The sequence below is a fragment of the Lytechinus variegatus genome, chromosome 18, assembly GCF_018143015.1.
Source record: "Lytechinus variegatus isolate NC3 chromosome 18, Lvar_3.0, whole genome shotgun sequence".
Classification (NCBI taxonomy): domain Eukaryota; kingdom Metazoa; phylum Echinodermata; class Echinoidea; order Temnopleuroida; family Toxopneustidae; genus Lytechinus; species Lytechinus variegatus.
The window spans coordinates 4,526,903-4,650,809 of NC_054757.1; the positions used below are offsets into that span (position 1 = coordinate 4,526,903).

The 123,907-nt window shown below is 36.5% G+C and overlaps 3 protein-coding genes across 5 annotated transcripts; 1 reads left to right on the plus strand and 2 right to left on the minus strand.

The window, feature by feature from the left end:
• Positions 1–12,559: 12,559 nt before the first annotated feature.
• On the minus strand, positions 12,560–62,233 carry LOC121431612 (phosphatidylinositol 3,4,5-trisphosphate 3-phosphatase and dual-specificity protein phosphatase PTEN-like). 2 transcript variants are annotated; one of them, XM_041629179.1, is made up of 10 exons: positions 61,998–62,233; positions 56,592–56,727; positions 32,988–33,072; positions 30,643–30,687; positions 28,837–29,011; positions 25,424–25,531; positions 22,948–23,148; positions 18,390–18,494; positions 16,321–16,548; positions 12,560–14,809 (listed from the first exon to the last, which is right to left on the minus strand). In XM_041629179.1, the coding sequence occupies exons 2-10, from the start codon at positions 56,668–56,670 to the stop codon at positions 14,639–14,641; spliced, it is 1,197 nt and encodes a 398-aa protein (XP_041485113.1). In that variant the 5' UTR covers positions 56,671–56,727; positions 61,998–62,233; the 3' UTR covers positions 12,560–14,638. The 2 variants fall into 2 exon arrangements, with proteins under 2 accessions (XP_041485113.1, XP_041485114.1); XM_041629180.1 differs by lacking the exon at positions 61,998–62,233 and adding an exon at positions 61,763–61,988.
• An 18,268-nt stretch (positions 62,234–80,501) lies between these two features.
• Positions 80,502–96,644, plus strand: LOC121431616 (kelch-like protein 3). 2 transcript variants are annotated; one of them, XM_041629193.1, is made up of 13 exons: positions 80,502–80,607; positions 81,583–81,708; positions 82,779–83,007; positions 85,778–85,953; positions 87,136–87,232; positions 88,469–88,613; positions 89,264–89,385; positions 90,074–90,191; positions 90,588–90,785; positions 91,737–91,838; positions 92,654–92,782; positions 93,333–93,473; positions 94,179–96,644. In XM_041629193.1, the coding sequence occupies exons 2-13, from the start codon at positions 81,590–81,592 to the stop codon at positions 94,439–94,441; spliced, it is 1,839 nt and encodes a 612-aa protein (XP_041485127.1). In that variant the 5' UTR covers positions 80,502–80,607; positions 81,583–81,589; the 3' UTR covers positions 94,442–96,644. The 2 variants fall into 2 exon arrangements, with proteins under 2 accessions (XP_041485127.1, XP_041485128.1); XM_041629194.1 differs by lacking the exon at positions 80,502–80,607 and adding an exon at positions 80,819–80,873.
• Positions 96,645–105,236: 8,592 nt separating this feature from the next.
• On the minus strand, positions 105,237–120,141 carry LOC121431905 (ubiquitin-conjugating enzyme E2 D1-like). The gene is made up of 5 exons (XM_041629685.1): positions 119,944–120,141; positions 112,587–112,650; positions 108,885–108,994; positions 107,203–107,308; positions 105,237–106,322 (listed from the first exon to the last, which is right to left on the minus strand). Exons 1-5 carry the CDS (start codon positions 119,965–119,967, stop codon positions 106,180–106,182), a joined length of 447 nt encoding a protein of 148 aa, XP_041485619.1. The 5' UTR covers positions 119,968–120,141; the 3' UTR covers positions 105,237–106,179.
• Between the last annotated feature and the right edge of the window lie 3,766 nt (positions 120,142–123,907).

Genomic DNA, 123,907 nt, shown 5'->3' on the forward strand with positions numbered 1-123,907 from the left:
ATTTTTCAAGTAGTAGAAAAAAGGAAAGGAAGGAGAAACATAGATGGCGAAGGGGTGGGGGAAAAAGAGCATGAAAGATTAGATGTATACGTCGCTATCATCCCTGTTATTCAATGGAGGAAAAAATGCCATCATTCAGATCGTCTTATAACCTCCCCCCCCCCATCTAAACTTCCCGACGCCGCCCTAGCTGTTGTCTAGGTATAAATTACCTTTCAGTTTACAAACTAATTAATTATTTATAGCGGGTGGGAGGGAGGGGGCGATAGCCCGCAGGTATAATATGGCCCATATGGCCCTACCAAATTCAATTTTCTCTCTATAATAAAATCATTAATGACGGGTAGACCGGTGTCTATGAATAAATTCTTGATGGTGCTGCGTTTTAGTTTTCAAGTTGTTTTTCTTTTTTATTGGACATTGTTCAATTTGTACTTGCTACCAACATTCATTGTCACGTGATCTGATTTCTATAGAAATGATTGATTTCCTATTTTATAGAGTAATGTTGGTAAAAGGGAGGTAGAATAGATTATATCATCCCCACCCCCACACACAAAAAAAAGGAGAGAGAGAGAGGGGGGGGTAGGCGGATACAGGCCTCATGGAGAGCATTTCAACTTGTCGTCAAATCAAAATCAAGGACAGTTGTCAGATCTGACAACTTTGAACTGATTATGAATGGCTACAAAGTGTTCGATTCCTATTTTTCCTATGACTTTTGGCTAAAACATACTTTTTTCAGATTCAATAGCCGACAGGCCATTTCATAGGCCTCATCCACCTGATCGGTTCAGTTTTCAGTCTTGGATTATTGGAAATGAATTTTGTAAACTTCATCATAAATTATTACAAAATATCACATGAAACATGGTGTATATAGAGATGCAAAACACAAAAGAAAGGACTATAGGAAAGTTTAATTGACTAAAAGGAACGTCGGGAAAAGATGGCTCAAAGACAAAATAAAACGTAATTAAAACGGGAAAAGGAAGAGAGGGAAAGGAAAGGGGAAGAAAAGGGAAAGAAAAGCAGAAAGAAACTGAAAATGGATAGAAAGAGGGAAAGAAGGACATGAGGGAAAGAACAAATCATTCCGGAATACTACTGAATGAGGGAGAGAGAGGGAAACAAATTGAAGGATGGCCACATGGGACGGGAAAAAAGAGAAATTGAAAAGAAAGAGTTGAAAAGAAACAGAAGGTGAAGGTGCATGGTGAGAATGGCCTGGGAGAAAAGCTTCATGAATCGGATTAAGGAAGAAAGGGGAGAGAAAAGGAAGAACTTAAAAATTAACGACCACCGGGCTTTCGATGATAAAGAATAAGAATTGGACGAAAGAATGGAGTGATATATGCACGAAATCTACAAATATAGCCTATAGGCTTACTAATTTATTTACCATGGAAAAAATAACGGTCACACTCAGAATAAAAAATATACTGGACTTGGAGAGGTTTGCCTATATTATGACCCTGGCCCATATAGCTTTGAGACATATCTCTTTCCATATACATGTATGATCCACATTTGTAAAGGTAGGTCATAACTGTGGATCGTTGCGGCCCAGTGGATTAGTCTTCGAACTTTGAAATAGAGGGTCGTGGGTTCAACTCCCAGCCATGGCGTAATTTCCTTCGGCAAGAAATTTATACACATTGCGCTGCACTCGATCCAGGTGAGGTGAATGGGTACCCGGTAGGATTAATTCCTTGAACGCGTTAGCGCCTATTAATATGGCGGCTCAGCTACAGCCAGGGTAATGATATGATACCAAGTATCAAAGCGCAGTTGAGTATACATGCACATAGTAACTGCGCTATATAAATGGACATATTATTATTATCATTATAACTCTAACCCCCTTCGCAAGTTATGATTCTTGTCATTAGGCATCTTTTTTTCAATGATTGGGTCCATTACTTGTCCCTATCTTTTCCAACGTACATTTTCATCTATGGAACATCCTTCTCAGGTTTTTTGTTCGAAAAGCAATGATGACTTGTATTTTTGAAGTTCTTGGCGATTATAACGTATGCTCACCCCATTTCTTCCTCTTTTTCTTGTATATATTCTCAATAAAAAAAATCATAGGAAACGGGTTATCACCCCCCCCCCCTCCCCGTGGCGCCAATGTTGAGGTATAATATGAACGAGTTGAAGAAGTTAAGCAGAAAATCTTGAGAGAAGAGAATAAATTAACTGGAATTACCTTTAAAATCATTGTATCGGAATTCATCACAATATTGCTATACTGACAAAATTGTATTTATTCGAATAAAATAAGAACAACTGAATGTGCATGGGTTATGTTACAAGTGGCAAGGGGTTAGTAGTAAAATGGGGGAGAAAAAGGAAAGAGGAAAATAATAAATGTCCTCTGATCTTGCGCCCTATCAAATTTCCCTGGTTCAGCTCATATTGAAATGCACTCCCATTTTGTATAATAGGCCTATTTATGTAATGCTGCCAGAATATCTTAGAAATATACAACCATACGAAACGTTTAGAAATTGCTTGAAAACACATTTATTCACCATTTTGTAAACAATTAGATCCCAGTGCTCTCCCATCCATCTCCATGCACTCCTTTTGTAAAAAGCGCTTAGACATGCAACTTTGCTTATGTATTTTGCGCTATACAAAAACATTTCATTATTATTATCATTATAGGCCTATACTAGAAAATTACATTAATGTTAAATTCCCTGAATTCTAAATGTAAATCTTTAAAACATCGATAGAGTTACAAAAAACATAAAATAATTTTAATTAATTGCATAATTTAAACCAAAAATCACCCGAGGAGCGGGGGGGGGGGCTTGTGCTAATGGATATTGGTTATATGGCCCTGGGCAAAATTAGATTCATGATATAAATTTATGCACTGGCCTTATAATGCTAAAAACAAGGTTGACACGTTTATGCTTTATTCCAACATATAAATTTAGGCCTATGTGATGCACAAATTTTCGACCATGTCCTATATCGTCTTTCTCAAGTGACTAAAATAAACTTGTAATTTGGAATAAAACAAATAAACTTATATGTCGGAACAAAGCAAATAAACTTATATGTTGGAATAAATGATGAACGTGTCAACCTCGTTTTGTCATTATTAATGATCCAACACTTGGACTACCTACAGAATAATTGGCCTATATAGCCGATGCAAAATCTAATTTTAATTCATCTTTAGTACAATCTATATTTAACATTTATTTCTGATCTCTGACATTTTATTCAGATAAAAGAGCCGTCAAATTTACTTCCACATAGAAGCCATCTCTATTCATTTGCTCTTTAACCATATCCTGCATGGTCTGCCTTTTTTGTCTTGTCCGATTTTCCATCAAATATTTCTAGGTCATCGGTATCGAGGAAGCGATTTCCGATCGCACATCGATGACCAGACGAGTTTGCACAAAATGACGTATTTTCAATGACGTCAGAGATGAGATGAAGGCACAACCTAGCGCTAAGAGAGAGAGGTTAAAAGTGGAATTACAAGGAGATCCATCTCGTATACACACAATGAACGACTTCCCTGGAATACAGAGAAACCTATCGACTTTTCACTAATTATAGAGGTTTTATTAGATTTCTTAGAAATGTAGAAATATGGTTAACACCATTGTTACAAAAATGAAGAGGCAATTTGCGCCATGACGTTGAGATCACTTGAGACGAATAGGTAAAGATATTGAGGATAGGGATAAATATAACAGCGGAAGGCTCTAAGTCGGTCTTGAAGATTACGAAAGAAATCGATCCACCCCCCAAAAAAAGTAATAACATGAGATTGAGAAATAAGTAATCGGAAGAAGTAATGATAAAATTGATAATAACCTGTAAATCTTTGCAAGAGTTATCGTCATATAAAGACTTTTTTCTAAATCGGTCAACCCATCTTTGCTGATTTATCATGTTTATGGGGTTAATTAATGCATTAATTGTTGCCATTTTCTATCTTATTTTGTATGCATCGATTGAAACGTTAATTTGCTCTTGGTTTGAACAAAAATGACCTTTACCAGACACGCTCCAGCTGAAGAAACAAAGTCTATTATCAACAACCCACTTTTCATCAGATGGGTGTTGTAAGAAAATATTTGCGATCAAATGCAATTATTCTGTTGCAATTTTATAATTGATGGATGAATTTTATCTATAGCAAATTAGATTATTATGCTTATTTTAAGAAGTGGAATATTGAAGTGATCGTTTTACTTTGTTCTGAATTAAAAAAATTGTTTTAAGGAGCTGATTAGCAATTAATCAGCAAATGCACAATTAATTGCAAGACATGTGATTGTTTTAGAACCAAAAAATAGACTTGCAATTGATCGCAAGTTTCTTGCAACGCCCCACAAGTTAACTCCGCTACACATAACTGTTATTGCAACTTACATGTGTAACCCCAAAACCTTGATCATGTTTATGTTGATAAAATGTTGAGCAAGAGAATAGAGGAGGTATAACAATATAGTTGATGTTGAACGAGCTATAAAGAGCTATATGAGTAGTGGAATGTTAAAGTGATCGTTTTACTTTGTTCTGATTTTTAAGAATACTCATCTTGGTTCTTTGAAGTGGGCTAAACACAAGGCTTAAAAGTTTCAAAGTATTATATCCACAGGATCTATTTAAAACTATATATGTAAACCAAAGTTTTAAAATGAATGAGTGTTGGTGTCAACGACTGTGTGTATAGAGCGAATCTGTACTATACAGTGTTTTTTTTAAGTCATACAAAAATGCCAAAGAGAGATATAGGCGTACGTCTTTTTAAGAAAAAAGTGTAGGGCTGGTAGTTGTCACTTCGCTATACAATTACATAAACTCCTGTTAGCCTTTCAACATCACCATCATCACCACCACCACCATCATTAACATCGTCACCATCATCATCACCCACACCAACATCATCATCATCACCACCACCAACATCATTAACATCATCATCACCACCACCATCAACATCATAATCACCATCACCCTTATAATCTTCATCATCATCACTACCGCCACCATCAACATCATCAGCATCGTCACAATTTTAATATTACATTTAACTGTAATTTTATCTTATGAATTCTAAAACATCCCCAAATCACACTTTACCATATATAAATACATAAATAAATGCTGGCCGGTGCCTGAAATATGCATTGAAAATAAATCTGTTTATTTCATCTCTCTATTTTTTCCTGTATAGTATCATATACACAATGATATATAGGAACATCAAATTGGCATATGCAACATTACAATACCACATTTTGTTGCACTTACAATGACTGTATAACACATGGAATCTTAGGCTTGGGATAGTTGTGTGAAAACTTATAAATACATATTAATAAAATATAAGTGTATTCCAACACAAGCTCTGTAAAGTCAGAGAGAGAAAGGGTGAAAGAAGAGGGAGAGTGAGAGAAGGAAGAGACTGAGACAAATATTTGAAGTAAAAAAATGATCTGATAAAAATGAATTACACTTATTTAGGCTTTAGCTCAATAGATTTGCAAATAAATCAAAAATTTAGAATAGAAATTCATAACAAAAGAACAAGCATAGAAAGTTAACAAAATGATACAAATTGCATTGATGGGAGGGAATAAATAAACACAAATAAACAAGTAAAATTCAACAAAATCAAAGTCATATAATCAAGAGTTAAAGAAAAATAAATCCTGATGGCATGACTAAAAAGATATTTCTCAACAAAGACTTCATGTCTCTCCCTCGCTTTCTTATTCTTTTCCTTCATTTTATAGATGAAAGTGTGATTACTGCTGATAATTTGTAGAATATAAGGTGAAAGGATCATTCTTAAAGCAACTAAGGAGTCAATTAAATAATCACCATTAGCTACACTAGCAGGGTCTGGAATCTGGAAGCACTAAAGAGCAAGATTTTAAGGGTTACACTTACACGATTTGAATAAATCAAGTGAAATAAAAAAAAAATCAAAACCAATGAATAATAAGGAAGTTCTTGAAATTCAAAGTTTTGCATTATTTCAGTGAAACAGCTTTATACATGCCTCTATGAAAACAGACCGAGAAAGCTGATGAGGTCGCGTTCCCACTTTTCTTTTCATGTGCAATCAAGCAGACAGATATGTGCTCAATCTGTAAGCACTAGTCACTGGTTCCAGGATTATGTAATGGGGGAGGGGGGGTATGGTTTTTCTGATCATCCCACCCCCTTCATCTTATTTCATAGTAACATATTAAGCATTGGATTGGTTCACCATTTTTGTAGCAAGATTTAAAATATGTTTCTTCCCTTGGTAAGATTACTTGGGAGTTGTCTAATATTCCCATTGGCTTTGTACACAAATATGGTACAGTTTGTTGCTAAGAGTCATTGATTGCAGTAATCTGAACAAGCCTTCTCAATCAACCTACACCCATCAGTTTCACAAAGCATTATGTAATCCTTTGCCTTAGTTTTATAAACAGTTTATCAACTCTTTCATATCAAAATATATTTTTAAGGACTACTCCTTATTTTCTGAGAATGTTGGATACAGAGACTTTCCTATGATCTCTGTTTAACCCAACCTTACATGAGATGTTCAGCACCATTCGATACACACAGATTGCATGCTTCATTCATTAAAAAAAAAGACGGAAACGCTCGACTTGAAAATAAGTACATATAAAAGAAAATGCATACACACAGTATGGTTAGATTGCAGTCGTCTGTAAACTATATCACACGAAAAAATATCTTACTGGAGTGAACAAATATTTGGGTCCTTTTAATTCTTATGGAATGGTTCATCCTACTGTTGAGCGTACATTGTACATTGATTTGAATAAGAAACAAAAACACAATACTGGATGATTATAGTCAACATAGCACTTGAAAACTGATTCTAATTAGTTTGGATGATATAACAGGCTTTTAGAAAGGCTTATCAAAATGAAAAGCTTCAGTGCCTTAAAAAAAATAATGTAGTTCCCTTGGTTGGAACTATTTTGATGTAATCTGTTTTATCTTTGTTGCCAAATATGTTTGAATGATAGCATAGATTAAGGTAATGCATTCATAAATTTACTCCTCAGCAATAACTAAATTACTAATTATCTTAACATATCGTTTCAAGGGGACCAAACTTCAAAGTGAATCTCCTGTCACATGCTCATATTATTTAAGATTATCTATACATATGGATTTTCATAATTGTTAAAACACAAACATGAGGGCCATTTCAATCTATATTTCCCCCCCCAAAAAAAAAAATGATTGGAAGCGTAATGTGAGCATTTAAAAAAAAAGGAAACTAAAGATTTTGTGGTAAGAAAACAAATCAACTAGTCATTGAGCTTGAGGTCTTAAGCTGCTATAACACTTGGATTATTTTGGGTTCCCGCATTGCCACAATTTCAATCGTGCCACTTCGTGACAATGCAGGGCACGAAAGGCGTCAATGGTTTGTGCCATAGTCCCGACTTGTTCACGACACGTTCATGCATGCAGTAATTACACATAGTGCACGCTTTGTCACGTTATTCAATTCATCATCATTCACTGGAGCATACAATCACACTCCATTTGCCTTTTAGGTGAGAAATTCTGAGATTTGCGGGAAGTATGCGTAACCTATTCGCGAGCTTCTAGCGAACTAGTCGTGAAATGCATGCCACTCGTGCCAACCCCCGACTTGGCCCGATGGGGCTGCACACAGTTTATGAAAAGTTCATGCCATTAATCCCTGAAATTCGTCGTGCTGGGATTTTATAAATTAGAACATTTTCGCACGACACTTCAAGCATTGTTCCGCACTGGCCCGCACACACTTCACGACACAAAACGAAGTGGCATGATTCGAAGCGTGAACAAGTCAAACTATTCGGGCCCCAAAATCGTGTAAATGTAATAGCAGCATCAATACCTTTAATACAGAATGGGCTATTGACTTCTTCAGGCTGTTTCAAGCCGAATTTGAACTCTGTCAAATTTGGAAGCACAACGTGTCAACTTTTGCTGGCATACAATGTACATATCTTCATGTTGAATTCACTTTATAAATAATTGAAGCAATGATGGTGATACAAAGCAACCTGCAGTCATGACTAAAAATGAACAATCCATAGGCCTTATAAGAAGATCAATGATGCCATCGCCGGCTTTCCATGACTGACATTGATAGACAAGTCCCATGAACTAATAATTGTCCTTTGCTTATTGTCTAGAAAGGAAAGCTTTACATTTACAAGACTACTGGACGATTAAATTATACCTTAATGGCTTTCCATCAATGACAAGACCTATGAACTCATTTGTTCATTCAAAGGCCTCAATAGAAAATGGAAAAGTTCTTGCCTGAAATTGCACCAAATGCCTTTCGCCATCAACATTTTGGCCCGAATTCACAGAGGTGGTAAACCATCAGTTGAACCCATGGTTTCTGCAGATTTCCTGAATAAATTACGCCTATTTTAATACCACCTACATATCAAGAAATAATAATAAATAATAATAGACAGTTCTTGTATAGCGCATAACACATTATAAATAACGTCTCTATGCGCTTCCAAAGGACTTGGATATTATTACCCTGGCTTTAGCCTCGCAGCCTTTTACAGCGCGATGGCATTTCAAGGAATAAATTCCTGCCAGGTACCCATTTACCTCACCTGGGTTGAGTGCAGCACAATGTGGATAAATTTCTTGCTGAAGGAAACTACGCCATGGCTGGGATTTGAACCCACGACCCTCTGTTTCAAAGTCCGGAGACTAATCCACTGGGCCACAACGCTCCAATGTCCAATGCTGATGCACGCTTTTGTCACAGTGCGCCAAATAGATGCCTGGTGCAGTGCTTGTCCATGCTATTTTAGTCACGAGTCCACTGTTTTGAATTAAAGAGTCCGCTCTTCAAACAGTGGACACATGAATAAAATAGCATACTTAACTATGGCAACAAGCGTCAATTTTGGCGCACTGAGACAAATGCGCGCATCAGCATTGGATTTTTTTAACATATGCGGTATTAAAATAAGCATAATTTATACAGGAAATCTGCATAAGCCGTGGGTCAAACCGATAGTTTTCAAAACCACCTTTGTGAATTTAGGCCTTGGAGCTTTCAATCTTTAAAATTGCCATGTGCACATTGAATTAAAATCAAGAGGATTTTCAAAACCATAAATATTAAAACAATGCCCTTTATAATTGCTTTGAAATACACAAAAAATAAAGATTTCCGACCAGGGCCCCGTCAAACAATCAGTTACGATTGATCCCATCAACCTAAACTCTAAGGAAATCCAACAATGTCATATTTCTTACCTCCAGGAAAATTTGCATAATGTCCTTTGTAAGCAAAGAGAAAGAAAAGCACACTGAACTTTCAAGACAAAGATGAATGTATGATCATATCTAGAAAATATTCTAAACAAACATGCATTTTAGATGTTGACATTTCCGGCTTTCCGTAGTTGTGGTTGATCGGACCACTCGGAGCTCTTTGTAAGATGGGACCCAGTATTTCAAGCGCGAGTTGCATATCTTGGCGATTGTCATTTACATCATCAAGCACAAGTTCTGGGGCCTGTTTCACAAAGACTTGTTGTAATGACAATTTAACCATCAGCCAATCATATCCACCGATTTCAGTAGCTTTATAACAAATTTGTTATGACAAGTTTCATGAAACAGCCCCTCATTATAATTCAAGTATAAATTCCAAGTGCAAGGTATGATGTGCTTTATATCAATCAATTTCATATGAATACCCGATACATTTTTTGTATAGGACAGATTAACATAAACATAGATTATGGTTAACGTCTCTGAGCTTTCCTTCTTATAAAACCTCCCTCTTCGTGGCATGGATTCGATAAATACTTATTCAATGATGCATATAAATTCAACATCCATGCCACACATCATGATAGAAGAAACAAATTACATGGTACTTGTAAAAAAACGTTATAAAATGAAAAGAAAAAAATGGCAGATGTATTTTTTTCATAAAATTGCACTATTGGATGTAATATCACCAGCATCAACATCACTATCACCATCATCAACATCATCATCATCAGCAGCAGCATAACCATTATCATGATAGATAATTAAATGCGACTCGCAAATCATTATCTTAATCATCATCAACATCATTAAAAAAAGACATTATAATTATTCCTACAAACATGCAAAAAAGTTTCAGCTAAATATCTATACAATCTGTATGCATTGCCAATCAATACAATACATACATGTACAGAAAATTCTGTGTAAAGCTCGTGTTCGACCAAAAGAGATGCAATCGGGAGGCATGGGCATGTAATATGTACAAAATATGACATTTCTAAAATTACTAGTAAACCTATTTTATTTGTTTAAAAATTGCAATATTCCGAGGCCTAAAAGTTTAGGGGGGTGGGGTGAGGGAAGCAGTATTTCCATCTTTACTGCAATAGATACGTATAACAAAATAAATTTGGATCAAACTGTTCTTGTCATGGAACCAAACATATTTTAGGAGGGAAAAGGAGTACAAACAACGAAACAACACAGCAGTTTGCATTGAAGCAGAACCAGAGCTGGTAAAAAATATCTATTCACTACACTGCCCAGCAGCAAGTAACAAACTTTTTTTCTTTTCATGCAATGCTGACCAGGGCCTCGTTACATAAAAGCTACTTTTATAGTAACTTTGCCATCCAATTGTACTTACCATGGCAACGATGATCAACAGCCGATCAGAATCAAGGATTCCATGCAAGCTACCATTGGATTGCATACGTAACTTTTATGCAAGGGGGCCCTGGCAGGTTGCCAATAGCTCATGTACCATATGTAGTATTGGAATATCTAAAACTCCTTTCAATTAGTCTAAATCTTGTTTTTTTTAGTACGGAGAGCCATTGGCCCACATTCGAACTCCAGTCTGGAATTTTGGGTTTAGCTGTGGATAGTAGATTGCGAGGATTTGTGACACAAAATTTCTAACAGTATAGGTTTGATTTCATAATAAGCCCATCTCTTACTCAGATCATTCATAACTCTCTCTGAGAATATTGAGTGAATATGTATTCTTCGCCATTCATATAGCATGATCAAAGAGTAGGGGAAGGCGGGGTAAGTTGAGCATGGGGGCAAGTTGAGCCACCACCCCCAGGCCAATAATGAATGAGTCAGACCATTATGGTGGTGTCATGTATTGATGACCCATAGCATAAGCCCTAACCCCACCACTTTGTTTCCAACTTTGAAACAAAAAGTGTTTTTTTAGAGGGAAAAATACAAATTTCAGCCAAAAAATTGAAAAAGGGTGTAAAATAGATAAGTGCTTTTACCCACACACGTCTTTAAATATATTATAGAAATAAGAACAATATTGTTAGTCAAGGTATGGATTCGCATTTTTGTCATAGTCTTTTACATGATGAATGCATGAGAAATGTGTGGATGTGAAAATATCGCAATAAGTTTGGACTGGGGTAATTTAAGCCAAATCAACATGGGGCAAGTTGAGCCATGGTAATTCTTATGGTGATGTATAATAAAAAATGTTAAAAATGTAAAAAGCCATTGATATGCAGGCAGAAAAGAGAAAATTCACATGAAAGTTCTTTTACTTTTAGATGTTAGTATTTATAGAGAATTAGCAAGTGAAAAGACTTTAAATGAAAAATTGACATCCTGGTTCTTCCTGCATACATTTTGTACATAGTTTTTGTGGCTCAACTTACCCCAGACGGTGGCACAACTTACCCCACAGATGGGGCAAGTTGAGCCATTTGACATCGTTGTTTTCAAAGGTCACGATGACTTTCAGTGTGGGGGTAGAAAGTTATCTATAGGTGAAAAAGAGTTCCCAAGAATCAAATTTAAAGGCAAGGTCTTATTTCTACAATATTACTAGTCATATCAATCCTAACATGCAAAAAGTGTCACAACTTACCCCGCCTTCCCCTACAGTGGGCATAAAAAAATATACAATTTTAACAACATTTTTATATTTTTGGCTTCCAACAATTTCAGCACAGAGTTTGACATGACATATAAAGTCAAACTGGGGAGCGTTTCATCAATATTTTCATCCGACAAGTTGTCAGATCTGACATCTTTCCTTGATTCTGATTGGCTGAGAGGCACTGTTCCTATGGTAACTGTCGGATAAACTGGTACTTGTCGGATAAAATGTCTGACAAGTCCTTTCATGAAACGCCCCCCTGGACTTCACCATTCAGGAAACCAAAACCCAAGAAGAGAAGCAATCTTATCAGAAAGAGTAAAATGAGAGGAACAATTAAAAAAAATGTTTTATCAAAACCTTGACATATGTTGTGTGATTATATTTTCCCATGACATATGTTGTGCTCAGAAGGAGGCAAGATGCAATTTGAAAGATAAGGAAAATCTGAAAATTTGTGTACAAAACAAATGGGAGAGTTGTCCACAAAATCAGCCATTTTGAAGCACATTTGCCAATTTGAGGATCCCCATTGAAAGTACAACAAGACTTTTTAAACATCCAGAACTTGCTTATTTCATAGGCGATTTTGATGAAACTTTTTTTTAATTGTTCCTCTCATTTTACTCTTTCCAATAAGATTGCTACTCTCCTTGGGTTTTGGTTTCCTTTAATTTTGAATTTGCTCTTTGACTAAATTACATTTTGGCTCGTTTCTGTTTGGTGCTATCCAAAATGCTCTCCACAACAACTCTAGGGTGTTTCACGAGTTAAGTGTTAATTAGAGTCGCACTGAAATTTCAGTTGTGTGCGTTTTATGACGCCTCACCACATTGGTCGGATCATGTGAATGGAATGCACATTACCGCGTATCCATCAATCAATTACCTGTTAAACAACATGAGCGCGTTGGCATTTAAGCATGACTCTTAAGTCACAGTTTACACTTTGTGAAACACCCCCCAGTTTGTCTAATTAACATCTAGGTTCAACTTTCACTTAGCTGGCTACGGACAGTCAAACCTGCCTACAATGACCACCAAGGATAGACAAGAAATGCAGACTTTATGAGCAGGTTCCAATGTGGACGGATTTCCTGTCATACATGCTTCGATGGAGAAAATTATCGAAGGGAAACAAAAATAGCAGTCTTTACAGACAGGTGGCCTTTCTCAGGGGGCGCGGAAGCAGGAGGGGGGGGGGCTTTATCCCAAACCATGTACAAAAATGACCATATGATTGTGATTTTTGGCATGGTCAGCCCCCCCCCCACTTTGAAAACCGTTCCGCAGCCCCTGCTTCTATACTGGTACCCACTAGGGCAGGTTTGACCATACACCTTTTTCTAATAACACACTGCTTAGCGATAAAATGTATGATTTGTCATTGATGCACATTGTGGTAAATGCAATCAATCTTAAAAGTTTGTCATACGATTAATCGCTAAGCCTTGTGTCACTGGGCCCACAGGTTGTGCGTCTGAAGTGAGCGCGTAAAAGTTCACCCACATAATCGTCAACGTATACGCTCATTTTAATGTCATCGGAGTAGTTTTGCCCCACTCATTTTCCTTTCATCAGAGATGGCTCAGACCTACATTAAAATAGACTCCCATGATGTGTGTGTGATGAGGGGCACACTTGGCAAGAACATTACACCTATAATCATCTCACAGAGCAAAACAATTGGCATCGCGTAGGCTTGAAGTGCTCGCCGGTGGGACAACTTCGATCCATCCCGTAAGGAGATGGTAATTGCATTTCAAGCCTATAAGACTTTCCCTATCTAAAACTTCTAAATATACATTTTCAATTCCACTGAATGCTTTGGTAATACAAATGACCACGGTCTCATGCGATTTTGTAAGATTGGCTACAAAATCATTCATCCTTGCCTCACTAAACCTTGTGATAGTCTTCTTGGGCTACAGATATACAAGGCTTACCATGTATAATGATGACATTCCCATAAACGCATTGATCGTAATCAGCCACAGCCTAAGGGCAGAATCTGTCATGAGGATTATGGACAAGGGGTACCCAGTTTCCTTAAGTTGTGTCATGCCAGGTTAAATAAAATCATGGTTCCAGAGTTGATAGAGAATGAGCAACAAATGAGGACACCGTTTCATTCAACCTGATGAAATATAATCAGGAGTGGATGGATACTGAACAAAATTGCAGTCGAATGATGAGTTTGTTTCTGTGTATGCAATGAATAACATTATGTTTTATAAATGTTGCTTTGACATCAGCGATGTCTTTACCTCTTTTTACAGATACATCCACAATGGAAGCTGGAAGAACTTTGACCGGTGAGTCTTCCATGTCGTATCTCCGCACGTGCCAACAAACGATGTGAGCTGAAAAATGTCGCCCTCTAGTGTGCGGTTTCAGTTTGGGAGACGAACCAACTGATGAAACAAATTAAGTTGAAGAGGCGACAGTATGGCTTTGTCTCTCTCCATCAACCCACTGAGGTAAATAAGCGAATGACACTCTCTTCAATACATGCAGTCCTTCATAATATCTAGACGATGCGTCTAACCTCGTCGAGGAGGAGCACAGATGGAGCATGCACTATCCACTGCTTGCATACAGCCAGACAGCGCTTGCATCTCGTCTACTAATCTACTGGAGGCTTCAGCAGCCTCTGGAGATACTGTCCGAGCAGCAGACCTTTGATCTGCCGCTGTCATACATGGGTGATCTCTGTCACATCCCATTCTGATTCTGAGTCTGTTTCCGAGATGTCTCCTCCATCGCTGTTCTCGTGGTCGCTACTCGTACCCGATGAATGGTCGTTGCTGTCCCCCGACGGTCTCCTGGGCTTCTCGTTCTCCACCCGTTTGAAGTAACAGATGACCTGAAATAAAGAAGTTCAGAAACCAACTTCTATATTTAAAAAACTTCAAATTCTGAATTAATTAATTCTTCATTATCTCACGAAACCTTACAAGATCACATATAAACTGAAAACACAGTCCATGTTACGTGATTACCAAGCTTCTGCATCTTAAGACTAGGAGTCCAATTGATTTATTTTATTTTCAAGCCTCATGTAACTTTTTAAATCAAGCTTCTGATGCAATGGTATGGAGTTATAAATTTATGCAAACACGCCACTATGCGTTCGAATCCAATGCAACTTCTGTTTATTTATAAAAACATTATATGTATCATTTACTTTCATTAATTAAAAACAATTTCATGTTGTTTATGATCAGAAATATATTGCCGACAATTTCAGCCATTAAAAAAAAACAGGATATAAATAAGAAATTTCAAAATCATTAAAATGCTATGAAGCAATGGGATCTAGACTGAAACTCGCCTAAAATCACCTACAAAAACAAGAATACGTCGACATATGTATTTTCATTGCTTCAAAAAGAAGACCCACCCACGTGACAGAATTCTAAGCTTTACACAGCAAATACTCATTTTCAACTAGATTGTACACACACATTTTACTGATGGATATAAACCTTTCACTGTTTTTGTTTGATCCTCTTTCAATATTGTCTAGAAAACATTGAATTAAAAGGATCCAAAGTAGTTTATGTAAGTGCTTTGACTCTGTATACACCAACTAAAGCATTTAAGTCGGCCAGTGACCCTCTGTCTCACATATTCATTATATTGTGTGTTATCCGGTGATAACTTTTACTGTGTCAGCTTCAAAATACTGGAATGATTTGCCACTTGCAATTACACAGTCTCCGTCATTAGCAATTTTCAGAAAGACTGTTAAAACCTTTTGTATGTTATAGATTATGTCATTCGATTGAATGCGCTTTGGGTCTAAAAGGAAAGGCACAGCAGGAGTAATAAGTAATTAATAAGTTCTGAGCTGACCAGGCTTGCCCCTTAAATTGTCAGTGAACAGAGCAGCAGGTAGGAGGGCACCAGCCCCCACCAGGATCTAGCTAGGAATTCCAGTGGGTGATACAAAACTTTTCTTTTTGACATTATGTACTCGGTTGTATTTGTTAAGATCTCTTTTTTATTTGTTTATATTTGTTGTTGTTTGTATATCCAAAGGAACTGTTGCTGGGCTAGCGCCATGAGCGTTTCTGGACGGTGTGAGTGCTCAACAAGATATCACAACAATAATGATAATCATAATAATAATTATTATTATTATGATTATTAATTATTATCATTATTGTTAATTATTATCATTAGTATTATTATTATCATTATTATCATTATAATAATTATTATTGATTTTCTATCATTAGCACAACTGGAAGTTACATTCACTTCAGCAGATGCAATTCAACAAGTTAATACAGAGTGTACTAAATGCTGGACATTACTATTATCAATTAAGAAGCTGGCTGAACATGTCCACATACAGGAAGAACCAATTACCTTGAAATTAGGGGAATACCACTTGTTTGTTTTGTCTTTGTTGGCACGGTCTAACTGGTCTTTCCGTAACCTCAGGACCGTACAGTCTGTGTCTAAAGCCTCGATGTCTTCACTGCAATGCGATGAGTTGTCGGAACCGTTGTTGGCAAGATCGTGCTGGCTGCTTGAGTTGAGGAGGTTGGAGTTGGCCACGAAGAAGGTATTGAACCAGAAATGGAACATCCGGTCCTGGCGGGAAGGGAAAAACAAACAAAATTCCTTACACTTTATGAAAATTGATATAATAATCTGGTTATTCATAATGCCCTTAGATATACACTGAACATATCTGATACCTAATTGGGTTCCATTTTACAAAGAGTTACGATTGATCAATCACATCTATGGAGGCCAGCAATATAAACATCTAAAGCACACGTTTGTTCAAAATATTGTCTAGATATGATGAGTATTCATATCCTTTCCGTGAATATTCAGTGAGTTTCTGTTTGTTAAATATGGATATTGTATTCATTTCCTACAGAAAATATTATGACATTGATGGATTTCCATACAGTTGAGATGATTGGATCAGTTGCAACTTTTTATTATTCCGGATAGTAGATTCAATTAGTCATTCCTGCACACAACGTATGCACATCCACCACTCCCTAGGGAGCATTGCAGTCAGTCCCCATCGAGGCACATATAATAAGCCAGTTCGTAGTTCCTTTCTGCGCATGATCAAAAGATTCTACGCATGATCAGAAGAAGGTCATTTGTACTAAAGTGACACAGCCCTTTAAAATCTAATGAGATAAGCACCAACTTTGATGACTTGATTATTCATATATTCTTTTGAATTGTCGTTTTCATTTACATCCACAAAAACAACAATACTTCCACGAACGACTGGTATTTCACAGTTTGCAAAGTACATTGTGCAACAAGCTAAGATATGCATTCAAAGAAGGGATGCAACAAATGCCTTCATTAAGTGTTCATTTGTGTGCTATTCTAGTCACCTGGTCTATTCAATTTCTTTATCCTGCTATGTAAGGCAAGCTTAAGTAATATCTTGCTTTGAAATCTGCCTATCATGATGAAAGAAATGAAAGGTCATTTGACCAAAATTGTCCATGGGGTAACTACGAACTGGTCTATACTGGACAAGCTACAATGACTTTCACATCCAACCGGGTACCACCTATATCAAGCACCTGGGTAGAGTTGCAATGTCAGGATTGATGCCTTGCCAAAGGACGCCAGGCTGCGGAGGGATTCCAACACAATGCCCTCTGATTTCAAGGTGAGAGTCAGAGCCACTACACCATGGCTCTTCCTAGGTTGCAAGCACAGACTCATATTTGACGCTTTAACCAGAAACAGGTCTAGAGTAAAGACTAGACTCAAAAGACTGTATTTTGAGTCCATCTATCTATCTATCTATCTATCTATCTATCTATCTATCTATCTGTCTGTCTGTCTGTCTGTCTGTCTGTCTGTCTGTCTGTCTGTCTGTCTGTCTGTCTGTCTGTCTGTCTGTCTGTCTGTCTGTCTGTCTGTCTGTCTGTCTGTCTATCTGTCTATCTATCTATCTATTTGTCTTGTCTGTCTGTCTGTCTATCTATCTATCTATTTGTCTTGTCTGTCTGTCTATCTATCTATCTATCTATCTATCTGTCTATCTATCTGTCTGTCTGTCTATCTATTTGTCTTGTCTTGTCTGTCTGTCTGTCTATCTATCTATCTATTTGTCTTGTCTGTCTGTCTGTCTGTCTGTCTATCTATCTATCTATCTCTCTATCTATTTGTCTTGTCTGTCTGTCTATCTATCTATCTATCTATCTATCTATCTATCTGTCTGTCTGTCTATCTATTTGTCTTGTCTTGTCTTGTCTTGTCTGTCTGTCTGTCTATCTATCTATCTATCTATCTATCTTCTGATTTTGATCAGTGTTAACTTGGTAGTTACCATTGGATGGCAAAGTTACCATAATAGTAACTTTTATGTAACGGGGCAATGAACAATGTCTGCATCAATGTATTTGGTTTGTTAAGGCATTCTCCTTTCATACTCTGCGACTTACCTTTTTGAGTTTATTTGGTTTGTTAAAGAACTCTATTTTGATGTCCCCACAGATTGGCACGGGCAGCGGGAACTCACACCTCACGCTCCTTTCCTTTTTCGCTACCTAAAAATTCAAAGATCGCATAAAGACTACGATTGGTATTTGATCATAGCAATAATTAAATTACCCCTAGATTAACTCATATCATGCTTATGCCTGTTGCCAACTCACTCACAATGAGCACAAAATGATATCACTACTTTCGTTGACATTTAAAGAGAAATTCCAGTTGTTGCAGTAAACACTGATTTCATGAGAAAGTCTGTAAAACCAGGCTTAATTGTCAGTATATCATCGAGGATGAAGATCTGGTACAGTTACATAAACTGAACTTCGTGAAATCTTGAAATCTACGCTGAAAAACGTTCACACTGAAGATCACCAACACAGATAGGCACACGTGGGACAGTGTATTATTATTGCTGGAATAAAGACCTGACGGAAGTGACCGAATCCGCGCTTTATATTTTGCTTATTTCTCAGCAATTACACAGTTTCTCCCAGAATCCTTTGGCACATATTTTTTATTCATACAAACAGACACTTGGGTGGTCATTATATTAGATTCTGTAAAAAGTCATTTTGAGATCGTTACCAAAACTGGAATTTATCTTTAATACGTGGGTAAATGATTTTTGTCATGAATGAAGGTGGACTGGAATCTTGTATTCTGTAGAAATAAATGCTCGTTTGGTCTAGATTCAAACCTGTTAAGAAGAAAATACCGTACCAGCACATAAATGTAATATCAGAGTCATCGAGGGAGGGAGAGAGCATCTAAATTGAAAGACATAAATTCAAGTTTTGAGGCCATAAAAAGTTCCACCCACTGCCAATAACAGAGCCTAATCAGAGATGATCCCCCCACTCATTTCACGGATAGTAAATTACAGTTACTGGTATCATATAATAAAGCAAGGGTAAAACTGATATTTAAAGGTAAATGCCAGTTGTGGTAATGATATCAAAATTAGTTCATACAGAATCCAATGAAATGACCACCAAAGTGTCTGTTTGTATAAATAAAACATATGTGCCAAAGGATTCTGGAAGAAACTGTGTAATTGCTGAGAAATCAGCAAATAAGCACAGGATTCGTGTCAAGCGTCGGGCCCGACATTCAAAGCAATAATTACATGTATACACTGTCCCACGTGCGATTATCTGTATTGGTGATCTTCAGTGTGAACATTTTTCAGCGTAGATTTCAAAATTTCACAAAGTTCAGTTTATGTAACTGTACCAGATCTAGATCCTCAATGATATACTGACAATTAAGCCTGGTTTTACAGACTTTCTCATGAAATCAGTGTTTACTGCAACTACTGGCATTTCTCTTTAAAGGAAGGATGAAGGGCTAGTCAGTAAACGAAGGATAAGGCTGGGCAAGGCTGGTCGTGAAAGGAATGAAAGGCTTTGTCTTTAACATATCATTTCTTTAAGTGACACGTTTCATATTTAAAAGAACATATCATCATCATTCACATTAATCCTGACCTTATTACTATCATTAACAAATGGGCAATTCCATATTCTGTCGGCATTTATGACATTTAGAACCAATTATAAATGTTATATCTCTCGCTTGTACTGGGATTGTGCAAGTTCATTTATTTATAGTAAAAAGCTAGTCGGTAAACAAAGGATAAGGCTGGTTGTCATAGAAATGAGAGGCCTTGTCTTCAAGCAGCACATCATTTCTTTAAGTGACTTGTCTCGCATTTAAAGGGGAATTTCACCCTAAATAAAAAAGTTTGTTGTGAAAATATCAGAGAACAAAAAAATTGATGTAGGTTTGAGGAAATTTTGTTAAAGGACAAGTCCACCCCAACAAAAACTTGATTTGAATAAAAAGAGAAAAATTCAATAAGCATAACACTGAAAATTTCATCAAAATCGGATATAAAATAAGAAAGTTATGGCATTTTAAACTTTCGCTTATTTTCAACAAAATAGTTATATGAACGAGCCAGTTACATCCAAATGAGAGAGTTGATGACATCACTCACTCACTATTTCTTTTGTATTTTATTTTATGAAATATGAAATATTTTTATTTTCTCATCATTGTCATGTGAAACTGAAGTTTCATTCCTGCCTGAACAAGTGGAATTCCATTATTTTAACATTTTGCGCTTCAGGCAAGGAGGTCCTAATCGTCAAATTCGTAAAAATTGAAATATTGTATAATTCAAACAATAAAAAAAAGAAATAGTGAGTGAGTGACATCATCGACTCTCATTTGGATGTAATTGGCTCGTTCATATAACTATTTTGTTGAAAATAAACGAAACATTGAAATGTCATAACTTTCTTTTTTTACATCCGATTTTGATGAAAATTTCAGCATTGTGCTTGTCTGATTTTTCTATATTGATTAAAATCAACATTTTTCTGAGGTATACTTGACCTTTAAAGGGGAATTTCACCCTAAATAAAAAAGTTTGTCGTGAAAATATCAGAATTTTTTTTTTTTAAATTGATGTAGGTTTGAGGAAAATTTGTTAAAGATCAAGACAGTTATTAGCATCTTAAATTTTGGATTTGTGATGTCATAAACGAGCAGCTGCCCCACATGTTTTGTCATATAAAACACATAAATTCCATTTCTTTAAATTAACGGTTCATGAAAGGGTGTGAAATGATTTGTCTATTGATATACTGAAGGTACAGTAAAAAAACATTTTCAATTTTCTGAGAACATAACATTTTATTGATTTTTTTTACTCATATGATATGTAAGGAAGCTGCTCGCATATGACGTCACAAATCAAATAGTTAATATTCTAATCACTTTTTTTTTTATTCTTTAATGGATTTTTCTCAGATCTTTGGCAATATATTTTAGTATTTTTTCTGGGTTTTTTTTTACAAAGAACTTTTTGTCAGGGTGAACTTCTCCTTTAAAAGAACATATCATCATTCATATTAATCTGGTCCTTATTATTATCATTAACATATGGGTGATTCCATATTACATGTATGTTGGTATTTATGACATCTAGACCCTGTTATAAATTTTCTAATATCTTTTGCTTGTAATGGGATTATGTAGGCTATAGAGGAGAAAAAGAAATTATGACAATTTTGATTGATGATAGATATGACATCCACTAGAATACAGATTCTGTCCTATCTCTTGGAAATTAAAATTAAATATTGAGAAAAGATTATATTTAGAATACCACCCAGGTTAGTTTCGAAGTCACAATGTTTTGTCATGAAAAAAATAACAAGAGAACATTAGACAACTGAGGAAGATAGTAAATCTTTAGGATTCTGTTGGCATTTAGTTAACATCACGAGATATTTTCTTCTCCTCTGATGTTTATTATCAGATTCTAAAATCTAAACACCCTGGCTCGTATTCCTAAGTCAGGTTTAACTTAGACCACAGTCTAACTCAATACTAAAATTATGGGGAGCCAAAAATTCAGAAATTGTATATTTCCCTTGTTTCCTATTTTGTCTACTTTTGCTTTCATAATGAAGACAAATACTTCAGTGATCATTCCCAGACAGTTATGAACAATTTGGATGTCATGTGAGCTAATAAACTGAATGTGTAGGCCTACTGTTATCTGTGCTCCAGTACCACAACTTAAAACCAGGGTTTAATTTAAAGGGGAATCCAACCCAAATTAAAACTTGCTTTTATAAGGAAAAGAAAAATCAGACAAGTTTATAGCTGAAAATTTGAACAATATTGGACAAACAACAAGAAAGTTAAGAATTTTTAAAAGTTGTAAATATTGGTAATCACTATACCCATGGAGACTTCAAATTGGCCACATATGGGATGTCATAGTGATGTAAGGCAAGGACTACTCTTCCATGTACTCCAATACATATTATGGCTAAATTGTCATTTTTCCAAAAAGTTTTATTCAAAATTATATTTTTCTTTCATGAGGACATAAAACAATATACTATCTGGGTTATATTTAGATTACTGCCCCAGGGGAATGGGTACTTAGGAGAAAACCACAAATCCCTGATAATAAAGTACATGGCCTATGGGAACGGTTGTCCTTGCCCCTTGTCATAATTTACTTACCCAGTTGCCAATTTGAAATCTACATAGTATTAGTGATCTCAATTTTAAAACAGCAATAACTTTCTTATTGCTTGACCGATTTCTTTCAAACTTTCACCATTCTGTTTAATTTATTTTTCTCCTTCCCAACACACCATTTTATGGCCAAGGCTGGATTCCCCTTTAAACCCGAGTCCAGAACACAGGCTCCCGTGACAATCATCGTAATTCATGACACAACGTTTTCTCCTCCCACAATTGCTCTGGGCTTAATTTCATCTAAGATGTAGAGTTAGGGTAGCAATAGGATTTTATGTCGGGTTTAGGGCTAGGTTTGTGGTAGGGTATAGTGTTAAACCCAGGGTTGAATTTGGTCAATCGATTAGTGTGTGGAATTTAGAGCAGAGCAATTGTCGCCAGAGCAAATGTCATGGAACCTCGTAATCATTATCCTCAATATGCATCACAAGATCTCCATACCTCGTAAGGTTGTGATGAGAAGATCTTGACCTTTTGTTGGTAAATGACGAACGCTGGAGCGCATGAACCGCCGTTAAACATAGGCACCGTCTCGAGATCAATGCGGGTCAGGAGAAGCGTCGTGGGCTTGTACTCCAGTTCCCTGATGATCAGATCGCCGTAGTATTCCACGTACCGCCGTTGTGACGGTATCGTTACTCCCTAAAAAACAAGCAAAGAGAACAATAAATGATGATATGGGTTATCACAAATTGCACAAATCAACAAGATATGGGGGGTGTTTCACAAAGATTTAAGTATGACTTAAGTCGCACTTAAATGCCGACGCGTACAAGATATGCAACGCGCGATCTTATTGATAGATACGCATTAGTGCGCGTCCTCTTGAGACGATCTGACCAATGCGGTCAAGCCTTTCATACCGTACGCAACCCGGTATTTAAGTGCGACTCTAAGTCATACTTAAATCTTTGTGAAACACCCCCATGGTTGTGCTCAAAAGTTTATAGTGAACCCAACTACAAAAGGCACTCCTTCTTGCCGAGTGTTAATGTAGACGACAACAGTACAATGTTTGGCGAGCCCAGAGAAACAAACTTCATTGAATGCAATATTTTATCACCCGGATTCACAATTAAACATCTAAATTCTGGCAGAACTTGAACACTTTAATAATATGTTCATATTCTGGTGGGGTACAGTAACTTATGAGCGCCACTGTAACTTTATCATTACATGACAATCTTGAAGGGTCAAGATGATATGATATCATCTTGAGTTCTTGACCCTTCAAGATTGTCACGTAAGGGCGGGAGTTGGGATGAATTTTTGGGAGCCTCCCGATGAAATCGGGAGGGTTGGCATCTCTGTGATATGTTGACAATCAGCTTTGACTTTAAAGATTTTCTCATGAAACCATTGTTTACTCCAACTACACAAGTTTTGACTGGTAACTGTTAATATGAAACTGTTAATAATTAGAGCATGTAAATGGTAAAGACAGGCTTGAATGTTATAGTAAAACTGGTGTGAATCACTGTATACCTAGGAATATAGAACACCACAGGACCCGGTAACATAAATCTTAGCAATTGATTGTGAGGTTAATTTCTAGGATTGATTGTATACAATAACCAATGCAATCAATCTTAGAAACAAGCCCTAAGATCAATTGTTAAGCTTTGTGTCACAGGACCCTGGTCGGGGTCACACAAGCTGGCATTTATCAAAGTCTACATAAGTCTTTCACTTTCTATCTTTTTATATAGGTGAAAGGTATATCCAAACTAGACTAATGTAGTTGCAGCAATCAATTAACTTCACGAGAAAGTTATCAAAATCAAGGACCATTCTCAGCATATCATCGTAGATCTATATCTTCCATAATTCAACTTCGTGAAATCAATAAATCTGAAAATCACTTACACTGGTGACTGCCAACACAGATAAGCACATGTGGGATGGTGTGATGTTTACTGCTTGGAAAAAGAACCAATACCTTGCTGGAATGCCATACTTATTTTGCTATTTTTTGTCAGTTAGTTTAGATTTTCAATTAGAATCATGTATCACAGCTTTTGGTTCAGAAAAATGTAAAGATAAGGATAGGGATTATTTAATTTTGGAAGTCAGATTTTATGCTTGGCTTAATGTGCTGATTTTCCATTGGAGCAATCATCGCCAGAGCAAATGTCATGGAACCATTTTTTTTACAACGACGACAAAGTAGGGCACATCCCCATAGCATAATTATCCGACTATTAACACAGTGATACGTTGCACACTGATAGCATCTGAGAATAAAATATGACTGTCATACTTCAGTCTTTATGGAACACTCAACCCCCCCCCCCCCGCAGAGGTAACATGCGAACCGTTCCATTTTTAGAGTATCTGTTTCTCTTTTTTTATATGAATATGCAGATCCTTTTTTTGTATGATTTGTTACCTTTTTTTTATTTCCGATCATGGAGTATGTATTATACACAGCGCGTGACACTAGCGCCCGTCCGACGGTCCCAGACCGGTAAAAATCTCTGTCTGGCCAGTAACTTGTTGCATGAAAAGAACAAGTAGATCCTTGCCTACGAGCACATGTTTAAATTGGTGAATTATCAAGTTTTCAAGTAGAGTCAATCCACATATTCTTTCACTGATCTCACTACAACAGGGGAGTGTTTCATCAATATTTTTATCCGACAAGTTGTCAGATCTGACATCTTTCCATGATTTTGACTGGCTGAGAGACACTGTTCCTATGGTAACTGTCGGATAATATGGGACTTGTTGGATAAAACGTCCGACAAGTCATTTCATGAAACGCCCCCCAGGCTGGCATTTGTTACGTTGAGACAAAGTTTCTAAAATACTCTTTTGTCAAAAATCTTTTTTTTTTCCTTCTAAGAATACGTTTTTTTGTTGTAGAAGGTTGGCAGGTACTGGTTGCAAGCAACTGCAGTAGATGTGAAATAGTTACCTTTCTGTTCTTCGTCCTCTTTGATGCATAGAAATCTAACGCCTCGTTCGCCGTCTGATACAGTCTCCTATGTAACATATATGCACAGATCATCACACCGGTCCGGCCCTGCCAGAATACAGAAAATACAGCTCTTTAATATCAAAGTCCATTATAAAAAACATATTTAAGTACAATGTAAAACAAAATAGGATAACCTATACAAGATATATAAAGTTCTGATGGATTTATAAGAATAAATGTGAGCCTTATTTGATCTGTTATTTTTCTTCAAAATGACAACTATTAGAATAGTTTCTTCATTCACGCACAAATGTTGTAGATATGTAAACAAAAATTATTGCCATCCCAAGAATATCATTACTAATGCAATTTGAAAAGGTGAAGTATGAGTATATTTATTTTTGCTCATATTTTTTTAATGAGAATGATTACTATGGCTCTGCATTTGCACCAAACAAAACATCAGGGCCCCGTCTTACAAAGAGTTGCGATTGATCTGATCAATCGCAACTATGGACGGCCAGCAACGTCAATAACTATTATGCATGTTTGTTCAAAATATTTTCTAGCTATGATGTATATTCATGCAATAATTGTTTTCTTAAAAATTCACTGTGCTTCTCTTTGATTACAAAGGACATTGTGCAAATTTCCTTTAGAAAAATTTATGACACTAATGGATTTCCATAGAGTTACGATTGATTGGATCAATCGTAACTCTTTATAAGACAGGCCTCTGGTGAGCATTTCATCACCATTTTTTTGCCTGACAAGTTGTCAGATTTTACAACTGTCCTTGATTTTTGCTGGTTGAAAAGTCCCGTCTGATAAACAATTCGAAATGTTCTGCATGAATTGGTTGAACAAGTGGAACGCCTCCATTACGCGATTCAATATAGCAGCAGTGCTGACTTTGAAACTACTGAATAATTATTCACAAATAACACCATTCATTTGATAATAAAATAATATGCTCATTGACCCTACATGACAGAGCGTTGACCTTGATCATGTGACCTAGGACTCGTGCAAGTGATACATGATTACCCTTCCATGTTTCATGAACTTGATCCAAAAACTTTCAAAGGTACGATGGCATTTCTACAAAAAATCCCCAACATGGCCAAAGTTCATTGACCCTAAAACTGGGTGCCTATACATGTAGTCTTGCTCTGCTATGCAGAAGAGACAATAAAACCTCTTTGGACAGACATCACAGGAGAGGTCAATCATTAGTAAACTTGCAACAAAAAACAAAGATATTTTGTTGCTTTCAATACATTTGCAAGGGTAATTCTCATGATTCCCCCCCCCCTACCAAGCTGATGCAAAAAAAAAAAAATGAATGTAGATCTCACATACAAAGTGAATACAGTACTGTAGGGGAAGGCGGGGTAAGTTGTGACACTTTTTGCATTTTGCATGTTAGAATTGATATGACTAATAATATTGTAGAAATAAGTACCTTGCCTTTAAATTTGATTCTTGGGAAATATTTTTCACCTTTATATAACTTTCTACCCCCACACTGAAATTCACTGTGACCTTTGAAAAAAACGATGTCAAATGGCTCAACTTGCCCCATATGTGGGGTAAGTTGTGCCACAAAACTATGTACAAAATGAATGCGGGAAGAACCAGGATGTCAATTTTTTATTTCAAGTCTTTTCACTTGCTAATTCTCTATAAATACTAACATCCTCTAAAAGTTAAAGAACTGTCATGTGAATTTACACCTTTCTGCCTGCATATCAATGGCTTTTCAAGTTTTTTTAATTTTTCATTCTTATTACCATAAGAATTACCATGGCTCAACTTGCCCCATGTTGGTTGGCTCAACTTACCCCAGTCTGAAATTAATGCGATATTTTCAGATCAACACATTTCTTATGTATCCATCATTTAAAAGACTATAACAAGAATGAAGATCCATACCTGGACTAACAATATTGTTTTTATTTCTTTATTATATTTAAAGACGTGTGTGGGTAAAAAGCACTCCTCTATTTTACACCCTTTTTTACTTTTTTAGCTGAAATTTGCATTTTTCCATCTAAAAAAGTACTTTTTGTTTCAAAGTCGAAAACAATATGGTTGGGTGAAGGGTTATGTAATGGGTCATCAATACATCACACCACCATAATGTCTGACTCATTCATTATTGGCCTGGGGGTGGTGGCTCAACTTGCCCCTATGCTCAACTTACCCCGCCTTCCCGTATATAATGATCTGCAGGTGTATGTAATAATATATTGATGAATCTTGAGTAATTAATATTTCAGTTACCAAACCGTTGTATCATAAAGAGAAGAGGAAACAATGGCAGGATGGGAAACTGAAACTCCACACATGAACAAAATTCAAACCGCCAATACCATCGCATATTCAAAGTTTAATGGACTCTCGAAACACTTTAATTGGAGGAATCCCATTAATCTTGAATCAGTATTACATGTACAGTAGATACTGGAAGGACTAATGCATGAGAACATCTCATTGCCTACACATAAAGCATGTATAATTTGCGATCATTTCAAATCAATGTCAAAAATGAAGAGCAGGCAAAATCAATCGCTTGGAATGAAGAAGTGGGTGGTTTGAGTTATGAAGCAATTTGTAAAATCAAACATGAAAGGAAAATGAAACCCTTGAAAATGGATAGCTTGTGCAAAACAAAAGAAACAGATAAACAAGTTTGAGAAAAATTGCATGAATAATCAGAAAGTTATGAGCATTTGAAGTTTAGATCATTATTGTAATGCAGATCCTCCCTTTGGCAATGCGAGAAAGATGTGTGATGTCACATGTGAACAACTTTCCCATTACTTTTCAATATATTTCACTTAGAATGCCTCTTTTATCACATCTATAAGTAGATATATATATCCTTTCTATAGGAGGTATGTAATACAGATTGTAAAAGAATAAATTATGGATAAAGAGTTTGTATCCCCCTAAGAAAGAGTAAAAAAGAGACATTTTGGGGGTATTTTACAGTCCATCAAAGGAAGAGTTGTTCACATGTGACATCACAAATATCTGTCGCATTGCCACTGGGAGGATCGCAATAGCATTAGTGATCGCAATATTCAAATGCTCATAACTTTCTCATTATTTGTCTGATTTTTCTCAAACTTGTTTTGATCTTATTCTTTGATTTTTCCGTTTCCGCAAAAGCCAACTTGTTCCAAAGGTTTTGTTCCCCTTGATTAAGTCACACATAACTGGAACATTTTCTTACGTGCAAAGTCAACTACAGTACATAAGGATATATTTTTTAGCATGCTTTGAAAGGGTAACCAGCAATGTGTAAGTCATTCATACGGTAGCTTATAAAGTAGAACCCCTTTAACCTGAAGCCCAATACCCCTATACACCCCCCCCCCATGGCCAGGCAGTTCTATACAAACCTTGCCGGCTTTACAGTGTATTGCAGCCACGTTCTGACCGTCGGCCCCAAGCCAGTTGTCTAGATCTTCGCAAAACGGTCTGATGAGTTCTAATCTCGGTGGGTTGTGGTCATCAAAAGGATAATGTGCAACCCGGTTGTAGAATTTGGTCGTATCGTAATTCCTCTCACTGCATCTGCATGTTGGGGAAAACATCATACTGCTCAGTTTAAAGCAAACACAATACAAAATTTACAAAACCCCCTATGAAGACATAGCATGATATAATTTTCATTTGTTCCCTCAACTTTATCAAAATATTTCTTATGACGTACTATAAATGTATCTTAAATAAAAATCTCAAAAGAACTAGTAAAGTCAGTCAAGGGAAAGAGTAAAAGTAAATGAGTTCAACAAGTCGTGACAATGGGTAAAGGTAAAGTAACAAGTCAATACTAAAGTAAGAGAACAAGTCATGAAAGATAAAACATCTCATGCCTCTGTAGGGGCTCTATGTTGCTTCATTCTCTGAGAAAAACTCTTTGATTATACATGTACATGCATGCACCCATGCAAAAATCATTAATGTTCTATATATACACAAACCACACATAGCCTCTGAGGTAACAGGACCTTTACATTGTATGGAAAATCATGGGGTTTTCTTATCCAATGACAAGATACATAACTCAGCAAAAATCTCAAATCTCTATCTGAAGCTGATATGCCGTATTTAAAGTGAAGAAGAGATGCACTTTTATAGCGGCCATGTTTTTTTTACTCTTCAATAAATGAAAAATAAAAAGTCTGTCTCCCCTGCAATGACAAGGATATGGGCATTATGTACATTTCTATGTTCTAATCATGAATAAAATATCCCACTCATAAGAATCAACTGGAAATATGGAATTAAGAATTCTTTTTTTAGGGGGTGGTTAAGAAAGCAGCAATAATGATCCGCCTTCTTTTGTATCTCATTGAATTTTAATGAGACTGCTTTTTCTCTACGCCAGACACATGAACTTGGAGAGGATATGCGCTTCATTGGTACATTACATCATGTTTTATTAATAGCCAATGGCATATTATGAATCCCTCATTTATCTATGCCTTTTGTCTTTTATCCCTTCCATCTATCCACGCTGCGTCCCCAGAAATCTCAATCGTTGAAAAGAAAGAGGGTGAAAATGCTTTGAAAATTGTTAGATCAAGCTGGGCAATTCCATAAAATGATCAACCTTTTGCTACGTCCGACCCCCAATTTTCTCAAGTCTTACGTCACTTCATAAATTGACCAAATCATGGTCAATTAGAGAACATTACAGACTGTTGAAAGAACGAAAAATCAGAGACAAGAAAAATTCATGAAGGTCCCACATATATGGTCGGATGTACATATTTTATGGAATTGCCCAGCTTTCAAAATAGTTTAAAAATCATAGCTATGAATATCGAAATAACAAATCTATAAATATCAGCTTTCATTCTATCATTCTATTTTTTGGTTTTGCCTGATACATGTAAACATTCAAATAAAAAAAAAGAGTAAAATTCTTTGAAGAGATGGCGGTTGGCTCCTCATACATGTAGTGCATTACATCATATTCTATTAATAGCATACATACACGTCGTAAATGACGGATCCTCCATGATCAGAGATTCTTTTCAGCTTAAAGATTAAAGCATCTTCTAAGAAAAACCTAGTAAAGCTTTGCAGTACAATAGCACAGTCAAACCATACAATGATATTCCTCTACCAAGTTAATTAACCACCATATTTTTCCTAAAAAAGGTAGAAATAACAGAATATTTTCCCTGGATACTTACAAGTTGTACACCTTGTACCTTTCCCCATGCTTTTCATTGAAAAATCTGTAAACAAAGATAAGTCAAAAAGGCAATTCATAAAAAGTCAACATAGTTTTATATACACAAATCTATGACACTAATACCCATTGCAACTATTCATTAGCTTAAAGGAATTATTCAATCTACATATATACAAGTGCCATGGTTATTTTCAAAGTAACAAATTCCCTTTCACCTCTCTTCAGAAAACTATCTCTATGAACTATACTAGCAACTGAAAGTGGTATCAACTATAAATCATCTCATAGGAATTTTACCATATTTTGAGATTAAAAGATTATCTAGTGGCAGTCTTGTCCTTGTTAAAAAATCTTAATATCATTTCTGAAACTCAATATAAGTGAATCCCAGAAGTATCGGATCATTCTCCAGGGATTCACTTTAGGGATTCACTTTTATAGTGATTCCATTCATGATCCAGAAACAGTTACAACGATATATCCTGTTCATATGCAGTGAAATAACGTTACATGTATATTCACGATGTGAAAGAGATGAAAAAAAATACTAGTGTGATAAACTGTCAAATACTTTTGATAGATGGGGAAAATGTACATAAATAATTAATATTCACATGCCGATTGAGAGCAAAGGATGATTATTGCCCTCATGATAGCCAAAATCACCCCTAAAATTTGCAAAATGGAATGCTTTAGGATGACAATTTTTTCCAAAGTTGCCCCTAGATCTGCCACAAACAAGAACTTACAAAAAAAATCAATTGATATTCTACATACAGTGCAGGGGGCCGCGGAAGCAGGGGGCGGGGTTTTAGCCCCCCACTTTTTTTCCAAAACCGTGTACAAAAACGTAAAAATGACAATAGGATTGTGATTTTTTGCAGTCAGCCCCCCACTTTGTAAAACATTCCGTGGCCCCTGCAGTGTATAGCAGAATAATGAGATGGCCGATCTCGGCCATCTTATGTGAATCCTACTTTCTGCATGACTGCATCCTTTAAATTTGGTTCAGCCAGGGGCCATTTTCACAAAGAGTTACTTTGCTATAATACAGTAACTAGGCTCAGCAGCCAATCACAATCAAGGTATCCATGGTAGTTACAATTAATGGCAAAGTTACAATGGTTGGTAGTCTTCATGACACAGGTCCTTGGTTGTAAATGTACTTATGACTGTTAGATCGAAAGTGAAACATTAATGACAAAAGCTGCAGGGTGTTGGATTTCTTCAAACTTTAGGCAGGTTTATAACACCTCAAAGACATCAATCCCTTCTGTATATACGTACATGTAGAAGTTTACCATGCAACAATTTGAGAATACAAAATACAATATCATATGTGAATGGTCCACACAGTGCAATATATATAGAGAGGATTCTATATACTGATGATATTGATAAAGGTCACATCATAAGTCACCATTGTACATTTTAGGTGAACAGGAGAGCCTTACAAGGAACAAGCGGTTGTTTGAACCGACAACTGTTACAAGCCGCTGAAATCCTTGAATCTGATTGGCTCATAACCATTTTTATAAGGAATTTAAAAAAAATGACCGACATCTTCTTTCCTTGAGTGCACATGGTAGACCTACTGCATATTATGTGATTCAAACCCCGGGTTCAAACCTGATGGGTCAGCGGGTCCCGGCTGCAAATCGTTGGATTATATGGGACGTGTTTTCACTTGTGGGTTACAGCAAAAGATAGACTATACATTTATACTGTACCTGAAAAATTGGGCAAAACATTCATGCCAGATTTTTTTAATGGTCCCATCTACATGTACCCCCTCCCCTCCCTCCCCCTTCATACCCCCCCCGTAAAGGCATGAGGTAGGGTGAATGAACTTTAATATCAATGTGATAAAAGAAAATGGCCCATATTCTGAAGTCGGGTTTAACTTAAACTCGGGTTTAAAGTTGTGGTTTAAGTATGGATAGCCAATTGGAGCATAAATCCCTAACAGTAAACATTCGGTTTATAAACTCACGACACCCAAATTGTTCATAATTGCAAGGGAATGATAACTGAAGTATTTTCTTCATTATGAAAGCAAAAGGAAACAAAATATTACCGGTACACATAAGAAATGTAAAATATTAACTTAATTTTGATTTCTTGGCTTCCCATAATTGTAGTAGAGTTAGACCGTGGTCTAAGTTAAACCTGACTTCAGAATACGGGCCAATATCAAATGTTCACATTTTACACCTGTATATTCATGGAACTTTTCTGATTGTTTAAAAAAAAAGTTTATATCTCAGGACATGAACTAGCCTGTAATTAACAGTATATACAAAAAAGATAAAGAATGGAGTTGCTTTTCAAATTGATACTTACTTAACGACATCTTCTAATTTGTTCCTGTAGACTCCTTCTAGATTCTCTGCAGGAAAGCCCATGGCTATAATATTGGGATAAATATCTGTGATAACATCTACAGTTCAGGAAAATATAACATTGACACGATTTACATACAATAAAAAACATTTATTACTCATCATTTCATAATGACCAACATGAACATGTACTACTCCCACTCTCAACCAGCCCACATACAATATTATTGCTTGTAAATTTTGCCCACTAGTTATCACCATAATTAATTTCTAGGTCTGCACTAGGTCTCTCTTCAAACGACTATTAAAAGCATAAACCTTTTCCGTATTCTTACGGTTTCAATGGATGAAAGGAATGATTGAAATAAAAACCTTCCTAAAAAGTTGCTGAAATTTCACATTTCACTTTTTACATCCATGATATGGCTATCACTTTTCCATATTTCCTTGGATGTTTAGATTTATTTGGAAACTATCACGAAAATGAAGAATATTCCCTTTTCTGTGATCTACTAACATGAATGTCTACACATGGGACTGAAATGTACTGGCATTCAGTTCAGCAACTGTGGGGGAGGTTTTTTTTTCAACATCGTCCACCAAACCCTAACCGCCCGTATATTAATAGCATTTAAACGTTAAATCGTAATGACTCAGGCCTAGTGTGAACTGAAAAAAGTTTTGCCATCATGTGTTCTATAGTAGGTGGTTTCAAACCGCCTTGATCACAAGAATCCCTGTTAAATTACAACAACTTTTTCATTCTAAAAATACCTGTTATATCTATTCCTGCATTCACACCGCCCCGAAACATACCCTTCGTGAAAAGTTCCTGAAGTGACAAGCATGAGAAGTATGGTCTGATAGCATACAAGGCGCGAGATTCAAAATCACTAGCTCTGCAACCACCAAAGGCGCCCGCGCCCAACTACATGCTTGGCTAAAGGTTCCCATAATTTGCTTTCACACTGCCAAAATACCTGCGACCTTGGAAAAATCGCCTTGAACGTTCTAATAATTTTGACAAACCTACTATTTTAGAGGGTAAATGTATTTCCTTTCGGGGAGATTACGCATAATTTGTTTACACACTGCCAAACTTACCTGGTATTTTCTGATCGGGGTAAATTTCCCGATCAGAAAATACCTGGAACTGACAAACTTTGAGGTGGTCTGAAACCACCTACACTGTAATGTGAATAAGAAGACAAAGAAGAGTAGTCTGTCTATTACCTGGGAAATAAGACAATATTAGTAAGTGGCTAGTGCTCTGTGAGTCACCCTTGAAGTGACCTAGTGTAAGTACAATGATGCAATGCACCTACGAAAAGAAATGTATTATCTACACATACATGTATGTACAATGTATAGTCTCATTATTGATGTAACAATTCCCTGGGCTGATGGCAAAGATATCCTCACAATAAAACAATCCCCTGAGACATAGGCAATTCAATACTTGTCCTTTATTGCTCTTTAAAAACCTCATTCAAAGTGCTCACGAAAAGAGTTTCAATTTATACGTGTACAAAAAATGTTTCATGTTATACATGAAATTTGGGAAATTTTCTGAATTCATACTTGGCCAAATTCAAGAGATGTATAATTTTTTATTTATTCAACCATAGCATCACAACAGGGATACGCAGAAAGATCAGAATTAACACGTCTTTGTACAGGTACTGTTATTAGCAGGTTTTAACATTCCCCATAAAAGGTGTTTTCAGAACAAGTCCCTCACCAAAACACCTATAAATTTAAAAGAAATTGTTCAGGATTTTAAAAAAAATATCCAATTACTATACTCTGCATTCATATCCACCCCAAAAGACCCTTTCTAGGTAGGTTCTCAAAGTTATAAGCATGAGCAGCGCGGTCTGAGTAGAGAGTACCTACAATGTTGCAGACATGGCACATGATTCACAATCCAAAGGAATCGAGACCCAACAATTTTATGAATAGCGAAACATGTTCTTTTCTGAATGAGCCTTGCACCAAATGTACCTTTTTTCTTTATTTTCTTCCCCCTTTTCCGTACTCCCAATGTGAGTGGTGGATCCACTTTCAGTTCCTCATAAGGTGGTTTCAGACCGCCACGAAGTTCGTCAGTTCTACATGTAGGTATTTTCTGATCTGGAAATTTACCCCAATCAGAATCCACCAGGTAATTTTGGCAGTGTGAAAGCAAATTATGCGTAATCTCCCCCCAAAGAAAATAACCACCAGCACTCTTGCAGGGATTTTTCCAAGGTTGCAGGTATTTTGGAAGTGTGAAAGCAAATTACAGAACTTTTAGCCAAGCGTGTAGTTGGGTGCGGGCGACGTGGGTGGCTGCTGAGCTTATCCAGAAGGAAGTTTTGGGGCGGTGTAAATGTGATAATAATAATAATACTAATGATAATTATCAGGAATTCTTGTGATTGAGGTGGTTTTAAACCACCTATACTCTACTATGAATTGTTTCCTGTTAATAAAGTAAACAAATTATGGCACAAAAGGGAAGCTGTCCTGACAAAACCTTTTTTTTTCCAGATATGCCCAATGCAGATCCATCATTAGTTTTTTATGTTGTTCAATGCACTGCATGTACAGGTTCAATACATGCCCATAGAATGTATCATAGCTTGCGTTAAAGGTACCGTATAGAAAGTAGTTGCAGCAAACAATAATTTTGTGAGAAAGTCTTTGAAATCAAGTTCAATTGCCACCATTTTATCATAGACCTCAGATCCCATATATTGAAAAAAACTTCTTTGTGATATCTCAGCTAAAAACCGATAATTCTGATGATCACTTACACAAAAAGGCATATGTGGGACAGTGTATTAGTATTGTTTGGAAAATACCCAACATTTAAAAGAATTCTTTGCATATTTTGCTCATTTCTCAGCACTTCCACAATTTGATTCTGTTCAAACTCATTTTGAGATGCACAACTGGTACTTATCTTTAACTCCTGGCGACAACATACAGGGCATGGGGCGACGTTCTGCAATACATACCCCCCCCCATGAAAAGCATCCTATACGGTTGTATCAACTTGTATGGCAGTAGCATTTATAACCCAAGCCGGGTCAAGGCAATGAAGGCGATTGCTATGGTGTCCATCTCGTCTGCCTGGCTACCATCAAAATTCTCCCATTGCCGACAGTGGTTCTGAAGCAATAAAAAAATTCTTTGCCCACTTGAAGGCTCATACTGCTGGAACTGAAATGCAGGCCTACTATGCTTTTCACACTGCATTTCCATAACCCCATACTATCCGTAACCCCGGACTATCCTTAACCCCATACTAACATTTTTTTCGATTCACACTGTCTTTCTTATAAACCCCAATCTATCTGCTCAACTGTGGTTAATGCCTTAACCCCGACTATCCCTCAGCTCATGACTACTGATGATTTTACCATACAGAGCGTGATTAACGTGCAATTCGACTTCTGTGATTGGATAATGCTTAGCCCCACTTGCCTTAGCCCTGTTTAGTTTTCACACTGCATCTCTTAGCACCGCAATTGTGGTGCTAGCACCACAATAAGCCGGCTAACCCTGCTTTTTTGCAGGGCCAGATAGTACCGTACTATTTACCATGCTAGCCCACTTTGCTAAAACGTAGTGTGAAAACGAAGTGGGCTAAGCTTAACCCCGGGAAATTGGTGGGGCTAAGACCCCCCATAAGCCCCACCAATTACATGTATGGACAAAAAGTGCAGTGTGACAAGCAATACATGTATGTACTCATTTTAGAATTGCAATTTTGTGTTACATAATCCTTATAGAGAGATGGAATCTCAAAGTGATTTTGAATTTGAATTTGATTAATGGCCATAAGTTTCAGATATCTTAAAAATCTATAATCTGCTGAATAGAGAGACGTCTTCATATTCCTCCTCATATTCAATTATGTACAGGTTTATGCCACTCAATCCAAATGAAACAAGTCTGGACATGCTTTTTATCATGTGAGCATTATGCTTGACCTTCCAGGGGGAGTATTGTTATAAGCCACTGAAATCCTTGCATATGATTGGCTGAAAGCAAACTGATGAAACAAGATCACTGAGAAGATAAGTTTGTGCAAATACAGAAATGTTCGCACTAACTTGTATCAGATTTGTGCAGTATCAGAGCCCACTAAAAAAACACCTTGTTTCATACAGTATTTTGATCATTTAAAGGTAAATGCTAGTTTTGGTAACGATATCAAAATGAGTTCGTACAGAATCCAATGAAATGACCACCAAAGTGTCTGTTTGTATAAATAAAACACATGTGCCAAAGGATTCTGGAAGAAATTGTGTAATTGCTGAGAAATCAGCAAATAAGCACAGGATTCGGGTAGGGCGTCGGGCCCGACGCTCTAAGCAATAATTATACATTGTCCCACGTGCGCTTATCTGTGTTGGGGATCTTCGGTGTGAACATTTTTCAGCGTAGATTTCAAGATTTCACAAAGTTCAGTTAATGTAACTGTACCAGATCTAGATCCTCGATGATATACTGACAATTAAGCCTTGTTTTACAGACTTTCTCATGAAATCAGTGTTTACTGCAACTACTGGAATTTCTCTTTAATTCTGATTGTACATGTACAGTAATGTGAATTTCATTATTTTCAAGCTGTGACATACAGTAGCGCCCAAAATAAACTTGACAGATATCGCACGTGAAACGCGCTAATCGATGTGGGTCTGACTATCGCAATATTAACGTGCGTGAACGTTAGGCTAGTCTGTGGCAGATATCGCCGTGTTCTGGCCGGTGATTCGGCGCACGGCCACGGCCGCGAACTACTTTCTCGAGCTGCGATAATTTATCGCGATATGATTAGGACTCCAAATCAGCGAGCCTTTTTCTATACCATTCGCAAAGATTGTGGGCATAGATTGTTTCTTTCAATTACATTTTCGATAACTGATTGGCTTGGAAAACAACTCACATGTAGAGATCAGCAGAATCGCTCTGCTTTAGAATACGAATCTAGTCCTAGAATCTACTCGGCCGCGCATTACATGCCCGTCCAGACTACTAGCAAACGATCTTGGTTACTAGCCTCAGTTCTCCGCCGTACGCGCGTGCGAAATGAAATGGGTTGATAGACGCTGACTACGAGTTTGTTTGCCAGTGCAGCTGTCCCAAGCAAAGCACTTGTTAACATTGTAATGATGAAAAGATTACTCACAATCGTCCCTCAGACCATGGACCTATTACATGCTCAGACCCAACCAATAATTATCCCTTTTATTCTTTCTTCCTTCTCCAGCTCTAGCTAGGGTCCGAGTATACGTCTTTGAAAATCCCCTTCATCTGCCTGATGCTGACTCTTTGTTGGCTGAACCAAATCTCAAGGGCCGTATTTAGAGTCACATAGCTTTTTGCATCATCATTATTACTACTACTATTATGATTATCATACTCATCGATGTTATTATTAATTTTACCACTATAGCGGGGTTTTTTTTTCGAATGAGACCCGAGCCCTATAATTACAATTATTATTATTTGCAGTTATCAGTACGATGCAACTGATTGTACCTCTCTATTAAAGAGGTATAACTTGAGCTTTACATTTGAAACAAGAGAATAATTCGTCGAATTGGGAAGTCTTTAAATCAGTTTTCTGAGTAACATGTGATGACAGTGCTGGTTTTTATGATCGTGATGATCATTATCGATAAGAAAGGTAATGACGGTGATTGTGATCCTAATGATGTGGCAATGACAAGAATGGTGATGATGATAATTATGTTGAGATAATGATGATGGGATGGTAACAATGATCTTAATAATTGATCATTAGAATTATGAAATAACATAGGCGGCGGAAGCAGAGGACGGGGGGCGTGCCCCCCTAAATTTTATTGTTGATAACTTTTTTTTGCTTGTCAATTTTGTTTCCTGCGTCCACTCTAAATTCACGTGGCCCCCCCCCCCTCCCTTGAGATGTTTAATGTTTTTGTTCCCCCTAAAATTTAGGTTGATGACCTTTTTGTGTGTCAAAAAATTTAGGACCTCCCCTAACTGTTTTGCTCCCGCCGCCAATGTGAAATAATCCCGAGAATAGCAAACAGTGATCATGGGCGGCGGATCAGAGGATATTTTGCGGTGGACAATTATTGATGCACCCTATGAAAATAGGATATATCCCCTGCTTCGGCCCCTCGGTGATGATTAATTAATGTTTTATGATGTTGACGGTGATGATAATGAAGGTACCGAGAATGATTATAATAATCCTAAAAGTTTGATGATTATATGTCAATGATGATTATTGTGATGGTGATGACATGGCAGTGGGGAGGGGGCATGTATGCAGTTGTTTTTTGTTGAGATTCCATTTAAAAATTAAAGGTAGGTCCTATACTGAACAGTTTCACCGCGTGTTTCTCACCAAGGCGAACTTCTACTTCAAGCTATCAGTAATTACAGAGCTGCAACTCTTCAATTGGTTCGAGATTCCACCCATGAACCTCAAACAGTGAACGAATGAACAATAACCAGGTAACATAATAATAGCAAACGATGTCTATGGACAAATTTTTCTCCTTTGGTCTATTTATCTATTTATTTATGGTTGCCATTACGTGGGCAAAAATTTGATTACATGGTGACTTCTTAAGAGTTAATTGCCAAGTTAATTTCCCCCAAGAAATATGATTTTAAAACTTGTATTAGGTTTTTGGTAAGCTACATTTGTCAAAATTTTAAAGAAAAATTGAATTTTAGGATTGAAAGAAGGTTAAAAAGAGGATCTGTTTTCACATTCACAATTAGGCAACTGGTTGATCTATATACTTTTTCCACTTGTCCTTCCGAGCTAGCACACCTTTAACATGATGCCGACATGATGATAAGACCTACTCTTATTTACCTAATCATGCTAATAGATATCGATTGACCTAAAGGCTATATATTTTCATAAACCACATCCGGTATAACGTATGCATCCACATTTGCGAAGAATTTGATTTTCAATTTTGTACTCGACCCCCCCCCCCCCCCCCATAAACGAAAATCCCTACTCCACAACCTGAGCCTCGAAAAAGAGAGGCTCTGCCAAAGACCAGGCAAATGCAGGACTTGTTCTTGTACTTTGTAGTTGTACCATGCCCATGGAGCTAACAAGTCAAAAGACGGTGGATACAGTCAACAGGATCAACGCGTGTGCAGCCGTCCGGACTTGGAAGTTGTGATAAAACAATTCCACGGCACGCACAAAATTTACAATTTGAAGCCAGCCCCAGGATAAGGAGAAATATACCAAATCGCGAACAAATGACCTTTCTCCGTCGACAAGACAACAGTTAGATCTAATTTCATTAGATAGAGCTCGGTGTTGGCTTCAAATTGTAAATTTTGTGCGTGCCGTTTAATTTTCGTTTCACGAGTCTTAATATGGTATCTGCAAATTGCAAAAAGCAAAAATCAGTGCAGTCGAGGCATAAATAGAAAAAATTACGAGGTAATTAATTATGAGCAATAAAGTCATATTTTAGCGTTCAGAAAATTTTGAATACATTCAGACCACCGGGGGGGGGGGGTACTCACGAAATAAGGCATATGTGCCGCTGGAATGGGTCGCTTTTTTTTAAAGAAATCCCTAAACATGGGGTTTGATTTTACATTTTATGCTGAAAAATCCCTAAACATGGCCCTAATTTTTAGATACTGGAATTAAACGTGGGTCCATATTCTCCATTTTTTTTTGGGGGGGGGGTCAAATTTTAATAAATCCCTAATAATGGGTGCCTTTTAGCCAAAATGACCCATAATGGTTATTGGTTTTGAACCTTCAGCCGCACACCCCTGTCCAAATCTAAGTACCCCCCCCCCCCCCCTGATGTAGAGGCAGAGGAAACGTTGAAACGAATAGAAAGGAAGAGAGTAGTTGGAGCCGAAATTGGGCACAACGAATGGTGAAAATAAAGTAAAATGAAATATAATAAAAGCCATTTTGTCAGGATTAAACCATGTTCTATATACGCAACCTTAGAATAATAATAAATATGGAATATACCAATATACGTTGTTATTACCCAACTGTTGGACCAGCTAGATTTGCACCACGGGGGGGGGGGGGGAGCTTTAACCAATTTGTCTATGCTATATAGTTTTTTCAAGTTATGTTTTATTAATAAATTATCACATACCAATCCTTAACATGATAGTGTTCAAAATAAATTAAAGATTAATGATAAATCATAATTATGATAGATTGAAGTGATCAGGATGACGTGAGAGAAAAAAAGGAGAGGAGGAAGAGGACATGCATATTTTTCATTTACAAAAAAATCATACTATTACTGTAGTCACTTGCATCGCATGTAGGCCTATATTTTTACTATAATGTGATATATATTTTTTTAAATTTTGAATAGTTGAACTTGAACTTGCTTTTGATACAGTGACCTGAATGTTTTCATAATTTGTTATTTGGCAAACCTCTCCTTCCGCCGCCCCCCCGTTCTATTTATGTTTCTTCCATTTGTTTTTTGAATAGACAGATCCTTACCTTACTCTTTCTCCCCTCCATCTCCGAATTCTCTGAGTAATCACTTCCTTTCCGCTGAAATGATAGGGAAGGAGTGCAGCTCCTTTGTCTCCTTACATGGGGAGTTTCCCCATGACAAGGCAAAATGTATTCCCATCAGGATGGGAGACCATCCTGATGTGCACGTTTAATGAAGTGCATACTTTCAAAGTAATGACATTTCAGAAACTTTTCAATATTTGCTGAGATTTGATATAAACGAGACGACACCCAAAACTTTTTCTAAAATCTTGTACCATTATTTGAGAACTCACATGGTGTCATCAATAAATCATGTTATCGACCTGGTACTCTTCATCAATACAGCAAATAAGATGTTCGATTAATTGATACACGTTTGTAAAAAGTAAAACACACACATTATTTATTTCATTGATTTATCTTTTTTGTCTTGAAGATAAAATAGGCGTAATTTCTTTAGACCATTCAGGCGTCCAGGGTTAATTCACATTCAAACCGCTACACAAGAGATCTTAGCATAACTTCTTGAAAAGGATTCTTCCTATTGTTGGATGCTTTGTGATTTTCACACCTTCGTCCATTGTTCTCAAAACGTGCTAGACGGCGTAATTGACGAATATTGATCCCAGTCAGGTTCAACGGGTCGAAGTAGCTAGCTATATAGGGTCATTATTAAACTTCAACAATACACCAACACTTCTATAACACAGTACATGATAGACGTGCAGGCATATTATGGCCCGATTATGGCCCACTCTAGACCCTTGCATGAAATCACCCGAAATCACTCAAATATGAGTTACAAGTATGCAGTGACTATATTTCTTAGTTTTTAAGGATCAAGGTATATAAAATTTACTTCAACTCCTTAATTAGCACCTCAAAACAATTTTGAAACATGTCCTGATCATTCGTTCATTAATCTGAGATGTTCGTGACTTCTCTTTTATTGTATTTCCTTTTCGCAGTTGACGGAATATGAATGCTTCTATATTTCCTAGAGAGTTTATAACGAAAGGTGTATAAAATATATTTTAACTCCTCAACACCTCTCGGCGAAAAGAAAGTAAAATAAAAGAGAAGTCACAAACATCTTAGATTAAGGAACGAATGATCAGGACATGTTTCAAATTTGATTTGAGGTGCAAGGAGTTAAAATATATTTTATATACCTTTCTTTATGAGCTTTTTATTGGTGTGTTGCAAGAAACTTGCGATCAATTGCAAGTCTATTCTTGGTCCCTAAATCAATCACTATTATGTCTTGTAATTAATTGCAAATTAGTAATTGATTGTTAATCTGTGCCTTGAAACACGAAGTTAATACCACGGTCACATTTGATCTACGGCGGCCGTACGGCGAGTCGAAAACAGCCGTTTTATTCATTTTTATTCAAGCCACCTGTGTCATGTATGTATAGCTAGTACCAAAAAAAATGTTAAAACGGCTGTTTTCAACTCGCCGTCGTAGAGTAAATGTGACCAAGGTATTAATCTGGTTTGCTCAGCTAACGTTGTAAAAATCAGTTGTGAAATTGTAACAGAATATTTGCAATTGAATCGCAAATATTTTCTTGCAACACCCACTAAGAAATATATATATGAAACATTATTCCGACAACGGCAAAAGGATATAAAATAGAAGTCATAAACATCTCAGATTAATGAACGAATGATCAGGACATGTTTCAAAATTGTTTTGAGATGCTAAAGAGTTAAAATAATACCTTTCGATATGAACTCTCAAAGAAAGATAAATGAAGCACTATTCCGAGAACGGCAAATAGGAAACAAAATAAAAGAGAATTCACGATTTTAATCACGAACATCTCAGATTAATGAACGAATGACCAGGATATGTTTCAAAATTGCTTTGAGATGCTAAGGAGTTAACATATATTTTATATACTTTTTGTTATGAACTCTCTAAGAAATATAAAAGAAACATTCCGACAACGGCAAAAGGAAATGAAATAGAAGTCACAAACATCTCAGATTTAATTAACGAATGATCAGGACATGTTTCAAAATTGTTTTGAGATGCTAAGGAGTTAAGATACTTGATTTACCTTTTGTTACTCTCTATAGAAATAGAAAACATTATTCTGACAACGGCGAAAAGGATATGAAAAGAGAAGTCACCGTGATGTTCCCCCTCCTTTTGTGTTTAAATATCACGCAATGAGCTAATAATGCCAGAGCACAATTATAAACAAATCCTGTTGGTGTTACCATGATATGACCTGGAAATTTTGCTCTTCGAAATTTCAGAGCATCTATGTCATCCGCGGGTAGGATTACTTCTCCCTTACTGCATAGCATACTTGTCTTCTACTCTGTTTTTAATGCTGCTGAATCTTTTTTCTATCAAATCTGATTATACCAAAGTAGGCATTTGTTATTTTTTTTTTATAATGCAATTTAACATCCACGCTTCGAGCGGGAAGAAAAATTATTTAAATTTGCGCGCTCTGCAAGACTGCAAGTGTTATACACTTCGCGTGCAATCATCGCCCCCCCCCAAATAAATCCCGGCTGCGATAGTACTACATGTACACCATCAAATGGATCTTGAAGACTTGACAGAAACAGGGGCCGCGGATGCAGCTTCCGCCAATAAGGGGGGGGGTATTTTCATCCATTTCCCTGAACTGCAGGTAAAAGCTGATTTTTTGTGTGGTTCCTTTGAACAGTTCAAGATGTAGCCGTGATAGTTACTTTAATTGCTTTATTCTTACAAGTTACAAGTTCATGGTTGATACTATGCCGCCATGTCGAACGTCTGCTTCAAAATTATTAACTTATGCAAATTTCAAAATTCCTTTGCCCGAAAGCCTGGGGTCCTTTGCCCCATCTTCCCCTAACCTTACCTTTTTTGTGTGTAAGAATAAAGCTTAGTAACTGTCAGAGAGCTCAAAGAAATTAACTAACAAATTATATCACACAAATAAGAGTGAGCTAAAATATTGGGGGAAATAACATGTCGTTTGCCCTGGAAATTAAACATTGTAATGAGCAATGTTTGTGCCGAAGATGATTGTGTATCACGGTTTGTATCTCAGCAAAAAAAATATAGCGCAAAGCGTTAGCTGAAGTTATATATACTGGTCTGCTTACAGTGTGACTCATGAAGATGACATAGTTCAGCTCGAGCTGAAAATGATAGATCTGATCTGATACATTGAAATCTTTTCCAATAAGTTATACGAGCGCAAAGCGGGAGCTGATTTTTTTTTCATCCTGATCTGGGGACAAATTAAAGGACTATCTTTATGCATCTCGCTATTTAATTGTGTCATTCTCTTGTGGTTTCTCAAGTCGTATTACTTTCTGTGTATTTATCTTTTTATGCGTGTCTCCCCCTCGCTTTGCCAATCTCTCTTACAACATCACATAACATCACAACACAGAGGTACAACACCCGCGTATTATCTTGTATCCACTAGCACTGGCGGATCCCGGGGAGGGGGCACAGACAACCCTTGCCCCCCCCCCCCCCCACTTCCGAGAAGCACAATTAAAATTTGTAATGTAAGAATGCCGTGAAAACAAAAATGCCTCTTTTGAAAGTGAACATTTCATTTTTTTTTATTTATTTCTGCTTCAGCTTGTCAAAATTTTTCTTAGACGAAATGTCATAATTTTGGGTTGAAAACCTTTTTTATCATGTTATTTTTATTTATTTTTGCTCTTGGACAAAATGTCTTTTAGGTTGAAAACAAACTACACGCATTTAAAGAAAGTGAAACACGATAAGACAAATGAGAATTCTTAAAAAGTGACACTAGTTAAAACGAGTATATTAATGAATCATGTGGAAAACAACTGAACTCCAAATCAGAACGGATCGAGCATTCTCATGATGGCACGAGACCATAGGCGGCGGAAGCGGGGGGACGGGGGGGACGTGTCCCCCCTAAATTTGAGGAGGGGGGACGGTCCCCCCTAAATTTGTTGTTGATGACCTTTTTTTTTTTTTTTTTTTTTTTGCTTGCTTGTCAATTTATCAATTTATTTTCCTACGTCCCCCCTAAAATTTTTGGGTAGAGAACCTTTTTTTTTTTGCTTGTCAAAATTTTTTGGTTGTCCCCTCCTAAAATTTTTGGCTTCCGCCGCCAATGCACGAGACGACGAGTGTTCTGGCATCTCCGAGGTCTGGTCAAACCAAGTCACCTCCTCCGAGACTTCTTCAGTTTGTTGACTTGTCAACTAGCGCACCGTTAATCAACCCAAATCGACACCCTTGGATTTCCTGGATTTCGATCTCCAAGAGGGTGGTAAATTTCAAAATATTTACACGAGGTTTTAGTAAAACATCGGCGCGCCGATTCATCTTATTATGACAATCTTCATGATTATTGCGCTATTATCGCGTTCGTTATCGCAATAATAATGCGACGTAAGTCTACGAGGTACTTTTTTTTTTGTTTTTGTTTGATATCCTTCCGCGCTGGCAATAACGCGCGTGAACGTTAATGAAAAAATAAACGCAGTGCGGGCCGGTGCGGCGTTACGTGCGTTAAGGGTGTCAACTTTATTTTGGGCGATACTGTAAGTATTAATATAGTCATGCATTTTATTCATCACATACTGAAATATGCGAACATTCAGTCACTGTCAGTAAAATACACATTATAGTATACATGTACTCTAGGTTTTCAAAATTCAAATACTGTTTGAGCTGGTGTAAAAGGGTCTTTTCAATGTTCCATAGTTAATAAATGTATTGCACTCTGGTGTAACGCGGATTATGTGAAAAAAAAAATGAATTTACAATGTGTAAGTGGGATCAAAAGCCATCACTCAATAACAGGTGGTTTCAGACCGCCTCGAAGTTCGTCAGGTCCAGGTTTTCTCTGATTGGGAAATTTACCCCGATCAGAAAATACCAGGTATTTTGGTAACATGAAAGCAAACTACGCGTAATTTCCCAGGTCACAGGTATTTTGGCAATGTGAAAGCAATTTACGGGAACTTTTAGCCCAGCGTGTCGTTGGGCGCGGCGGCATGGGTGGCTGCTGGGCTAGTGATTTTGAATCTTGCGCCTTGCCTGCTTATCAGACCATACTGCGCGGGGTGGTGTGAATGCAGGACTAATTAATGGGCATTTTTTAGCCTAAAAAGTTCTTGTAATTTAACAGGAATTCTTGTGATCGAGGCGGTTTGAAACCACCTAATATCTGCTTATCTCCAGTGATCACAATTCAAACACCTGTGACATAATAAATAAAATATATTGTTTGAGCTAGAATCAATTGAACAAATTTTTATTGGTTCACATAGAGATACTTAAAACAATTTCAGTGGTTTTAAATGAATCACCCCCCCCCCCCCCCGATGTCAGACGTCTGTTTCAAAACTATAGTATACATGCTTGCTCTTTCTTTGGGGTAAAACAAACACATTAATTCCATATTATGTAACCCCCCCCCAAATAAAAAGAATACAATAAGACGATAAAACAAATTGGCCCAATAGCAAAATTGGTCTCCAACAGGTACATACATGTACATGTAGTGTAGCTATAATATGCAAGAAGGAACACCAATTTTAACAGATATGATACTAATTACATAAATTATTTACTTTTATACTACAGCCTCCACTGCCTCCCTAATCTTGAAATAGCACAAAGGAACAATGAATAAATAGGGAACAAGTACATGTAATACATGCATGAATAATTTTCATGTTGGTTCATGAGTATAAGTCACGCTAGCGCTTGGAAGTAATAGACCCATTTCCACCCTAATTAAATTTCTCTCCCATGGTTTTTAACCCGACATACAAATCCTGGACTCAAACTCACACTGTACATGTACATACTGACAATGGTTCTTTACATTTTTACCAAAAGCAAAATCATTTTAAAGAAATATTTTTGAATTTGGATTCCTGACCTATTGACATGTTAATGCTACAAATATGGGGAGAAACCCTTAGAGGGGATCAAGAAGAGGGAATGTACCGGTAATCTACATACATGAGTATACAGAGGAAAATGGTACAGGAAGGGGAAAATGGTACACTATTTAATACATTGTAAATGTAGTGGGAAAATGATGGGAAAATGTAGAAAGGAAATGATGATAGAGAGAAAGAGGAGAACAGACAAAAGAAAAGAACAGAGGGGGGGGGGGGGGTAAACGAAAGAGGATGGGAGGGAGGGGGTACACAGACACGTATCTAGAAATGGGGAGCAATAAGAGGAGAAAAAAAGGGAGTGAGGGATGGGACGGAGAGATGAACAGATGGAGAAAGAGAATGGGCAGGACTGAGGAGGAGTTTAATGAGGGAGGGGAAAGAGGGGGAGAGAAATAAAAGGGAGTGAGATGGGAAGGGAGAGATGAAGAGATGGAGAAAGAGAATGGGCAGGAGAGAGGAGGAGTTTAATGAGGGAGGGGGAAAGAGGGGGAGAGAAATAAAAGGGAGTGAGATGGGAAGGGAGATGAAGAGATGGAGAAAGAGAATGGGCAGGACTGAGGAGGAGTTTAATGAGGGAGGGGAAAGAGGGGGAGAGAAATAAAAGGGAGTGAGATGGGAAGGGAGAGATGAAGAGATGGAGAAAGAGAATGGGCAGGAGAGAGGAGGAGTTTAATGAGGGAGGGGGAAAGAGGGGGAGAGAAATAAAAGGGAGTGAGATGGGAAGGGAGAGAAAGAGATGGAGAAAGAGAATGGGCAGAGAGGAGTTTAATGAGGGAGGGGGAAAGAGGGGGAGAGAAGGTGGAGTGAGAACAAGGGAGATTGTGGAAGGGGGAGAGTGAGATATGATTTCAGGCAGTCAGAAGAACATGTCCTCTCAACTTTGGTTTCTCAGCCATGCACTGCTCGGTGACGCGGAAGCGTTCACGTAAGGACCCACGACACCAATGACGTAGTCACTCATCCCAGTGTGCTAAATTTACCCCGATCAATTGTTGAGATTCATGGAGCGAGCGTCAGTACTGAAGATGTCATCTCGTCCCTCTTCTATCAGAATAGGAAATTCACTCTCATTGGGGGTCTCTTGATAAGTCTATTTCTATGACCATCGTTCCCAAGAGCATCGTGGACAAAAGTCAAACCCACACATCAATAATTACTGTACAAAAATACATTTGTACTAGTGCACAAAAAGGAATTTGCATGTCAATGAACACTGAACCAGCTATATGAACATCATCTATATAAACTCTGACCTACATTATTTTATTGCAGGTTTGTATACATGTACACTGTTCATATCTATAATGGGAAAGAATAGAATTTCTAATCTCGAAACATCAGTCTACATACAACATGCATTTGACTCATTTATAACAAATGTTCATCACTGTAGATTAAAAATATAAATATAGATTGGATGATTTCCTCCTTGTAAAGAAGGTCCATCAAGAACCTATACTTAGAAATCTTCTGTATTTTGAGACATCAAACTATCTCCATTTCCCCCATCCCCCAACAAAAAAATGTCACTGCATCATATTGAAGGAAAGACAGTCAAATTTTGAATTGAATTTCATAAATCCGACCTGATCAAATTTCAGCTTCATCCAATCAAAAAATTATCAATTTTTTATATCAAACAAATGACCTGAAACGACCTTTGACCAAGTGACCTGAAATTTGAAAGCATCTAATTGGAGAAATCTGATAAGTATTATACTGTTTACCAAAGTTTCATAGAATATCAATTTACAATTCCAAAATACATGTAAGCTCAATAATCAAAATCATAACCACTGGTTATTAAAAAGTTTTTTATTCTGATTAACATGCAGGGATGCCACTAAATTGTACATGCAGGTGTCTTCCAAAAACCAGGAATATTTTTGCGGGCAGGGGCAAAAATCTCCATTGTTTTCTAATTTTCTTTATCCTCCATCCATGACTGGTTCCATTTGTTCTTTAAAGGACAAGTCCACCCCAACAAAAACTTGATTTGAATAAAAAGAGAAAAATTGAACAAGCATAACACTGAAAATTTCATTAAAATCGGATGTAAAATAAGAAAGTTATGACATTTCAAAATTTCGCTTCATTTCACAAAAACAGTTATATGAATGAGCCAGCTACATCCAAATGAGAGAGTCGATGTCATTCACTCACTATTTCTTTTGTTTTTTATTGTTTGAAATATGAAATATTTTGATTTTCTCGTCATTGTCATGTGAAATGAAGTTTCATTCCTCCCTGAACATGTGGAATTCCATTATTTCAACATTTTGTGCTTCAGACAAGGAGGTCCCAATCGTCAAATTCGTAAAAATTGAAATATTGTACAATTCAAACAATAAAAAACAAAAGAAATAGTGAGTGACATCTCTCTCATTTGGATGTAACTGGCTCGTTCATAAAACTATTTTGTTAAAAATAAACGAAAATTTGAAATGTCAAAACTTTCTTATTTTACATCCGATTTTTGATGAAATCTTCAGCATTGTGCTTGTCTGATTATTCTCTATTGATTCAAATCAACATTTTTCTGAGGTGGACTTGACCTTTAAGTTTTATAGTTCCAATGCTTTGATATTGTCCATCCTCTCAATCACTTTCATATTCATCTTTTTATATCCACTACAGTGGCAGAGAATCATAATCCAAAGAATCTGGTGATGATGGTCACAAGTATTTTCCCACAATCAAATTCAATGGGAATGTTTGATGATACTTCACAAAAAAATTCCACTTTGTCGCCCACAACACTGGTAAATTGTACAACTTTAATTTTCTAACATTTTCAAGAGATAAAAATATATTGTACATTACTTTTACCTCCAACTCCAAGCAACAATGGCAGAACACTCCTAAGTTCTAACTTTCTAAAGCATGCATTGAACAAAAAATACATGTACATATGATTATCATGTACATAATTTGCAAATATTTAATTACTGCTATTATTAAAAGAAATGGAACTGCCTAATGAAAAGAGAGAGATAGGAAGAAAGATGAGTGATTAGGTGGTTTCAAACGGCCTCGATCATAAGAAGCCCTCTTAAATTACGAGAACATTTTTAGGCTAAAAAAATACCCATTAAAATTATTCATGCATTCACACCACTCCGAAAACATACCCTTCAGGATAAGTTCCTGAAGTCACGAGCATGCGCAGTATGGTCTGATAAGCAAGCGAGACGCGAGATTCAAAATCACTAGCTCAGCAGCCATCCAAGGCACCTGCGCCCAACTACACGCTGGGCTATAAGTTCCTGTAAATTGCTTTCACAGTGCCAAAATACCTGCGACCTTGGAAAAATCTCAGCGAAAGTTCTTGAAATTTTGACATGTACCTATTTAGTGGTTATTTACTTTCGGGGAGATAACGCATAATTTGCTTTCACATTGCCAATATTACCTGGTATTTTCTGATCGGGGTAGATTTCCCGATCAGAAAATACCTGGAACTGACGAACTTCGAGGCGGTCTGAAACCAACGATTGTGGCCCCAAGCTGTACTGACCCACACAGTAGATAGTATGATAAGAGCAATTCTTCTTCAGAGGTTGGCTAAAAGTGTATCATCATTTTGCTTTCAAGCAAGATACAACAGCTTTTTATTGACTGTCAGTCAGAACCATCAGAAACCCCTTTCTCATTGAGCTCAGGACTTTGGCCCGCCAACAAGATCTAGACCGGCCAGGAACTTTGCACAATTGCAATTTGGTGATCTCTAAACCCAATTGTCTAATACCTTTTGGTCTCACTCATCCTACATGTACTCATTGGCCAATGTACTTCATCGGTTTATTTCCAATTCGTCCACTCACCATTTCATCTAATATCCAGTTGGTCCAATAGCCATTTAGTCCATATACATTTGGTCTAAACTTTAATCTATTCAAAGTATAAATAATAATGATGAATGAAATTGAAATGAACATTCGACCAACTGGTTATGAGACAAAATGGTGACCAAGTGCTTATCAACCAAGTGGCTACAAACAAAACATTGCCAGCTGAAACCCATAACTGCCAACACACATAACAGTACATGTATGTATGTGTGTGACTTTGGATTTTGGTAGGACAATAGCTTTGAACATACTGTATACCCTTTCCTACTAGTTTTCAACCAGCTCTGGTCAAACCTGACTTACATGTAACTTTTTGCTCTGCCATAATAATATTTGAGTTAGCCGAAAGGCTGTATATGGGAAGTTTACTTAAAGGAGAATGAAACCATTGGAACAAGATAGCTTGTGTGAAAACAGAAAAATCAAAGAAAATGTAATACACATTTTTAAGAATACATCATGGATAAAGAGTTTGTATCATCATAAGAAAAAGCAAAACAGACATTTTGAGGGTATTTTATAGTCCACCAAAGGTGTAATACACATTTTTAAGAATACATCATGGATAAAGAGTTTGTATCATCATGAGAAAAAGCAAAAACAGACATTTTGAGGGTATTTTATAGTCCACCAAAGGAAAAGTTGTTCATCAGTGACATCACACATCCTTGTCGCATTGCCAATGTGAGATCTCCATAGCATTAGTGATTGCAATATTCAAATGCTCATAACTTTCTCACTATTTGTCCGATTTTTCTCAAACTTTCTTTATTCTTATTCTTTGATTTTTCTGTTTCTACACAAGCCTTTTTGTTCCAAAGGTTTCATTCCCCTTTAACTGTATTAAAGTACAAGATAAAGAAGTCAAGATTATCTCATCAGAAAAATAAATAAACTGCTTGACAATGTTTTCACTGATAAGCAACTACACATGTAAGCTGTTAGCTTTCCCACTAAACCAAGTTTATTATCATGGAATACTAAGGGTGTTTGAGAAAACACAATGCATCTACCTACACTGTAATCTCATATTTGTTGTTGAAGTGTACACTTTATTTACACCTCGATCTAAAGCATACTTTATGATGTTGCATCTGTTCAGCTATGTACATGTACATGTAGTTTTAAGATGTGTGCAATGTCGGTTTCAAAATTTTAACAGCAACATGAAACGTGATAACAAAACGCGGATATAATGAGAAACAAAGGATATGTTCAATGCCCTCCATCCCGGGTCGTAGAAGTAAACGTCTTTCATTATCATGATTCCAAGGAAAATCTAAAAGTAAAAAAAGATGCGTTTTGAGCACTGCGAATGCGACACTGAACACAATTGCGTTTTGAAACGTCTTTAATTCTGACCTTGCAGTGGAAGCCTACACAAACACTGACTGACTTTTCTTGTGATGGGTCAAACTGAGCACTAAAGCTGCACTAACGAAAGCGTGAAATTTAAAGACCAACATAAAACGGCTTTATGTTTTCAACACTGAACGTTGCACCGCTGATCGTGTTTGTGTTCGATGTCTTGGAATTGAGTTTTCAATCATGATTCATTCATGTTGCCGTTTAAATTTGAAAATCGACATTGAACACACCCTTAATAGTGTACCAGGGATGTAAAATATTGAGATTAAGCCTAATTGAGATACAAATAATATTTACAATTGATTGTAGTCTTATATATTTATCACAAGGTTTGCAGTCGATACAATTATATACTTACAGTTACACGTATACCGAAACTTAACCATGCTGCAAAGCAACACGCACGTAACCAGCAAAGTTATTAGCCACTAGCCAATGGCCGACTTAAAAGGTGACAAGCAATTTAAAGCTAGCATACACGCTAATAGACTGCTAGAAAACTTCCCTTCATGCCTATGACACGTTAATGTCACTAGCTACACGAAGATCAGTAGATAGCTACATGTAGTTTATACTAACTGTCAACAAGCTTGAAATGTCCGTGACTTATTTTAATGTACAACTGTACATAAGGGTCCACCCAGGCCTTCAATGTTTAATTTCATTTTTATGGTTGCACACTTGGCATGCCCAACATGTGTACAACATACACCTTGTTGTAAAAAACACATGTGCATGCCATAATGTGATTTCACATACATGTACAGGTACTCGTGCAATATAGGCCTACACATTACATCTTTACATTGGTCGGTACCTCATAGTTTTTCCAGGCACAGTTATACATAAAAATGTACTTGCTAAAAAAGAGATAAAGACGGTTTTGTAAAATAAAACTTGATTTAAATAATGTCGACAAGCCCCAGAAACCTGTGTCACCCCATAGGGACAACTTTGGGTCCTGGGTGCATACATACAGCAAGGCTTCACACTAAATTTTTTTCAGTCCACCACAACAATCAATATCATATTTTTAGTGGCCCGCAAAGTAAATTTAGTAGCCCTAAAACAATAGAAAACATTACAATCAAGCCTTGAAATAAGCGGGCGCTGAGCGCAAATTCGCGGTCATAACGCCATCAATTGCGCCCATGAAGCCCCAAAATCATCAAAATTTTGACGACCGGGCGCAAATATTTTCCAGGTAATTGCGCCCGCCGTGAGTGAGCAGTGAAGCCATATCATACATGTAACTTAAATATCTGTAAAGCCCAAATCAAATAACTTTCAATTTACGATAAACACAGTTTAAAATTGCCAAGTGCGTCTTTTTTTCTGTATCATAAAAAGTGAGCTACGTCCGTCTTTTTTTCTCCTGTAATACATGTGCGCGCGTTCTTCCGGTAGCGGTTTTCCATACTTCACCATGTGCAATTTCTAATGCACACATTTCCAGTTGGGATATCACAATTCTGTGATATAGTAATTCGAATTGCACAGGAGATAAATCCTGTTCACAGCACATACGATGTGCAAGTCTTTTATTTTATCCTCACAGTCGCCGACCTTGCTTGTCAAAACGGAGCCTTAATAATCCAAAATAACTTAGTTTATAGTTGTGAATTGTAGCTTTTTAATTTCTTTCCTGGAGAGGGGTAAATATCAGACAATAAATAATCAAACAAGGCTCCATCTAAAAAAAAATAGGACGCCGCGTGCAGTTGAGTGTGGTGTTAGCAAGCCAGTTTTGAGCTCATGTTGTCTGCCAGAGTTCTGGGTGAGAATTCTATCAGTAATGGGCCTACTTGATGGTGATTTTCCGTTTGAGATAGAGTTTAGATTTCATGTTAATTTTTGAAAACTGTAAAAAAAACTTTATGATTTCTTCATTGTGATGAATATTTAAGTTATTAATGAATACATTTTCACCAAATTCAGACTCTCCCAGAATGAAAGGCATTTTCTGTGGAGATCTGCGTTTTCAAATAACTTGTGAAAAACTTAAGGTACGTGAACCTACAATACATGTACATAGCCTGTGGCTATGTGCTGGAATTTGAATAGACTGAGTTATTTATTGATTTCGTTTCTTAATTTCTTTAACATAATTTATATGCAATCCAAGTGCACCTCACAGCCACAATCACACACAAACACTCACCCACTCCCGTGATTCAAACCTTAAAAAAAAACTTAAAATTATTTTTTTTTCTAAATTTATTATTTGATCTGAATTCTCTCTTTCTCCATCTCTCTCTATCTTTTTTAATTTTTATTTTATTCATTTATTTAGATTTTTTTTTTTGGGGGGGTTCATTGATCATGGTTCATTAAAAGACGAAAAATAAATGAGCCCATGTGTGTGTGGTTGTAAAGGGGATGTGGAGTGAGGGTGTCAAAACACACTTAAACATTTAAATCTGATTTCTTAAATGTTTGAATAAGCCTAATACTTAGCATATGCTATTCATGTACTAATTAAAAAATTGCAGGAACTGCGCTTACTATAAACAAATATGCGGTGTGGTTCACCGTTAATAAACATATTTTTTTAAATTGCCCCTGGTTCCAGAAAATTGCCCCCGCTTCCTGTAAAAAGCCCGTGAGCCGGGGGCAATTTAAAAAAAAAATTGCCCCCGGCTCACAGGTGCTTATTTCAAGGCTTGATTACAATTCATCAAAACTTTGATAGCTCATGCAGATACCCCCTCTACAGTTTAAACCTTGTTTGTGCATTTCATCCTTAAAGGTCAAGTCCACCTCAGAAAAATGTTCATTTGAATCAACAGAGAAAAATCAGACAAGCACAATGCTGAAAATTCCATCAAAATTGGTAATAAAATAAGTTATGACATTTCAAAGTTTCGCTTATTTTTAACAAAATAGTTTATATGAACAAGCCAGTTACATCTAAATGAGTGAGTCGATGATGTCACTCACTATTTCTTTTGTTTTTTATTGTTTGAATTATATAATATTTCAATTTTTACGAATTTGACAATTAGGACCTCCTTGCCTGAAGCACAAAATGTTAAAATAATGGAATTCCACGTGTTCAGGGAGAAATGAAACTTCATTTCACATGACAATGACGAGAAAAGCAAAATATTTTGTATTTCATATAATAAAATACAAAAGAAATAGTGAGTGGATGACATCATCGGTCTCCTCATTTGCATCCCGACCGGGATGTGCATATAACTGTTTTGTGAAATAAAGCGAAACTTTAAAATGTCATAACTCTTTTACATTTTACATCCGATTTTGATGAAATTTTCAGTGTTATGCTTCTTGTACCCTTTTTACAGAGGATTTTCTTAGCCCCGGACTATCACTAACCCCGTACTATCCTTAACCCCATACTATTTTTTTCCTTTTCACACATGCCAAATTGTTAATGCTAACCCCGGATAAGGAATGCTTGCTTTTCACAAACGAAACTCGCTAACCCCGGACTAGTGGTAGCTCATGCTTTAAATACATTTGTCAATCATTCGTAGTACAAGTACTTCACTCGTACACTTTTTACACACGCTAAAATTTCCTTAACTCCGTACTATAGGTGGGGCTAAATTGCCATTTAGCCCCACCTATAGTACGGGGTTAAGGATAGCCCACTTTCGTTTTACACTAGCGATCTTAACCCCGTACTATCGCTCTTAGCACAGCAATTGCTGGGATAGCCCTGCTTTTTTGCAGGGCCAAATAATCCCGTACTAAATGTGGGGTTAGCCCACTCTGCAAAAATGCTGTGTAAAAAGAAAGTGGGCTAAGCTTAACCCCCTTCTATAGGTGGGGCTAAATGGCAATTTAGCCCCACCTATAGTATGGGGTTAAGGAAATTTTAGCGTGTGTAAAAAGGGTATTGGATTATTCTCTTTTTATTCAAATCAATTTTTTGTCAGGGTGGACTTGTCCTTTAATCATGTCTCACTCAAAAAAAGGATACAACTCAGGTCCAAGTCAAAGCCTTTATCAATGAATCTTCGCTTCTTCTTGCTCACCATATTGCGCAACTTTGATGCCATTCTTGAGCGAATGGAGTTGCACAGAGCTGTCGCGATAATCCAAACTGACTTGTATTCCTGTAATGGGGGGAAAAACAGAAAATGGCTTTATCAACTGGCTTTAGATCTACATGCATTCAAAGAAGATAATACACATAAGCCACTCTAGATAGAAAATATGAAACTGTATGTACATGTATAGACGTCTGGCATCTTAGACTCAGTTTCACTTGTTCTCACAATGAGCGTATGAGATTGGAGACAATTTGGTTACTATAGATAGGGGAACTCGGGTCTGTTTGTAAATTAGAAGTTGTTAAAGGGGAAGTTCACCCTGAAGAAAACTTTGTTGCAAAAATAGCAGAAAAAATAGTAAAAATAATTGTGAAGGTTTGATTAATATCTGTTATCGAGTAAGAAAGTTATTAGAGTTCAAAGTTTAGGATTTGTGACGTCATAAACGAGCAGCTGCCCCATGTGTTACATGTATGTAATATAAAATGCATGAATTTCAAATTTTGTATTGTTCCTGATGACTTAATTTTGTTTTCTATTCATGATGGGGTGTGAAATGATTTGTCTATTGATAAACAAAAGGTAGAGTGAAAAACATGTTCAATTTTCTGAGAAAATGACATTTATTTGATTGTTTACCATTCGCTATATATGAATGCTGCTCGCATATGACGTCACAAATCAAATAATTGAAATTCTAATAACTTTTTAATTATTTGATGAATTTTTCTCAAACCTTCAGCAATATTTTGAATTATTTTTTCTGCTATTTTTACAATAAACTTTTTGTCAGGGTGAACTTCCCCTTTAAAGATGTATAATGTGAAATTTTAGAAAAAAAATTTGTAATTTTTTTTTTTTTGGCAGGAGCATGATAATTTGTAAACGTATTGACCCAGGCCTAGTTTCACCACAGATTAATTAATAGCTACACAGCTATTGCATATATATGATGTCATGAAAAATCTGCAATTTATCACAGGCCTACATTATTGTATTGAATTGATTTGAGCTTCTCAAGGAGAGCGATTTTTGAGCTCCACGAAATTATAAATGTGAAGGACTGCAATGCTAATGAAAGGAATATTGATGGAAATCACATCCAAGGACATGACCTTGGATTAATTTAGACCCTATTTTTACAAAAATTAATTCCTTAATGTGTCTAATATATGCTTTTTCACACTTTATTTTCTTAACCCCAGACTATGCTTAACCTCATACTATCCTTTTTTGGTTTCACACTAGGCGGTTTCAAACCGCCTCGATCACAAGAATCCCCGTTAAATTACGAGAACTTTTTAAGGCTAAAAAATACCCGCTAATTATTCCTGCATTCACACCGCCCCGAAACACATCCTTCGGGATAAGTTCCCGAAGTTACGAGCATGCGCAGTGTGGTCTGATAAGCAGGCAAGGCGGGAGATTCAAAATCTCTAGCCCAGCAGCCACCCACGCCGCCGCGCCCAACGACACGCTGGGATAAAAGTTCCCGTAATTTGCTTTCACATCGCCAAAATACCTGCGACCTTGGAATAATCCCCACGAAAGTTCTCGTAATTTCGCCAAGTACCTACTATTTAGCGGGTATTTTCTTTCGGGGAGATTACGAGTAGTTTGCTTTCACATTACCGAAATACCTGGTATTTTCTGATCGGGGTAAATTTCCCGATCAGAGAATACCTGGAACTGGCGAACTTCGAGGCGGTCTGAAACCACCTACTGTCTTTCTTAACCCTATGTACTATTTGCTTAGCTGGGGTTAAGCGCCTTAACCCCGGACTATCGCACATCTCATGAATATTGATGATTTTGCCACACAGAGCGTGATTAATGTGCAATTTCGACTTCTGTGATTGGCTAATGCCTAGCCCCACTTTTACTTAGAACTGTTTCATTTCACACTGCCATCCTTCAGCCAGGTACAAAAGGTATTAAAAGACTAAATGTTCCTTCCTTTCCATTCGAGCTACATGTGTAAGTCCTGATTTTCACCCCTAATTTTACTTGCCAGATACGTCTCAACATTTTTGTTCATTCATTTACAGTGTCTTTCTTTTTGTCTTATTTCCCCTTATTCTTAAATTGCCTGTAGTTTTCCTTTCTTTTTCTATGGTTAACATTTTTGATTCAGAGTATTTTCCAGTTTCCACACCCGAATAACCAGATATTCTACAGTGTAGAGATTATTGAGAGGGCAAATTGGCAAGCCAGACAATTGAAACCAAGCAGTGTTCTGATTACAATGAGCTTAATTAAAGGAAACCAAAACCCAAGAAGAGAAGCAATCTTTAAAGGTCAAGTCCACCTCAGAAAAAAGTTGATTTGAATCAATATAGAAAAATCAGACAAGCACAATGCTGAAAACTTCATCAAAATCGGATGTAATATAAGAAAGTTATGACATTTCAAAGTTTCGCTTATTTTTAACAAAATAGTTATATGAACGAGCCAGTTACATCCAAATGAGAGAGTCGATGATGTCACTCACTCACTACATGTATTTCTTTTGTTTTTTACTGTTTGAATTATACAATATTTCAATTTTTACGAATTTGACGGTTAGGACCTCCTTGCCTGAAGCACAAAATGTTAAAATAATAGAATTCCACGTGTTCAGGGAAGAATGAAACTTCATTTCACATGACAATGACGAGAACTACAAATATTTCATATTTCATATATTATAAAATACAAAAGAAATAGTGAGTGATGTCATCGACTCTCTCATTTGGATGTAACTGGCTCGTTCATATAACTATTTTGTTAACAATAAGCGAAACTTTGAAACGTCATAACTTTCTTATTTCACATCCGATTTTGATGAAATTGTCAGTATTATGCTTGTTGAATTTTTCTCTTTTTATTCAAATCAAGTTTTTGTTGGGGTGGACTTGTCCTTTGATATTGGAAAGAGTAAAATGAGAGGAACAATTTAAAAAAAGTTTCATCAAAATCGGTTATGAAATAAGCAAGTTATGGACATTTAAAAAGTCTTGTTGTCTTTCTATGGGGATCCTCAAATTGGCAAATGTGCTTCAAAATGGCTGATTTTGTGGACAACTCTCCATTTGTTTTGTACACAAATTTTCAGATTTTCCCCATTATTTTACATCTTTCACATTATCTCCTCCTGACCTTGACATAAGTGGTGTGAATTATATGTCCCCATGACATATGTTGTGCTTAGGAGGCAAGATGCAATTTGAAAGATGAGGAAAATCTAAAAATTTGTGTACAAAACAAATGGAGAGTTGTCCACAAAATCAGCCATTTTTAAGCACGTTTGCCGATTTGAGGATCCCCATAGAAAGTACAAGAGTTTTCACACTACATGTACCATAATTTGCTTATTTCATAACCGATTTTGATTAATTTTTTTTTTAATTGTTCCTCTCATTTTACTCTTTCCAATAAGATTGCTTCTCGTCTTGGGTTTTGGTTTCCTTTAAAGGGGAAGTTCACCCTGACAAAAAGTTTATTGTAAAAATAGCAGAAAAAATAAAAAAAAATATTGCCGAAGGTTTGAGAAAAATTCATCAAATAATTAAAAAGTTATTAGAATTTCAATTATTTGATTTGTGACGTCATATGCGAGCAGCATTCCTACATAGCGAATGGTAAAAAATCAATGAAATGTCATTTTCTCAGAAAATTGAAAATGGTTTTCACTGTAACTTTTGTATATCAATAGACAAATCATTTCATACCCGATCATGAAAAGAAAACAAAATTAAGTCATCAGGAACCATACAAAATTTGAAATTCATACATTTTATATTACATAACACATGGGGCAGCTGCTCGTTTATGACGTCACAAATCCAAAATTTTGAACTCTGATAACTTTCTTACTCTTTAGCAGATTTTCCTCAAACCTTCACCAATATTTTTTACTATTTTTTCTGCTATTTTCACAACAAAGTTTTCTTCAGGGTGAACTTCCCCTTTAATGATCAGCCCACTGGTATTACACCACTGATTTCCATTAGAAAAGCGAAGATGATGCCATAAACACCAGCAAAGGGTCAAACCAATATTGTAGCCCATTTGGGCTCAAGACCCTAAATAAAATGCACAATTTGGAGTAAGTTGGAGCAAGGGAACTATAACCACAGATAACCTTGATTTAATTTTTTTTACTTATTTTTCTCCCATCATACTGTCATCTTTTCTCACATTTTTTTCTATTCAATTATTTTGTATTTGCAGTATTGGACCAGGCCATCAATAGAACTTCAGAATGTCAGACCATGATCCTGAATTACATGCACTAATTATGTATCTGGGGAGAGAAAAAGAAAACACAGCTAGGTTATCTGCATAAAATCATGATTGAGATAATAATTTATAACTTATGTAATTTTATTCTTAACAATCGATTGACATATACTAAAATATATAACTAGAATAAAGTAATCAAATCTACTGCATAGCATAGTTTGTTTTATAGATCATTTTCCTTGGAATTCCAGGACTTTCCTCCACCTCGCAGACGTACACTGTCCCGGGGCCGAGAGTGCCTGCAGTCCGTGCATATTACAAGCGCACTTTCTGACTTTGCACAGTCACAGCTCAGAATACGCACAGACAATGCGTAAAAGTGAAATAAAATTAAAATTGCACTTGTCTTCATGAAATCTGTGTAATTTGCAGCTATAGACAGATATCTTTCTCTGCCACCCAAAATTAAGAAAAGTGATGTTAGACTCTGGAACAATATAACGAGGTGTTTAATTGAAGAAAGCAAAATGTTGGCTGTGGGCGTCGGTCGTATTTTGATGCACCATGGAAATCGTACACTATATTGCATTGTTGGCTGCTTGCATTTGCATCCGGACAATAGTGGTGCTATTGTTCCATTTTCAATCCCATGATCATTTGCATAAAAGTATTTGCGATAAGATCTATAGTAAAAAATTAAGTTAGTCTAACAATGTAATCTTTTTTTCAAGTTTTTACTTTTTTTCATTTTGACTTGACCACTTGTCTCAAACGTTTAGTTTAAATACAAAATTGATCCAAATGTCACTTGCCAAGGTTGACCTCAGATATAAGTCAAACAGACAGAATACTATTGTAAAAAATGAAGCCTAACTTTTATTTTCCTTGATTTATACGTGCAGCTCCGTGCTCAGCATAATAACGACACATACTTTAGCCCGGTACTTTCCCCGATAGTGAATCAATCAGTTTTCCCCGGCCCGAGCCCCGGCCTCGGCTGCACGCGGCCAGCACAAGACTGTCTACACCTGTGTCATTGCATTCACACAGCTCAGTACACATACACACCCTCACACACGTTGACAGCACACGTCACTCCCGGTTCTCACCTTCTTGTCTCGACTTTAATATTCTTTCCTAGAATATTCGATAAAACTAATCATGTCCAAGAAAGGATGAGGCTGAAATATTGAGGACACTCAAAGTCACTTCTCACAGTGCCGGACAGGTACAAACAACAGAAAATAAAAATCCAAACATAACTTCCCTCGAAACGAAAAAAGTTTTCCACGGTAAGTGCAATTTAAGCGGAACAATATTATAAACAGAGAAGTTTGTGATGCGGTCGGCGGTCACCTTTCACAGCTCCAAATAAAATGTTTTATACGCATTGTAAAATAGCTCTCCTCACAGCCATTTACCCTGCATGCCTGGTCTTGCACTGGCCAAGTCGTGCTTAAAAAATATGCATTTTGAGGTATGTGTAAACTTCGTGGTAAACACAAGAAATCTGCCTATGTTTATGGCATTATTATTATTTTTTTCAACATTAATTTGATTTAATTTGACACCCATCAAAAAGGGAATTCCCCTGGTTAATTACGAGAACGTTCTATTTCCGGCAGGAGGCCTACATTTTTACTGACATTGATGATCATCCCGCGTCATCATCTTCTGAGGGAGTGTCGGCTGTACGATGCGGGGCACCCCCCCCCCCCAGAAGATGAGTGGAAAAGAATTGTTACCCATTAAAGTTACATGAAGACTATATAATTGGTATAGCGTTGGTAAAGGTCCGGGGTAAATGTACATAATTATCTGAATAGCTTTCTACGTTACAATCTCGCATCCGCTTCATTTATTGCTACCAAATCCGGAGGGGGGTGGGGTGGGGGCGGTGGTGGCATAATCACCCCCCACACACACTTTTCAAGATAGAAAACAAATAATCATCAAATGATTAATACTACTGTTAATGTGTGGAATCATCTTTAAACGGAGTCAAAGTGTCTAAATTGGCCTAATTTTGCAAAAATTAATGGGGTGAGGAGGCGACGCCCCCCTTACACTCTAGACATCGTCGGTGAGTCTTTCCTCCCGGAAAATGAAGAAAAGAGGCGTGGGGAAAATAGAAGGAAAGGATAAAAAGGAAATAAAAAGAGGGAAAGAGAAAAGACAAGAGAAGGAATTCAGAAAGAGAAATTCAACAACAAAAACAGGCGCGGATCCAGGAGGGGGCCGAGCCGGCCTCGGCCCCCCCCCCCCTATTTTTTGACAACCTGAAGAAAAAAAGTGTACTCTTTGACTTTTAGCTCGCACATCAAGCTTTCATTATTTTGTTTGATTTACACAAATTGTTTATATGTATCAAAATTTTGTTTGATTTGTGAGTTACCTATCCTCTTTGGAAATTCTTACCAAAATTTGTCAAAATGCTCCTTTATCATGTCAGTATATCAAAAAATTAAGCTCGTGCTTCGCGCTCGCATTTAATAGTTTGAAACACACAGCTTGTTCTTGAATAAAAACGCACTTGACCTGAAAACTGGACAGTCTAACTTAGACTGTCCAGTTTTCAGGTCGGAATATCATAATATATTGAGCTCGCGCTTCACACTCTCATTATTTAATTGGTGATACTTTTATCATCTTCATTAATCACTAAAAACAGTCATAATTGAGTCCCTTTTCACGTTGTTATAGCAATATTTCGGCTCGAGCTTCGCGCTCGCATCGTTTAGCTGGTTACTTATCTTTTTTCATGATTATAAAATCTCTATAGAATCTTCAGGTCTAAGGACAAAAAATATCAAAGAATTTGAGCTCGCGCTTCGCGCTCGCATTATATATTAAGACCACATGAGATACCTTATCTTGTTTATAACAATAAAACAACATACTTTAGTCTTTAATTAGGACTACCCCAGATTATAGCGGTCAATCGAGAAAAATGTTAATGAAAATATTTTCGCCCCCCCCCCTATTGGCGAAAGCTGGATCCGCCCTTGAAAAAGGGAAACAAAGTAGGGGAGAAAAGAGAGTGATGGTGTGGGTATAGGGTTTTGAGAAATTGACATGATTGAAGATCTTCATTCCAAAAGGGGCTATCCACTTTTGACCAAAATTCATTAAAAAATATATAATTACATGCATCTTATACGTGGGAATCAAATTCACCATATCGTATGCATTTGAGAAAAAAAAAATGTGAAGGTTGGCAAAAGTTCATTGCAAATTTGAGTTTTATTCCAAAAAGAGCTAAATCCACAATATGTCTTTTTGGTTAATTTTGCTACTTTACAAAAAGTTGAGCATTTATTTTAAAGGCACACGGTGTGGATACACGGTTAACACCATCAGTGCAAATTTTGATGAAGATAACAGAATTTCACTATTTTTTATGAATATTTTTGGATATAGCTCCTTTTGGAATTAGATATCGAAAAGTCACCGTTCTTAGAAAAGATGAAAAAAAAAAACGTTTTTTCCTTTTTGTAATTTTCAAGGGATAAACATCAGAAAAGATGTGAAATATAGGCCTACTCTGCTAACAATATTTATGTGTTTCGCCAGTTTAATTTCCCATATTAAACATTTTTAAATTGGCTTTTTACTCCAAAATTTTGAGCTAAATCTATGAAAAATATAATTTAAAAAAATCTTAAAGATTGATGATGAATTTTTGATTTTTTAAAACATGATTTAACTAGTAAAATAAAACAGCAGTGGATAAGGGAAAGTGGTGAATCCAAAACCTTGATTTACAGAAAAAGGCCCAAAATGGAATTAGCTCCTCTTGCAATAAAAGTCTGTAATACTAATAAGGTACAATGTAACTTATGAAATGACCAGGGGAGGGGTAAATCTAAAAAAAAAGACATAGTGTCATATATCATTAATATGCTATTCGGTTTCAAGCAGGAATTTTTCCTTTCTCCATTTGTTTCTAAGCAAGTTTTGAAAGGAATGGTTTAAAGTAGGAAAAGTCGGATAAAAATAATGATGGCCAGAGGCGTACCGTGGGTCTCGGTTGGGGGGTTGCACCAGCAAAATTTTGAGTAACTTAGTGAGCGCGCTTGCCAGGTATATATTGACCTAGTAGAGACATTTTAAGGACAGTGCCATTAAACTGATATGTTTGTCACTTATCAAATAATGCGACCGCGAAGCGCGAGCTGAAAATTTTAGAAATTCAGACCTAAAAAAGGACATTATAAGCAAATTTTTGTAATCATGATACGCACCTGTCTCGCTAATCAAAAATACGAGCGCGAAGCGCGAGCTGAAATTTTCGTATGTATATATATATATATATATATATATAAATGTAATATATATATATATAAAATAATCAGGAATGCGAAACAAATTCACGAGTAATGCAGTTTTTGTAATGCCAACAATTAAGTTCTTTTATTAACTCTCCAAATTTTCGGTAGACCTCTACCTTCTTCAGGGAAGATTCGTGAATTGTGACAAGTTTGAATGACAGTTGTTTTTATTAAAGCGTGCGCGATCTCAGCGGGACTAGGGTAACTGCTGCTAGGTGCGCAAAATGCTGTTATTATGTATATTGCGCGCTTTTTGGTAAAATATCATTAATGACGTAAGTTACGTAATATACGTAACAATAAAAGAATATGATTTAAGTTTTGTAACAATGAAAAGATTTCGTAATAATAAGAGTGTCTAGCTGAGATCGCGCACGCTGCACATTGCATAGAGAGATCATAATAAACATGAAAGCTGAATTAAGGAAATTAAGGCAAAGGGGAAAGATAATGGTTATCTATAGAATGTGAATGGGTTGAGCCAAGACATATCCTTGTTGAGGCCGTTTTCAAACGTGCGGCTTTTGACAATATGTCTCAGCTCAGCCCATTTCCGTTCCTCTGCCGATCTGTATCCTCCGCCGAAGATGCAGACTTTGATATCTTTGACAGAGTGATTAGGGAGGTTGAAGTGTTCGGCCACAGGAAAGTCCTTTTTGTTTTTGGTGATGGAGCTTTTGTGGTTATTGAATCTAGTGCGAAATTTGGTGCTAGTTTCACCAATGTAAGAGACCCCCGGGCATTTGGAACACATTATGCAATATAAGACATTCTGTGCGTCACATGTGTGGTTAGGGGGGTGGACAGTAAGGGACTGAGAAATTTTTACTGTGCTGTCGGTAGTTAAGTGAGTGCACACTTGGCATCGTGGCTTGCCACATCTTTTGTTGCCTTTAGGGGGCGAAGGCTTGGGCAGTTCGCTGCTTACTAGTAGCTTTCTAATGTTTGGGGGCTGGCGTTGCGAGTCCCTTACTGTCCACCCCCCTAACCACACATGTGACGCACAGAATGTCTTATATTGCATAATGTGTTCCAAATGCCCGGGGGTCTCTTACATTGGTGAAACTAGCACCAAATTTCGCACTAGATTCAATAACCACAAAAGCTCCATCACCAAAAACAAAAAGGACTTTCCTGTGGCCGAACACTTCAACCTCCCTAATCACTCTGTCAAAGATATCAAAGTCTGCATCTTCGGCGGAGGATACAGATCGGCAGAGGAACGGAAATGGGCTGAGCTGAGACATATTGTCAAAAGCCGCACGTTTGAAAACGGCCTCAACAAGGATATGTCTTGGCTCAACCCATTCACATTCTATAGATAACCATTATCTTTCTCCCCTTTGCCTTAATTTCCTTAATTCAGCTTTCATGTTTATTTTGATCTCTCTATGCAATGTGCAGCGTGCGCGATCTCAGCTAGACACTCTTATTATTACGAAATCTTTTCATTGTTACAAAACTTAAATCATATTCTTTTATTGTTACGTATATTACGTAACTTACGTCATTAATGATATTTTACCAAAAAGCGCGCAATATACATTAATAACAGCATTTTGCGCACCTAGCAGCAGTTACCCTAGTCCCGCTGAGATCGCGCACGCTTTAATAAAAACAACTGTCATTCAAACTTGTCACAATTCACGAATCTTCCCTGAAGAAGGTAGAGGTCTACCGAAAATTTGGAGAGTTAATAAAAGAACTTAATTGTTGGCATTACAAAAACTGCATTACTCGTGAATTTGTTTCGCATTCCTGATGTCTTTTTATTGCCAATACGTGGAAAACCAAGATGCTTATATATATATATATATATATTGATCCCAAACAGAGACATTTTAAGCAGGCGCGTACGCAGGATTTTTGAAAGGGGGGGGGGGGGGGTTCGAGCTGATTTTTTTTAAATCTCCCGCCCAGTCTCTAAAAAGTGATGAGCGGGGGGGGGGGGGAGGTGATGATTTTTTTTTCTTTTTTTTCAGCGCTGCAAATAAGACAATAACATTTAAGTGGGGATGGGATATGTAACAGTGCGGTCATGACCCGCGAGCGAGCAGAAATGTTCTCGTTTTTGCGTTGAAAACATAACCTTTTTGTCAATAGTTTGTTGGTATCATAGTCGATGCTACATGTCCTTCGGATCGTAGCACTCATGATATGGCCTTGATCAGAACACTAGAAACTTGAGAAATGTCATGAATAATTACGAGCGAGCGGAGCGAGCGAGCCGAAATGTTTGCGTTTTTCCGTCAAAACATACAATTCTTCTCAACAGCTTGTTGGTAATGATTACATATTAGTTGATGATACATGTCCTTCTGCTCGTAAGTCTCACGATATGGCCTTGATCAAGAGACTAGAAACTTAAGAAATTTCATAAATGATTACGAGCGAGCGGAGTGAGCGAGCCGAAATTTTCGCGTTTTCCCGTCAAAACATACATTTCTTGTCAATAGTTTGTTAGTAAATCAAGTATTAGTCGATGCTACATGTCCTTCTATTCGTAACACTCATAATACGGCCTTGAACAGGAGACTAGATACTTATGGAATTTCATAAATTATTACGAGCGAGCGGAGCGAGCTAACCGACATTTTAGCGTTTTCCGTCATTTTGGTTTTCATATTGGTAAAACATATTTTGTAAGAAAAACGTATGTCTTTGTCTTGGTTCACTTGTATTCATAAGTATACATCATGATAATCATGTATGGCCTTGTTAATGGCGATACCGTGATCATGTCGGCGACATGCGGAAATAAAAGATATAATAAAATGGAGCGAGCGAAGCGAGCGGAAATTTTTTCTGTGTTTTTCGTCGGAAACATGAGATTCTGTTCATTATTGCTGTCATAAACATTATTGGGTAGGGGAACTGTCCGTAACCAGACCAAGGAGTTATCAGGCGCTTGCCCGATAACTCCTTGACCAGACCGACCTCTGGGGAGACAAGCAAAAAAAAAAAAAGGGGGGGGTTTGAACCCCCCCCCCCCCCCCCTAACCCCCCCCCCCCTTGCGTACGCGCCTGATTTTAAGGACTATTTTTAAGGAATCCATTAAGAGTATATACATAATATATCACCATAGTCATCTAATGTGACTGCCAAGCGCTTGCTGATTTTGTTAGAATTACATCTAAACACACGAAACACTTTTTGTAGTTATTGTAATCATGATTATCATACGAATTTCACTAATCATATATTGCGAGCGCGAAGAGCGAGTTGAAAATCTCGGAAGAGGGGGTTCTAAGGGTTGTTTGTAGGAATTCACTAAGACCATATGCATTTCACTAACCGAATGATGCGAGCGCGAAACGCCAGCTGAAAATTTTTGATATTCAGATTAGAAAATGGGACATTTTAAGGACTGATTTTAGGAATTCATGAAAAGCAGACAAGACATCACCAATCCACTAATGCGAATGTAAGCACTGACAAGAAATGTTTTATATTAAAACCTTAGAATGGGGCAATCACTTTAAGTATAGTCATGACAAAGAAGCATATGTCACTACATAAAACAATACAACTCGAAGTGTTAGTAAAATGTTTGGTGTATATTGACTTGAAAATGGGAGAAAGGACAACAGGATTATACTATCTCGTTAAACAGAAAACGCCAATGAAAATGAAAATATAACCTAATTTAATCATAATGAACAAAAGTTTATTCCTTTCCGCTACGTTTCTCTCTTCCATTCTCCCCCCTTTTTCTCCTTTTCCCCCTTTTTATTTATTTTTTTTTGGCCAGCCGATGGGGGGGCACGTGCCCCCATGTCCCCCGTAGTTACGCCACTGATGATGGCCACAATCATTACTATACCATCATCGTGATCATGATCATCTTGTACCTCCCTCATCATAAATATAATGTTCGACTGTAAATTATTGGGAGGGCGGATCCAGGATTTTTCGAAAGGGGGGGGGGTGCACGTTTTCCAGAAAAAAAATTAACAAGCAAAAAAACAAAGGTTTAAACCAAAAATTAAGGGTATTTCATCCACGAAAACAAAATTGACAAGCAAAAAAAAAAAGGTCTTCACTTTCAAAGGAGGGGGTGGCACACTTTTGTTTTAACGGCATTTCTGCATTACAATTTTATTTGTGCCTCTCAAGGGGGGGGGGGGCGGGCTGGCTGTGCCCCCCCGCCCATCCCCTACCTGAAATATTTGTTTTGATTTATTGATATATTTTGCATTCATCCATTATCATTCGTATAAAAGGTTTTTCATAGCATAAGAAACATAATTTTTTACTGGTTTTGTCATGAATCATAGATAGAGTGTACTAAAAATATAATTCAACACCAAAAATGATCCACTACCAAAATATCTAGAACATTTACAGATAGCAGGAAAATGGTTGTCTTCATAAGCAGATTGCTTCAAAAGAGGACACCCCCTGCATGCTGAAGCGCGAATATTGGGGTATATCCCCCATCTTTCCGTGATCGACATCCATGATTTCGGGTCAGGCTCGCGCTTCGCGCTCGCAATAATTGTTTATCGAGGTACACAAATGGTTCTTGATTCAAAAACTACTTCAAATTTTCATTTTTTTCAAAATTGAAATAAGTTAAAAATTCAAGACTCTCGCTTCGATCGCGATCACATCATTTATGAAGGATGATACACATTTTTTCCAACAAAAGGTTCATAAAATGTCGCCCCTGTTTTTAAATCTAAATCGACAAAAAAATCAGCTCCTCGTATCTATTTAGTGAGATCCAAACATGCTTAACAGTGCTTAAAAGTTTGTATTTCTCGTTAATAATAAAGAAAAGTACCACTCGCGCTTGAGATAGAGTGAGCTCAAAGTGCTAGTATTTACTGACATACCGTCCTAGTTTTCAGAAGAAAAAAAATGAGTCAAGTCTACAGTGCGTATAAAAAAACGGGACAGATTTGAAAAGTCTATAAAGTTTTTGTATCAAATTATGATCTCTATATTTTGGTGTCAATACGTGCTCTGGGGTCTTATCCTTCAACTGCAATCAAAACAATTTAGTTTCGTTCATGCTTGAGCGAACACGGAATGTTTTTGTCTGGGGTGAAAAAGGGGGCTTGCGCCAAAATGGCATAAAATGATAGATATGATGGTCGGACTTCTTGCTAATCAGCAGACTTCCTCTTAACCTTTTCATTATCTTTGCCATAATTTTCGAATTATGCGGTCAAAATTCATATCCAAATCTACTTATTAGCTTGAATAGTTCTGTTGTTGTTCCTTTTTAATATGTTCTCTTTTAGCTTTGAATATTCCTTCTTTAGGCAAGAACATTTTTTTTAAACCAAAGTATATGGGAGAGTGTGTTTTTTTCTTCAAATCCTTTCATTGTGTGCTACAAAAGTTATGGCGCCTTTGAACAGTTGCATACTAAGGGGGGTAGGGGCTCGAAAGTGAAAATATGATATCATTTTCTGAATATTATGTCAAAATCACAAAATTTGATATTTTAATAAAAAAGTGACTTTTTTTTATTTTTGCTTGCTCGCTTCACAACTTTTTAATACATTTTACCCGATCTGCCATATCCTGCTCTTTCAAAATTGACTCAATACACCATTGCCATTGAAAGACATGCATCGGATCCGTTCCTGTTTGTCCCGTCAAGCACATAATTAAACTTGAAGGATCCAATAAACCCTTGAAAATAGGAATCATGTCTTTTATAGGTACAATAACATAATTTGTTTAACATAATAATTATTAAAAGTACCATAACATAATTTGTTTCACATAATAAAAGAATTTCAATAATTACAAATTCTCCCAATTTATAATGCAAATCTTCTTACTTTGGGTTGACGAAAAGTCTCTTCTTTTCTTTCTTATGAAGGAAAAATCAAAGGTAAAAGAAGTTTGAATGAAAAATAATATAATTCAGGTAAATAAATAAATTTGTAAATGAAATTTGACAGAATAATTCGAAAATTATGGCAAAGATAATGAAAAGATTAAGAAGAAGTCTGCTGATTAGCCAACAGTCTAATCATCAAATTTCCCATTTCTGCCATTTATGCGCAAGCCTCTTTCTGAACCCCCGACAAAAACCTCCCGTGTTCGCTCAAGCATGAACAAAATTTATTTTTTCATATGGCATTTCAGAGATAAGATCTTAGAGCATCTATTAACATCAAAATATAGATATAATAATTTGAAACAATTTTTTAAAAGACTTTTCAAAACTGTCCCGTTTTTTTTGATACGCACTGTATTAATATTCTCGGATCGGCCTATTTTATTCGTGGCATATGCGTATGTAAATTGAATTTCAAATTAAATTTCAGCTCGCGCTTCGCGCCTGCATGTATAGTGAGATACTTTTCTTATAAATGCTAAACAAGTGCTTTAAAGGATAAGACAAGCCAAAATGAATATTCAGCTCCCGCGATTGTTTAATGACATGCACTTTTTTTCATGTTCACGATATGCAAGAAATGACCCCTTAGTTTTCAGGTCAGTTTATTTATGTTTATTACAAAAACAAACTCGGAGGGAACAGCTTTTTAAAAAATGCGCTGAGATACGTATCCGGATCATGAATGTAAACAAACAGTCCTAAAAATACCCCCTTTTAGGCCAAGATACAAAACAATTGAAAATTTATTGAAAATTCGAGACCGGGTTATCAAAGTCAGATGAAAAGCATTGGATAGAGTCGATATATTCAATGCATTGGGGACTCGAGGCAAGACAACCTAAAATGACAATTTACAATATTTTTTGTTGCTTTTTTACTGGTCACAAAGTTATGGAAATTCCTACTTCATATATTTCAAACATTGAATATAATTGTAAACGGTCTTAAATTAACATAGGCCAATTATTATTGCACAATATAATTTCTATTATTGATTCCACATTCACAACAATTTAGTTTGGATATTTTTTATAATATATAATAATATTAGTATTATTATTTATTTGGCGTCACCTGTGCCTGGGAGGCGAAAAGCGAACTGAATCACCATGCATGCCCGCAGGTCTCTCTTCCCGATATAACTGATTGGGGGAAATGCAGGTGGACCACTACACCGGGGCTTCCCCTTACTCTTATACGAGTGCAATGGGTTCTTGCAAAGGTGATGGTGACTCTCCTAGCTCTACACGGGGCCTTCATTTAACGTCCTATCCGAGGGACGGAGTGTTTTCCATTGTAACATAGCCTGCATCTATGAAACATGGGAGAGACGTTTACACATAACTGGCTTCAGTCATCCGCCCGGGGTGGACTCGAACCCACGATCTTTTGTTCGACGGGCAGACGCGTTACCGACTGAGCCAACACCACTCTCTCTCTTGATATATATAATAGACAAAAATATCCAAACTAAATTGTTGTGAATGTGGAATCAATAATAGTGAAAAACAAGATTTGATTTAATTACCTTTATTTTCAAAGGTTAAGTTCACGTACACGCCAGAAAATATTGATTTGAATCAGTGGCGGATCCAGAGGGGGGCGCCTCGGCGCGCGCCCCCCCTATTTTCGCCGAATTTTTTTTTTTTTTTTTTTTTTTATGGTTATATTTACTGGATTGGTACAATGTAGTCAATTTCAAGGGCTAGATCTAGTCAAAACTATATTTTAACTTACGCTCATGGCCTTTGTGTTCGCACAAATGCACCTCTGTCATACTGTATTGCAATATGTAAATTCCGGAATTCCAGGCGCGCAAGTCGATTGGTTGGAAAGTTGCACCACTTGTAATCGGGAGTTGCAGTGCAGTGACCAGTGTGAAGATGTTGGATTGGATATAATTTTTTCCCGAAATTTTGTGTTTTTTGTAACATGCGTTTGTCCGTCTTTATGGCAAATACATGTAAATTGTAAGTAACAGATCGCGAGAGAAAGTGTCAACGATGCGAATGATGTCTATCCCCGAGATTATTCTTCACTCAAAGATGAAGCCCTGTATCGGGCGCCACGTGCGCAGCATTATCATTCTGCCTTGGTCATGTACGTTTTCACTGAAATGTATAGGTCAGACATATTTGTATTTAATGTAAACTAACTTTTACACTTTCTGGTAGATTCAGAGGCATATTATCCAGGGCGCCCCAACCATAGGCGGATCCAGGGGGGGGGCCGGGCCCCCCCTATTGGCGGAGCAAAAAAAAGAAAAAAAAAGGGGAAAAGGAAGGAAAAATGAAAAAAGGAAAAGAGAGGAGAAAAGAAGGAAGGCAAGCATAAGAGGAGGAAGATGAGTGAATAAAATAAGATAAGGGGAATTAAGACTTGGAAATTATTATTTTTTTAATCTTTCAATTTTCGCTCGCGCTTTGCGCTCGCATTGCCTTTTAGGTGATATCTTGCTCAATATGGACCTTAAAATATCAAATTCTGAAGTCAATATACAAAACATATTTCAGCTGGGAAATTGAACTTTCATTATTTTGTTTTATTCACAAATTGATTTTTTAAAAGTGTAAAAAATTCTGTTTTATGGTCTGAATATTAACAATTTCTGCTTGCGCTGCGCGCTCGCAAAATTTGATTTGTCAGGTACCTATTATTTTCCTGTATTCCATGAAGTTCTCAAAGTATCCCCATTTAGGTCAGATTGTCAAAACGTATCAGCTAGCGCTGCACGCTTGCATTTTGATTAGTGAGTTATGTATATCTCAATATTAATTCTAAAACAAACTACTTAAAATCACCATTTGATGACAATTAATCATAAATTTCTGCTCGCGATTTGCGCTCGCATTGATAGATTTTAAACTCGTGCATCTTATGCATAATTACAAAAGTGCTTAAATGTCCAATTTTCAGGCCATAATATTAATAGATTTTGCGCTCTCATGCTTAGGAAGAGAAATAGGAAGATAGTCATCATTTTCTTATGATGACATAATGTCCTTATAGAACATCCCGGTCCTATGTCAAAACTCAAAGTAACAATAATTGAAAATATCAGCTCTGTTTTAACTGTGATCCTTCTTCACCTCACAATTTTTCCACAAAGTGCTTGCAATACAGAGCTTAAAGTGACCCCTTTTCAGATCTGAATATTATATATTTTTTTTTTTTTTCCAATTTCTTTTTCACCCACAGTAGGGTGTTTTATTCAATATATAATCAGTTTACATGTAGATCTGCTTGCACAATCAATATGGCTTCAGTTTACATTTGTTTTCAGTCAATGTACAAAAATAATCAGAAAGTGAGTGTTTAACAGTATAAAAAGCTGATAATACAGTCTTATTACAAAATGAATCATTTACGGTACCAAAAGCAAAAACATAGCTTTAATTTATGTAGAGAACGAAAGAAAAAGATGCAAAATTGTATCTCGCAAACCGTTGAAAATCTTTTCGACATAAGTTGACAATCTTTTCGACATTAGTCGAAAAGATTAATAAAATTTGACCAACACTTTTCAAAAGATGCTTGCTGCATATTTTCACATGAAATAGCTTTTTCGTACAAAAAATAATTCTTTAACTCGTTGAGGATTTTCTGTGGCATAAGACGAATTCCAGCTAATTTGATTTTATATATCATCCATTTTATCCAAATAATCAGTGTATTTAAGGCTCTATTATATTTAATGGGAGTAATTCCAAAAAGAACATTTTCCATGGTTAATTTTAATACTAATTTGCATCTTTCAAACAGTCTCCTTTCAAAGTATGCCCATACTTTTTTAACTAAGTGGCATTCAAAGAACAGATGTTCAATAGTTTCAACTTGGGAGGTACAGAAAGTACAAGTACTACTTGCTTTAGCTTGGATTTTGCACAAATACAAATTCGTTGGAATAATACAGTTAATTAAGCAATATTGAAACCACCTGATTGAAACATCTGTCATTACTTGAAACGGTATAGAATTAAAACAACGCCATTTCTCCAGTGAGAATTGTTTTCCGATTCTCTCTTCCCATTTTTTTTTTCTTTGAAAGTTATTAGATACCTTTTTTTTCACCAATGGAACATAAATATTTTTACAACCTTTATTTTGCTTCATCAATACAGTAATGACATTTGGTCTCAATGGAGTGGTTAACTTCACAAAATCGTTATCAGGTTGCGAAAAACTCTCTAACTTTTCACTGATCTCTTGTTTTATAATGAAATATGTAAGGTAATCAATGGAAACATTGTACACTTCAATAATTCTTTGTCTACTTAAAACCCGACCATCTGTTCCTATTAAGTCGTTGACAAATCTTAAACCCTTTTGACTCCAGTGCCTAAAGTTAACTAGATTTCTGTTAATAACTATGTCTTCATTATGACATAGGAGTTCAGAAAAGAATTCTCTTCTACTGGAACATCTATTTGCTTTCCGAAAAATACACCATGAGGAGAGTACATCTTTCCAAAAAGGGTTTGTTATTGTATCAACAAACTTTTCTAAATAGCCATGACTATAAAGTAAAAAATTGGAGTCTGAAAAAGGGATGGCATGCAAAAAAGAATTGAAGCATATATTATCCATGAATCCATTATGCATTCTTCGTATCCAGGTTAATTTCAACGACATAAAGAAACATTCAATATTTACCATTTTCACACCACCTTCCATATAGGAATTACAAATCTGAATTCTTTTGATACGATCAGGTTTTTTATTCCACAAAAAACTGAACAGAACCCTTTCCAGCTCTTTTATAAACACAGGTGATGGATTTGGTAAAGACAAAATTAAATAATTAAATTGTGAAAGAAAAAGAGTTTTAACAAGAGTTACTTTACCTAGTGGGGTTATGTTTCTATTTGACCAGACTTGAATTAGGCGCTTCACCCTGTTTAGGGCAGGTATGTAATTAAGAGATACAATGTTATCTAAATTTAAAGAAAAGTTTATACCTAAACAAGTGAAACAGCCATCATCGACCCACGAGAGTTTCATTTTTGTTTTAATTCTGTATGGGCTATATTTTTTCGATCCAATCCAAACAATTTTAGTTTTACCTTCATTAATTTTCAATCCTGAAAGTGAATAAAAAATCGCAATAACAGAAAGGGCACTGTTCAGAGATTCAACCGAACCATCTAAAAAGAGGGTTGTATCATCTGCATACTGAGTAATTTTCCGAATATTTCCTTTAATATCAATTCCTTTAATACAATCATTTTGACGAAGCATAACTGCTAAAATTTCAGCACATAACAGAAATAAATAAGAGGAAAGGGGATCACCCTGCCTACATCCTCTATTTATAAAGAAACGTTCTGACAAATGACCATTTATGTATACTGAAGACATATTTTCATTATAAAACGTTTGAATCCACTGATGAATGGAAGGCCCCAAATTAAATGTTTCTAAGACTTTGTATAAAAAATTATGTGAAACTGAATCAAAAGCTTTCTCGAAATCGAGTAATAACAACATCCCAGGAGTATTCAATTCTTCAGTTTCATGGAGAGTATCATAAATAATACGAATATTTTCTCCAATATATCTATTCTTCATGAACCCTTTTTGATCTTCATGGATAATTTCATGCAATATATTTTTAATTCTATTGGCTATAGCAGAAGATGCAATTTTATATGACGTGTTCAAAAGAGTTATAGGTCTCCAGTTTTGTAAATATTGTCTAGGTTTCTCTCCTTTGGGTATTAAAGAAATAATTCCCAATCTTTGTGAATTTGAGAGCTTCTTTGTCTTATAAGAATAGTTAATTGCTCTGACATAAAAATGTCCCAATTCTTTCCAAAAACACTTGAAGAATTCTACTGTAAATCCGTCCGAACCAGGGGCCTTCCCATTCTTCATTTTTTTAAGACTTTCAGTCACTTCTTCATAGGTTAAAGGACCACCTAGTCTTTTCATGTTATGGTCTTTTAATTTGTTTATCTCCAAATTCTTTAACCTGTCATAAAAACTTTCTGTGTCTAAAGTATGATCTTTGTTACAATATAATTTTGAATAAAATTTTTTACATTCATCTGTTATTTCTTTTGGGTTGTCAACAACTGATCCATTGCTCAAAGTTATAGACGACATAGTTTTCTCAACATTTCTTTTCTTCTCCAAATTTAAAAAGAATTTGGAAGGTTTTTCTCCATATGCAATGGCGTTTATACGTGCTCTTATCATTTGACCTTTCAATTTCACATTTCTTATTTCTTGAAGTAGAATACGTTTTTCTAATACTTGTCTTTCTAGATCACTGTTGGGATTAAAGCTCAGTTCACTTTCTAATCTTTGTATATTCTTTTCTAACAAATCCTCTTCTTCAATCATGTCTTTTTTCTTCTTCACAGAATAAGATATTGTTGAACCTCTTATTTCCATTAGTAAGACTTCAAAAAACAACTGGTCATTTATAGTCAGCTGCAGGTCTTGACTTGGTATATCTTGAATTTTCTCTTTTATGTATGGAGATACAGCATATTGTTTTTTAAGATCAATAATTTTTTCAACTACTAAGTTTGCATACGCTTGATCTTCTAAGAGGGAGTTGTTAAATTTCCAGTATCCCTTACCTCTTGCAAAATCAGAGCATCTAAGACTTAAAGTGACCATTGAGTGATCTGTTCGATAACCAGGCAATATATCTGTTTCTTTTAAAATAGACAAAAGCTCTTTTGAACACAAAAAGAAATCCAAACGGGATTGTTTTACTGGAGATGTTCTCCTCCATGTAAAACGTTTAACATATGGATTTTGTTGTCTCCATGGATCAATTAATTCAAATTTATTTTTTAATTCTTCAACCACTCCCTTAGCTCTGGGGTTGTTTATGTTTACATAATTATAGTTATCCATATTTTGATCCTGTGTTAAGTTCCAGTCACCACATATAATGATATGTGGATTATCAAAATCAGTTACAATTTTCCCTATCTTTTCATAAAAATCAGGATTATCTTCGTTTGGTCCGTACAATGATATCAATGTGAATTTCAGTGAAACCATTACCAAATCCAAAATTACCCAGTTTCCTTCAGGATCTATTTTTGTTTGATTTACTGTAAAATCAAGTTTAGGATTGAATAGAATGGCAGTTCCTCTTGATTGTGTATTTCCAAAACTGAAAAATCCTTTTCCATTCCATTCTTGTTTGATTATGTCAGATAATCCTGCATCAAAATGAGTATCTTGTAAACAATAGATTGAGCCATTTTTACGGCATAAGTAATCAAACACATCCTTCCTTTTATTCTTATCACCTAGTCCTCTACAATTTACCGTTATTATTTTGACATCAGCCATAATAAAACAACATTCTTGTTTCCTTATACAAAACACTTATATATTTTTAGCTCGCGCTTTGCGCTCGCTTTATTGATTTTCATGGTAAAAAAAAGGTATTTAGAATACCCAAATTCTAGGTCGATATCTCAAACACACGTTTATTCAGATACGCACCTTGTTCTCCATTTAAATAATTATCCAGTTTCAGATAACAATATAAAAAATTGTCTGCTCGCGCTTTGTGCTCGCATTATTAATGTATGAAAATTTCCAATAGCTTAACCTTTTCATGATTTACAAAACATGAATAGAGTGTCCAGAATTTTTCCGCTCGCGCTTCGCGCTCGCATCAATAATGTTCAGTTTTTGTCTCATCCTTTCCACGATTACAAAAAGTGCTTGAAATTTCTATTATTCAGGTAGAAATGTCAAAAATTTCAGCTCGCGCTTCGCGCTCGCAATATTTGAATGTTGAAATATGTAACGTCTTCATGGCTAAGTTCAAGCAGTCCATAACAAATACGTTTTCGATCAGCTCAAAACGTATATAAAATTTTTCCGCTCGCGCTCTGCGCTCGCATTATTAATGTAAGGAAGATCCCCACTTCCTCATCCTTTTCATGATTTACAAAACTTGAATAGAGTGTCTCGTTCAGTAGGTCTAAATCACGAAATTTTTTGCTCACGCTTCGCGCTCGCACTAATCGTTTAGTTATATACCTATTCTGTTAAGTTACAAAAAGTGCTTAGAATTTCCATTCCTTAGGTAAAAATGTCAAAAAATTTCAGCTCGCGCTTCGCGCTCGCATTATTTGATTTTTAAAAATATATGTAACGTCTTCATGGCTAACTGCAAGCAAGTCCTTAACAGTACCTTTTCCATCAGTTCATTTTTGCTCGCGCTTCACGTTCGTAATAATTATTCACTTGCATACACATCTTTTTTCAGGATTGCCCAGAATGTTCAAAACTTTTAGAAAAAAGTAAATAAGATTCCCCCCAAAAAAATAGCTCGCGCTTCGCGCTCGCATTATATAAATAATGATTATGGTATTATATATTTATGTTTATTCATAAGAATAAAGCTAAGAAGTGACTAATATGACTACCCCTTTAAAGATACCAAAAATCCCGGCAAATATCATATTCGAGTGGCCGATCGGGGAAAATATGGCTGAAAAAAAATTCCGGGCCCCCCTATTGGCGAAGGCTGGATCCGCCCCTGCCCCCAACTAAGTTTCGCCGAAGCAATCATTCCAACGAATTATCAAGGAGCAAAATTGTATATTCTCAATCACCAGTCGACCCCACTCCGCGTTTGCTGTGTATAGGCAGCTATATGTCAGCGTAAGCATGGTAAGGAGCGAAGATTTTATGTGACGGGGGGGGGGGGGGGGGAGAATAAAAATACTTTCGTGCAAGCAAGTGAAGAGCCTTTGCCAAATGTATGTTTTGAATGACCGCTTATACGGTGTGTGACTGGAAACCAGCTCCTAAATGAGTCAGTATGTGTCTTTTAGTCATGAAGTTACAGTGATTTAAGTGTGCATTTTTCTTCTAAAGGTGCTCTCAAAATACGACTTTTGGACATGATTTTTTGAAAAAGTCCTTGCCCTCCCCCCTCTCGGTCGCTTCGCTCCCTCGCCGCTGGCGCCCCCCCTATTTCAAAATCCTGGATCCGCCCCTGTGAATCAATAAAGAAAAAACTTGGTTTAACGCTGAAAGTTTCATCAATAACGGATGCTGTAAAATAAGAAAGTTATGACATATTTTACATGTTTAAGGTTTCGCTTATTAATCACGAAAACAGTAATATGCACAACTCAGTGATCTGCAAACTGAGAGAGACGATGATGTCCCTCACTATTTTTTTTTGTCGTTTAAATTAGGCCAGCCGCACATAGTTTTGTAGAGATTTTTACTTGCACTATTCATCTGGGCACTTGACAAGCACAAGTACGATAATATGCCAACGGCAGTCTGTACTTTACAGGAAGAAGAAGAAGAAGAATACTTTTTAAGTAAAATATAGGCCTACAATTTTAATGAATCGATGATTCACTCGGATGAGATTAATTAATTTTGCGCGCGCCGCGCCGGCGAGAAACTTCCGGGTTTTACTACGAGTGCGCGCCGAGGTCAAAGGTTGCTTGGTGATATGGCGAGCTGGAGGAATTTTATTTTTATTATTATGTATTTCTTTTCTTGAAAAGGTTTGCTTAATAGTAAGTATTGACATTGATATTCAAGTTCATTTATTTTCAAAACGATTGTTTGTACTTTTGTGTCATGTGTGATTGGTAATAAAAAGTTTAGCGTGATTGAACAAGATTCGAGGCGAGCTAGCAACTGACTACTGACTGAGTGAGTGCAAAGCTCCGCTAAGCCTACGGCTGCAGCAGTTGCAGCTGAGCTGAGCTGCGCTGCCTTTGCTTGGCTTGGGGACGGATGCCGATGATGATAGAAGACAGTCAGTGTTGTCGCGATCGCGGTATGTATGCGGTGCCAGTCCACTGCACTAATGAACGTGTAGATTCTTTAACTAGGTTTTGTCTATTATTGACATTCCTACCATGCCTATGATCATGAATTAATCTGGCCTTATGAAATTTGTCACCTCCCTTTTCGTGTTAAAAACTAATGTCGTTAGTCAACAACATTGCAACATTATTTCTAAATCTATTTGATTATGATCAGACATTTAGAATAGAAGTTTATTCCTAGATTGATTGCTTCATGCTCGAGGAGTCTTGTTCATCGGCATTGTCCAGCGCTCGGGCTCATTTAACGAAAACAGATTTTGTGGTGGAATTGAATATGAAATCAACGGCATCCAAAATATTTGACCAACCTATCTGCCAGGATTGGAGGGGGATTGATGTCTGGGCTGTTGTGCAGATCTTTAACTTGAAAAACCAAACATGGCCTAATCTTTTGCTTTGGCAAATGAAATGTTTAGGTTTCTCAAACTGTTCAAGCATCAGATAACGGTGATAATTATGAAAGTTCATGAAATCATGAGCCATTGCCTCTTGTATCTGAATATATTTCATTGTCTGACATGAACTTTGAAACAATTTATGATTATGAAATATTACTGTTTCTAATGTTCTTGAAATTTCCACATTGTCCAGGCGAATAAGCTATCTGGACATGACTATGATGACTAACCACTGATTGATGTTTTATTTTTCCTATAGAACAAGAATGGATCTTCCAGAGGCAATAGAGATGGAAGATATGGAGATCCCTCCTCCTGATGCCCCACCCTACACCAACACTCTTCACACCCAGAAGGCTTTTGAGGTGCTCAACGTCTTCAGAAAGTAAGTAGACCCCTATAGTATTCCCAGATTTTCCCCTTCCTCTGTTAGCTTCGGAGATCAGGGGCCCGTTTCATAAAGGACTTGCAACTGTTGTAACTTTGCCATGATGGCAGCTGCCATGGTAACAGGGCTCAGCACCCTATTATAATCAAGATTACCATGGTAGTTGCCATAATTGCAACATTTCAGCAGTTGCAAGTCCTTTTATGAAATGGGCCCCAGCAGAGAGTACTATATAAGTCAGTCAGAGAAGGTAAATGTACTCAGCAGAGAGACTACATGTAGGACTCCAGTGTAGGTGATTTTAACATATGGATTTCAGCAAGAAATTGAGGGCAAGTGTCGTAAAAGATTTCTCAGTGTCTGCACGGGGGTCTTGGTTTTGGAGGAGATTTAGAAGGGCAAATGATAGGGGGGGAGGGTCATCTATGTGGAGACTGAAACTTCATGTGGTGGGGTTGGTGTTGATGTTTCGTAAAGCTGTATGTAAGTTACATAGCACCCCCGGGACCACTTTCATTGATGAGTGGATACCATGCGCGACCCCAAGATAGGGCATGTTACGTAACATAATAAGGGTGTCAAAAACAGTAAAATAATGAAAAAAAGGGTATCTATTTTCGCTAGGAAAGCTACGTGTTTAGGGTAAAATTTGTGAGGGTATAGAGAATTAAGACTAAAATGTCAATATAAAGGATGTACTTTTTGCCCCAAGAGTCATTTCTAGGTGTTTAGAGTACGATCAGGGTAGCACCAAATTAGAATAAAGGGAATGACGCCCAGTGTAAATAGTTTCTTTCTTTCAGTTTTCATTTTAAAAAAATGGAATTTTAACTCTTATAATGCAATCCTGTGAGGTCTCAATTTGCCTTTCTATTTGAGAAACAAAGTCTCATGGAATTTTTTCATACTGTTTGTCGAAACTGTGCACGGTTTGGTGAAAATGACATGGATATGTGGATGTAATGACTTTAGTAAGTTAAATTCATTCCTCATTATACATTACCAACACCCACTGATTAATAAAACAGTTTTAGCAAGTATGTCTTCCTCTGTAAATCGTTTTTCAGGCAAAATGTTTTATGTGATGTGATTCTGGAAGCGGAGGGTGTGGAGATCCCGGCTCACCGCATCGTCCTCGCGTCCTGCAGTCAGTACTTCTCTGCGATGTTCACGAGTGAACTATCCGAGAGTCGTGCGGAGAAGATCATCCTTCAGGAGGTGGATGGCAGAGCCCTTTCGTTGCTCATTGATTTCGTCTACACCTCAGAAGTTCAGGTTACAGAGGAAAATGTTCAGGTCAGTATTACATGTAGAAGTGTTCAATTTGACAGAAAATTTCCTTGACTAGCACCAACTACCATGTGAGTAAAAAAAAAATTACACCTCACTAGTCCCCAATAAAAGGAAAAATTATGGCATGTTCACAATATTTTTGTATATGGCCTGAAAGAATATTTTCTTCCAAATAATTTGATACCATATTTATGTGGTATGTGTTGACGCTTGGATGATCAGGAGGTATTCTTTGCAGTGATGTAAATTTTGATTTGCGCCAAAGTAAGGCATGACTGCAGTGAATGAGTCCAGATGTCATGATGTCATTATCCTACTTCGGTTGCATTAACATCCATTTCAAAACACCTTTTCAATAATTTGCATTATAATTGTTTAATAAACACTTATTAGTATCAGTTCTCAAGTTGATTTAATTGAAAAGGGTTTTCAATTATGTTTGCTAAATCATGTGGGATTATGACATCATTGGCATCCGGATTCATTCATTGCAGTCATTCCTTACTCTGTCACAAGTCAAAATACATACCACATAATTATGGTTTCAAATCAATTGGGAGAAGATACTCTTTCCAACTATATCAAATGATTATGTGTTCATATTTCATAACATCTGTGGCATTTTACATTGTTTACGAAAATTTATATATGTTATTTTTGAAGTGAAATCTAAAAAGAAATACTCTCAAATTCCTTTAAAATAAAATGATCATGGGCCCGGCAGACACTGCAGTATCACTTTGACGTAGCTCTATCCCTTGAATTGTTGAATGCCAAACAGGGTGGCAGCAACTCCCATCTATGAAAGTGTTATGGTCTGACGCGGCCGGGGTTTGAACCCCCGACCTCCCGGTTGTGAGATGGATGCTCTACCAACTGAGCCAACACACCAGTATACATTCTTACCCAAAAGTGTTATACAGATTATAGAGATGGTATAAAGAAGAATTCTTATTGGTCCTTCCTGCAATTCATATACAGTTCACAGATATTACATCATGGCCTGATTAAGCACATGACACAGTTGCTCTTTCATAGAAGCTCTTGGATGCTCAATCAGTGCAAACAATAAAAAGGAAATCCATTGTACACCCTTCACAAACTTAAATAAAAAAATTATTACCAGTGAATGCTCAGGAAGAAGCAATTTAAACATTCTTCTTTGTACCTTTTCTAAACTTTTGGGTAAGAATGTAAACTGCACAGACTACAAGCCTTATTCCTCTTTCAAGCCCCCCCCCTTGTGTCCTTTTCATTCTACCAAATGAGTCGGGTTTTAATCGAACAAAGCCCATTGTTAGCCATAGAATCGAAGTCACAATGCATTATATTTTATGTATTATAGAGCCAAGGAATGACAACTCTTTTAAATGAGGATGAATGCTACTGCAATACATGTACCAGCATAACCTATCCTTTGATTTGTTCTTGGGATTGATTCCTCTGCAGCATAATCCTTGCTCAAAATTCATTAATGAAATAAATGGTAAAGGAGTCAGTGACCTGCCATTTTAATTCAAAAAGTTCAGTGACCTCTCTCATACCAGCCAGCATATTCTTGATAGGGACTGTTTTTTTTAATTATTATTTTCATCCCCAGATAGCTTTCACATTGAATATGGTGGTAAAAGATGTATGGGGGCTATTTTTGTTGTTACATGTATAGTGGCTATATGAAATCTTCTAAGCCCCCAATTTTTGTGGCAGTTTTAACTATTCTGAGAGTAATAGACAGAAATGAATGTCGCCTCTCTTGTATGTGTATTGATTAAAAAAAAATTGACTTGTGCAATCGATCGCAAGTTTCTTGCAAAATTTATGGACTTGCAATCGATCACAAGTTTCTTGCAAAATTTATTGACTTGCAATTGATCGTAAGTTTCTTGCAACACTCCATTGGACAACTTTAATTTGACCCCTTCATTTTCTGGTGCAGAAATATGAACTACATGTACCTGTGGCTTTAATGTTGTATCTACATTGTAGGAACAATCCTGCCTTGTACTAATGTTAATAGAGCACATGAGTCCAATATTGGATAATAACCAGTGACAAAACTTTAAAGGCCCGAATTCACAAAGGTGGTTTTGAAAACCCAGGGTTGAGTCCATGGTTTATGCAGATTTCCTGAATAAATTACGCCTATTTTAGTGCGTATATTTAAAAATGTCCAATGCTGATGCACGCTTTTGTCCCGGGGCGCCAAATTGACGCCTGTTGCTGTGGTTATCCATGCTATTTTATTCATGAGTTCACTGTTTTGAATTAATGAATCCGACCTTAAAACAGTGGACTCATGAATAAAATGGCGTATCTAACCATTGTAACAGGCGTCAAATTGGTGCACTGTGACAAAAGAAAATAGCGCGAATCAGCATTGGGCATTTTATAACCGCGCCCAATACGCGCTAAAATAAGCGTAATTTATACATGGAAATCTGCATAAACCATGGATTCAACCGTGGGTTTTCAAATCCACCTTTGTGAATTCGGGCCAAAGTTTTTCATATCACTTTGTGAGACAATTTCTTTTATCACATGATCGGGGGTGGGGGGTGTTTCACTAAGATTTAAGTATGACTTAAAATTGCACCGACGCATACCTATAACGCGCAATCTTATTGATTAGTACACAGTAGTGCACGTCCTCTTGGCAAGATCTGACCAATGCGGTATTATGTCTTTTATAATGCACGCAACTGGGCATTTATTAAGTGCGACTCTGAGTCATAATCTTTGTGAAACAAACATCCTTATGTTTTTCATGCTGCAGACGTTGCTGCCTGCTGCCAGTTTACTGCAGCTGAATGACGTTCGAGACGCATGCTGTGACTTCCTACAGAAGCAACTCCATCCTACGAACTGTCTTGGTATCAGAGCGTTTGCCGACGTGCACTCGTGTAGCGAACTTTATCACTATGCCCAGAATTATACCATGCAGCATTTCAGGTAAGTTCCTGTTCTTATCGATGCAAGAAAACTTGCTGTTGTCCAGTTCAGTTCAAGTTTATTCAATTCCAATATTAAAAACATTTTGCAATACTTTTGATAAAAACATGCAATTCAAGATAAAGCAAAGTAATTCAATAGTATGTACATGCATATTGTTATAGAAAAAGTATTGAAATTAGGTATAGCAGTAAAAAAACCATAAAGGTCTTGTCAAGACAGCTCCCTTAATAACATAAGATTTGATCAATAAATAAAGGCGGAGAACAAATTCAGTTTATATTCAGTAAATAAAAATGAATTGCATCTTGCACCAAGACAAACCCCAGAACAAACATATATGAAAAGGGTAGGAGAGAATGTAAAGCAGGGGGGGGGGGAATAGAGAGTATAAAGAAGACAAAAATCATTTAAAATTCAACGAGAGTCACGAAAGTTGTGACATTAATCATAATAGAATAGAAATATTCCTTTAATTATAATAGAATAGATATTCATATTTGATGTTTGAGCACACAGATCCAAATTTGACTCGTTTGAAGAACACAGAATATTGTGTTTTGAACTTCAAAGAAAACATAATTTGGATTTAAGAAAAAAAAGGAAAACTGGCAACTTTAAGCAATCACAACAATTAATAGTATGCAAACAATTGAAAACTACATGTATACTCTATGGATTTTATGCCATGCCATTAAACAAGATCTAAAGAGGTTTTGCTTCAGTTTATATTTCTGTATCATCTTGCATATTTTTGTGTAATCATTGATAGCTGTATTTCAAGTACATAGAGCACTTTTAAATGTGTTTGCACTACATAGATATCATAATATTGTTATTATTATTGTTATTCCATTAAATTGTCCTGTTTGTATGTCTATCTTACATTTTTGTCCATTCTTATTTCACTTCCTGAACTGCCCAAACCATGACAATTCGGGAGCATTACAAGTTTTCATATAAACTAGAAAACAAAAAAATCTATTCAGGAAGGTCTACCCATATTTGTAGCTGGACATACATGTACTTTACTTCTTAGAATTGCCCTATTAGTATTATTAGATGCAGCTCTGTTTGATAAGCATACCATGATACATATGCTTGAACCATGGAGTTTTAGATTTAATTTCCTTGACCATGCCTGTATGTTGAAGAAATGATTATATTTCTGTTTTGATGTAGTGCGGTTGTCCACAGCGATGAGTTCTTTGCACTGCCTGCTGCTCAAGTCTGTGAATTGATAAGCAGCGATCACCTGACAGTTCATTCCGAAGAAGAGGTAAGAGATCACATGATACCAGATCAAACCTGTTGCAGAAAGAGGTTTTATATTCTAAATGTCCATTCCTGATTGGTTGACAGTGGTCACCTGACAATTCATTCAGAAGGAGAAGTAAGAGGTCACATGATATTAGACCATAGACCCATTTGGTGATTGGGTGTTGGCCCATGGTTTTGGTGTTGGAAGGTGGATTGCTTCCCCTAGCTCCAAAACTTATTCAGGGTTTGTAAAACTGATGTAGATCGCATTATTGACATCTCAACAACTAGTGAGTGACTTTTCCAGACCATGTTCATTTTATGTTTGGTGTTATGACCTAACATCAACACCAAAAGGTCAACTCTGAACTTGAAATCACCCAGTGTAGACAGAGTTGCATTTAAACAAAATCAAAGTTATGCCCCAAATGCAAGCATCTGATTGGTCAAATATGTGATGTGATCACCTGACAGTTTCTTCAGAAGAAGAGGTAAGTGGTCACATGATATCAGACCAAACCTGTTGCAGAAAGAGTTCAGTTTAAACACATTTGAAACACATAAAAAAATAATCAAAACTTTTAAAAAGTCACAAATGCCTGCTTCTGATTGGTCGAATATCATGTGATCACCTGACCGTTCATTCCGAAGAAGAGGTAAGAGGTCACATGATATGAGACCCAGGCCTGGTACACATGACAAAACATAGTGACTGATTATACCATCGAGTTGATTTGTTTCCTTAATTCAATATAATGAACTTTTTTATCAAGTGCTATTAAAATAAGCCTCTTGATCAAATGCTAAGATTTGTATTATGGGCCACTTTTTTTTTGGGGGGAGAGCATATGAATGACTGTATTTATTGAAAATTCTCAACTAATCTTTCTGCTCCTGAATTCTTCAACAGACTGCGGTGTTTGTGGATAGGTGAAAGGGTCCTTATCCAATAAAAAATGATCGACAGTTTGTATCTGCCAACCATTCTGAAGTATTTTTAAAAATCGAAATTTGGACCATTCATAGTTCTTTTCCTGATATGAATTTGTCCATGTTATTGATAATGTGCATAATAATAATAATAATAGGCATTTATATAGCGCCATCTATCTAGAAATATTCTATTCCGAGGCCCATTGTTATTATTATTATTACCCCGGCTTTAGCTAATACACTCGTCCTTGTATGTTATATCCTTTTCTGTCTGTTCAACCATTCCACATGGAAGATTTGATTGCATTTCTTTTTGTATTAGGTATTTGAAGCCGTGGTATCGTGGGTAAAGCAGGATCCTAGTAACCGTAGCGACTACATGCCTCAGCTGGTTGAGCATGTCCGATTACCTCTCCTCTCTAGGGACTATCTCATCCAACGGGTCGAGGAGGAACAGCTCATAAAAGGTATCTCATCTGATTGTTGTAATATTCCACAGGGAGTGTTGAATGTGTAGGCAGGCATACCTCACTGAAACTGATGACCAGAGTAACAATATTCATATGAAGCATTAACAATTTCCTACAAAGCTTTTAGATAGATAAACTACGGTTAGTATAGTGAGTGATTGTATTACCGAATGCGGGCAGCATATGCGTCAGAAAAGTATCTTGTGCTCAAAACTTTGCAACATCCTTCCAAAGTGAACTTGAATAGAAAGATAATAAAAAATGGTCAAAAACACATTTTCAAACACATATTCTCAAAATGAAAAAAAAATGGTAAAAATAGCTCATCAGTGATTTTGGCACTTTCTCAACTTTTCCCATAGAAAACATGTTCGGTAACATGATACCTTTTTCAAGTGACCAAAATATGTCACATGCGAAGAGAGGTCTGATTGGAAGCTGATATCGTAAAAAAAAAAAAAACAATTTCAGCAAAATTTTTACATATTTATATTTTGTAGGTGTTAGTGTATTTATGGTGAAAGTTTGGTGAATTTGTGTGGCTAACTTTACGATTGATCTTACACCACGATCAACCGCTATGCTTTATGTTACGGTCCCAGTTTCAAAAGTAATCTCTTGTATATGATGTTTTTGTTTTTTCTCAGGCAATAGTGATTGTAAAGACTTTTTGATAGAAGCCATGAAATACCACCTATTACCTAAAGAACAGAGAGGTACAATGAAGAATCCTAGGACCAGATTACGAACCCCAATCGGTCTACCAAAGGTGAGAGAAACAGTGCTTGTAAAGTAAAACTCCTGTTTACTAAAGCCCAGTGCACTATACATTATCCGCCGATAATCGATATTTAGAGAAGTTGTGATATCATTTGACATGAACATCCCAACCTATTTGATATCAATGATCAAAGTCCCCAATAGTGTTTCATTACTAAAATTGAAATTCCAGTCTATTTCAAGCCTCCCTGTAGAAATAAAAAACAAAGTTAATTCCAAATCATAATGTCACCATCAGCTGCGACTTGAAGCTGTTTTGGACCGTACTCTGACCACATTGCTTGGAGCAAAGCAGAATTCTGCGATTTTAGTATTACTGGTGTTTTGCCAAGCTTCAAATGAAATGGTTTAACTTCTTGGAACTTTCATATTTAATGCAAAATGTAATTTTTTTCTAAAAAAATCAGATCGTGTAATTTGTGGTGGGCTTCAGAGCCTCCATGACTTTTTTTCGCCACTACCTCGAAGGATGCCTGAAGCATATATTTTAGTGTAAATTCTTTGTTATAGATTAGCATTAAAACTGTTTTTTCTACATCCTAATGTTATCTCTTTTCATGCAACTCATGGCTTATATATATATATATATATCAAGGATATTTCAATAGCAGGAGTACCAAATGGCACCATATTGATTCTAGCAATTGACCTTAATGTTTATATGTTTGTTGATATAGTTAATGTTGGTAGTTGGTGGACAAGCCCCCAAAGCTATCCGCAGCGTTGAAGTGTATGACTTCAAGGAAGAGACCTGGACGCAAGCAGCTGAAATGCCTTCAAGGAGATGCAGAGCAGGTCAGTACAGTTTACATATAACCTGCCACACCAAAACCAACAATAAGTCAACCAAAATGAATATTGAGATGTTTATTGAGCTTGATAATTCACTTTCTAAGCTTTAAAGTGAAATATGATTTTAAAGCCGAGGGTATGGTTTTTAAAGCTCAATGAATATCTCAATATTGATTTTGGGCAAATTATTGTTGATTTAGGGAAGGCATGTCACATTTATGTAAACCTCTTGTTTAGTGAAATCAAATAAATTTGAATAATATGTACAGCATTTACACTCTTGAGGCACAAAGGGATAACAAATTTGTCTAATGGTAATAGTGCACCTCAAAATAGAATATTTCTCGATTGATGGTGCTATATAAATGCCAAATATCATTATTATTATTATTATTGCAGGAGTTGCTGTTCTTAATGGCATGGTCTATGCCGTTGGTGGATTCAACGGGTCGCTGAGAGTGAGAACGGTTGATGTCTACGATCCTGTGAGGAATATGTGGTCTTCGGTAGCATCCATGGAAGCGAGGCGTAGTACGTTAGGTGTAGCAGTCTTAAATGGGATGATTTATGCCGTAGGCGGATTTGACGGCACCACAGGTTAGCATTGCTTGTTTTTCACACTACACCACAAGAGTTCCAAAGTCTAAACCATGTCTTTCTTTCTTAGAATGTGAATATAACAGAATGATATGTCAGGGAAAGCTTACTCAACATCTTTTTGTGAAATGTTAGTGCTAATCCTAGTGAAAAATAGGAAAGGTCATTTGAGAATAGTTGCTCATGGGCTTACTACGAACTTAATTTTTTTTTGCTTTTCAACATTTCAACATTTTCATTTCAACATTTTCATTAAAATAGAGCATTAGGACAAACCTGCACACACCAAATATAACTTGAATTTGTTCAAGAGGTTCATGAGGGCCTAAGGTATGACCAAGTGATTAACTAATAAGCACAAGTGATATTGGTGTCAATTGGCCTGGTTAATAAGTTTTTGAAAGCAGGTCAATATACAGTGGGGCTAATTAAGTATTCTTATTTGGTTGTGGATATTTTTCATCATGCTTCACCTAGATGTGGTATGAATAATGATGACATGCTAAGAAGAGTATTACGATGACATTTTCGTCAATACTCTATCTATAGAACATGTGTAATAAGGTTAGAGGGATGAATTAACTTTGTTAAAAGTTGAATAATTTGCATCTGTTAGAAGGAAAGCTACTTAATGTAAGAGCCCTTTGCTCTCATCTCCACTCCTTTTATAAAAAGCGCTTATAGAGACATGCAACTTTGCTTATGTATTTTGCGCTATACAAAAACGTTTCATTATTGTTATTATTATTTGTCACATCCTAGTGTATACCTGAAATTTTAAGATGAAATGAAAGTCATTTACGATCTAAAAATGTGAAAGATAATTGAGGTTTGTCATACACTGCCTCAGAGAAGTTTGCCGCTTATCCCAATGGAGCTTTTCCAAGGTGTCCTAAAACTTTGAGATACAGGGTTTTAACAGCCTACTGATGATGTGTTTCTTTGTTTCAGGTTTGAGTAGCGTAGAGGCATACGATCCTAAGATTAATGAATGGAGACCGGTAGCACAGATGAACACAAGACGGAGTAGTGTAGGAGTGGCTGTCCTTAATGGTAGGTTCTTTTTGCAGAAACTATAAATTCCAGTTGTGGTAGTGATCATAAAATGAATTCGCATCAATCCAACTGAATGGTCACGAGTGTTTGTATGAATAAATGTAAACAAATGTGCTGCAAGATTCCAGTAGAAACTGAGAGTTACCGGATAGATTGGCCTTTTCCTGTATCCACATGTGCTTATCTGTGTCTGCGAATTTCTGTAAGCTCAGATTTTAGTAAAAAACTATGTTATTTTTCCATGTTTGGTTTATGTAAACTATGTCAGAACTTTATAGATCTATCTATGAAGATACAGTAACATTAAGCTTGGATTGTAAAGTACCTGGTATTTATTTTGATATTATTGCTCACCTCATTACTGTGTTTTGATGGAAGTTTATGACGAGTAAGTAGTGTCTGCTAACGGCTGATTGGTATAAGAATGACCAAAATCGTTCTCGCTTTCATCCGAATTTCATGAAAGTATCCATGCGAGAGACCATTTGCCATTTTATTCTGCTAAAACGGATGATTGGTATAATAATGACCAAAATCTTTCATCTGAATTTCATGAAAATATCCATGCGAGAGACCATTTGCCATTTTATTCACATAATCTGTTGACTTTTGGTAGGATTACATAATTTCACATAGCAACTGTTTTAGTCTATGCAATGCTCAAAGAATTTCTGCAGGGAGCTACCCGCATTGAATGTTCACACAGCTAGATCTCACACATATATTTGTATAAGCGATAAACTCTAGGTTCAACACACAAGTGGCATTGAACAATAATCTCTAACATTGATATAATTTATGTTTTTGTATAGGGTTCCTGTATGCTGTAGGTGGTTATGATGGAGCATCAAGGCATTGTTTGAGCTCAGTAGAAAGATACGACCCGGCTGAAAATAAATGGTCTACTGTGGCTGAGATGAGCACAAGAAGAAGTGGTGCAGGTAAACTTAATCATATCTATGATACTAGAATGATTAAACTTGAAACTGTTATTATTGGGCAATTCCTTGTAAAGAGAATCGTATATGAGATAAAATAAGTCAAATTGTAATATGGCAACATACGCCTGATAATAATTTACATATATATAAACACATTATATGGATTATTTGCTTTTGAGAGACACAAGATATATTATTGCCCAAAGTAGAATTGTTTTTCCTATGCTCATAAAACACCCTCCTTTATATGCTCTTGTCATCTACTTAGGCGCGCCTTGGTCTAGTGGTTCTGACTCTCGCCTTTCAAACAGAGGGTTGTGGGTTCGAATCCTAGCCATGGCATATTTTCCTACAGCAAGAAATTTATCCTCAATGTGCTGCACTCAACCCAGGTGAGGTGAATGGGTACCCGGCAGGATTATTTCCTTAAATGCACTGAGCGCCAGTGATGGTAGCTCGAGCTAAAGCCAGGGTAATAATAGCAGCGCTTTGTATCCTCAGGCAAAAAGCGCTTTATAAATCCAGCTATTATTATTATTTGTTTCTTTAGGTGTCGGTGTGGTAGATGGGTTACTCTATGCAGTAGGCGGTCATGATGGTCCGATGGTTAGGAAGAGTGTGGAGGTATATAACCCAGATTCAGATAGATGGTCACAAGTAGCTGATATGACTCTATGCCGTAGGAACGCAGGTATGGTGTCCTCAATTTTTTTTTCTTTTCAACAAATAGGATGGTGTCCTGAAAAATGAACCAGGTTTAACACCAGACTAAAGAGTTTTGATCCTCACTTTATTGAAAGGCTACATTTCACCTGACTTCATCAGTATTCATTACAAGGGTAATGTACTAAATAATTCTCGGTATCGACAATGACCGAAAGTTCTTGGATGTAGCTCACGCCATTAAATTGTGTGACCCAGTAACTTCTAGTAGCTTGAAGGTAACAATAGTACACAGCCAGAGTGAAAACACAAGAAGCAAGGTTTATGATGATTTCTCCTCGAATTGTAAGAATAGATCGACAATGTGCGCGAAACCGGATACGACAAGACTAGGGCTACATTATGAGTAGACCGGAAGCTGTTGGGTCACATAACTGAATAAAAATAGAATTTATATAGTTCAGTGCACAAAATGAATGGAAAATTTATGCAGGGTGCTACTTCCGGGAACCTTTGGTTGTTGTTGATAGTGAGAATTAAGTGAAATGAATAATCATTCTCTTTCACCTGATGTAGCCTATATGAATTTAGGAATCTATATGAACTGTTATTGATTCAAACCACAAGATTTTGGTCAATTGTCCTAAATGAGTTCAGGCAGGCATCTTCTTGTTGCTTTTATTTGTATCATTATCATCATCATCCTTATTTTGCAATGTTGTTATCGTTTCAGGTGTCGCATCAGTGAACGGACTCCTGTACGTTGTAGGCGGGGACGATGGAACGTCAAATCTTGCCTCTGTGGAATGCTTCAATCCAAGAACTGATAATTGGTCGTTGGTACGCTCCACCATGACGACGGGGCGCAGTTATTCGGGAATCGCGACCATCGACAAGGTCCCGCATCTAAACGCTTACCGGGAAGGGAATTCGCTGCAGTGGGATCCCGAGAGCATGAAGACGGAAGGAGCTTATGCCCAACTACCAAATCCATGATGAGGAGCATTATCAGCGTTATTTGGACAAGCCACGTGAGATTTCACATGCAGAGCGAATAGCTTGAAGGACATCGTCGATCGCAGTTCGACGTCGAGTCCACGAACTTGAGCTTCACCTCTCCGTGCATGTAAATGATTTTATTTGCGTAGTGAGCAATCAATCTGCATGGAAGAAGAGTTTTTCATGGACTTTTATTTATCTGGTTGATAAATGATTAAGTATTCGAGTGTATATTTACTGTTATATTCAACTCCTGATGGCAGTGCAATGGGCTGAATAGGTCTCTTTCTTGCTTCATGCTTTATCAAGAACGAGGAATGCGTGAAACCACCGACTTCACCTCGCCCCCGTTAACTGTAGCTCTCATTTGCAAACGAAATAGGAAAATCACCCCGCGGTCCTTTCTATATGGTTCATGCAATAAGTAGTATTTGCATCTTTTCTGTTGAGCATTAATTCCTTTGAAATCTACAATTTGAGGAATCAATAACATCTGGAAATGTTGAGGCTTTCCCTCGGCCCAAAGAGTTGTAATTGGTCCGATCAATCGCAATTATGGAAGGCCAGCAAGAACATTAAATAGAATGTGTAGATCCTCTCAAATCATGTCCTCTGAATTTGACAGCTACTCATGCGTACATCATTGTATTGGTCCATTATCATGATCCTTGTTTGCAAAGGGATAGTTGCATACTCTTATAGATAAAGAGTGGGGCTTGATAAAGAACATTTCTCATATTTCTTTAAGTTTAAGTGGAAAAACATGGCATTGTTTTATACACAGATTTGTAAAAAGTATTTATTGACCTTATTTGTGTTAGATGTGGTCTGAAACTGGTCTTTCCGCAATTATTTACATGTAAATTGAAGTAACTGTATACTGTTAAAACCACTGAACATACTGTGCATTTGCAGAACCAAATCATGTGACCAAATTATTACTTCTTTATTTCCAACTGCAAGATAAACCTCAAGTCGAATGATCCAGAATATTTGATTTTTTTTCTGTGTTTCAAGATCTGGGCAAGAATGACATCACATCTAAAACGTGTCCAATATATTTCCTCTACAGATTATTATGTCATTGTCAAATTCATGAGCTCCCTCAAAAGTTAAATCTTCCGAAGTGGCAAGATTTTTCAAGTCATGTGTAATAACCTGATTTTTGAATGACAATCATTTGTTGTGAGATGCTAACCTGTTCATCAAAATATATAGTTGTATGGCTAAAGGGGTGTTGCAAGGAAATATTTTCAATCAATCGCAAATATTCTGTCGCAATTTTACAGTTGATTGATCACTTTTAACAATCAGAAGACACCCCTTGTTTTATGAAGCAGATTAGCAATCAATCGCAAATTTGCAATTAATTGCACAGAATGTGCTTGATTTCGGGAACGAAAATAGACTTGCAATTGATCGCAAGTTTCTTGCAACGCCCCGTAAGGGGTTGTTTTCACCAACACTTTTTTTATGAACTTCTTTTTGTGGTGGATCATAAAAAATTTGGAAATTATTTGTCTGTACTAAATAGGGAATGATCACATCAGTCATTTACTTTACCTTAAACAGAACCCAATCACCAGAATAATGTTTATGTGATCGCTTTCTGAGCGATTTGATATGCGGTTTGGGACACAGTTACATGTACGTGTACCTAGACTCTCTTCAGTTTGCCAGCGTCCTTCACATCTGTAACTACCCGCAATCTTTTTATTTATTGAATATCTAAACTATGCAGTAGATAGTCGATGTTATTACGATATATCCACCATGAAAACTCCCCTCGAACCTTTATAATGGTAGCTGCTAGAAATCCATCTCACGGCATAAAATTATTGTTCATGAACAAGCTAAAAAAGGACACCTTTTTATGCAAAATTAGAAGGATAGTGTGTAGAGGAAGTTGAAAAAGAGTAAGAAGACTTGGTAGTAATCGCTAGTACATTCCCATAGTATACAGTGTATGTATGTCCGTTGTTAAACAGGCTATGAAAGAAATGAAGATTTGAAAGAAAAAAATCAGCCTGAATGATTTGTAACTTGCCAATCATTATTGCATATAATTATTTTACTGAGTCGGATATCACACGTTTTCACCATGCAATAAGACTATGTGCTATGTTGAGCTTTGATTATTATTGTGAGATATGGATAACTGTTGATTAAAAAGCATTTGGTAAGTATGTCACCGATGAAATTCCTTTCCTGTTCAGGTGTGTTATTGCAGTTCGAGCATTTCACCACGATACATGCGCCACAAAAGGAGGCGCGATAGCTCAGTCGGTAGAGCGGGGAATCGTATTCCGGTGACCCGGGTTCGATTCCCACTTGGTGCGCTAGTGCCATTTGGTAAGGCATTAATCCTCAGTACCAGGTCCTTCTGAGAGGACCTTAAGCCGTCGGTCCTCTGGTTGCTTGCTTTCAAGCATTCATGCTTTCTTCGCAATCAGGTAAAAAATCACTACCACAAATGTTCATTATGAGAAGCTTGCTTTTCCAGAATTTACAAAATGATTTTTTTTTCATAGGACAGGAAATCTGCCTTTGTTGATATGGTTTGAGTCTGATCAAAGGTAGTCTCTTGTCGAGGCCCTGTCGGCTGCTTTCCGAACGAACAAGGCGAAGCATACTAGCAAGGGAGAGGACGAAGCAGCGCCAGGCCCAATTCACTTCGCGAATTAGGAAATCCCTTGCTTCGCTCGGGAAGCAGCCACCAGGGCCTCGACAAGAGGCTAGATCAAAGGGGGTGTAGCAGGAAAATATTTGTAATCGATTGCAAATTTCAGTTACAACTCTTTTTACACTATGATTCAGATACTTTGTTGCCCATTTGATTGGATTCTGAACTCATTTTGAAATCGTGTTTACAACTGGTATTTACCTATAACTTTTTGCCCCCGGAAAGCTCGTAACTACACCCAGGGGGGGGGGGGCACTTTCAATGTCGAGTGGATACCATGCGCGCCCCCAAAAAAACACTATTTTTTTTTTCAAGATAGGGCAAATTATGTACATAACGTAAAAAGATATCAAAAACACTAAAATAATGAAAAAAAGGTACCGCAGTATATATTTTGCTAGGAAAACTGTGTTTACGGTCAAATTTGTGAGAATGTAAAAGTACAAATACTCTATAAACTAAAAGGATGTACTTTTTGCCCTAACACTACGTGTTTAGGGTCCGATTTGAGCGAGGTGTGTCGGGTGGCACTAAACCTAATGAAAGTCAAGGTAAAGCTGACGTCCGTGACAAAGATATCGCACTTGTAAAAGGTACCGTTTTGTTTCTAATACTTGTTAAGGGTAGGGTTTCACATGCATATAGGCCTACTTATTTAAGGGGTGCTTATTCAGATCATGGAAATACTTGTTTAGGGTGGTTTTTGAAACCCCATGGTTTCCACCTGTCAATGGAAGTGCCCCCCCCCCCCCGGGAACTATACACAAAGAAAGACACACTAACACCATGATTACTTTATACAACCATTCTTTAATCCAAAATGAATCAAGAGTATGGGCAGCAATTATACTGTAAGCAAATAACCTTTTGTTTTCTGTTTAATCAGCACACTTTAAAATAATTTATTTCAAAAAGAAAAACAAGATGTAATATGGAATCCTGCCCTGAAACCATCATAATACATGTAGTTATCAGACCTACTCGTCATCAAAGTAAATAATGGTCAGCTTAAATGAGGCTGCTGGATTTATCCACAGAACCCCCCCCCCAAAAAAAACCCACAAAAAACAAAACACTGAAATTAAAGGAATTGCAACCCAATCCCATTGAAGCCTATGCAAAAACATGGGTCTAAATTTGTATAGGCCAGCACCATAAGTTTGAATTAAACAACTTTGAATTGTCAAACCTTCATATGGATTGTAAATGGTGATTAACTTCCTTATATTCTTTTCATGGATTCTTGATGTAGGAAAACAATGCCAATGATTTTTTTTTTTTTGGGGGGGGCTTCAAATAAGAAAAGAGCCGAGTTGGTTCTTGGTCAGTAGCGCAAAAACAACATCAAATGTGACAAGGGCCCCATAGCTGCAATACAATTGATCACACTAGCAAATGACTGCAATAAATTGCAAAAGAAAAAATCATAAATGTCAATCTCATTTTTGCAATACAGGGTAACCTTTGAGGGTGTTTTTGTTGTTTTTTGGGTTAATCATATTTTTCCATATATATTTTTAAAATTTTATTTATTCATTTTTTTTTACTGAATATCCGATTCCAGGACAGCTTTCCAGTCTACAGAGCATCCCATTCCGCCCCCCCCCCCCCCGGTTACATTTTCATTACGGTACTCTACACAGAAGCATACAACTAAAATGAGTGGGGAGGATTTACAATAGGAACATATGCAAACAACATGAATGAATGAAGCAAACATAGACTATTTAATATTAAATATAATCACATGGCATTTACTTTATCAACAATTGCTCCCATGTGAAATCCGGGCCACGTATCACATGACTTTGCGACTGATTGCAGGGCTGAGTTTTACGTTGGATTACATTTATCATTACATTCGATCAAGTGTTAAATCCAGCTGTGGCGTCAGTCGCAAAAACTTTCGTGTAAGAGGCCCCTGCATGAAAAATGTGACTCAAACACCGCATTCAGGATGCCATTACCATAACCTGCATGTGCAATTTCTCGTGCACTCGAGTGCACCAGGGATATCACAGTTCTGCGATAGGTATATTCCAATTCTACACGAGGTGAATCGCAAGCTACCACATATCCATGGTGTAAGATTAACTTAGTTACCTAACAATAAATATGAGCATCTTTAATGAAAAGTTTTTGGGACAGATGAAAATAACCATATAATAGAATATTATGAAAGAAAAATGATCTGCTACAAAGGATTTCTCTTCAAAGCTCAAATTAAAATTCTAACAAATAACGCCTATAACTCTGGGACAAACAATATGGGTGCAGTCCCATACATGCCTATCTGTGTTCAGTGCATGTGACCTCTGAAAGAGTAGAGTTAACTTTTATCATTTTGATGATGCCAATGTTTTACACTACAGAAAACACCAGTTCTAATACACATTGTAAATAGACTTTTTTGATCACTTTGAGACACTTTCTTCCAGTATTCAAATAAAAAACAAGAACTTAATTTCATCTTTAATCCTAATCCTAACATTCTGAACCTCAACTCCCTCTAAGAACCCCATCTTTAATCTTGTGTATTAAATAAATCAGCACGGAAGCAAATGTCACAGGAGTAAATATTAGGAGTCCATTGCAGAAAGAATTGCGATCAAACACAACTGCAAAAATCAACCGCAACTCAATTTACAACCAATAAAACGTGTGTATAAGGGACTTGCGCTCAAGTTGCGTTTAAATGCAAGCCTTTGTGCAACAGGGCCCCAATTCCACCCAAATCATACAAAAGATCAAAGACCAACTTGCAAGAGCCCCTTGTACTAAATTGAGTGGTCACATTCAAAGTCACCCCCCCCCCCATATCTCAGGCAAGCTTACGGAGAACACCTACTGTGGCAAAACAATATTCATGGCACTGGGGTAATATAATAAATATATTTCTTTAAATTAAAACTCAAAAAGCTATACATACATATGATTAAAATGATTATTCCACTTGCTTTATAAAGAAAATACTTTTGATTATACAAAATCAAAGAAGATATTATATTCCCCAATATCTAGAAGCATTTTTTCATTCAAGGTTATCTGCATGAATTATGACGAGTCACAAAGAAAAAACTTGTAAGCTCAGTTTTCAGTAAACAGCACAACATCCCCGAAAAAGGATAGAAAGAAGACAGTGAGCAGAATTTCATTGACACAATATAACTTCACTTTTCATAATTTAGAGCAACGACACAGAAAAACAGTTATCAGCAAGCTAAAATCAATTGTAAGGTATAATTAAGTATTGATGCATATCTTTGCTTATAACTTGTATCTGTCTGTCCCAGATATTTGGGAAGGTAAATATATACACAAGCCTCTCATCCCTGAACACCCCCCCCCCGAAAAAAAAATTGAAAAAAAACCCGATCCAAACCATTTCAAACAGCCTTGATATTCATAGCATAATTTTACATAACTCTTTATTCCACTTAAACAGAGAAGAGTTTGAGTGCAAATGTTGTGAGGCAGGTGAAGTAAAAATTTCTTAATTTGCAATTGGGTGATTTCAAATGAATCCTATCGCCTCTGAAAGCAAGCTCTGAGTTCACCCAACAAACCAAAATCCCCTTGATTTGGTTTTGGTTCAAACCAAATATATAAAAAAGAGTAAATCCTAATGACTGACAATTCTGTCAACTTACCATACCCAATTTTATCAATTTTTCACAGTAAACTTGCTATGAACTAGCAAGTGCTCCTATTTCAAATGAAAGATAAAATCCCATTAAACAAAAACATACGAAAAAAGGTAAATTATATCAAGAATTGCTAGAGTGAATTAACTTTACAAGTACTCCACATGAGGTGTCACAATGAAAATGACATGTACAGTAATTCCCACAAATCAATATTGTGCATTTACATATCCTTTTGTGTAAAAATAGCCACATGGCTGATGTGTGTGCTTATAGCTAACATTACGCGAAAAAGTGATTAACTAGATCATCTAGATCAAAATCTTCAGTCTCTTTGTATCGTCGGTTGCTTCCTTTGACCAAGGAGATATCACCTCTGATATCTCCTTGCTTTGACTATGTGTAGCTCCACTGTTCTTTCAACTCAGATCGGGCAGGTTAACAAATGACAGTTTGAATGATTCCCCCGAACAGGTGCTTTCTTCTGCCTCATAGCAAATGTATTTTAAGACAATTGCTACTCCACCTGCTCAACAGAGACTGCGAAAGCCACACTGCAAATCAATCCAACAAAGGACAGCAAATATAGACGGGTCGACGTCATACAAATTTCCATAAGCTTCTGGTATTTTGCTTCTTAGAAGTTTGAAATATAGGCCAGTTTCTCCATAATTATGTTGAAATGTGAAATGTGAAATTACATGAACTTAGCTTCCTGGCATTATGCAATCGCAGGGATTTGACAATTAACCATATGTTCTATCGGCAAATTTCCATAAGCTTCTGGTATTTTGCTTCTTAGAAGTTTGAAATATAGGCCAGTTTCTCCATAATTATGTTGAAATGTGAAATGTGAAATTACATGAACTTAGCTTCCTGGCATTATGCAATCGCAGGGATTTGACAATTAACCATATGTTCTATCGGCAAATTTCCATAAGCTTCTGGTATTTTGCTTCTTAGAAGTTTGAAATATAGGCCAGTTTCTCCATAATTATGTTGAAATGTGAAATGTGAAATTACATGAACTTAGCTTCCTGGCATTATGCAATCGCAGGGATTTGACAATTAACCATATGTTCTATCGGCAAATTTCCATAAGCTTCTGGTATTTTGCTTCTTAGAAGTTTGAAATATAGGCCAGTTTCTCCATAATTATGTTGAAATGTGAAATTACATGAACTTAGCTTCCTGGCATTATGCAATCGCAGGGATTTGACAATTAACCATATTCTATCGGCAAGTTTGGCGGTTAATTTGGCGGTGAGTAGCGTTCAGAATTACAACATTACAAGACAAAATTAAGGGATCGAACAACTGTTCAATGGTTTGCAAAAAGCTGTGGGGGTCCTGCATGCCATCAGTGCATGCAATAATCTTTCAAGAGAAAATCCTGCAAATTTTTTATTCCTAAGCATCATTACTGGACATGCTTTGATTAAATTAAAAAAGATTATATTCCCTCTAAATTTTTACCCTGCTGAAGACAGTAGTTTTGATTATCACACCAATTAAAAATGCAACCGATTAGCTTAAATGTGTCAGTTGATTCCCGTCTAACATAAAGTTTTGCAACTATGATTACATCTTTAAATGCAAGAGAGAAAACATTGTAGATCCTGAATGAGGTTTAACACTCCCTTTAAAGAGGTACAAAGTTACCTTTGGTGTGAAAACATGCCCTATCACTCAATAAGAAAGAATCGTTGGTCAGCTACTAGTACCTTAGGTTTATCCTCACAATCAATCGTGCATTTTCAAATCTCGATAAAAATACAACAATTAGAAAACGGAAATCATGCAACTGATATCACTACTATACACACTTCTGTTTATTTCTATTCCTTAGAAAAAAATACACTCGCACTCGTTTCACAAAGGAGTACCACTTTCCTCCGAAATTGTAGTAAAAAATGTAGGTACCATCCATTTTTCTTCCCAATTGTTTCATTTGTGTATACCTTTTCAACTCCATGTTTGTGTTTGGTTAGAACGGTTCCATAACATTTGCTCGAGTGACAATCGCTCCGATACAAAATATACACGTTAAGCCAAACATGAAACCTATCCTTCCAAAACTGAATAACACCCTAATCCTTATCTTTGCATTATTCTGAACCAAAAACTCTTGTTACAATCCCAACTCGAACCCTATACCCTCTGAGATATGAAGACCGGAGCAAATGGAACAAGAGCAAGTGTGGTGTCACCGGTAGGAACAGTGATATGATCGGTGCCCTTTGACCAAAAAAAATTAGCGATGGTCATTTGAATGATTGTTATGATCGATTGCATACATTATTACCACTGCAACCAATCATGAAAATGGATCGTTAAGCCGTGTGTAATGTTATTATGGATGTGTACACTGATCCGTAAACTGTTGGCAAGAGTCTGATTACATTTATAAATCACTTTCCATGACAACCAGGAATATTGAGATAGAAGAGAGTGCGGGGGGGGGGGGGGGGTAGAGCCCCTAAAATAAAAAGCTATGGGCAGCCCCCCTTAAAATAGCCCTAGTAAGATGGAGAACATAAAATGCTATAATTGATTTTGAAAGAAAAAGTAGGAAAAATAGCCCCAATATAGGTGATTCTAGGCAAGGGATGGTGGGGGGGGGGGGTAGTATTATCATATAGGATAATTCTTCAGAATATTAGCCCTAAGTAATCTGCTCCATGCCCGACTAACTTAAAAACAAACTTAGTTACAATAACATTTGTTTTGTTGAAAATGACAACGTTCATATACTCTCATTTAATTATATTAAACAAATTACATATTCATATAAATCAAAACACACTTATTTCAATGCTCGAATCTTATCGGTTGACAAAAAAAATCAGATGAAAATGGTTGCCCAGTACTTTTTCTTAAATATACATGTAGATTTTACAGGTTACTCTACCAGCTTTTGTGAGACGAATATAATCAATTCAAAATAAATAAATATTTTGGTAGCATATGGCACAAGAAACAAAGGAATTGTAAGTTCCGAGTTAGTATTATTTCTGATTGTGCTCCCATACATCAGATTTCTTTTTTACAATGGCAGACTCGAGAATTAGACAATTACACCACTGTAAAAATGTCCATCCTTTCTGCATCAAAATAACAAGTATTGTTTAAAAAAAACCAACAACAAACGCAAGTATTTTCGGTCTTTACTTCAAAACACTTGCCTGACTCTAACTTTTACTTGCCCCAGGCAATCGGGCGAGTGCTTACGTAGCACCCTGCGTGGAGTAATATGATTCTGCCATCAAAAGCCAAGTATGCGGTAACTACAAATCTTACTACACATGTTCGTTTCATCGTCTCAATCTCGGTAGAACTTGATATCATCAAATTTGGTTCTACAATAAGCATATACAGCACCTTATATTACAAAAATAGAGGGCAATATACTACAAGCTTCCAATTAAAGCTGAAATAAATCTACAAGTAGGTTCTCCAAAATGGCAAAGAATATCCCCATACACCTGACTTTTCAATGGCATGAATGACTACATAAAGAAGCATGGATCAATGCCTGACATATATGAAATGTTTTCCTTCCATTCAATGTCTATATAGATAGTATAGGAGCAAAGAATTTGTGGCATTTTCATATTTACTAGAGAGAGAGAAAGATACTGCTTTGTGGCCCAGTGGATAAGTCTTCTGACTTTGAAACAGAGCCATGGCGTAATTTCCTTCAGCAAGAAATTTATCCACGTTGTGCTGCACTCAACCCAGGTGAGGTGAATGGGTACCCGGCAGGATTAATTCCTTGAATGCATGAGCGCTGAAAGGCAGCAAGAGCTAAAGCCAGGGTAATAATAATAATAACAACAACGCGCCTCGGAATAGAATATTTCTAGATAGATGGTGCTATATAAATGCCTATTATAGAAGGAGTGTGGGTGAAAGCATATAATCTCTGTTGTGTACATTCCTACCATTTTTAATGGTAAACATGAGCTGCTGAGGAGCTGTGCCAACATGTACAACAGTTCTTCAGTAATCGCGAGAACGAGAAGGGACGGACAAAATGCCTCCGACAAACCACAAACGGTGGGTGAAGGCATAACAATGGTTTAGAAATTTCCTTACTTCAATGAAACAAGCACTTACATTGGAACTAGATTGTAACATCAGGTTTGCTCTTATAAAAGCAGAAAAAAATTGAGAAAACATATTGATGAAAGTTTGGTGAATATCCACCAGAGAACATAAGGGTCATGAATTCTTGATATTTTTAGTTTGTGATGTCGTACACGAGCAGTAGCCCTATACTCATGTATAAATGTGAATTCCAAAGATTACCATCACATTACTCATTAGTTAATGATGTCATATATGAACAGTTCATACTGATTTTACATGTGCATTTTCATCAGACAAAATTTCATACATGCTTCTATGAAAACAAATACAAACCATTAGGTAAATGGAAACTAACTGAATCTATATTATAAAGTGGGGGAGCTGCTCGCATTTGACAACACAAAATAAAAACTTCATGATTTTTACATTCTTCCTGAATTTCCGGCACCATCATAAATATCTACATGAAATTTTTCTGCTCATAAAACAAACTTGATATCAGGGTGAGTTCTTCACCTCACGGTAAGATTTCTCGTGATAAATATATATATAAAAGCCTATGTATCTAGCACAAAAGTTTCAAATTTTTTGAAACCTTTCAATGTATCAGATACCTTAAACAGAAATACTCTTGAATGTATAGTATACAGTCTTGATTTTTGCAATGACTTATATCTGTTTCCGCATTTTTTGAAGATAATTATAAGTAATAAATCCTCAAATTGGCAACACAGCGACAAATTAAAAACTTTTTGTTTCAAATTGGCTTTTAGTTACCAAGGAAACTATATCACCATTGCCAATTTGAAGCATCATCCAGAGAGATTAATGATCCTAACATTATTTTACATAGCACAGAATAACCCTCTAAATGCAATTCTTCTCCATATTTCTACTGAAGACACAAAAACAAAACTCCTAGTGATTTTTAAAAACCTTGTCGAGAGTCGACAAACTTGACGGGAAAAAAGGATTGTGATTATGGTATTGCATATAATAGGCAAACTGGGAATAGAAATCCGAACATTACAAGACCGGCATACGAAGAAAATCAAGGGAACAGGGCTACAGGGCCACCAGATTGGGCATCGGATCCTTTGATGGGCAAGTAGATTTCAGAAAGCCTGCCGAGCTGATCAAGGCCCCGCTAAACGATGCTTGGCCATTGACCTTAGGGATGATTTATACGATTGATAACACACACTAACTGATGCAATTGATCATAGAAATCAGATCCCACGGTCAATCGCCAAGCTTTACATTACAGAGCCCAGGCATATTTTAAAACGGAGATTCCCCTCCATTCCACGCGACGATTAGCACATTGCAAATTTGTTTGTCCATTCTCTGGCGGTTTTGTTATATTTATTCTTGTCCGTCTTGTAGATGCGAGCGATGTCGGGTACGAGCGGATCGTCTGGGTTGGGGTCCGTCAGCAGAGAACAAATTGACAGGAGAACTAGTGGAAAAAAACACAGAAAAAGAAACAGTACCATTTTAATATTCCCAAATTAATAAATCACGAATTAACACAAAGTTAATTATAAACATGAAAAGAACGTTCTGCAAACATTAGTTGCAGCTGGCAACGCTTTTAAAGAAACATGGAATTAGGCTAATTTAATGTTAATTAGTAAGCAGAACATGTCTTAGACTTTATATTCAAGCGAACTTCCAGTTGTGCAAAGTTTATTTGTAATGACCTTGAAATGAGTTCAAACATTATCAATGAAATAAGTATTTGTAAATAAAAATGTCCTGAATGATTCAAGTGGAAAATGCATTTTTTGCACTTCCTGACAGCCATATTTTTTTTAATATTCTTTTTCCAGTTTCTTTAAAACTTTCACGATTCTCCTATCCTCATTTTTCTTCTTTCACACCAAACACTTTGCCCGAATTCACAAAGGTGGTTTTGAAAACCCACCGTTGAATCCATGGTTTATGCAGATTTCCTGTATAAATTACACTTAATTTAGTGCGTATCGGGTGCGTTTATAAAAAATTCCATAGCTGATGCACGCTTTTGTCAGTGCGCTAAATTGACGCCTGTTACCATGGTTAGATACGCTATTTTTATTCACGAGTCCACTGTTTGAAGAGTGGACTCATGAATAAAAAAGCGTGGATAACCACGGCAACAGGAGTCCATTTGGCGCACTGACAAAATTGCGCATCAGCATTGGACATTGTTTAATATATGCGGTAAAATAGGCCCAATTTATACAGGAAATCTGCATAAACCATGCTTGGACTAAACCGTGGGTTTTCAAAACCACCTTTATGAATTCGGGACTTTATGATGTAAGGATGAATTCCCTTTAAACTTAGAGGCATACCTTTTGAGATGGTGAGAGCCGGTGACCATTGTGATCGAAGGATATCCAGACAAATGCTTCCGTTGCTGTTTATATTTGGATGGTAGATTTTTGTTGTAAATGCTACCTACAATTCAAATTATCAATGAAATATAAAGAACTTTTTCAATAAAATATATGACACGAATGGCCATAAAGAAATTTCAGTCAAGTATACTTAATTTGACAATATCAGTCAGTAGGCAGGTACGAATATGATGAGCAAATAATGTATATCATACATCCAAATCCTCTTGTGGCCATATCTTTCTCTCTTTACCTTGACAAAATCCTATGAATCAGGAGACTTTTCTTCTTTTAGAATTTTATTTGAATATTTTATAAACAAGTTGAGAACCAGTGTGTTGGCTCAGTTGGTAGAGCGTCCGTCTCACAACGGGAGGTCGGGGTTCAAACCCCGGCCGCGTCAGACCAAAAGATGTTAAAAGATGGAAGTTGCTGCTACACTGTACCCTGTTTGGCGTTCAACGATTAAAGGGATAGAGCCTCGTCGATCTGGCGCTGCACAGCGGCTGCCGGGCCCACGATCAATTGGGAAAAGCAAATTTTCGGAGTATTTCATTTCATGTGTATTTCGAACAATAAAATATGGGTTTTCATTTTTTCATTTTTTTTTCATTTTACAGTGTATGTCATTGCACCAGAGTACATAACACATTCTATTTTGGTACATTTTTTATAAGATTTAAAGTGAATTTCATATGGGCTTTAAGACAGCATTTTATTCCGAAAGATTTTCTGGCTCCTTGTGCATTTTTAGCTGAATCCACTTTTACACCATAAGTCTTAAAGTCAGTAACTTTCTTTCACAATATCATCTACAATATACACTGTACAGCATCTTGAATAATGCTTTGCATGAGACACGAAGATTAAACTTCCTTGCATCACATCTTGCCCACTTTTGCGTTCTATATTCCTTGTAACCAAGTTTTTGAAGGTATTGGAGATATATCTGCATACAATGCAATAAAACATTTGCTATTTGATGAAACATCCAGTTTGCAATGTCAAAGAACTCTATAAATTACTACATTTCCCAATTTCCTTCAAACTGTGCTTGCCCCACGAAGCAAGAAGGTCCTTGTTGAAGCCCATTGAAAACAACATGGCCAAACTCTATAACAAAGGACTATGATTGCATCTAAACCAAGGGCAAACCACAGAGAACTGCTATCTTAGCATGCAGTGTGTAATGGCCCCCTTAATTTATACCATCACTTTCACCTAGGGCCACAAAAAAAAATTCTCACTGGTTGCAATTACATATGGTCAGAGCCATTTTGTTATCAGCCCCTACCTTTTGATATTAGAACGGCATTGTCCTTTTCCCCATTTAAATCTGTTATAAAGACCCATTTATTTTTAAAAATGTTATTTTAAAATAAATGTTTAAAATAATGTATAAAATAACGTTCACAATATGTACATGTACAGTAGTTGCTAAATATGATATCTTTTCATTAAACTTTCTAATTTCTATGTATTGATGTAATTTTCTCTATTTTGTATGACATATTTTAGGTCTGTTGTATAATTCATTGATTTGATATTTGCAAAGCACATGGAGAGCCTACACTGATTATTATATATACCCTAAACTAATTCCAAATATTATTACTATTATTATCATTCATACTTACTCTTGGTGGTTTGAAGGGATAGTCTGATGGAAAGTGGATATTTAGAAAAAATATACCACTCTCGTATGCACTGTTTGATGGTCCCATGATTGTTGCCTGCCAAGTAAATACTGCAAATGAGGGAAAGGAATGGATAGTGTATTAACTTTAATTATAAAACGGGTTCAAGGATGTAGCCAATGGTGAGTGCGTATTCAAGTCACGTGTTCATGCTTTAATTATGCGCAACCTTCCAGTCGTGCATTTTCGTGCGGCACTGTGCATTTTTTGTGCAGCACTATGCAATTTTTGTGCAGCATTAGTTCCAATAGCACGTAAAAACTGATACCCGTTCAGTAAAAAAGAGGCTGGCTAGGATTTTGATGCGCTTACTTAGGCGCGCATAGTAGATACGCCTGTGATGTCATAATTGATAGTCTTGTGATCTCTTCGTCTGTGCGATCGTACACAAGTTGGAGGGATTGGAACAAGATTTCCATGAAAAATTCTTTTTGCCGACCCGTTTTATAAAACAATTAATGCACATTTTAAGATTTGTGATGTTAGTGACGATGCGAGCAACTCTCGGGCATTCACAATATTATGCAAAAGCACTCGGCGCAAGCGCCTCTTGCTTTCGCATAATTGTAAATACCCTCGAGTGTGCTGTATCGTCATAACACACTCAAAAATGTGCATTAATTGTATATTAAAGCTACACATACATGTACCATCAACATCTATAGTTATAATCAATATTAGTATACCAATAAACAATTTCACGTGCCAGACACCATGTGGTTGCTGATTCCACTCTACTGAACTATATGTATTTGACTATACGTTTCATGTACATGTTTTGTTATTTTTTTTTCTAATTTTTTTTGTTATTGTATTCCAGAGCCTCTATTAAAGTATAACAGTGTTTGACCCAATGACAGAGTCACCCTGGTAAAATAAGACGTAATAAATGAATAATTAAATACATGTAAATAAATAAATATTAAATAATATAATAAATGAAAAAATAGATAGATAGATAGATAAAACTTCAGAAGCTGAAGGGACAAGACAAAGTCAAAGCAGGATGTTCAGTTGATGAAATAAAACATTATAGAGTGACACGTTTTTCCTCAACTGTTGCAGAATTCTAAGAGTCCACATGGTGGTGAACTTACTTTCAGCTATATTTTTTTGGCAAGTGTGCTTCCACTGACCACAATACTCCTGGAAGCCAGTAGGACTGTAGGAGTATCTAGGTCAGAGGAATGTCAGAGTACCGGTAACTCTGTCCAGTCAGGCACTACTCCGACCTTTCCTCCAACTGGGCTTCCTCTGACAAAGACAGCCTCACATGTTTTTCACACTGCATTTCCTTTACCCCATACTATCTTTTTTTGTTTTTCACACTGTTTTTCTTTGCCCCAAACTATTTGGTTAGCTGGAGTTAACGCCTTAAGCCCAGACTATCGCACAGCTCATGAATATTGATGATTTTACCATACAGAGGGTGATCAACATGCAATTTCGACTTCTGTGATTGGCTAATGCTTAGCCCCACTTTTCCTTAGCCCAGTTTCATGACACACTGCATCTCTTCGCACCGCAATCGTGGTGCTAGCACCACAAGAAGCCGGCTAACCCTGCTTTTTTGCAGCGTCAGATAGTACCGTACTATTTACCATGCTAGCCCACTTTGCTAAAACCCAGTGTGAAAACGCAATGGGCTAAGCTTAACCCCAGGAAATTGGTTGGGCTAAGGGGGGTGGGTTAAGAAAAAAATTGTGCAGTGTGAAAAGCATATTAGTCTTGGTTGTGATAAAGAGAAATATTTTTGGAAGTTAAATCCATGCATAATAGAATTTACCCCGACTAGGATTTCACGTCTGAACAAGGCTTGTGAGGCTTCCCACAAGAAGCCATGTTAGAAGACAAACAATAAAAACCTGTGCATTATTAATTTAATGATAAAACCATGACCAATCATTGTTTTTATGGTCTAATGCACAGGTTTTTATTACTCGTTTGACATATATAATGTATGTAATTGCTTGTAACGTCACTATCATCCTGCAGAGCAAAAAAAATGCTAATTGAAAGTCACGCAATTTTATCACAAGATATAAACTACATGTATCACCAATTCTTAAAGCAGTCAGCAAACCTCACATTTTCAAAATCATTCATTATGTACTTTTTATTATCCTTTGCCAGGATCATTTTTATCTCAAATTCAAATAGGGAAAATTCTCAATTTGTGCAATGATTTGAATTACCCGGTATGGCATTTGGGGAAAAGTTATTGTTCAATGCCTCGGTGAATAGATTATGATTTCACCGCATGCAAAATTTTATACATGTACGTTTGCACTTGTCTATTCACAGACAAGTGCAAACGTACATGTATAAAATTTTGCATGAGGTGAAATCATGATAATCTATTCACCGAGGCATTGAACAATAACTTTTCCCCAAATGCCATACCGGGTAATTCAAATCATTGCACAAATTGAGAATTTTCCCTATTAAAATTAATCGCACTTTCTAAGAACGTAACGATCTAGACATTAGAAAATATATGGAATACATTTATCGATGTCATCGATGTGAATAAATCTGTAAACTGTAAGTATAAAATTAGTTTCCATTGACTTTTTGAAGTTATCAGTAGTTTGCCTTTAAGCTTCAATCGCAATTCACGCAACCGCTACGGCTGCGTGACCGGAGAAGCGCTAAATAGACATAAAATGGGGTGCATTTAGCAGCAATTTAAGCTCGTCGATATTCATATTTTTGATAGCTACCGCGCTTTGCGGCACCAAGGCCGCTGCGCAGCTTTCGTCGCTTCGCGCCGACAAGCGTCAGAGTGAACCTGGCGAGAACGTTGTATTCACTAGATCTGTACATGTCTTACTGTGGGAAAGGGAAATGAAATTTGATTCATTGATATTTGTGTTGTTTACCCACTGGTAGAGTACAGGGAAAAAAATACACGGGGGCTGGGGGGACATTTAGCCCCCAAATGCTCAAAAGAACCCTGAAAACTAGAAAAGGAGCCCTGCAAACTAAATGAAGGCAATACAGTTTTGCATTGGCACATGTGCAACACACTGTATAATACATGCATGATAGCAAAGGTGCATTTTCTATATCTAAACTTCCTCTTGCCAAAGTAGTGTCAGTATGTCATAAACCATACTTAGACAAATATTGGGTCTGAAATGCAGGGGTCATTTTATGTATTCAACATCAACTTTATACGAAAACTTGCTATTACTTTTGGTAAATTTTCATTTCTTCATAGCTCAATGAGCAATATTATACTATACATGTTCAGGTACATGTAACTTTGCCTGGAAAATGTGCAATGCCCTTGCAAAATTTGATCAGTTTCTTTTGGAACGCAGTTTACTTGGAATAATTCTGGTCCAAAAATTGCCTCGACGAAGGTGAATATTCGAATTATGGAAGGTCAACTTAGGCAGAGTTACCTGGGGAGCGTTTCTTGACAGGACTTGTCAGAAATTTTATCCGACAAGTCCTGCTTTATCCGACAGTTACCATAGTAACAGTGCCTCTCAGCCAATCAGAATCAGGAAAAGATGTCAGATCTGACAACTTATCGGACATAAATGCTGATGAAACGCTCCCCTCTATTTACATTTTTCAATTATAAATCATTTCAAAATGGGGAGTTAAGTGAGAGGGGGAGGGGATACTTACAATCATCATTCACTGGGCCAGCAGAACATGATGCAGGCGGGTCCTTTTGAAAATCATGAAGTTCCTAAAAAGGGGGGAAAATGTAAAAAATATCAAGTACCGGTATCAATTTTTGCCCTTCATCAAATTACAGGAGTGCAAATAAATCAATACTGTACATGGAAATTGTAAGGAAGTCCATTGTGAAAGCAGATGAAATCTTATAGTGGAGAAATTTGTAGGCTTTATTTTACTAACAATATTATCCCCCACCTTACTGCTCCACATGTGTATTACATGTAGCCCTGTAATCTCTGTAGTCTCAATCTCATTCTGTTTTATCTTCAGGGTCTCTGGGGGACTAATACCCTTTTCATAAACCTATCCTCCAATTAGCCGCCTAAGAGTAATGCGGATAATTCAATTAAAATTGCGTTCATAAAGTCCGAAAATAAAAGCCGCATTATTTTTACGAGCGCCCGTCCTGAAAAAGGCGGATAATCGCCATGACAATTGGACACGCCCCCTCCGATGCGGTTGTGTTGGAAAAGGGTGACCTTGTGACCGCACCATGGCAATTATCCGCATTATTTGGAAATGCGTTCATAAACTCAAAATCTTATCCCGATGCCGCTATTATGCGGATAATAGCAGCATCAGAGTAATGCGGATAACTCTTGTCCTCCTCCAATTTTACGACCAAATTATGCTGCTATTAGCCGCCTAATTCATTTTAATTGGGTTTATGAAAGGGGTATTAGAGGCCGTTCTCATTAAACTTTCTAAAACTAGTTCACTGGAAACCGATTCAGGATCACACGAAAGTGGTTTTCAAAATCACTTCAGGTAAAACGATCTTGTTGCTATGGAAACGCTCTCAGTGAGGTGACACGTTTCGCGCGAAATTCAAAACTGCAGCGTAGGCATTCTACACCTGTCTTGTGGAGTCGTGCACTCAAAATGTGCGAAGATCGCTTCCCGAAGAATGGCTGTGTCCTCAATTACGCTAAAACCAGTTTAACAAGGCAAACCGATCTTGAAAACTACATTGTACATCGCGAGGTGGTTTTCTGAACCGGTTTGGAAGATTGCACCCAAGATCGCTTTGACCGTTCTCACTACGCGTTAAACTAGTTTCCACTGAACTAGTTTTAGGAAGGGAGTGAGAACGGTGTCTAAATGTAAGGTAAAAGATGATATTAAACATACTAAAATTGTGGATTGTGGATTGTGAACTAAACAAACCCTTTTTGAAACATGCATCAAAATAATTTTGTGAGAAGCTTACAACAGAAAACAGGAAGTAAAAGTCAAACAATTACTTAAATGGAAAATGACTGTAAAACAAATTTATTTGTAACAATTGTACTGGTCTAGATATAAAGTTAATTTGGATAATAGCCAAAAAGGAACTTAAATACACAATGAGTATGGTTTTGAAGTATGTATTTGTCAGAGATATAAAAAAGTATAACACTAATTGCCTATAAAAGGCTTGATGTTACAATTTACATTATGTACAGTACAAGGAAATTTTTACTATACATGTATGATTTTGTTATTACCGTGGCAATTGTTGCTTCATGATTTATGATCCATGAACTGTAACTTTTGATCTGAACATGAATAAATCTATTCATAGATTCAAATTGTTATGCTCTTACATGGAGTTCTACTCACTAACCCCTTTGTAAAGGAGCGAGATCGAGATTGAATCCAACAGAACAGCTCTGCTGTACATGTTGATAAAAAAATTGGTCTGATCTACAGTGTAGCACTAAGACTACCGGGTGAGTCCATAAAAAAAATTGACACCTCACAAACCCCCAATTTAAGGAAAAAATATGTCATGAACACATAATTAATGGATGGAAAAATGTCTTCTCCTAAATAATTTGATACCATATTTATGTGGTATGTCTTCACCCTTGGATAATCAGTAGGTATTCTTTGCAGTGATGTAAATTTTGACTTGGGCCAAAGTCAGGCATGACTGCAATGAATGAATCCAGATCTGCCAATGGTGTCAAAATCCTTCAGGAGTTGGTCAACATATTTGTTCATCCATTTTCAACAAAATTAACTTGAGAATTGATATTAAGATGTGTTTATTAAACAAATACATAGTATAATGTACATTACTGATTAGGTGTATTGAAATGGATCTTAATGCAACCCTTGTAGGATTATGACATCAGGATTCATTATTGCAGTAGTGAAATAATTTGGCGCAAATCAAAATTTACATCACTGCAAGGAATACATGTACCTCCAGGTCATCCAAGCGTTACCCCATACCACATAAATATGGTACACAAATTATTTGGGAGAACATACTCTTTCAGGCCATATATGATAATTATTTGTTCATGACATATTTTTTCCCCTCAAATTGGGGGTTTGTGACATGCGTCAGGTTTATTGTGACTCACATGGTATAGTTAGATTGCCACGCAGTGTTCTTCATGTCATAACAGAAAAAAAAATTAAAGCTCAGAAAAATCTGTCTGTTTGGAGCTGCGGAGCTGGAGGACATGGATTGCATAGTCGTGCGTGGTCTAGTAGGCAAGTCGTGTTCTAGTGTTTCTGACTTTCGCCTTTGAAACAGAGGGTCATGGGTTCGAATCCTAACCATGCCATATTTTTTCTCAGCAAGAAATTTATCCACACTGAGTGGCACTCGACCCAGGTGAGGTGAATGGGCGCTGGGTTGGAAGAAATTCCTTGAATGCTTGAGCGCCTTATCAAGGTATCCTTGCTAGAACCGGGGTAATAATAACATTATCATGTTAAACAGGACCCGCTGGTAGAACAGTTGGCTACCCTTGGGTAAAATATGACATTATTTTGTTTTCAATATTATTATTATTAGTGTCTGTCTCCCTCATGGGTCAACTTTGTGTAGTGTCAAACTGTCAAAACTGATATCATCAACAGAAAAAACCCCAAATTACTCAGTATGGTAATTTTCTTAAAGGTAAGGTCTCAAATTGTGAAAATATTGGCAAAATATCAGCAAATATTGGCAAAATATCAGCGAATTTTGCTATCAATATTACCAGTTTGCACGCAGAGGTTTCCAAATAAGTAAAATGTGGTATCAACCAAATTTATGGCATTTAACTTTCATGTGATATAGAGATTGGGGTTAGTTGGAATGCATGGTAAGTTGAAACAATGTAATTTTCTTTAACACTTATACATAAATTCCTACAATACTGCCCTCAACAGCCATCCACTACATGTATACAACAGACAACAAGACTGGTGAAGCTAGGAAGGAATGTTTCTTTTTTAACCTTCTGAGTAATATTTTTTTTTCTTTCAGAGAAGTTTATTACTCAAGTTGGCCAGTTCGAGGGTATAATAGACACTTGTACCTAGCTATAAAATAAGGTTATTAATATGCCTAAGTGAAGTCCCTTTTGTGCTGTAAGCTTGTAAATGTCACATGGGTCTATGGAGTTAGTTGGAAGAAAATTGAAGGGTCTACATGTATTTGGAACAGCAAATGTGTTGGTTTAAAGTCTTAACTTCAATATATTTACTAATTACATGTAGTTGCCAAATTCATTACCCAATGTATTTTTTGTTTTGCATGCTACATGTAGTTGCATTTTATTGGGTACAGTACCACACTTTGTATCTCATGTTTGACAATAATGTTTATTAGTTCTTAGCATAATTTACCTTTTCATTCATTCAGTTCTGACCTTTAATTGTTATTGTATGGTATAGATAAATAGTTCAAAGTTCAGTTTAAGGTGTGTGTTCCTATAATCATCCCCAACGTTACCCCTACATGTACCTAATGAGTAATAAGATTTTGGCATCATACATTTGTCATGAAAGCCAGTAAGCCACTATTTATATTTTAAAGTGTCAGCCTCCATATCCATTTTATTACCAAATTACAATTAAAAAACTATATTGTATAAATAATTATCTGATTAATGTCACATGTAGATTTGGTGCAGAAGTACATGAAATTGTTGATACACTTAGGGCAAGTCCAAGAAAAGGTCACCCTAGAAGGCAAAATTTCATCTTTAATTTAAGAAGTTATCTTTGGTGGGGTAAGAAAGTGCAAATGTTAAATTTTAAAATTTAATTAAGAAAAATCTGATAATATGCATATTTATGCTAATTTGGGGCACCTAATTTGCATAATTGGTAAAATGGGCGTTACGTAAGGGACAATTATAAAAACTCATATAAAATAAAAACAAAACTTGTGAGATTTAGTCATAGACCTGTGGGACATGGACCCCCTAACATCTTATTACTTTTTGGGGAAAAAATGTGATGTCATCTAATTAATTATGCAAATTAGGTCTTGTCCAAGGATGGAATGTCCCATACGTAACATTTTGAGGATGTTTTTTAAAGTTATTTCTCATAATACAATACTTGCATTCTTGCATCTCTGGGAAGTTCTAATTTATAAAGTATGAAAATGTTATACCCCAAAAAGTTTCAAAAATAGAGTTTACTTTTTAATTAAAAGTTAATTAAAAAATTGTTACGTATGGGACAACATGTTACGTATGGGACATTTACACACAATGTCAATGGGGAGATTTGTGTACAAAGTGAATGGAGAAAAAAAAATTCAAGAGTGCTCTAAAAAGTGATTATTTACCTTTTCTTTAGTTTTTAAAGACTGATTTGTTATGAATACTGATTAATGAAAACAATTGAAGTGAAAAAATTGTGAAAATGGAAAAATATGAATAAAATAAACAATAGAAATACATAAGAAATTCATGAAACCATGAAAAACAAGGAAAAAAATGTTGAAATGGCTAATTTCCTTTTCAGTCATATCAAATATGTCTCAATAGAACATTTTAAAAGATAGAAACTCTTTTGTTATTTCCATATTTTAAATTATTTCAATTTGTTGAATTATGGGGGAAATTGTGTACGTTCTCTATGGGGACAAAATGTCCCATACGTAACTGTCCCATACGTAACATGTCATTAATTTGTTTAATTAGAGTCTGTAATTAGAGGGATTTGGCTTATGACATGAAACTTGCCTTAGATATACTAGAGTATTGTGACTTCTATAACACTAAGTTACAAGTTGTCAAATGAAATACTTTCAGAGAATTCTCAACTTGAAAAAATTGTTTTAAAAATTGTCTTTTCTGCGTCCCATACGTAACGGCCCATCTTTTCTCTCTAAAAGGTCAAGGTCGAGGTCATATGCCACCATTTTTTCCATGATTATTCTTCTCCTAGATGTCTACCATCATGAGGGTATTCAATCTAATCAAAGTCAATTAACACTATTTTTCAGGTCATTGAAGCCTCTGAAATGTCCCATATGTAACGCGCGCGAATTCTTGGACTTGCCCCTTAAATGCTTCTAAAATCAAACACACACAAAATAATATGCACAATTTTACTACACAGTCAGCTTGCGTGACTGTATATAATGTGTAATAGAAAACATCCAGTTCAACAAATCAGAATACATACTTTTAATATTTTGAACATGAAAAATAAGCAAATAAGCTACATGTACCGGGTAGTATTTTCAATATAATTCTTAATTGACCATGCAGTGGTCCAACTTTAATTACCCCTTATATGGGGTAAGTGTGAGGGTGTGTGTGTGTGTGTGTGTATTTGAGTGTTTGTCACACATGTTTCAATCAGATATGATTATTTATGTCTGGACCAACCTTCCACGTCACCTTCTTAAAGGTCAAGTCCACCTCAGAAAAATGTTGATTTGAATCAATAGGGAAAAATCAGACAAGCACAATGCTGAAAATTTCATCAAAATCGGATGTAAAATAAGAAAGTTATGACATTTCAAACTTTCGCTTATTTTCAACAAAGTAGTTATATGAACGAGCCAGTTACATCCAAATGAGAGAGTCGATGATGTTACTCACTCACTATTTCTTTTGTTTTTTATTGTTTGAATTATACAATATTTCAATTTTTACGAATTTGACGATTAGGACCTCCTTGCCTGAAGCACAAAATGTTAAAATAATGGAATCCCACGTGTTCAGGGAGGAATGAAACTTCATTTCACATGACAATGATGAGAAAATAAAAATATTTCATATATATAACAAAAGAAATAGTGAATGAGTGATGTCATCAACTCTCTCATTTGGATGTAACTGGCTCGTTCATATAACTATTTTGTTGAAAATAAGCGAAACTTTAAAATGCCATAACTTTCTTATCTTACATCCGATTTTGATGAAATTTTCAGTGTTATGCTTGTTGAATTTTTCTCTTTTTATTCAAATCAAGTTTTTGTTGGGGTGGACTTGTCCTTTAAAGATGTGACCAGGGCTCTGCATCAATTTGAAACCTCCCCACAGCTTGTATTACAGGCACACACCCCAACGCCCAGCTGTTGGAACACTTGAGATGGTCTTGTTCGAGGTGGATTTTTTTCAGTAACCATCATAGAGTTACAGAATTTTATGGGTACATTTGTAGCCCTTATGCTTTAAGCTGATATATTGATTAAAAATTGAATAAAATCTATTTGGACTTTGCAGCCATTTTTGTCAAAAATGTTCCAACTAACCACAATCTTCCCTTTGTCTGCTTGTCCAAAACTTTGCAAAACGATCGTGTACCAATTAAGTTTAAGGTCACACTTTTTATAACACTTTTTCAGCCGATCGCCATGGAATTTTGAGATCGCAATAAGAGCAAAACCCTAGACCTAATTTATAATTCCGTCAAGTGAATTTGACTTTGGGATTATGATTTTGATTAATTTTGGGTGAACTGTTGATTAATGATTAAAAATCAACTTCATGGTAATTTTTAAAATGTGTGTAAATCATGGTCACCCCATCATAAGTTTAGTCACTGTAGTACTAGTACTAGAGTACACTTATTAATATATGACTTTTTTACATGTTGCCTCTCTTAAACTTTAAGTCTCTTACTCTAGTCTTAGCAAAAAGTGATGGTTTGCTAGTGGTTTTTTAGAGCAAGTATTTGTCTAAAAAAAATAAGTGAAGTGTATCTAGTGGAAGTGTCTAATTTTAAGTTGTTTTTTTTTTGTTTGAATGAGTGGTCTACAATTAAGAGATTTATTTTTAGATCTTACATGTATCATCTTGTCTCTAGTTTTACTGACATCTAACACTCCCTTGGATTTGACACATGATACACATTATATCACTAAGTCTAAGTTAGAGACACAGGGCCTTGCCTAAAACTAAAAGCTAATTTATGTTTAGATACAATGCTGCAGTGCAGAACATCCTGACACTTGATTCACACACAAACATCCATGATCCATTCCAATTTCCATGCACTGCACTGCACGTCCAGAAAAAAAAGTCCAAAACAAAAGTGTGAATTGTGACTGTGAATATCTACTCACCTTTGCTATTCTTTTTAATGCCATTGCGACTATACAGTAAACAGGTTCTAAAGATTGTAAAAACGTAAATAAAGGCACCAACTGCCCAGAATCTAGTGAAACTTGATCATGGAATCGTTACTCATTCGCCTTTTCGTTGTCTATTTGTTTGTTGTTTGCGTATTTTACGTGCAATGCAATTGCATTGCATCTCTAGCTAGCTAGCTAGCTCTCTCCATACGAAATTACCATTTACGCACGCGCGCGACCTTGAGGGCATGAGAAGCGGGCGTGCGAGCTACACTTGTTGAAGTGATAGCTGGCGAACAGCGCGTACGACGTCACGATCATATTGCCAAATACAGGCAATACGAAAAGAACTTACATCACAGAGCCCTCATTCGCTTGAACACAACATGTGATTTGCTGTAGTAACTATACCTGCGCAATGTAACAAGAAAAGTGATTCATCTCTACGAAAGAAATTTCACCGTGACAGCATTGACGAGAATATCGGATTTCTCGTATTCTTAGAAAAAGAGGTTAATTTGATTTTAAGACCAACTTCACCCGTAAAACAATTTGAATTGAGAGGAGACATAAAAAAACAGGCATTATAATATATTATCTCATCAAAATCAGATAGCCCGGTAAAATAATATAGGTCTAATTTAATTGCTTTAAATATCATTCTTTTGAAATAAGTCCAGATGGGTGTCAGTGAAAATTGTATTATTCTCTTGAACAACAAACTAAACAAAAACAATTAACAAAATCACCACAATTCTACCCACTGCACAGGAATGGGCCGGGGGCTGTATTCCCCCTCAAAAGAAAGAAAAAAGCTCAACAACCGAGGGGGGAGAAGGACATTTTCTGATTTTCACAAATTTCCGTGTTGTTTTTTTTTATCCCGCTTTTCTTTTGCCTGCTTGTACTTCCAAAACCCCACACCATGTTTTGCAGTTTTATACTATCTTCCTTTGTTGTAATGTTGTTTTATTAATTTCATTAAGGGGGCCCTATTTTACAAGCTCTACTTTGGCTTTGGGGGTCCAAATAATCTTTATGTTGTATTCTTTTTGGCAATGAACATGTCATATTAATATTTGCAATACATCACCCGATGGTTTGAATGAAATTAAAAAAAAAATACTCATCACTCACTCACTGCATCGTGATCTATTGCTGAGAAATCCGAGATGGTATAGGGTTATAAAGGGATGGTCCGGGCTGAAAGTATATATAGCTTAATAAATAGAGTAGAATTCACTCAGCAAAATGCCAAAAATTTCATTAAAATCAGATGACAAATAACAAAGTTATTGAATTCTATAGTTTAGCAATATTTTGTGAAAACAGTCGTCATGAATATTCATTTGGTGGGCTGATGATGTCACATCCCCACTTGTTCTTTTGTATTTTATTATATGAAATTAGGTTTATTCATTTTTTCCTCCAAGAACTAGAAATTGGATTGACAACTGATTTAGTGCATTAAATATTTATTGCTGCAACTTATTTCATAAGGGAGACATATTATTCAGACAAGTATGAAATAATGATAAAATATGATTTTATGTATAATAGCATAAGAAAACAGAAAGTGGGGATGTGACATCATCAGCCCCCCTAATGAATATTCATGACGACTGTTTTCACAAAATATTGCTAAACTTTAAACTTCAATAACTTTATTACTTGTTATCCAACTTTTATGAAATTTTCGGCATTTCGCTCAGTGAATTCTATTCTATGTGTTAAGATATATTTTCAGCCCGGACCATCCCTTGATGTAAATTTCAGATATAAGTTTTAAGAGACCAAGGAATCTAGTGAGAATTCCCCAAATATCTGTATAAACAGAATTCCTTTATTCTGTAACCATATAACCCCACCCTCAATCATACCCACGTGCCTCTGTCAGTGGTGGATCCAGGGGAGCTAGGTGGGGGCTGGGGGGGGGGGGGCAATCACCCTTGGAGGAGATGTAAATAAATATGTATATATTTTTCTTTTTTTTTCTTCCAAGATTTTGCATTATCACTTTTACTATGTAATGCTTGTTATATTAATTTTTTCCTTATGTTTCTTTGATTTGATCATGGGGATCGCTTTATGTCAGGATTTTACATCAATAAACTTCTGAATTTTGTAAATATTTTCGAAAAAGTGTAGCAATTTTCTAGATCCCATCTCTTCTCCAGCTAGCATCAGGAGAGGGTTGAATCCAAATTAATTTCGCCTAATTTTTTTTTTACTATGTAATGCTTATTTTATTTGTTTCTTTGTTTTGAAGAGGATCCTTTAATGTCAGGATTTTACATCAACAAACTTTTGAATTTTGTAAATATTTTTGAAAAAGTGTATCAATTTTCTAGGTTCCATCTCTACCCTAACTAGCATCAGGGGGGGGGGGCGATGAGGGTGTAATTGGAGAGATTACTTTATTTCTTTTTGCTTGCTGGACATTTTCATGGGGGAAATCCTCCCCAAAAAGGTGAAGATCTTTTTCTTTTGCTCGTCAATCACAGAAATTTGGAAGAAATAACAAGCCCGACTCTTGGTTAATCCTGGATCCACTGTTGGACTCTGCCCCGTTACTCTTGTACACACACACTTCGGGTAATTCAAGGGTTCATGCATCAGCCTGTATGCCCAACCTAGCGCCAACACTGATTAAGGGTTTACCAATCTGATGCCACTCAAGGATAAGCATCCAAGCTTACTCCAGCCTCATCAAATTCGGTGCCGTCTCTGCACGGGGCAAAACTAAATCCAACACCAACAGCTGAATCAAAATCACCCTTGGATGAATTGAAGTTTGGTATTTACAGTTAGGTGTTAGGACACAAACTTTGGTGTCAACACAACACCAGTCTTAAAGGAAACAAGTGGAATGCCTCTGGCCGTCTCACCTGCATCACGCGGTTCAATATAGCAGCAGTGCTGACTTTGAATACTACTCTAACTCGCACAAGATGTTCAGTGATACATGGTTACTCGTATGTCCACTTTTTATGAACTAGACCAATAAACTTACAGAGATATGATGGTTATTCAACAAAAAACCCCAACATGGCCAAAGTTCATTGATCTTACATGACCTTTGACCTTGATCATGTGACCTGAAACTCGAACAGGATGTTCAGTGATACTTGATTACTCTTATGTACAAGTTTCATGAATCAGATCCATAAACTTTCAAAGTTATGATGGTAATTCAACAGATACACCCAATTTGGCCAAAGTTCATTGACCTTTGACCTTGGTCATGTGACCTGAAGCGCGCACAGGATGTTCAGTGATACTTGATTACTCTAATGTCCAAGTTTAATGAACTAGACCAATAAACTTTCAAAGTTAAGATGGTAATTCAACAGACACCCCTGATTCGGCCAAAGTTCATTGACCCTCAATGACCTTTGACCTTAATCATGAGACCTGAAACTTGCACAAAATTTTCAATGATGCTTGATTACTATTATGTCCAAGTTTCATGAATCAGATCCATAAACTTTCAAAGTTATGATGGGAATTCAACAGATATCCCCAATTCGGCCAAAGTTCATTGACCCTAAATGACCTTTGACCTTGGTCATGTGACGTGAAACTCATGCAGGATGTTCAGTGATACTTGATTAACCTTATGTCCAAGTTTCATGAACTAGGTCCATATATTTTCTAAGTTATGATGACATTTCAAAAACTTAACCTCAGGTTAAGATTTCGATGTTGATTCCTCCAACATGGTCTAAGTTCATTGACCCTAAATGACCTTTGACCTTGGTCATGTGACATGAAACTCTAAAAGGATGTTCAGTAATACTTGATTAACCTTATGGCCAAGTTTTATTAACTAGGTCCATAAACTTTCTAAGTTATGACGTCATTTCAAAAACTGAACCTCAGGTTAAGATTTGATGTTGACGCCGCCGCCGTCGGAAAAGCGGCGCCTATAGTCTCACTTTGCTTCGCAGGTGAG

Bases quoted from the DNA above. Each gene is read 5' to 3' on its own strand.
- LOC121431612 (XM_041629179.1), bottom strand. From the start codon at position 56,670: ATGGCATCAAAGTTGCGCAATATGGTGAGCAAGAAGAAGCGAAGATTC. The intron at 25,532-28,836 runs GTTTGTATAGAA...GTATTCTGGCAG, and splicing joins TACACTGTAAAGCCGGCAAG to GGCCGGACCGGTGTGATGAT. The intron at 14,810-16,320 runs GTAATTGGTTCT...TCTTTATTTCAG, and splicing joins GGTATTCCCCTAATTTCAAG to GTCATCTGTTACTTCAAACG.
- LOC121431616 (XM_041629193.1), top strand. From the start codon at position 81,590: ATGGATCTTCCAGAGGCAATAGAGATGGAAGATATGGAGATCCCTCCT. The intron at 89,386-90,073 runs GTGAGAGAAACA...TTGTTGATATAG, and splicing joins CCCCAATCGGTCTACCAAAG to TTAATGTTGGTAGTTGGTGG. The intron at 92,783-93,332 runs GTAAACTTAATC...TTGTTTCTTTAG, and splicing joins CACAAGAAGAAGTGGTGCAG to GTGTCGGTGTGGTAGATGGG.
- LOC121431905 (XM_041629685.1), bottom strand. From the start codon at position 119,967: ATGGCATTAAAAAGAATAGCAAAG. The intron at 112,651-119,943 runs GTGAGTAGATAT...CCCCCTTTTTAG, and splicing joins CATTAAAAAGAATAGCAAAG to GAACTTCATGATTTTCAAAA. The intron at 108,995-112,586 runs GTAAGTATCCCC...CCTCATTTGCAG, and splicing joins TGGCCCAGTGAATGATGATT to TATTTACTTGGCAGGCAACA.